A 143,501-nucleotide genomic window follows, 5' to 3' on the forward strand; every position below is an offset into this window, starting at 1 on the left:
AAAGGTCTCTTTTATTATTAGAGATGGGCTCGTGGGGCTTTGTTCACAGCACAGAAAAACACTGCCTCTTGGTGGGTTGAGTTTTATATACGTGTCTTCTGAAGACACTCATATATAGCTGTAGAATCAGTAAGATTATTCAGGGTGAGTATTTTGTTTTAACCAGTCTTAGCTTGGTCACTTCCCCACAAGTATAGGTAGACCAGGATGGAGCACATATGACTCCCATGGTGCTGCTGGCAGCATCTGTGGGGCCTAAAAACTGTCAATGAAGGCAAACTTTTCATAAGTGTTTGTAAAGGGAGAGGATGGGAGGCAATTTTGTTTGGAGGTTTTGTTTGCTTAATTTATAACTAGTCAGCTTGATAATGACCAAAAGTGAAAGAATATATTGATTTTGCACTATCTTGTTCAGCTCTGTGCTACATTGGTTCTATGACTGGTCAAAGAGGTGTAGATGGCTCTGTGCTAGATCTCCACTATAAACCAATATAGGTGTTGCCATTAGAGCTCTTCTGAAATCAATGTCAGAAGTTATGGAGCTGCCCTTGCTGGAGCACTTCAGCACACAAGCACAAAGGAAGTGGTATATTCTTATTATGTGGCAAGGTTTTGGTAGTGAGGGGCTGCTTGTTTGACCTTTGCAAGAAAAGACAAGAGCTGTCCACATGTCAGACAGCAAGGTCCAAAATGGACTCACCACTGAAGTCCACATATTTTGTATATGAAAAGACCTCCACAGAATGTCTATGTGCAGCTATGGAAAACATCTGGGTTATGAAATTGGTCTGAGTGCCCTAGCAGACTGGACATGAAAAAAAAAACCAGTAAATGAATTCCAAGTGATGTCTATTAATAAAGACTTAGAAATAACATAAACAAATCTAATGGAAATATTACACTTTATACTATCCCTCTGTCTCACTAGCAATACAGAACAGGCCAGTTTAACAATATTATTTTACAAAAAAAGGGGCTACATTAATGTCTGACCCTTCTAATTAGTGTGATCATAATCTATGCTATTTTTTCTTGTATAAACTTTAACAGTCTTTAAGGATAAAGTTCATTTTTTTTTCATTTCCACTACTTGAGTTGCAATGTGTTCTTGAACAGCTAAAACCTGCCTAAAACCTGGTAAAGTCTAAAGAAGGAAAAGGACATCTGCAGAGGCAGGCTTTTTTTCTATTCCTGTATGCATTTTTACAGAGCTCACAGAATTGTTAGAATTGGAAGGGACCTCTGAAGATCACCCATTCCAACACTCCTGCCTAGGCATTCCAATCATGCTGGCACCAGGGCTGCCCTGTGGTTCCACCCCCAAGAATTTTGGGTGCAACCACAATGGAAGTGACCTAGCTCAGAGCTGCCATGCTGCTGTGCACATGTTTAGAAGAGTTTGGGGACAGCTTTTCAAGCATGTCTCACTTTTTACAGGCAACTTTTACATGCTCATCATCAAGCACTTTGCACACTGGCCAGAATGGCCAGAGAGGTCAGAATCCAGAGTCTTGTACATCTGATGCTGAAATGGGATTTGCACCTGGGTAAGCTTGTCAGAAGGCTTTCCACAGGGTTTAGGCTTGTGAGCTGTGGTGGTCTCTGTCATCAGCCAAGGGTTTTTTTCAAATGTACCTTCCTCATCAGCATTCTTCTGCTTAAAAATGGCTTTAAGGTTGCTTCAGTCTGTCAGAGCATTGGAATGCTGTGATTCTTCCACAAACATATGTCAGGAAAGAAAATAATTTTAGAAAACAGCAAACAACCAGCAAGGATGGCATGGGGCATGCAGGATTGAACAAGAAACATTCCCCGGGTTGAGAATTTTGTAGGGCTCATCCATCAGTAGTATCCTAAAGTATCCTGAAGTATGCCTACTATTCTAGGTAGAGAGTACTGCCTATTCCTCTGGATTTCAGCTCTAGCCAAGGACAAAGCAGCAATTCACAGGATTTCTGGAGGAAATGTAAAGCTTTATGCCATGGAATTTATTGTAAATATATGCTCTTAATAGATGAATGCTACAATTGAAAAGAAGTCTGAAATTTTCAGATTGAAGGATCCTAACCACTAACCCATCATGTGTATGCTTTTAAGCCGTTTCTAGTCATCATTTACTACTCAGATCTGAAAAATCTCCATGCTGTTTACACTGTGAGATTGCAATGATCCATATGGCATTGGTGACATACTGACATATGTTGTAGCACATGTTGTGAAGGCTTCTGAGCATCAGTCTTTTCCTGAGGAGTAAGAAGGTGGGGATGCAGGAAAGAATGTGCATCTCCAAGCACAGAAAGTATGGATGCCTCCTCCTACTTTAGAGTTTGTGGTTTTGGCAGATATTTCTTTAAGTCTGTGTAATCTTTTCAAGATTTTCAAATCTCTTTTCTGTCCTTCATGTCTGCTCTGACCCTTTTGTGAAGGAGCTTCCCAAAGGTCAGTGAACTCACTCCCCACCATCCATGGAATAGGGACTTCCCTGCTCCTCTCTCCATTCTCCCTCTGACACTTGTCTGTTTCTTTTCTGTTCTCCCCTCTGTGATTCCCTGTGTTTCCTTGCCTCTCTTTTCAGAGGGCAGAGTGTGTTGCTGCCTCCCAGTTGACTGCTTTCCCTCTGGAGGACAAGAAGGAGGGCAAAGGGTGACACAAGGAGGAAGGGGTGTAAGGAAAGGAGCTGTGGGACACATGGTGTGGGGTGGGATGGAGATGAGGGCTTTGACCACATGAGGAGCACCCAATTTCAAATTTTTAGGTTCTTCTTTGCGAAACAAGAACCTAAACACTGCTCATGAGCTGAGGACTGTCATACTCCAGTAGGATTTTCAGTACTCTGGAAATACGCAGAAATACCTTAAATTTCTCACCAGCCCAAAGGTAAAAGATGGCAGCAGTTAAGAAACCCTGGGAAGTGGACCTAAAATAAAAAATTCAAATTAGTAGGAAATTAAAACCTCTGTATATTTTCCATGCAACCATTATTTTCTGAGACAGATTTTTCAGAACACACTTTGGTTTTCCATATGATGGCTGAGACCATCACTCATTTTTCTTAGTGTTCTGTGTTTGGACTTCCCAACCTGCCAAAATTATTATGTGTTTCACAAGTGACATATGACATATGCTGCTAATCAACCAATTTGTTTAAAGCTGTATTTTTTTCTGCCACAGATGGTGGCAAAGGCTTAAATTTAAAATTAGCTTTCAGACAACATTTTAACAATGTGCATGTCCAGAAAAATGTGTAATAACTCCCATCAATGTTGAAAATTTGACACCTCCATCTCTTATTTGTGAATCTCATTGTGAATGTATATATTTAATTTTGTTGTCGTCTGATATTTTCTACAGTTCTTGTGTCACCTGGTTTCCAAAAAATAATTTTAAATTTTCAATAAGTAAAAACAGAGGGGTGACTGGAAATGTTTTTCAGAGCTGAAATTAATTTTTACTTTGTCAACTTCTTTATTTCCTGGATGAGTGTTTGTCTGTTTATTTGTTTTGTCTACCACAACACCTCTTCACACAGCTAGACTGTATTTACTGTGATGAGAAACACTCTAGAAAGAAAGGCTTGAAACTGGCTTGTATCTACGGGCCAACCACTTAGTGGGAATGACTGCTATCACTTTGAGCTTCCTGTTATTTAATTGTAAGTTTTCTGAGCTCAGGTTTGCAAAGCATCAGAGAAGTGACAAGCACAATATTTGAGAGAAGATGACAGAATAGTAAGTACACTCACTTTTCATCAAGTGTGTTTTCTGCAGTTGTCATTCTCAAGCCCAAAGAGACCTATTACTTAAAACACCCATCTCTGGAAAACTCTAAGCTTCAATGTGAAAATGGAATATTCCAACACTCCAAATTTTGTGTATACTTTCACAGACGCATGTTTGCTCTTTTGTCACCTCATCATCTCTGGCTGATAGAAAACTCATCTCTAACCTCTTCATTCTCTGAGAATAATGGGAATTTCATCTACTTTAGAAACTTCTGCCAACTTCTAAAATATCCTCTTTTTTAAACTATTGCTTCCTTGCTTCTTTTAGCTGGTTTAAGCTGGCTTTGTTCCACTTGTGTGCTATGGATTCAGTTGTGTGCTGTTTCTGTAGTTCTCCACTTTTAAAAATACTTTTCTGAGCCCAGCAGCTACACTGCATTCTATTTTCTAGTCCCTTCTCACAAACCTGTTGAACAGTTCAGCCTTTCTGACAATTAATTAAGCATATTAGGACCATCCAGTCACAGTCATTCCTAGGTTCTTGTCTTCCCTCACTCATTGCTGGATTTCATCCTTCTCCTGTTTTTCTAGTCTATTTTTGAATAAGAAACAGCTGTAAATATATGTAATTAAATGTCCGTGTAACTAATATCTGACCATAAAAGGGGGAGAAGACCATGCCAAGCATTAGGAAGTTTTTCTGTCTACTGCTCTGGGAGAGAGTCACACAGTGTAGGGCCTGTTTCAAATGCAAGCAGAGTCAGACGAAGTCACAATAATTTCAGAGTACTTTTGAGTTTGACAGTAGCTGAGGATGTTGTTATATGTTGTAATATGTTATTGTAAAATGATGAACTAATAGATCTGTATATGTAAAACATTGATTAAGTTACCTGTCATTTTATAACCTGAAGCACATGAATGGAAAAAACAAAATGTATGTGAGTTCTTGAGATGCCACTGTCAGGGGAAACTGATGGGAAGGAGATTGCATGTAACAGATACTGTGTAGGCTTAGATGTTTGACACAGTCTTTTCAAGGTCACTGTAAAGTGAGATTGAAAATACCCACAGTAAATATGTGTTCCTAAAGGACTAAGCAACTAACAAGTTCTCTTATATGATTTACATCTGAATTAATGAATGAAACCCTTGGATTCTTCCTCTTTTTTCCTGAAGAAACTTGGAAGAATGACATAAATATCTGAACAATGAATCTTTTAAAGCTTAAGAGATGCCTATCTAAGGATTTTCAAATGGAATTTTTTCAGAGCACTAGTTATATCTTATTGAAAGAGAAAAATCATTACTGAGAGCTAAAGAGAAAAATCATTATTGGGAGCTGTAGTAACGTAAAATTATACTGAGGAGTTGATTACATGGCAATCATGAGTGACTCTCAAGTGGTTTGCCACATTGGAACCCTGAGGGGCTGAATGCTTGTTACTACCCTCAGTGGCTGTGCAGTTCATGGATTTATGGGTTTTGTCATCTCTGAAAAATAAATACTTCTCTGTTTTGGTTTCAGCTGGGATAGAGTTAATTTATGTTCAGCAGCTGTTACAATGCTGTGTTTTGGATTCAGAATGAGAATGGTGTCAATAACACACTGATGTTTTGGTTTTCTACTAAGTTGTGTTAATCCTGATTCAAGGACTTATTCAGTCTCATGCTCTGCTAGTGAGTAGGAGCACAAAAGAAACTGGGAGGGAGCGCAGCTGAAATAGATAACTTAAACTGGCAAAAGGGAACATCATGCCCAGTGTATAAACTGGGGGGACAGAGTATAACTGAGTTATCAGGAAGGGCAGCAGATCTGGGCGTGGGAACAGGGTCTGGCATCCTTCAGTGGTCAGTGAGCAATTGCATTGTTTTTTTCCTTTTTACTACTACTATTATTAAATATTATTACTGTATTTTATTTTCAATTTATTAAATTTCTACTCAATTAATTAACTGTTCTTATCTCAACCTGTAAATCTTACCTTGATTCTCCTCTCCATTTTACAGGGAGAGAGCGAGGAGGAGAGAGTGGAGGCTGAGCAAGTATCTGTGCAGTTCTTAATTTTCAGCAGGGCCTGAAACCACATCTCCCCTCTTCCCTCTAAAATGAGAATGTGAGCTGTAGATATAATTTCCACAGGTTGATTAATTTGTCTTACTGTAATTTGCTCTTGCTTTCATTTTTAACTCCACTTGCCAAAGAAACTGAACAGTCTGCTGTCATTTGGGCTGAGATTAGAAAGAAAGGGGTGAATGGAAAAAAGAAAGTAGATGGAGTGAAAGAAAGGTTGCAGAACTGAGTAGGAGCATTGAATTTATAGAACCAGGATGACGAAGTGAAAATAAAAATCAGAGAAGACCCTATTAGGACATTAAATAATTCAAAACCCCAGGAAAGCATGAAAATGCAAGTCACAATTAGAGATACCAATTTTTTCCTTATGCATTAAACCTCTTTCTATGGTATATTTCCCTGTGAAGAAAAACAATTACAAAAGGATAGCAGATGATCCAGATTAAGAAAATACTGGGCCAGTTCTGCCCTACACAAAGTGAATGAAAACCTTCAGTCCCTTGCTATGAGCAATCTATAGATCTGCTAAGTAAGAAGGCCAGAAGGAGCTGCTTGTCTCAGAGTAACAGAAGTATCTTTCTAAACTATTAACTGGGAAATACAGTGAAGGGGTTCAGTGTTGATGCCATGCCCTTCAACTTGGGGACATATTGATTATGGTCGATTAAAGTACTTCTTTGGCATACTTCCAACAATCTATTAAAAATGCCACTATAAGTAGTATTTTTCACACTCAAGAAAAAGACTCAATTTTGCATCTTGAAGAGACTTTTCTGATAGTTTTGAAACTTCTCCAAACATTTTTTTGAGCTCAAGAATTTGTTGAAATTATTGTTTCCTCAAAAACATTTTTTTGTTTGAGAAACTTGCATTTTATAGGAGGAAAAGGATGCTTTGAATAATTCCAGGCTCTGTTTAAGGAACAAAAGAAGCTCTTTTGAAAAATCTAGTGCAATTTGCCAAAATGGATGTAGAACCTATTTACCACTGTTTCAAAGTTAAGACTTTGTAACCAAATATTCATGAGTAATGATTCTTGTTACTCACTTTGACTAATATAGGAAAGCCATAAATATGTTTAATATTAAATAAATAATGTCTGTTTAAAAAAATTATCTACTTGTGGTTTTCAGTAATGGCGAAACACAGATTTAAGTCCTCTGGAAATGCCTTTGCAGATAGATGACAAGATGTTAGATATGTACAGCCTCAACAAGGATCATGCCAAATGTCTTGGCTTATCACCATGTTCAGGACCATGGTGAATGTTGCATAGTAAATGGAACTGATAATATTTAAAGATTTTCTTTAAATATTTTATAGAATTTATATGGGAAAACATCCAATCCAACTATTTTCCTATAATTCAGTGAATAATTGGTCTTCTTAACTAATGCTCCTCAACGTCAGCCCTTTGTGTATGTAGGCATGTGGGGCACTTGGAGGCTATTAAGGAATGCATTAATTTTATTTTTATGTGCATCAGAGTCGTGATTTTTCAAGTGTACATCACCAGAGACCTGCTTAAAGGCTTTATCTTTTTGATTACTTCAAGTTATTTCTTTTTATCTTGAATTTAAATGGACCTTGCTTTATTATTGCTGCTTTGTTTTCTAAGTGCTGCTGTTTTAACTGCTAGTGTACAGCATATTCTACATTGGGACTGGAGACAATTTTTCTGTAAAAGCTATAAAATGGGAGATTTGTCCCTCCACTACAATAATTTGTCCTTGGGTTTTACAGTTCACAAATCACAATTTGAGATAGATCAATAATTGTTAGCATTTCTATAACATCCTACATTTCAGGAACTTAAAGCACTTAAAAATCCCCACGACCAGAGGCCTGAGAATGCCCTGCAAATGTTACTAATACTGTGGTGTGTGATTTTCTCCCACATGCAGGGCTACATGAATTTACTTTAAAACTGAAAGCAGAACAATCAACTCTTTGTACTTTGGCTGCAGTACTAGAACTGGAACAGAAAATGCAGATGTGGTTGTCCACAGCCCCTGAACATAACCTCAAGAAGACTGAAGAGATTCATTTGTGAGATTCAAGGGGAGAAGGGATTTACCTGGGTCAGATGAAGAGTTGACATTTTTGGATCAGGTTTATTACAGAACAGTAGCAGGGTAAGGAAAAGCAGTTATAGGGGAAAAAAAGCTTGTTATTTGTTTGAACAATACTATTGCAGCAAAAATCCTTGGATTAGACCTTTCTCATTATGTCTATAGGTTATCAATGCAATATGTATGTCATTTTCTAAGGCTCATCTCCGTTCACTATTTTTTGGATGCAGCTTCAAGTTACCTGGCATTTCTATTTACTTATTTAAGCTCCAAATGTTTCGTTGAAAGCTTTCAAATGAAAGCTGATCCACTGACAAAAAAAAAATGGCTGGAAAATATCCCCCCCAAAAAAAACAAAAAACAAAACAAAACAAAACAAAACAAAAAAAAAAACAAAACCAAAAAAACCCCAAAAAAAAACCCCAAAAAAACCCAAAAGTAAAGGGAGGAAAAGGTTTTCTGTTTTTTTTACTTTAAATCCTTGATTTGAAACCAGCTGCTGAAAATATGAGTAATAGGGTCCAGAGACCCCAAAAACAAAAGTCCTTTTTTGAAGTCTGAGAGACTTGGAAAATCCAGCTGGAATAATTTATTTCATGGTCGCATTTCTTTTCTTTGAATGATTTAACATATCTGGAATGGAAAGCAGTTGATGAGAAATGTCAGCCCTAGATATGGCAAAAAAAAAACAAATGAGGGTGTTTGCTAAACTGAACTTAGTGATTATGTTCAGGAAATTCACACTTTTGCACTCAAATATATATATTTGCTTCACCCCAATACAAACTATCCTCAATATCTGTTGCTGAGGCTTCTAGGGCAATAATTTCTGCAGCCCTTCTGCTGAACCGAGTTTTCCCTGGAGAATTTACTTGCCTTTGGGACTTGTGCTCCTGCAACTTTGCTGCAGGATGTAAATCAAACAGAACAAAGAGCAAATCTCCAAATATTTCCTGTAGGTCCAGTGCTTATACACTCCCTGATTTTCTTCTCTTTCAAATAGTACTCTAAGCTGCATCCATTATTAATACTGACATTGTTCATTCCCTCCTATGAGAACTGTAAGACTGAAGGTTTATCCTCTGTGTATTTGTTTATTTGTCAAACAGGGAGATCATTCTCTCTGAAATATATTTTGTAACAATCATGCAGGCGAAGCTCTATTTAATGAACCTGCAGCTGAGGGGGCACTGAGAAATAGATTACTAAACAAATAATAAAATAAAAATAAAATAAAAAATAAAATAAAAAAATAAAATAAAAAAGGGAGGAAATTACCACTTTCAAATACTCCACTTCCCAGGAAAATTCCAGCTTTTGATGACTCTTTGTCCAGTAAAATCCATTTACTAAGCTGAGGAAGAGTCTCTCTGCATGCTGTGACTGTCTATTCCAAATGGCTGACTGCCAGCAGTTTTGCTGGGAGTAGAAGCCATCTGATATAACAGCACAGAGAAAAAGACTGAGTGCATCAGCAGGACAGAGAACCAAATGGCATCCAGAGCACAGCCTGTGTTTTCTGTGCAGTTTGAGAGACAGCACAAGTTGAACAAAAGCATGATTTCATTGGTTACCATCTTTTATCCAATGGGCTATTTTTAAGCACTAAAAAGGTAAAAGATGCGCTTGTTAGTTATAGCTTGTTAAATAAGGGCTTGAACAGCTCCAATCTTGGTCAAATAGTCCTTCAACACAAGAGTGAAGGAAGATGACAGAATCACAGAACTAACAAGGTTGGAAAATCACTGCATCCTATCAACCAACACCACCTTGTCACATAGACTGTAGCACGAAGTGCCACATCCAGTCTTTCATTAAACACCTCCAGGGATGGTGACTCCACCTCACTGATCCAAAAATGTCAACTCTTCATCTGACCCAGGTAAATCCCTTCTCCCCTTGAATCTCACAAATGAATCTCTTCAGTCTTCTTGAGGTTATGTTCAGGGGCTGTGGACAACCACATCTGCATTTTCTGTTCCAGTTCTAGTACTGCAGCCAAAGTACAAAGAGTTGATTGTTCTGCTTTCAGTTTTAAAGTAAATTCATGTAGCCCTGCATGTGGGAGAAAATCACACACCACAGTATTAGTAACATTTGCAGGGCATTCTCAGGCCTCTGGTCGTGGGGATTTTTAAGTGCTTTAAGTTCCTGAAATGTAGGATGTTATAGAAATGCTAACAATTATTGATCTATCTCAAATTGTGATTTGTGAACTGTAAAACCCAAGAACAAATGTCCATTCCAATGTCCAGCCACCCTCTCTGTGAAGAAGCTTTTCATTATGTCCAAACTAAAGTTCTCCTGATGGAGCTTAAGACTACGTCCTCCTGTCCTGTAAGTGATTCCCTGGGAGCAGAGACCACTCTTGACCTGGTCGCACCCTCCTTTCTCTAAAGAGACCTTACACATCTTTCTGATGAGGGCCTGTGACACTGTCTGTTAGCCCCATGTTGCACTTGCCTCAGAGCCAGACTTCAGCACAATGTGGCCACAACACTTCACAGTTTTTGACCTAAATGTACTTTCCAAGTCCTTTTGTCTCCGTCTGAACAGTAGCACAAAAGCCAGCAGAAACTTCAGCCCTACAAACATTATTTGCCATCACAAGAACTGCCCTGGTAGGCCGTTAGTACCACACGGCTGTTTTCTCACTTTGCACCCTGCCCCAGTGGAATGGGGCAGGAGCAAAGGAAGCGCATTGGCAAAAAACCTTTCGGATCCAGCTAAAAATTGTTCAGTAAGTGAAGGAGTGGAAGAAGAAAGAAATACATTGAAACAAAACAAGTGCTGCAAAACCACTCACCACCTCTCACAGGTAGACTGAAGAAAAATATGGCCAATGTCTCTAAACCCTCTTCTCTTTATTTCATTGCTGCCTGTGGTGTGACACGGTGTGGAATATCTTGATAAACCAGCTTATCTGCCTTGTGTCCCATCTCAACATCCTGCCCACCCCCAGTCCCCTCACTGGGGTGGCAGAGGGAGAAACAGAGAAGCCCTGGGTGCTGGGAAAACACTGCTCACCAACACAGCTGTGCTATCAGTATTGTATTGGCCACAAATCTAGAACCAGCACTGTGCAAGCTGCTACAAGACCATTAACTATACCCCAAACAGACTCAGTAGTCTTGCGGTTTTTTGTATTATCTCCACTGTAAATTTCCTTGACTGATTTTCCATAGCTGAAAAGGGGGACATCAACATGTGTTCTCTGACTATAATGGGATTGCAGTACAAACTGCTTTGGTTCCTCTGGAAGTATGGCACAAGTCCTGCAGTAGCCACAGGATGAAGGCCATGAACAGTAAAACCCATAACATACTCAGAGCTACTTACAGTTCCACGGAGAGTGAGGGATTGGAGTGCAGCGAATAAACCCACAGCTGGTCCCAATCAGCTCAAAAAAAATTAAACTGAAATGTGCTTTCTGCTGATAATAGCACCTCTATACTCAGAAAGCACCATGTCATTCCCTGGAGGAGGTAGGCCCTGACATAAGGCAGACATTGCTGAGCAGTAAGTCTCTAACAGGCAGCAAGCACCTCTATTTTCTGTTTAACATAGTATCTTTTCTGAGATCACGCCAAGCTGCCAATGTCTGCACACTTTATCAGTGTCATCCCCACGCTGTTTTCCAAACAAGACAAAACCCAGAAGAGAGCATAGTTGCTGACTGGAGGAACTACACAGGCATGGGTGGAAACATGTTTAAACATTAGAGCTGTTTCCCATGACGAAAGCATCCTTGCAAGAAGGGCCCCAGTAATCTGGACCATTGAGGTGTTTTGAAAGGGCATTCAAGGTTACAAAATTTTGTGCCAAATACTAGCCTGTATCCTCACCGTACTGTTGGTCTAATTTTGTTTTCTTTTCATATTTGGTATGAATTTGCATTTTTTTTTAGTGAGACATGACCATTTAAGGAGTTTCTGGAATGAAAGCTGAAATTACATATTATGAGGTGGCACTAATAAATGAAAGATGATCCATCACTAATAAATGAAAGATCACCTGTCACTGAAGCAAGGCAATGCAGGAATATTCAGGCTCTAGAAATATGTGCTCAGGTAACAAATAATAATACTACTAATAATTACAGTTCGAGAACTTTTGTTGACATTCATATTAAGTTTTATTTATGTGTCTGAGTTAATAGGACATAAATCAGTAAGAGTGGCATAATTCTGTCTTCAAATGATTGAATTTGTGTACATATATTCTGCTGAAAGAGACAGAGACAACAAACTTTAAAAAAAATGAGCTTGTTTAAATATTGCTTTCAAATTCACTCAAATAATGCCTAGGCATCAATTATTTTATTTGTGACTGCCAGGTAGGTGCTTGTAGACAGTTTGAATTTGGTTTCTCTTCTTAATCAATGAAAAATCATGTTAAAGGCAGAACAAAGAGGATAATTTCAATGTTTCCATTGACCTAAAAAGCTAGCACCTGCTGATAAGGGAAAAAAATGGGAGTCTGATTTCTTAAGTACATCAACACAAATCACTTAAGATTGGGCCATCAAACACCTTATCAAGTTTCCATACTTTATACTTATGAACACTATTTGTTGTTAGTATGATACAAGACAGGTTTTCTAAAACTGACCAATAGGCTATACTAAGGTTTTTCTATTTTGCAAAACAAATTGCTAACATCAACTATTCAAAATGTACAAGCCACTTCATAGTTTCACAATTATAGTGGGATTTGTGACTTCAAAATGACAGATTTATAAACATAAATTCTCCCAATTTCAAACATGTCAAAATGGTTAAGTTCTTTGGTTAACTCTAGGAAATGCTTAGTTTTTCTTCAATCAAAGCCTAATTCTAATTAGTATCTGATCTTGGTTTTGTTTTTCTTGCAGATGTTTCAATCTGACAAGGAAAGGCAGTTAGTGCCTAACCTTCTATTCAATTATGATGCTTATCCCCAGTTACCTTTTCCTATTTATGCTAAAAAACAAAATCCTAGTAATAGTTTTTGAAGCATTATTATATTCCTAAGAGCCAAAGTGAGGTCTGTTTGAGTTTACTTTGCTCCTTTTTATTTGAGAGCACGTGTACATGCTGCATAATGTTGAAACACAACTACTGAAAGATCATCAGCCTGGGGTTGAAATGGTCTAAAAACTCCAAGTTAGCAATGTGTCTTGTATTTTCATCTTCATTGGCATATATTAAAAGCTATGCATACAAAACAAATTCCCCTTTGTGGAGAATGAACAATGTAAATGCAATTTGTATCTTAAATTTGGAGTTGAAAATGTAATACATTCAAACATAAAAATGTTTTCATGAACTGAATATTCCTGAGGTGGTTTAAAATGCTTAAAATAAATATTGAGCAGATGACAGAAAAACTTGTCCTCCATATCACAAAAGCTGTTTTAAAACAATAATTTAAGTGCCTAATGAACATTGACTACTCTGGGATTCTAAATTATTAATTGTGCAATCTACATCAGTGGCAAGCATTGGTGGAAATAGAATGCAAATGGGCAAGGCAAACATACATTATAAATTTTGCTGTATTAAGAAGTACTTGCCATGAAACAAAAGAAATTGATACAAAAGAGAGTTTGTTCTGGGTCTTCGGATTCCAAGTTTCCTGAAGACAAAGGTTGTGTAATTTGCTCAAAACCTTTCGTTTGAAAGGATTGTATCAGCCGTACATGGTCAAATGCTTGTTCTCCAAGAGACAAACATACTGTTTGGTTGTGAGGTTGCCACACTGTAGCTGTTTGGGATTGTGCCTTTCTTTTGACCATTAGCTGTTTCAGCTTCCAGGCTGACCCAAACATCAGAACTTGTTCAACTCTACCAGAGAGAACTAACCTGTCTCTATATTTTGTTTTAAAGTTAAAAAAAAAAAAAAGCTGGAGTGGGTGAAATAAGGTAAACATCTCAAACAAAATGTATACCAATTTGTTTTCTAGATAAATGAGGCAGAAAGAAGGAAAAAACCTCCTATCTCTGTAATTACAAGTTCTCCATCATTTTCTGAAGTGCACTTTAGTGTATCTCAGAGATTATAACATGCTCTTATGCAATTGTTCATCTTGCCTTGTTTTGACCACTAATCCTTATTCTCAGTAATGGATTAGTTTTCATCTAGACTACAATCAAAACCCTCATGTTATTTTTCTGTGCACTGTACTTACTAAAAAATTGTGTTTTGCAACTTCAGCTTAATGCAAAGCTAGTAGCTGCATAATGTTTAATCTTATTATGTGTCCATCCAACTGAATGTGAGTCCGAGGAAATCAAGACCAGAAACATGAGATCCAGGCTTAATTAAATTTAACCAAGCTACTGGTGGGATGACTTTTGTAACCTGATGATGATGCTTTCCAGGCTGAAGGTGCTGGGTCTACTCATAAAGGAAATTAATTTATTTGAACCGAGGGTTCTGCCATGACCACTGAAAAGATTAAATATAAGAGCTAGAGTGTGGGTAGAAGGTCTGTTAGGTGTTTGACCATCTGGCATTAGAATGTAGTGATGTCAGGGCTTGAAGAGAAGAAAACAATGCTTTGGAAACTCCTTCTGACCTGAAGGAGTGATCCCCAGGGACATGGTGTATCAGCATCAGTTTGTCTGTATTTATGTACATAACTGGTGTTTCAAGCCAGGCTGAGTGTGGCATGCACTACCAAAAGCTAACAGCCAAGAGAGTTCTCACACTCTCAAGGTATTGATTATTGATTAGAATTGATTGGCCTGACAGTCAGGCTATTATTAAAAATAGGAAAGTGTTGAAGGCAATCAGTGATTTTTAAGTAAATACCTTAGTAATTACCTATATTCAGTATGTTCACCCAAGTGTATTAATTTAAAAGAATTAATCTAATATTTTTATTGCACATTCTAATCACAGAAGGTGCATGTGATCTGAAGGTGCAATCATTCATAAACTCTTAATCTCTCTTATTTATAATGGAAGACAAAAATTACCTGCAGAGGTAATTTTTGTAAATTGGCAGCATGTTCTTATTTTCATGCACTCTTGCCAGGAAGCATAATGTTCCTGTTCCCATATTATGAAGTCTAGATTTGTTTCAGATTTCTTGTAGACATAGAAGTTATATAAGTAAACTGCAATGACAAACTACTTAATAGCTGATTAGACTTCTAACACATCCAAGTCAAATCCTGGATTTTATGTAACCTGTGAAAAAGGAAGAGAAGTATTTTCTTTTGAAATGTTTAAAATTTTTAGCAGAAGGCTGTTCCTCATGGCTCACTGAAATAATTTAAGGCTTACTAACTTACTCTTCTGGTAAAACTAAAGCAGAACTTTGTGATTTCTCATATTGAGTTTGGATAAGAGCTATAGCAGCTTTTGAAAGAGCCTTTTAGTGCTCCAGCAGTGAATTAATTAATTGATTATTAATAATTTTGGAATAGGGAATCTGCTTCTTGTTGAAGTTTTTTCTGAATCACTGTTGGCTATCTTTTAAGTGGGATTCTTGTTGTACAGGTCACAGTATTTAGGAAAGTTCTGAAAATTCTAGCAAAGAGTATTTTCAAGGACTTTGTAAGTTTACTAACTCTCAATATTTTTAACTACTATTATGTTATGGTAACCATATACTTCTTATATACAATCTGTAGCCAGACTGTAATACAGGAAAAATGAGGGAAATTAATTCTAGCAAAGCAGTTTTGTATGCAGCCTACCTTATTTCACTGGTACAAAAATAAATGGTAATGATAGAATGGCAACCAAGTGCAGTGAAACACAACTCAAGAAATGTTACCAGCTGGGTCTTGAAAGAGTTTCTAGGGTATACATTTCTCCAGGTTTTCTCCTTCTGTCTCTGACCTCAAAGCCAATTTTCACAAAGGAGGTTATGTGGTGTAGCTCAGCAGCCTTTGGTAGCTCAGACCCTTTCTTCTCCAAAGAGCCTGGGAAGGCTTTTGCTGATAATCAAGAAGACTCTGGTATCCCCTTGTGGCTCTTTCAGTTAAGCATGGGAATAACTGATAGTGGCTCTAAAGATGCCTAGGACTGAGCCTTTTAAGATAATGACTATGAGGAGATGCCACGTGATTCTGTTATAAAAATGATCCAGAGTGGCACTACAGAAGGTATCACATGGAGAGAAAGCTGGAGTATTAGTATTAGTCCTCAGTGTTGACCTCTAATCCTGCTGGGCGATTTCTCCTTGAGGTGAGAAAAGGGAGGGCCGAGAACACACATGTCTGTGGCAAACAGGGTCATCATCAGGAGCTCTTGGTGACAGGAGGGCAGGGTGCAGTGGGGGATACCAAAGAGCAAGAGCTCATCTCAGAGTTACAGCCTGTCATGGGAGAAGAGGACACTGAGGGTAGGGTGGAGGATGAACACCAGCAGTGTCACAGCAACTAAGTGGAGACTGGCAGACTATTCAAGGGTGAGAGCCCACTCTTCGACCCAGGTAGGGGGGCATGCTCACAGAAGGAGTGTGTGAAGGGAGAAAGAAGGGGATGTCATCATGTTTCTTTTAACTATTACAAAGCTGACAATTTTCCTTGTGCAAGAAGGAAACAGATTCTTTCACAGAACGGGACCACTACGAATTAAGAGGAGTGTGGAAAATCAGACAGCTACAGAAGAGCTGAGCTGGGTAGAGATGCTGACCTCCTGGCCCTGGCACAGTGGAAGCCATGGGAGAGATAAGCTCGAGGCAAGAACAAGAAATGAAGACGTCATGTCTGGTCACTCTGACTGCTCTGAGAAGAGAAGATATAAGTAGGACAGTGATGGCACAAAAGAATGTAACCATGGATTGATAACCATAAAGATTGTGTTGCTAAGGGAACAGGGGCAAAGGGATCCAAGCGGAAAATTTTGTATGTAAGTTAGAGAACTAAAAATACTGGTGATTAGTGTAATAAAATGAGTTTGCTTGCATAGCATGGTCTATGTCCTTCAATCACTGCAGAAGTGCAAGAAAAATTCTCATGTGTCAGTTCAGCCACAGACTACATATTTCTTGCCCAAAAACCTGACAGGAAATCTAGTAATATTCTAGTGAACTATCCTAACCACTCCTCTGTGGCATGAGTGACCTAGTAACCCAGCAGAGAGTGGCCTGATGCTAGGTTAAAGTGGCTCCTGCGAAGCAGCTGAAAAATGAGGCCATACAGTACCTCACTGGACCATATCCATGTAAGTTACATTCTTCCTCTCATCCCTACTCTTCACAAGGACCCTTGACCCTCTTTGCCTATAGAGAGCAGCCAGCCTTCTGCATCCCTACCTTCACCCATAGGACATGCCTATGGTGTCCTGGCAAATCACCCTTAGTGTGGGGACTGTTGGGACTGTCAGGATTACAGTTCATGGCCTAAAAAAAAAAAACCAAAAACAAAAAACTCAGAACCTTCAGAAAACAGAAATCCAAAGTTGCAGCACTACATTTCAGCTATAACTAACTATATATAATTTTGACATTGATTGTTCCCAGATATTTTTTGTATAAAAGATTGATTTGGAAGATGACTAATACAACTTCTCTCCTTTAGCTGCAGGATTTGTAATTTAATCACAAAATTCTCATGTCATTACAATTACTGTGTCTGTTTGAATTAAAAATTATTATCTTTTACATAGTATGTAAATTTTTCCTGCTATATAATAAGAACTCTCTTTGAATCTTACAAATTCAAGCACAAAATTCCTGGCCAGCTTGATTTTCATTTCTTTTAGCTATAAGATATTATCCCAAATATATTACAAATATATTACCTGTAAGAGAGGTGAAAATTTGAAAGTTGACACAGTGGTCTTTCAGCATAAATCATTATTAGAAATTAATTAGAGTTTACCTGAAGTAGAAAAGCCATATATTTATTGCTGACAGTGTTTAGCAATTACATCTTGGTTATTTACAACAACAACCCCCTTTTTCTGCCTTGGGACATGACATTGTGATTCAGAGTGTCTAACTTGAGGTATAGCTTTGGAATAAAAAAATTAAGAATTTTTCCATCATATCAATAATCACTTACCCACAGGGAGAGTTGGGTAGCAGCAGGGTAGACAGAATCCATAATGCAGCTAAATAATTTTATCATTATTACCAAAATTGTTTACATGTAAGGAGGTTATACAGGACTGTGAATGACAGAAAAGGAGAGTTTCTCCCCATGGATAGGATCTGCTCTAGCCATGGCAAAACCCACAGGACCCTGCCTGATGCTGCACAAACATGGGGTACCCAACACCTAAGGGGATGTAAGGTTCTTCTCACTACCTATAAGCCTCTTCTTATTCGTTTTATTAAATGCCTGTTTTATTAGATGCCTCATTATGTTGGGTTTTTCTCACTGAGATTCAGAAATATCCCTTCGCTGACTCACTCTCACCTCACTCCACTTTCCACCCCTGTGCAGGACAACTCCTTGAGTAGCCAGCCAATATCTCTAGAGAAGATGGCTTGCTACTTCTAAAAGGTATATTTGTCATTAGAACTTATTAAATAAGACTGCCTCAGTTTTTCCCATCAGACAGCCACCCACAAGTTCAGCTCCTGACAGGCTGTACCAGATCCAGCACACATACAGAGGGGAACAGATCTACATCCCATCACAGAGCGCTTAACCGAGCCACTTCTTTTGCACATAAACATTTGTGAGCGCAACAAATCACCTTGCCCTCAAAGTTACCGGATGTGCTATATCCTCACTGTGCTGGATGCTTCAAAAGAAGGTAGAAATTGCCCATATAGGGGTGTCCGATATTTTTGAGGGCAGTGATATTTTGGGAGTAGTCTTTGGCTCAGTAAATCTGTATGCACTCAAATGCATACAGATTTAGAAATAGATCTTCAGGTTTACTAGTAGTTTAAATGCTGATTAGTAATACTTAAAAGAGCACATCTTCAGAAAAAGGGAACCAAAATTATTTTTTTCTTCTACATTTTAAGGGGCTCTCTTGCTTTCCTGGCTTTCATTTAAGTAATTTATTTGGACGGTGCCAGGGTATGGTGGAAACCAGCTCAGCAGCCATTTCTAGTTTGGGCACTTCAGATGGCCAAGTACTGGCCTTCTAAACTGAGCTCTATTGCTTTAAATACTTGAGTGACCACATGAACAGTGCTTTTCTTTAGAAGCTTAGCATTTATATATGCAAGAAATTATGAAATTCCCACTCCAAAGCTAGTGAAAAAAAGCTTGCCTTGCATAGCATCTGTTGTGGTGCTATTTTGAAGCTAGAAGCCAGAAAGCAGTTTATAGTTATTGTTATTTTCAGATTGTTCTTCAGCTGGCATGATTTGGGCATTATAGGATGGGAGAAAGACATCAAAACAAAGTTAAATATGGGTGTGTTTGACTCTGTCTTCAAAAAAAAGAAAGATTTCCTGTAAGGTGTCTTTTTGTCAGGTCCTCAGGACCACAGCAAACAAGTAAACTAAGAACACATCAGTCTTGCTGACACAACTTCCAAGATTCGTGCTTGAGCTGGGAAATCCATTTTAGTTTGAAATTTGAAGGCACAGATCACCAGCTATCTTACAGTATATGATTTGCTAATTTTACAGGAACCAAAATCTGCCGATAAAATACAATAGAATATTTATGTTGGAAGAGACCTACAGCTATCATCTAGTCCCCTTGCCTGACCACTTCAGGGCTGACTAACAGTTAAAACATATTGTATAAGGACATTGCCCAAATGTCTTCTAAATATTGAGTTTTGGGGCATCAACCATCTCTTCAAGAGCCTGTTTCAATGTTTGCCTACCTTCTTGGTAAATAAACATTTTCTAATGTCCAGACTAACTATTCTGAACCTGAACCTACCCTGACATGGCTTCCCATGCATCTTGTCACTAGATCCCAGGCAGAAGAGGTCAGCATCTCCCTCTCCACGTCCCCGTGTTAGGAAGCTGTACAAATCAATGAGGCCACCCCTCAGCCTCATCTCTCCAAACCCAGAGCCCCCAGCTGCTCCTCACAGGACATGCCTTCCAGCCTTTTTTTGGCTGGCTGGTGATGCTGTGTCTGCTGCCCCCCGGGATGGGGTTTGCCCTCCTGGCTGCCCGGGCGCACACTGCTGGCTCACCCTGAGCTGCTGCCCACCAGCACCCCAGAGCCCTTTGGCAGGCTGCTCCACACGCACTCCTCTCCCAGCTTACACTCGTGCCCAGCCTTACTGCATGCCAGGGGCAGAATCTGGATTTGTTCTTGTTTAATTTCATGCCACTGATAATTACCCAGTGCTCCAATCTATTTCAGATCCCTCTCTGAAAGTCACGCTAGGTTCTTCAGCCTGGTGGTCCCAGGGAGGCCACATATTGCCATCAATAGAAGATCTGGTCTGCAAACAGGTATTTCCATTCCATACCACAAGGAACTTCCAATACCGTACCTTCCTGTTGTTTCTTCTTGCATTGGTCTTAGTGCAGGTCATGTTATATATCTTTAATAAACACTGTATCACAGCATAGCTGGGGGGCTGTCAGGCAGCTCAGCAAACTGTGCTGCCTAATCCCCTGCTGAAAGAGGGGAGCTGGACTGCTAGAGCAGATTGCCCAACACTTCTGTCCAGTTGAGATTTGAATGAAGCCAGGGACACAAATGCTACAATATTTCTCAAAACCTCTTCCAGTGTTGATGACCCTTCCCTTATTGGAAAAAAAAAAAAAAAAAAAAAAAAAAGGCAGCATTTTCTTTTGCTCAAAAGGAACTTCTTGTATTTAAATATATGCCCATTATCCTTTTGCTGTGTGCCACTGAGAAGACTGCTCCCTAATATTTGCTCCTCCCTCACCCATTGAGCTAGTCATTTAGCTTTAGAAGGTCATCAGGCTGGTCACATATGGTTCCCCTTCATAAATGGTGAACTGACTTACTTCAAGTAGTCATGCTGACTAATCCAAGTCAGCTTCTTGTCCTTCATATACACAGAAGTTACTTCCAGGATTATGTTCTCCATCAGATTTGCAAGGACTGAGGTGAGGCTGAGTCCTCTAGTGCCCTTGGTCCTCCATTTTGCCCTTTTTTAAGACAGGAATGACACTTTCTCTTTTCCAGTCCCCAGCAATCTCTCCCACTTGCCACACCCTCTAAAAGGGAATGGAGAGTGGTCTTATAATGGCATCTGCCAGCTCTCACCACAGTTGTGGGTGCAACCACCAGGCCTCATGGATTTGCATGTGTCTGCTCTGTTCAAACACCCCCTAAGATGATCCTCTGCAATATTGGAAGTCTTCCTCACTTCCAATATTCCCACAGGTCTCCTGTCCTGGTATTCCTGAAGGAAGCCTTAGTTCCAAAGCCAAGGAACAGGTGGATTTTGGCTTTCCTAATTTCATTCCTGCACATTTGGGCAGTGTCTTCATTCTCTTGAATTCTTCCCTATGTCCAAGTTCTGTTAATGAGTTCCTCGTTCATCTTTGTAGGTATCCTGCCATCTGTGCTTTAATTCCTGTCTATTCTTGAGGTCCTTGGGCATCAGCCAATATAGCTGTTGTAGTAATCTTGCATATTGTTAGTCTTCGTTGCAGGCATTAGGGTTTTTTCATTTTAAATAAAGGAAAAAAGAGAAAATGATCATGGCATTTCAACACCAACAAAATTGTTATCCATATCACTATTAAAACAGAAAAAAAAAGTCTGCATTTCAGGTATTTTTTTTCTTTTTATTTTTTTACTTAATGCAGTCTTGATTGCTCTTGACTAAACTTTTTTACATATTTTTAAAATTTAAAGGTTTGTAAGATTGTAAGGTTTCACCTTTTAAGTTTGTGCAGTATTTTGAGCCTTGTAAAGCTGCCATTTACTAGTAAAATATATTAATCAAGCAGTAAATAAATAAAAAGTTTCCTTCCTGAGTCCTAGTTTTCCCCAAGACTCAGTCTTGGGCCAACTCTGTTTAGTATCTTCATCAACAACATGGGTGAGAGGATTGAGTGTACCCTCAGCAAGTTTACAAGTGACACCAAGTTGGGTGGGAGTGTTGATCTGCTGAAGGGCAGGAAGGCTCTGCAGAGGGACCTGGACAGGCTGGATTGATGGGCTAAGGTCAGATGTTTGAAGTTCTGCAAGTGGAAGTGTGGGCTCCTGCCTTGGGGTCACAACTCCCCCAGGCAGTGCTACAGGCCTGGGGCAGAGGGGCTGGACAGTGCCCGGTGGAAAAGGACCTGGAGCTGCTGATCAGCAGTGGCTGAACATGATCCAGCTGTGCCCAGGAGGCCAAGAAGGCCACTGGATCTTGGCTTGTATCAGGACTGTATCAGCAACAGTGTGGCCAGCAGGACCACAGGGGCTTTCCCCCTGTACTCGGCACTGGTGAGGCCACACCTTGAATGCTGTGTCCAGTTCTGGACCATCACTTCAGGAAGGTCATTGAGAAGCTGGAGTGATCCAGGGAAGGGCAACAAGGCTAATGAAGGGTCTGGAGCACAAATCCTGTGAGGAAGAGCAGCTGGGGGAGCTGGAGTTGTTTTAGCCTGGAGAAAGGAGTTTCAGGGAGACCTTATCCCTCCAACTCAGAATATTCTGTGATCTGAAAAGATATTAAATTAAATGTTTAAATTCTCTACAACTGCCTGAAAGGAGGGTGTAGTCAGGTGGGGGTTTGTCTTGGTTTGGAAAGACAGGAGTCTGCTAAGGAAGGCAGGAGCCTCTCCTGAAACAGGGATTGTAAACCCTCCCCACTGCTCCGAATTGCTATAAATTTTAAATTAAGGGGCTCTCAGACAAAAATATGGGAGCAGGAAATAATAGTTCTTTAGTAGGGAAGGAAAAATTAAAAAGGATAAAATAAACAATGCAGTTTAGAACAACACTGACAGAGTCAGAACCCAATGTGACACTCTGTGGGTCAGGGTGTTGGTGGCAGTCCGATTAGAAATGTGGCCACAGTCCTCCTGAAGTATCAGGTGTGGTTCTGTTGGAGCAAGGGGGTTGTGTAGAGAAGGATGGTTCTGTAGAGAAGGATGTATTCTTCCTCTGAAGATCCAGTGGAAGAAGAGGCAGCTGCCGTTCCTCTGAGGAATCCAGTGGGGAAAGCCGGGCTGGTGTCTCGAAAACCTCTGGATTATATCTGGGTAGGAAGGCTTGGCTCCTCCCACTAGGCGCAGCATCTCACAATGGGATGCTATAGTTCTTATCAGCCATGCAGGGACATTCAGTAGTCTGTTATCAGCAGATGTCCCCTCCCGAGGGAGGTGCGAATGTGGTCACTCAAAGAGAGAGATAAGGCAAACTGCTCACTTGACAAAAGACAATCTGCCATACAGGTGGTAATAGAATACATCTTGCATTGCAATCTGGAACAGGGTTACTACCTTTTCCCAGAACAAAAGGAAATTACCTCAAGTTAAACCAATGGAGGTTTAGATTGAATATTGAGAAAATGTTGTCAAGCATTGTAACAGACTGCTCATGGAAGTGCTGAGTTACCATACATAGAAGTGTTTAAAAGATGTGTGGACATAGTTTAGCAGTGAACGTGGTAGTGTTGCTGAGTTGGCAGTTGAACTTAATGGTCTTAGAAGTCTTTTCCAACTTTAACAATTCAATGATTCATTATGCAGTATCAAATAAAAGAACAAGAAATGGAGAGATAGATGAGGATTTTACGTCACTCCTAATTGAATTTAAATACTAAGAAACTGTGATGTTGAAAAAAAACTGTAATAAGGAAAAGACAATATGTGAAATTTTTTATTTAAACCAATACTTAATGATGTAACTATATTTTTAAGGCATCTTGAAGTATCAATTTACGTTTTTATCTTTTGTGCTGTAAGTACAACTCACACATTGAATTGATATTATTATCTTTGGAAGTATTGTTTTGAAGAACATCTGATGAGCAACAAAATCTTTAAGAGAAATTTACATTGTGCATGAAGAAACAAATTATTTACAATTAGGGATTAGGATTTGCTAACCTCTCTGCTTCCACAAGCTCAGAAATACCACAGAAAAATCTGCTGTTGCATAAGAGTATTACTCATTCTGGCCACCTGCTTTAAAGATTCTTTGCCAAATCTCTTTATGGTCAGTTTTGAACCTTGAAATAGGCAGGGATTAAGAAGCATCACTTTTTCAAAGGATTTTCATTAAAAAGGTGATGAAAACAGTGTTTGCAACTTCATCTCTTGATTTTCACTGTTTAATATCACATAGCACTTGCAGCTCTTTTTCTGTTCACTCATATAATACCTCCACATATTTAGAACTTCTTCAACCCAGGCCATCTTTACTTTTACAGAAGGGAAAAGAACCCAACTATTTGAGCACTCCCCAGAAACCCAGACTTGAAGTCATTGACCACACTAAAATGATTTAAAAGTTTTTAATGTTATAATGGCAATACCTTGCCCAAATGGTTTATCTGAAGTGTTTAATCCTTTTACCAGACAGGAACACAGCTGTGTTTCATGATGCAGATAGGCATAGCTCTAAAAATCTTTGGAAAAGAAAGAAAGACAAAAAAGACTTTCTGAGTATTTACTCATTTGTGCCTAATCTCTGTGTATATGACAGCAAGATAGATCCGTTTTCAGTGCTTGCACACCACCTTTGATATCAGCTGCGTTTCTGCTCCTACGATGAGGACAGAAAGGTGCTAGAGTTACAATCCACTGTTCTGCTCAGCAACAGAAACTGCAGTGCTACCAGTTCCTCTTCTTGTGAAAGTCAGAATTATTTTATCAGGAACTGAAGTGACAGCAGTACTTTGCCCCTTGCAAAGAAAAATGCTGCAAGGCAAGAAAGAGATCTAATAATGGAAAAGAATCAAAGAGTTAACAGATAATGATCAATCTTTCAGTTACTTAATCGGCTATACAATATACCATATGGGGATTCTCCTTCCCTTTCCAGTACGGTGCATTAATAAAGCAAACTTCAAACAAATACAACTAAGATGCACTCCAAGTGCACTCCAGGACTAAGTGGATCTTGTTAATGGAAGACAATGTAGTATAACATATGCTTGAGAAGGTTCTCTGTGCTTCTTTACAGTGGTTGTCTGGTTAACCTGTATGTGCATATATTTTAAATGTCATTGGCAAAAAAATTGATTAAATGTAATGCTGTAGTAAACAGGAGGCCACAGCACATAGGTCTACAGTGAAACAACAGATGGCTCAGGTTAAATCTATTTATTAGCAGTCACTTGGCAAGGAGACTGGAAAAGAGAAACAAAAGAGACAAACAGATGCCAGGTGTAATATAATAACACTTGATATAACAGTTCCACTAAAACATGTTTAATTTTCTTGTCTCTCCTAGCCTCCCACCAGAAATTTAAAGAGTCTATTGTTTCCAAATAGGAATCTTTAAAAATATGCAAAATGCTTACTCTAGGATATGCTAAATAGCTGGTTTTCTACTGCTGAAAAACAGGAACACTTTTGTTACTTGAGTGGAAAATCAAGGACAAGAAGCAGTGCAAAGTGATGGACGGCTAGTTTGCCATGGCAAAGCTGGATAGCTTCACTGCATTTCTGTCTGTTAACTGCTTTCACACTAAACTCCCTCCCCTCTTTGATTACTGTAACACTGCACTGTAGTTTCTTCAGAATTCAGATTCCATTTTCCACAGGCATTATTCTAGTTTTTGCTGTGAAGTTTCTGAAGGGATTAAAAATGGTTTTAGTGTTTTAATTTTGGCTTTAACCTTGAAGACCTAGTGAGCAATACAGTAGTTTATGTGTTCTGAAGAAAATTATCCTGTTTTTGTTCCCTTTAAAGATATCTAAAATGTCAGTGCATTTGTTTTCAGGCAATAAAGCTGTTAACTGGGGTGTTGACAATATGGTGACCATCTCACTGTTTTTTCCCTCCTCTTCCTTCAAAGGTTTGGAGTTCATGAGAAACAAGCTAGCTTGGTTACTGTTAAATCAAACTCACCTCATATCCTTTTGTAAGTGTAACTTTAATTCTGAGTGATAATGAAGATAGTAACTGTATCCCAGCCATTGTCAAAGTGAATTTCTATTGCATGTGGTATCACACTCTGTTATTGCTTCCAGGTAACGTGGCCTCTCTTTCACATGGCAGCCTTTTCAGAAAGCTCCTTGTTAGTGCATAGCAAGAGCTGAAAAAACCTACAAAAGTCTCAGATTACCTCTTTTGCATTGTAAAAAAGATACATGGAATAATAAAGACATTAGGATGTGTTACTATCCATTATTCAGTTCTGCAGTTATTGAACATCTGGCATGGGGAAGATGAGATGCTTATTTACTTACCATCTGTATTAATATTGATTTCCAGCAGGCAACACAAGCACTCCACTTTCATCTGTTTAAAGGAGGCAAGTGTGAAACAAAAATAATTTAACTAATATGAAGAGATACATGTTTAAATGTTATTTTTAAAGATTGTGTATTACATACCTTTTCCTAAAGTATCATTTGTACAACATTTTTTTATGGATTCGAAACAAGACTAACAAGGATTGTGAAAGGTCAGTTTATCTCAAGTTTACAAAATAACAAGAAGTATAACACTGCAGGTGAGTATAGCGAGATAAAAATAATTTTGTTTTGTCTATCTGATATTATCCAGTAGAGCTGAATCATGCTGATTTTCAAATATAATTAGGAAAAAAACCCAAAACACACAAGCAGCCTCTTCTGTAAATTGCAGTTATGAAAGCCTGATTAGCCAGAGGTTTCCTTGACCTCTGTTGGCTGTTGATTTGTTCTGTCTTTGGCCTCTAAAATTAACACCTTTCCATTTTAATGTGCTTGAAAGAAACATATGGACATGTCATGTTTGGAAATCACCAGTAACTTATAAAGAAATCAAATGTTGAACAGAATTAAGAGGAATCGATAATGTTAAGAACAGCCACAAGAACCTCCACAAATTCCCATTTAAGACTGCAAATGAAATAAGTGGCACAGATGAAAATACTAATTAGTAAAGATTAGTTAGACTACTATTCATGAAACAAAGGAAGATTATGCATAAATTAGTGGATTTTTTTTTTTTAATGTGTGCAGGAGTGTGTTTTTCTCAGCATTGAATGAATTTATGGATGGTTTACTAAAAACAATGTAACCTTTACATACCAAGTAGCATATTTATCAAGAACATTGAACTTTTGACCCATTTAAGTCAAAGTAACCCATAATGCTTTTCAAAAACAAATGGGCAGAGAAGGCAACTAAAAGAAATTCTTACTACAAACTACTGAGAAAGAAAAAAGAAAGACGTCTAAAGGAATATGTTTTAAATGCAAATAAAATTATGAAACCATCCTTGTTCTGTCACATGAAAGAGAGGGATTACAATATAACTGGGTGGGGAAGTTGACTGTAGTTGTCCATCATGAGACGCACATGTGCCCAAGAGTTGGGCTGCTGAAGAACATTCCAACAATGGACAGGCGGATTGAGCTGCCAAGATTGAAATGTTTCAGGAGGAGCAGGACTGGCAACAAAAGGGTGAATTATCTCTCGCTTGGTGTATATTTATATAAATGTATGTGCATATAGTAAGAGGGTGCAGGATCTGGCCATGATGTAAATGGTATAGAATACAGGATGGATTAAATGACGGAGTTAATTTCTGCCATAACCATGAGGGAGTGGAGCCCTGTCATCACCAGAAGGTTGTTCTATGCCACCTCATATCATTGCTGGCAGTGGGGCAAGGGGGCCCTCCAGCTTCTGGGAAGAAGGGCGTGCTTTCCAGAGGGAGGAAAGCAGATGTTTCACTGGCAGATGTTTCATTGTCTTGGACTTTGTGAGCATTTTACATATAAATCACTGTCTCTGTACATTTTTCCCATTAATATTGTTGCTGTTACCGCTCATTTTTTTGTCTCATTGCTCCTTCCGGTAAATTGTTCTTAATCTCAATCCATGATCTCTGCCTTTTGTGCATTCTTTTGGGGTGTAGGGAGGGGAAGTGAGAGGTGGTGTGGTTTTAGCACAATTACTAAATTGGGGAACACCATTCCTAAACCACAACAATCTTATTGTCCTGCATCCCAATTCCTATGTTCCTGTCCCCATGTTGAGGATCTCTTGTAGAGGAAGATCCTAATGCCATATAAAGTTGTATTTGCACAGAAAAATCACATTATCACATTCTGGCCACCTTAGTTTTCCATTCCCAGTAGATAAAACTCTGCTTTTAATAAGTCATCACAATATTCAGTCTGTACCCAGTGCCTGGGACCATGTTGCTTTCTGCAGTTCTCATCCTTTCAGTTCAATTTCTCATCCTACTTCACACAAGGTAGTGACAGCTGTGATTGCTCAGTTACTTTCTGCTGGGCTCATATTGGTAAAAAGAAAGCGTCACAAGACCCTGAAGGACTAACAAATATAATCAGAGTCTGAGTTCTTTGTCACAGATCTGCCAGAGACTTCTGCTGCCTGACCATAAGCTGAATTATTTATACTTTTTAAGGTAAAAGAGTAGCTTACAGGGAATTCCAGACCTTTTTTCAGAAAAGTCTGTCGACTTCATTATTTGGAGAAATAATTTCCTGAGGGCAGGATTTATCAATATGCTCCTCCTCTGCTCTTCTGTGTAAGAGAGAGAGATGGGAAAATACAGTCCTTTTTGATTCCTACTTTTTCAGGAATCCCCAGGAAGATGTAAACCTGACAAGGATTGTTATACTTCTGCCTGTGAGACCAGTGAAGAAGACTAGAAGTGTATGGCTACAGTTCAAACATCAGCTTGAATCTCCAGCCAAGCCCTAGTTAGTTTTGGGGTTTGGGAAACAGATGAGACAGAATCACTTTGGCAGTCACTTCTGAGTGGAAGCTACATGGGTGGTAGCTTGGTCTCTGGGACAGTATCTTGAAGCTCATGGAAAAAAACCTGTTGATTCTGTTTACAAGGTGGTATTAACTTAGGGTTGTGGCTACAGTCTTTAAGAAACAAAATATGTCACACTTATCAGAGTCAGCTATCAATAAAGAGGTAAAAAAATCAGTTCCATGCCTCTCCTGCTTTTCTGCAAAAACTTAAAAAAGTACATATCTATATTCATATGAGAATCTCTACACCTATATACCTTCACGTTTTCATCTACAGAAACCAACACTTTCATGATTGTCTTGGTTTTAAAGCCAGGTGTCTGCTAAGGAAGGCAGGAGCCTCCCTTGGAATGGAAAATGTAAACACCCTCCCACTGAATTATTAGAATTTTGAAATTAAGGGGGTCTCAGGAAAAGAGATTAGGATAGGAATAATATTTCTTTACTGGTGTGTAAGATAAAGCAAACAAGCACCCACGGCTGCGGCACCGACACCAAACAGGCCCCGGGCCCAGTCCTGGCCTGCTCGGCCGCGGGCCCTTTCCCTGCGCTGCAGTTCCGGGCACGGCCGGCAGGGGCGCTGCTGCTCCCGGGGCGGGGCGGGGGCGGGGATTCCCCGCGCCTGCAGGGGGCGCTGTGGCGCGGGCTGGGCAGCGCGCGGTGATGGCGGCTCGGCCCGGCCGGGAAGGGAGGGAGGAGCGGCTTCGCCTCACGGCCCCGGGGCAGCCGATCCCGGTGCCCCAGCAGGGCTCTGAGGAGCACCAAGCCGGGACGGCAGGAGTCTCGGCAGGCAGGCAGGGAGGGAGGGAGGAGCGGCTTCGCCTCACGGCCCCGGGGCAGCCGATCCCGGTGCCCCAGCAGGGCTCTGAGGAGCACCAAGCCGGGACGGCGGGGTCTCGGCAGGCAGGGGGAGCGGGGCTGCAGAGCAGTGAAAACTCGGAGCGGTGCTGAAGAAGCGGCAGGGGTAGGGCAGGGGCAGTTATTTCCGCTGAGAGAAGATGAGATTGAAAATCTGAATAATTTTTCCATAAAATGCTATAACTATAATGCAGTTTTCCTTGTGAAAATTCTTTAAAAGTTTTGGTTTTAGTCCAGCAGAGAAACAAACTTGAGAAGTGTGACTGCTATAATGACATGGAATTCTAGCTTTTTACCAGCTGTAATAATATCATTGTTTTCCAGAGGATTACAAAACTAGATTAAAAATATTTATTCAGACTACAGTACTTTTTAGAAGCTCTTCTGCCAGGGCATCTCAAGAGCAATTTTTTAAGCCTTGCAATATTCCAGCCATGAACAGCACACCTGCATACTACAGAAAAGACAGAGATTTAATAATTTCCTGACAAACTAGTAGCCTACCATCATGTATGCTAACTGTTGTTTGACCCAAACACAATGAATATTATATTCTACAAGCTAATGACTATCATTAAGCACACAAAATACTACTGTTCACAAAAGAAATCTCTGCAAGTCTCAGAGGAATGTAAGTCAAGAAGAACCCTTATTTAGTAAGAGACATGCTATCTGTAAGTAGGAAAGTTCAAAATAATTTAGTTTCTTTTTTAAAAAAATAAGACACCTCAGTGTTGAATCATCACCTTGGATGATTGGTTCAAGGATCAGGAACACAGGTTGTGTTTTTCGTGGTCATTCCACTAGCAAGAAAGAACAACAAAAGGAATAGGCAGAGTGATCAGTCCAACACATGGATAGGAGTCTGATGTAACTGGAAAAATGAGCTTTTTGACTGTGGGATGGTGTTTTTAACATCTTGTCTACCAACATCTGATGGGCTGCACCTTTCACAGAGAGGTAAATGAGTTCCAACACAGGAACTATCAGCACTAATTGGTAGAATCTGAAACAAGTCTTGAAGCAGGTAAGGGACAAAACCAGGCTGGCCAGTGGTAAGGAATGGGATGGCATGCCAAAACTTGAGGAACTGAGTGCTAGAGGCGTCCTTCAGTCTGCTCCAGGAGGTGTAACTACAATGAACCACACGTGAAATGCTTCTACACAATATATGCAGCATAAAGAGTGAGCAAAAAGAGATCAAAGCCTTGGTCCAGTGCCATCACTGGCATAAGTGAATGCCAGCTTGATGAGCACTGTGAGTGTTGTGCCATGTCAGATGGTTACAGGATCTTTAGGAGGGATAGGTAAGTGGTGAAGGTGGGTGACATTGTACGTAATGGAGGACTGGGATGTATGGATCTTGTAGTTGTCACTGGCCCAGCTGAGAGCCTTTGGGAAAGGATTAGGGGACAAACAAATAATGTGGATGTTAGAGTGAGAATCTACTATACACCTCCTAGCCATCATGATAAACCAGTGAATTACTCTTCTAGGAACTAACAGATGCCTGTAAATCAACTGTCCTTGTCCTGACAGGTGACTTCAGCTTGCCAGATGTTAACTGGGGAAACCACACAGATGGCACAAACAGGTCCAGAAGACTCCTGAACACCTGAATGATTGTTATGCATTGTGTGAGAGCTTTAGACAAGCCCTGCCTTAGGATCAGATTTTTGGCAGCAACTCTAAATCCCTGTACCTAAATCACTCTGTTTTGCAAGTTCTTAAGGATGCCCAATCAGGTGTATTATAAAATAAGTTATTTACTGAATAGAAAGGAGATTAGCAGATAAAAGGCCTAATTTACAGTTACCTACTAGACAGGATAAAGCAAAAAGGACTACTAGTGGATTACGTAAAACAGCACATGACATAAAGAAACCTATGTTATAGCTAGCAAAAAAAATAACACAGATTAGGAGTCAATGTAATTTACCACTGGATTGACAATAGGGTACAATAGTGATGATAGTCCTTTCTCTCAGCCCCCAGGAGAATAATCACAAAGTAGGCATCCTGACTTCGGGAGAAAGCTCTACACATTTCAGGGAATGTATGGACTTCTGCTTTGTGAAAGTTTGGTGTAGCTTTTACAGTTTATGAAGTGAAATGTCTGTCAGTCAGAAATTCCAGCTCATCTTTCCACATCTGCTTCCACAGCAAGATGTGTACTGTCAGCTGAAATACCTCACTACAAGGCACTGAAATAACTCACTACATGGAAACTGTCCTGATTGAGTTATTTCACCAAGGCTCATCTTATGTGAGAGAAAGATGTCCTGAGTTATTGCACCAGCTAATAAACAAGAGATAAGCTCTCCTGTGGTGGAGGGAGAAGCCCTGCTACTATGATAACTTCATGGTACATGTACTAAAGGAGCTGGTCAAAGCTCCTTGATGTGTTGCTTGTTAACAGAGACGGTCTCATGAGTGAAGCACTGATTGGTGCCATTCTTGGCCACAGAGGTCATAAAGCAATCAAGTTTAAAATCTCTGTTGTCAATTGGAGCAAAACTTAAGCTCTGGACAGGGGTGGAGCAGACATCAGGCTGCTCAGAATAGTAGTGAGGAAGGTCTTATGGGGAAAAAGTTTTTGAAGGTGCAGGGGCCCATCAGTGCTGGTCACCTTTTAAGCATCTCCTCTGAAGGGCACAGGAGATGACCAAAGAAAGCCATTGTTGTGATGTTTCTTGATTTTGGTAAAGCCTTCAATGTTGTCTCTCACAGGATCCTTCTGAAAAAAAATTGGGCAGCCCACAGCTGGATAAACACATCATGGGGTGGGTGAGCAGCTGGGTCACGGGTCAGGCACAAAGGGTGACAGTGAATGGGGTGACATCAGACTGGGGACCTGTCACTACTGGGGTTACACAGGGCCCCATCCTCAGCCCTCTGCTCTTCAACATCTTCATAAATGACCTGGACACGGAACTGGAAGGGATACTGTGCAAGTTTGCAGATGATACAGAAATGGGAGGAGCTGTTGACTCCTCCAGGGCAGGGAGAGGCCCTGCAGAGAGATCTCCACAAACTGGGGGTCTGGGCAATCACCAGCCATATCAAGCTCAACAGGGGAAAGTGCTGGATTCTGCATCTGGGATGGGGCAGCCCTGGATGTATGGACAGACTGGGAATGAGGTGCTGTAAGCAGTACCATGGAAAGGGACCTGGGGGTCCTGGCAAGTTGAACGTGGGTCAGCAGTGCCCTGGCAGCCAGGAGGGCCAACCCTGTCCTGGGGTGCATCAGGCACAGCATCACAGCTGGGCAAGGGAGGGGATTGTCCTGCCCTGCTCTGAGCTGGGGCAGCCTCACCTCCAGTGCTGGGAAGAGTTTTGAGTGCCATAATATGAGAAGGATCTAAATCTATTAGACTGTGTCCAAAGGAGCCTGCAAAGATGGTGGAGGGCCTTGAGGGGAAGCTGTACAAGGAGCAGATGAAGCCACTTGTTCTGTTCAGCCCAGAGGTAACAGAGGACAGACCTCACTGCAGTTACAACTTCCTTGTGAGGGGAAGAGGAGGGGCAGGTACTGATCTGTCTTCTGTGGCAATCAGTGACAGGACCCAAGGCAATGGCCTGAAGTTGTGTCAGGATATTTGGAAAGGTTTTTTACCCCAATAGTAGCTGGGAACTGGAACAGGCTCCCCAGGGAGCTACGACCCATGCATCAGGATCGTAGCATCAGCCTGACAGAGTTCAGAAAGCTTTTGGACAATGCTTTCAGGCACATGGTGTGACTCTTGGGAATTGTGCTGTGCAGGGCCAGGAGTTGAATTCAATGAACCTTCTGGGTCCCTTCCAACTCAGGGTGTTTTTTGATTCTATTCTATGAGTCTGTTATTGCAATCAAGAGATGCATCTTTTATTTATTAAATAAGAGACCACTATTACATCTGAAATGTGGACTAATTATTCTAAATGCATTGATCAATTTGTTAAGAGCTTTTAGGTAAAAATGTAGAGTCTTTATTGCTGCCACAATCAGATTTACCTCACATAGCCATATTCTGCTCACTGATACAAATACCACCTCCTTTTACTTAATTTCAGGAAAACATCTCAGAAGTACTCTAGGCCAAAAAGGGATGATAAATGATTTGAGATAGAAAATTGAAGTCCATTGATTAGAAGCAATTTTTTATGTTTTACAATAAAAAGATGAACAACATGATTCATGGAGACAATTTGCAGACCAACTTCTTCTCTCTAATTGCTGCTGGTCTAATGTAGGAGCACACTACTAGAAAGTAGAGAAATCCATTTACCCAATAATATCATTTAAGCAGTAAAGAGAAATAGTGGATTTTTCCATTACCTTTTATATTAGCTTTGCTACATTCCACCTGTGACCCTTATTTTGAGAGTGCTATACTCCTTTAAACAATTCTGTAAGCATAATAAAGTTCCACTTCAAAATTTTTCAAAGTAGACTAAGGACATTTCAAAAAACCCCATAATTAAGGACATAACCAATCTCACTAATTCCTGATAATCTACTGTAAAACTAAATTATCTGCTAAGAGGTCTAATAAATTCTCATCTTCAGGAGCAGGAAAGAACATTTTCTGTATTTCCTTTGGAACAAAAACTAGATGCTATTCTCTTCTGACTACTTACTCTGTGGTTGTCCCAGGGTCTGGGGTTTTGTAACAGGAAATAGAGAGTCCTATTTAAATCAAGATAGGATTTCTTTACTTTTAGTCCTGTTCATGGGATAATAGATGGCTTTTTGCTGCTGGAGAGATAGAAAGCATATCCTTAACTCCACTCATTGTATCAAGTCACAGTACACAAAATAATTATCTTTGTGTTCCAGATGTCTGCACTCAGAACCATTTCTATTAATTACTGGAACAGCATTAAAACAAATAACATTAGTAAAAACAACCCTGGTGCAGAAGTTGATTCTGTGCAATGCTTTTAAGTTTTTTTTTTATTGAAATAAGAACTTTTGAAAGATATTTTCAAAAATACCCAGAAGGAAAATGCAAACACATTTGAAGTAAGTATTCTTCATTATTTCATATTGAAAACAAACAACATCAGTAGCAGTGTCAAGTTCCCTAGGAAGCTGAAATATTTTTATACATTGATTTCTGATCATCCCAATGAATGTGTGCAGTAAATGCAACGTGTTGTGACACTTTAAAATATTTTCTGTGTTATAGCAATACCAAATTATTTATGCAGGAATAACAGCTTGAATTCTGCATTATGCATAGAAAGGCCCCAGAAATGTGAAAAAAATCTTGCATCTTTTATGGTAAGATGTGTACAGAGAAAATAGAAGAACTGAAAATGCCAGCTTATTTCTTTTAATTGCAGCAGCTCTATTTATGAACATTAATATAACTAATAAAACTCTCATTACACAATGCTCTGTTTTAAAACATCAGAGAAACCTGCAACTTCCTGAAATCTGTATTAATGCTAACTGCAGTAATTCAAAACCAGTGTTAAATATCAGCTACTTTTCTAAATACTGATTTGAACACATTATTTAGCTACTGTAAGAGCATGACTAGCGTAGATACATCAGTGTTATAATATTTGCTGATATTTCAGCAGTACCTAGGGTTTTAAAACAGGCCTCACAATTACCTGATTGGGATGTTAGGGAAAAAGAAAGGAGTTCATAAATATAAATTTTGCAAAGACACATTTTAATTAATATATTACACATACCTAAACACAGGAAGTAATTTTTTATAAGTGGTTTGTATCTCAAAAAGGGGTCAGTAGTTTTGATCTGTCTGTCTGCTGATAATCCCACTACATATAAAGGATTTACTGATGATTTAGACAAAATGAGCTAAGTAAATCGTTCTTGAAAGGACTTCTCCAAACCAAACAGAGCTCATTACCTGCTCCAGGAAAACCAAGGAAAAAGTGAAAAATAGGCTATGATGTCCTTTTTTAACAGCAGGAACTGGATTAACAAAAACTGTCAAGCAAGAACAAACTTGAATTTTAATGTCAAAAGACATTATGAGAAGCAATTTTCAGATTTGGACAATATAGACATATACATAGAGCTGGATATATATCAGTATATATTGATACTTTAAGCAAATTTACTAAAGAAACAACTTCTGCAAACTAAGAGATACTGTATTTTGAAATTAGATGGTGACTTTGAAGACTGCAAAACCCACATTTTTTTAGTACTGGAGGTAGTTGTCAGCACTTAATGTCTTTGTGGATTCAGTTGTGGATTTCATAAAGGTTTCCCTTTCTGCTACTGTGATCATATCTTCTTTTCCATTTCTTGCTAATGAATTGTACAGGTTGCAGGCCTGAATTTAGAACCATGCAAAGAAGCTCATTTTTTATCAGAGATGCCTTAAGATATCATTGCTAAGGGACAGAAGATGGGCCAGAAGAAGTTCCCAGCATAAATAGGACTCCACTGGCAAAAAGTGCTTTGGTGATTCTACATGATAGATACAGAAATTACACAGCTGTGGATAAGCAAAATTGACACATCTATAGGTCATAAATGCCTTTCAAATAAACCAAATTTTTGTGGGTCTAACTGCATCCACCCTGGGATGGCTTTAGGAATATCTCAAGTGTTGTTATTCTTCAAAAGGAAAACATTCTGTATTTTGACCCTAAAAAAAAGCTTTATAGCTGCTTCTAATTTTACAGTCATGGGAAAATGCATTTGAAGGGATCTATCTTTTATCTTTCTTCTCACTTATCTCTGTGCTCATAGGCGCTGCACGTCCAGCCTGGATGCCTGTCCCTTTCTGCTATACCATCAAACTTCCATTTATTTTCAGCCCTGCCAGTTTCTAGAGTTTCAACTTTTAGCATCCGCGCATTTATCACCATCTTACAGTTCGTGCTCAGACCCTTTCTCATAGCTGTGCAAGTTTCTCACCTTAGTTGTTCTTCCTTTTTTCTTTTGCAGGCTTCCACATAACCAAAAGATTTGTTGTAGCATTCATGCTTTCAGTAAAGTATCTATAACGTAGTGTATACCTGAGTAAGATGGTAGTGCTCCTCTCTTCCAGCTGTTATGTGGTTACCTGAAATCAAATAAAACCCCAAATCCTTGACTTATGTAGGAAAGTGAGCATGGAGAAAAATTTTGAGAGTATACATCCTCAGGCTTGCATATCAGGAACAAAAATTTAAAATTTTTGGATTGCAATATAAAAAAGTAGTTACACAAGTAGTTACTTCTGCTTCTTGGGGCAGAAATACCTCTTCCTGCTATTGTTTTTCTATTGACTTCTTATTCATCACTGAAAATACTAGAACAAGAAGGAAACATAACAGAAAGCTGCTGCATTCTGATAATCTTCATCTTGTAAAATAATCACCCAAAATTTTCTTCAGGATTGTGAACCAAAAGTAGAAAACCAGATTTTTCTGGACAAAGCATTTATTCTACTTGATTTCCTGTATTCTGAAAGGGCAATAAGTTGGAGACAGCAATAAGTTACTGGGGTACCCAACCCCCTGAGGTGGAAGACAGAGATAGAGAACAGAATGAACCTCCCACAGTCCAAGGAGATATGGTCAGTGACTTTCTAGAATACTCAGAACCACACAAATCTATGTGGCCAGATGGAATCCACCTGAGGATACTGAAGGAACTTTTGAAAGTGCTGTCTGAGCCACATTCTATCATTTATTATTAGCCCTTGTCAAATGAGGAATCTTAGATGACTGAAGGCTGGCCAATGTGATGTTCATCTACAGAAAGGTCATAAGAAGGATCCAGGCAACTTTGGGCCTGTCAGTCTGACCTGGGTACCCAGGAAAGGCATTGAGCAGATCATTCTGAGTGTCATTGCATGGCATTTGCAGGACAACCCATCAGGAGGCAGGTCCTGCTTGAACAACCTGATCTCACCCTATGAAGTGGGTGATCCACTTAACAAATGAGGGAAAGGCTCTGAACATTGTCTGCTTTTTCAACATTTTTCACAGCATTCTCCTGGAGAATCTGGTTGTTCATGTCTTGGATGGGTCCACGGCTCACTGGGTTAAAAATTGCCTGGATGACTGGTCTGAGGGCACTGTTGAATGGAATTACATGCAGCTGGTGGCCAGTAACTACAGGTGTTCCCCAGGGATCAGTATTGGGACCATGCCCTTTTATGTCTTGATCAAGGATCTGGATGAAGGGGGTTAAGCACATTTAGTAAGTCTGCAGATGAATTAATTTGGGTAGGAGTGTTGATCTGCTGCAGTTTAGGAAGGCCCTGCAGAGGGATCTGGACTGAGGCTGAGAACAGCAGTATGAGATTCAACAAGTATGACAGTGGTGTGGTCAGCAGAACCAGGAAAGAGATTGTTTCCCTGTATATTGCCCTGATGAAGCTGCACCCTGTTTTGGGCACCTCACAACAAGAAGAACATTAAGGGGCTGGAGTGTGTCCAGAGAAGGGCAGCAGAGCTGGTAAAGGGTCCGGAACATAAGTCTAGAACCTGAGGAGTGGCTGAGAGAGCTGAGGGTGTTTAGCCTGGAGAAAAGGGTAAAAGAGAGAAAAGAGAGAAAGCAGGGGAAACCTTATCACTCTCTACAGCTCCCTCACAGGAGGGTGCAGCCAGGTGGGTGTCAGCCTCTTCTCCCAGGCAACCAGTGACAGGACGAAAGGTAATGGTCTCAAATTGCTCCAGGAGAAGTTCAGATTGGATGTCAGTAAAAATTCCTTCACTGAACAGGCTGTCAGTTGGAACAAATTACCCAAAGAAGTGGTTGAGTCACCATCCTTGGATGCATTTAAAACATGTGTAGATGTGGAACTTAGGGAAATGGTTTAGTGGTAGATTTGGCAATGCTGGATGAATGGTTGAACCCAGTGATCTTGAAGGATCTTTTCCAAGTGGAATGAGTCTAATATACTAAGTAAAGCATTATTTCATATCTTAGGGTTAGAATTAAGAGTTAGGGATTATGGAGTTTGGTTTAGGGTGCTACAGTTTTGTGTTGGGTGTTATTAGGTTTGGTTAATGTTTCCTTGTATTATGTTTTATGTTTTTGCTATTACTTACTTAGAAGTTCCAAGTGAGTGTAGAGAAACAGTATAAGACCCTTCAGTTGAAAAAACACAATTACTAAAATAGTACAAATGATGATGAATTTACAATTCAAGAACAAAAACTGGAAAGAATATGAGAAAAAGTAGTATAAGCTGTGCACAGAGTGGTAAAGTCAGAAACTGGAGGACAGGATTACATTATTGTAAGGTTTCTGTGCAATTGAGGTACTTGTTTTTAACAATATACTAGTTCTGTGTATTTATTTCTCTAACCTAGTGAAGATTTTCCTTAGCTAGCTCTATCTATCCTCACTGAATTTATCAGTTATCAAAAAGATATTTCAAACAATGCTGTAATAGGCACTTCATGTAGCTTTGCTATGAGTTCCAAATTATTATTAATTAATATTGTGATGATTAATGTTATTTATAAATGTTCAATAAGTGTTTTAAATCAGTTTTCATACTTTGATTAACTTGTGTGGAGATTTTTTGTTTGCTGGGTTTTTTGGTGTTGTTTTTACAGTTTAAGTAATACTAATGATGTGTGGATTGCGGCATAAACTGTACTTGTATTAGATTGTGCACATACCAGGTTTTTTAGAAACAACTTGACTAAGCTTTGTGTGGTAACTGAAAGATTGGTAACTGTAAGAATTTCAGAAAACTAGGAATAGATCTTATATTCATAAAATAGTTTTTCTTTGCACATAAGCGTTGCAGTACCTGAATCAGTGATGATAGACAAGAAGTACATTTTAACAACATTTTATATTCACTAAAACCTCTGATTATCTGTGTCTGATTGTCTCATTTTCTTGATTTCCAACCATTGAGTGCAAAGATACAACCTGTGGATGAGGATGCCCACAAGCCTAAGATTGCTGAAAGAATCCAGGAGATAACACTTTCCTCTTGCCATGCTACCCTGCACGCCTAGTACTAGACATTTTCAGATAAAATACTCTACTACATGGGTTATTGATATAAATCTTTACAGGCTTTCTTTACTGCTGGTTATTTATTTAAAAAGTAATAAAATTTTCATGTGGCTGCTTTACTATTCCACCATAAGTTAATATTTGAATTCTTGTGTATATGTTGTTTACAAATGGTTTTCTATACACCAGAAGTGTGGAAAATCCCATTTTGTGTTTACTGTATCATTGATATACTTTAGTAATGTATTCTGAGAGCTCATTGGGATACATGGATTGAAAATTCTCATTTAAAGTTAAATAGTTGTTTAGCAACTTTAAAATTTAATTAGAACCCTTTCCTGCATTTCATTATGAGGTTATTTCATAATTACTCAGTAAATAGGTCCTACCTGTTTACTAATGCAGAAATGACAACTCATGACACTGCTGAATTACAACTGCACAGCTGGAGAAGGTACTAAGAGAAATAACAGATAACTGCATTATTTAAGAAACATCGGGGAAAAGTCAACATCAACAATCCTTCCTCAACCTTCACCCATTCTGCCCTTCACTGTTGTAAATAGTGCTACAAAATTCAGCATGGTTGTCTATATTCTAATTAGAACCAGTTCATTATTTACTTATGCAGCTTAGAGGAACTGGGACATTGGTACCTAGAAGAAAGCCATGCTTCTAACCAATGGAAGGATGGGTGAAATGCTGCAACAGACCTTGTACTCACTGCAGTGAGTTTAGTCCAGTGAGTGAACAGGATGGTGTAGAATTGGGTTCAAAACATACAATTTCCTTTGCTTGCGTGATACCTGCATTGCATGCTCCTCTGAATTCTGACAGGAAAAAAGAAGTTAGCACCATGATTCAAGACTGTTTAAAGGTTTATAAAAGGTAATGTTTTATTAGGATAACAGTTGGACTGATAATCTTAATGATGTTTTCCAGCCTAAACAATTCAATGATTCTGTGTTACTACCTCTCAAAAAGACAAGCATTTTGTTATTACTGTAACCTTATTTTTGTACTCATTCACAAAACTACAGTATATACTTTAACACTTCTGAGAAATTAGAGTTCAATGGAATACTTATGAGAAAATAACAATTCACTGTGCCTTCCTTTCTCTTTCGGTAGGAAAATTTCAACAAGAAACATACTGTAGATACTAAGCCCTGTCAAATTAAGCAATTTATTCCAATTATTTTGTATACCTTCACTATTAGCTTTAATCATTATTACCATGTATGTTTTTAATTCTAGGCTGCTTTGCAGTTGAATTGGGCTTTCTACAATTACATATAGATCACATATGTTACAGAAAGCTTTGATTTTCTCTTTTCCCCTTCTTTATTATTCTTTTTTGCTCCTAATAAAGACATTCTTTGTTTCATGAAAGAAAACAAAGGATACAGTAAGCTCTTTCCCATTTTGATATTCATAGCTCTACCTCTTAGCTTCCTTCCCTTCAGTTCTTGACTTCCCTCTTCATATATTTTCATCCTATTTTCTTCCTGCTGACTCCAAAGGGTGCCTGTCGCTATCCTTCAGCAGAACAGTGGTTATGGCTCCACACACAAAAAACTGGCACATGCATTCTCTATGTCCCTCCCCCTGCTTCTTTCCACCCCTGCAGCATTTCCTCCTTTTTACCTCAGGGAACTAATTCAAGCTAAAATCCAGCCCAACAACTGCAGAGAACTTTTAACCCAGCAGCTAATGGTGATGGTTTTGATTGTTTTTAATGCAGACATAGAAGATGGCATGCAAGCATGAAAACTGGGCCAGGAAGGATTTAATACCTTCTTTTAGTGTCCAGTATGGTTTATAGAGATCTAAAGCAAATGCAGAACTAAGCTATGAAGTGATCAGGTAATTTTTTTAGTCAGCCAAATTCTACCAAAAATTTTACGTGCAACATGGGGCGTTATTTTATTAACTAGGGTTATTACACAACTTACTCTAAAAACGACACAAATTATATCAGCTTATACATCTTCATGCCGATACCACAATGTCCAACAGTTCTCAATCTGTGTCAATTGTACCACAAATAATTAATTGCACTGAACCTGTTCCCCGTAAAACCCAAACATGTTCACTTCCTGTGCCTGAAGAGCATGAGGTTACCCAAAGCATCTGAGAGGTTCACAGGCTTCTTCTGTAGAAATAATATACAAATTTTTGATTTAAACAACGTTCCAAATGGGTTAAAAGACCCATAGAGCAGCATGAAGCTTTTGGCAGATAAGTTCTGCCGCAAGAGTGTACAATAAAAGTTTTGGTACTGTTATTGGACACTCAGTGCACACCACTAGAGCAGCATCAAGCACACCATATGTGTAAAGCACATTGTTTCCTTGCCTAGGACAGCAACCTTAGTTTATTTAAATAGACTTTTCTACAGAAACCAAATCAAATTAAAACCAGTATATGATGTTTAGGCTTTTTTAATGTTGCTTTATTTAAGCTTTTGTTTTTCTTCCCTCCAATCAAGTACAGAAGAATCTTGCTAAAATACACTTTCTTTAAGATACCTGACTTTCTTTCCAACCACCCTTTCCTTTTCCACTAAAAAATTCTCCTCCTCTAACAATCCCTTTCACTCCCAAAATGAAGTCAGAAACAGACACACCATTTCCCACTACCAGAATATACTTCTGTCATGATAAAAATTTGTTTTGCTTACTTCCATCACAAAACATCTTTCTTAAACATTTAAATGCTTATTATAATACATTATGAAAGTATTTCTTGGGAAGATGTAAATTACACTGAAGACATACTACTGGATTCTTAGATTCAAAACTATTCATGAAATAATGAGTCTTCATAAATAACATAAACTGTGGATTTAAATCAGTTTGTTAAGATTATCATAAGATTAATATTTTTCCTTAGCACATATTTTCATGTATGTACTATTCAAATTTTCATGTAGATGAGAAAGACGCTTCTGTAAAGAAAGCTTCCCACTACAAAGAAGCAGCAACAGAGGCTTTAATATTTAATTTCTATCTACAAGCTAATGGTTTTGTAAAAGTTCCATCAATACATAGCATATGGTTGAAACATGTCAGATTCTGTGTCACATGGATAAATTACTAGTAAAAATATGGAAAACGTATAAATATGTACACATGCTGTGTTTTGTATACTTGTTTCTGTCTTTGCAATGTGATTAACAATCACTACTTATGTATGGAGAAATAACACTGAGCTGTCAATACTCACACTTATGCTACCTCTTTATTTTTGTACATGTACCCAGGGCCTAATTTACTGATTCATTACTATAAAGGCCATTATGAAGATATCATTAGATCAAACTAACTCCCAATTCTATTTTTCAAATAATAGAAATGGAAGAATGGTCACTGAATCAGGAATTTTAAATGCATTTGGGAAAATGACAGTCACCTAACCTTCTATCAAGTGTCACTTGATAGAAGAAAATCAGACTTTTAGGGCTTTTTGGTCTCTTGATTAGTCATCGCCCATCACCAATATTAGACAGTAGATAAAGAACTTGGCTGGAGATTGAGGATTATTTCACACTGCCTTTTCTTATTTTACATTAAAAGATTATAATTAATATTTTACAACACTGGTATTAGAAAATAAGGTCATAGATAAAACATCATGTTGATTTTAAAAATATCATGAGCATCAGCCTCATGTTCTTTCATGAACAGGCCCTGTAAGTAAGACACCTACTTTTCTCCTATTTTGTCTTTGCCTACACTACCCAATGTGATCCCATAGCACTGAATGGCTGATGCTTGCCTTTGTATCTGACCACCTCTAAAACAAAAAGTAACATCTATGTGGAAGTGCTCTTCCATATACTAACATTTATTTTAAAGTAATATATTATTTATACAGGCCCTTACTGCACATAAGCTTGTCAGAATATTCTCAGCAGCTCAAACAAATTTTTCAGTATTTGCATTTGAGTCACCCATTTGAAAATAAAAGGTTTAAGACAAAAGACATGTTTTCATAAAAAGGTATCTAATGAAAGATAATTTGAATGTTTTAAGTTGCAAGTAGATCCTCATTTACACTTTCTACTTAATTGCACTTTCTAGTTTGGAGAAAATGTATGAGGGAATTACACTAACAGTTGGTACAAGGGTGTAAATTACCTAAACATATGCTTAAGCAGTCAGCAGCATTAGAGGCTGCTGTATTTTTTTATGATAAATGATAGATTTTTGTTTAATAGCAATAACACTTGCCCAAATTTTATACATAGTGTGGTAGATAGGAACAGGCGTTCGGAAAATCTCGCGATGTCACGGAAAGCAGCAGGATTCCTCTCCCCCTAACGCCTAATGATAAGAGATCACCCAAGAATGTAGACCCCCTTAACACTAGTAACTTTCCACTCCTTATTAACCAATTACAGTAAGGTAAGACCCCCTGACTTAGAGAAAAAACCTCCCCGATTATAAAACCTGACGAGACGGGGCAATAAAGGCCTTTGGACCGTCCACCACGTTGGTGCCTGCGTGTGTTCTTGGCCCGAGCGACCCTAGAGAGTTTGAGTCGCCGTGCCGTTTCCTCAGAACCAAGTCGCCTTGCCTTGCATCAGAAGGCAACAATATAGTACACATGTGTTAAATTACGATTGTACAGTAATTATAAATATAACAAGAGATTGTCCTAGGAGCAGGAAAGTCAGTTGTGAATATTTAGGTTGAAATTACATTTATTTCCTAAATCCCGTTAGTGGAGCACAACGCTTAAATTATCACAAATCACAATCTTTTCCATCAAAGATTCTTTCAATATATATTTTCACCTTAGCATTTATAGGTTTATTTTAATTTGAAGAAATAAAATAAGGTTTGTGAAGGTTGTTATTCTGTCAATAATTTGAAACTGAGAAAAGACTTTAATCTTCTGCAGTTAGTGCTACTATTGCATCATTCTTGGACTGTGATTATCAACATCAATAAAATAACTCCTTGACCCTTTAAGCAGAAATAATAATCTGCTTTTCATAGAATAATCATAGAATTGCCAAGGTTGCAAGAACCCTTTAAGATCATCCAGTCCCACCATCCAGCATTACCCCTGCAATAACCTCTAAATCACAAAACCACACCACCTTGAGTATCACCAGGGAAACCTATTTCCTGACCACCCTAACAGTGAAAAAGAATTCTTCTAATATCTGATCTGAATCTCTCCTGTCTCATTTTAAGGCCATTTCCTCTGGTCCTCTCCCTGCTGGCACAGTAGAGGAAACCAGCCCCCACCTCACTAGACCCTCCTTTCAGGGCATGAGGTCCCCCCTGAGCCTCCTCTCCTCCAGACCAAGCAAACCCAGATCCCTCAGCCATTCCTCATAAGACAGGCTTTCTAGTCCTTTCACGAGCCTTGTTGGTCTTCTCTGGACACTCTCCAGCACCTCAAAGTCCTTTTTAAAGTTAAGGTCCCAGAACTGAATACAGGATTCAAGGTGTGGCCTCACCGGTGCCAAGTGCAGGGGGACAATCACTGCCCTGCTCCTGCAGGTCACACTATTCTTGATAGAGGCCAGGGTGCCACAGGGCTTCTTGGCCACCTGGGCACACTGTTGGCTTATATTGAGCTGGCTTCAACCAGCACCCCCAAGCCCCCTGCTGCTGAACAGCTCTGCAGCCACCAGCCACTCCTCCCCCAGCCTGTAACACTGCATGGAGTGGTTGTGACCCGAGGGCAGGATGCAGCACTTTGCCTTATTGAGCCTCATGAAGCTGTCCTTAGCTTGAGTGTCTCCAGGTCTCTCTGTAGAGCTTTTTCCCCCCTACAGAAAAGACTATGCTCGTCCTAGAAGAAAATTCCAACCTACCAAATATGCAAACAAAAAGTTGTTTAACATATCGAGGTGGACTATACCAGCTAAATTAACTGTATTGGATATCTCTGAAGTTTATACAAGGTAATAAGTGAAAAATCTAAGTCAGTGTGCAGGGAGATGCTCATTCAGCTTCGAAGAAGCATTAGCTATGGAATGTCTCCCAGCTCCAATCTCCACTTATCATAAAGATGTTCAACGAGCCTGAGGACTAGATGCTCTCTCTCAGTCAATTGGTTTGGAATTCCTACTGCTTTTTGAATAGCCACAGAATTGAGGCAAATTTTCTTTACCACAATGACTCTGTGAGAGCTCCCCTGGTACACAGGGAAATGGCCTTATCCTGAAAAGTCTCTAGTCTCTTACTCCTAGGAATATCTCTCTCAGTTCACCCAACTCAGCTCATCTCTCTGGTTTCTGTTGTATTACCAATTCAGATGGTTTTTGGAGCCTGCATTTTGCCCTTTTTTATATTAACTGAACTTTGTTGAAGTCAATGTTTGTTTTGTCCATGAAGATAATGTAAAAGATGTTTTGGTATTCACTTGCCACAAAGCAGTAGGTTATATATTACCATGGCTTTTTAAGTAGTATCATCTAGCCAAAAATGTTCTTCTAGCATCTGCAGTGCCACTACAGTAAAACTATTTTAAAGCTAGCATTAATTGTGACTTGTATTACAGTATGAAACCTGTAATACAGCCTAAATAACTTACAGCTTACAAAGGCAACACAGATACTGGAAGAAGCAGGTGAGGCATGAGCAGATGACAAGAAGCCTACTAACCTTCCCAAGCCTACTAACAGTGTCTGTTGAAAGGTATTACAACTTACTGTGAGTAATGGGACAGGGAATGTGGCGATGCTGACCAGATGTTGAGGGCTCAGTGACCCACATCATGTCATGGCTAACCTGAGCAGGCAAGGTCTGTGCTCTGCACAGCCAGTGTGGTCTTCGGGCTGTTGGGCTGTGCAAATCTCTTGGTGGTGGGACAAGCTCAGGCAGCACAGTGGTGGAGGAGCCAGTAGGCAGCTCTTGTCTTCACAAAACTCTCGTACCAGAGCTTATGCCACCTGCACGGCCTTGCCTTCATCTGAAATTATTAGTTCTAATAACTAGTTATTGGGATATTAGGACACAAGACAGATGATGGACTTTGGACCTGGTTAGCATAAGAAATTTGATAACAGGATGCCTTGGCAAGAGCAAACAGAACTTTGAGAATTAAATCAAGATTGCAAGAAGATCAAATCAGACAGATTTACTGAAAAAAAGAAAATTACATCAGATTTCTGCAAGCGAGAGATGTTTAAAATGCATAAGTTTGTTTATGTGATTTTTTACCCAATCATTGTAGTAAAACATTACTTGTGTTCCTAAAATACTATATGAGCAGTTGTACTCCACAATAAATTCAGACTCTTTGACCACCTCAGAGTCTTCCCTGTCTGTCCTTATTGCTGATAACTTTTGTTTTAAATTGTATTTTAGAGTCAAAGCGTCTTTCTTACTGAAATAATATGTACAGCACCTCCTTGTAGCAACTGACAACTCTACCCTGCAAACACATAAAACTCCCCAAGGGACGAGAGGGGGTGCTTGTATCCCACAAGGACATTCTGGATGACACTGGAAAGATTACAGCAGTACCTGATGAGTGGTTAAAGGCAAGTGCCACACCCATGTACCAGGAGGAGGATCCAGGGAATTACTAACTTGACAGTCTGACCTCAGTCCCAGCAGTTAGAGCAAATCCTCTCTGAATCCATACCTAGGCACATGAAGGTGATGGTATTTTGAAACAGTCAGCCTATGTCAAGCCTACAATGTCATGTCTGCCCAAACAAATTCCCTCTAGAAAGAGTTGTCTGATTGTGTAAATAATGGGAAAGTGGTAGAGAAGCTTCCACACATGGCAGGGAGGACCAAGAAAAGAAAAGAAAGCAATGAGATATAGAGAACTAGTACAGCACTGGTTGGACACATGGACTTGTAGAAATATGAGTGCAACAAAGACAAATACAAATTACTTCATCCTTGCAGAAAAAACTCCATGCAACAGTCTGGGCTGGGAAACAGCCACTTAAGGAGCTCTAGAGTAAGAGCTGTGTGTACCTGTGTGCAGCTTAACAGAAGTCAGCCGTGTGACCTTGCGGTGGCAATAACCATCAGAGGCAGCAAGCAGGTCCCAGAAAGAAGCTGCCCTCTGCTTTCAGCACTCATGAGGCTGCATGGGGAGTGTTGTGTCCTATTTAGCATTCACCAACACAAGAACACTGCTAACAGTGAAGCAGGTGACCAGCAGACACTGCCAAGGTGGTCAGGGAGATGGAGCACATGCCATTTCCTGGAAAGGATGACAGCCAAGTTTTTTTAGCCTTAAGAAAAGAATCAGAGGCTGAACAAATTCTAACAGCCACACACTGCAATTTCACCCTGTTAGAAAACCCAGTACAATAAGAAGTTTTTAAGGAAAAAAGTGACAGACTGTGCAATATACATTTAGATGAGCTGGCGATCTGCAAGGAACTTACAAACTCTTCTGTGGAATTCACCAGTTGCAATGTCAGTTTACCTTCATCCTCTCATTTGCTGTTATTACTATTGATATTCTGTTCCTTCTAGGAGCATAACACCAAAGAATTGGATCTAAAATGAGAGGTGTTACCTACATGTTAAAGTCCTTTCTGCCTTTCCCTCTCAGATAAATACCATTTAATTTCCTTGCCACCAGATAATTCAGAAACATTGTATTATAAATCATTCTTTCCTCTCTATAGCAAAAAGCTTAAAGTTATTACCTTTTTATTCAAAACAGGAATGTCTGAGATTATTACAGCAAAACATCAAGAAATAGATCTTTATATTTAGAACCAAATGTTATGTTTATGGTTCCATCTAAAAATGTTGCATTACCATGAAAATTTCTGCTTTTTACATGACCTGAAATATATAATTCTTCTACTGTGAACTTGCATTACTGATCAGTCCACAATTTCTTTTAGGAAACCCCTTAACATTCTTCACTCATACTTTGAAATTACATTATCTCAACTAGCTGGTGCTTCCTGAGAGCGCTGCCTGCATTCAACAAGGAGGTTGCTGGGTTATAATAACATGCACATTTGTGGCCAAACTAATATCCAGTAGGATTAGATTAGTTCTCAAGCCATTTTTTCCAGCCTACTCTATTTGAAAACCTGCCATATTTCTTGATCCAGCCATGGCCTTGTTCTACAGTTTGAGTGAATACTTTGAAAAGAACTAGGGCACAGCAAAGTTTCTGAGAGGCTTCTGTGTTCTACTAGCTTCCCTTAGTGACAGAGCTTTTAGAGGACATTCTGATGCAGGTACCTGGCACTGCCATAGCACATTCATTGGTTTCATTTTCTTGAATAACGATAAGGCAAGAACTGACTTTCATTGTTAACAGGGTAACATCCATGTCCCTGTGTGAGAATATATATTGACACTGAATTAATTGGATATTTTTACTGTGACCTGTGACTGGTGTTTTTCAACAAAAAAAAGGAGCTTATTTTCACCATTAAAAGGAAAACATTCTTGAAGAACACAGACTCTGAAACTGCAGTCAGATATGCTGCAAGTGCAGAAGTCTACTTAACACCTGAAACAAAGATAACAAGAAGTTAGTTGGTGACACACTGTAAACAAGAGATGACAGAAAGTGCAAAGGCTGCCTTCTGCCAGAAGGCTACATGTAACTTGCGAGAGCAGCTGCCATGACAAATGCCTTCAGCAGCTGCTACAGGAGTGCTGTTGCACTTTACAGAAATGCGGCTGTTCCTCTTCTGGGGTGGCAACGTGTGTTGTGAATTCAGCCTGTAAGAACAGTCGTTATGTGAAGGGCTCTGACACACACCACTGCCAGGTACAGTGAGGCAATATAAGCACACCATGCAATACACACAGCACCAAATCATTATGAATGTTAAGGGAAAAGTTGATTCTGAGAGTGGACAAAGTGGATAAGGCAAGAACCAATGACTGCTATGCAGAGCTACACAAACCATTTTCTGTTTGACATCAGCTCTTAAATAAGCATGCTCTCTCAATATAACTAATTGAATTCCTTTTCTTGTTGGAAAAAACTATGCAATATTTCTCATTAATTCTAAAAGCTTGAACACAGATCTGGAAACCTTATACACCAGAAAACTGTAGTGAACTATCTGCAAAGCAGTCATGCTGTAAACAGCTTTATTGACATCTTCTTCCTTGCACTGGACCACAGGCATGACAGTGGCTTTCCAGAGAGCACATGTTGCAAATGAAGACAATGGAGGACAATGGAGGAGAGGGAGAAGGTCACACAAGTAACATTTCCTTTAAGGTGGGAAGGTGGGGGAGGGAGGAAGATAACAGAAGGCACAAGCAGTTATTGTAGCAGAGATGGCTAAACATAAATGCAAATGCAAAAAAAGAGGGGCAGGTGTGACTTCATCATCTAAACCAAACACAACACGTAATTTGATTTTGCAGTTTGAATAACATGACTCTTGCTTTGCACAAGCAGAATAAAAATCTGTGGATTATTTGTGCCATCTGAAGTCTGAAGACTTCTATCCTCTTATGTGCTAAAACAAAAACTTCAAAGGAAGTTTCCTAACTCATTATAGGAGAAATATTTCCACAAAACAGCACTGAAGGTTTACAGTCAGTTCTATTAACTTCTGCAAGGTTTACATGAAATGAAACTTGGTCAGTTTCCTACTAACAAGCAATTTTTTTCTGAAACTGTAACTCAAGATCCAGTAATGTAGGTTCCAGATAAGCAAAAGCTTTTGCTGTTACAGTTTTAAACAATGTACTGCTCCCCAAATCCTCAGAAAATAAACCCAGAGGTGGCTCATGAGGTTTTTAATTTCCTCAGGTTCTCTTCAAAGTGGGAGGGACAAGGAAAGAAAGGGACACAGGGATGGTTGTTTTTATAAAAAAAAAAGCCTAAACCGCCTTACACCTCAAGCATAAAAACCCTCAAGATGTCCCATGCTCTACCTTCCTCCATTTTTACCTTACTTGGCAAATCATCTCTAGTTTTCCTTGGAGTCTTCAAGCATGGTTCTCAATTTGGGATTGAGCAGTAAGCTATACTGACAACTTGTCACAGCAAATCTCAATGGCCTAACAAACATTGTTCAGAGAAAGAAAAGGCTTGTGGGATCTCAGCACCTCAGGATGGAGGTGCAGAGAGGCCGAGACCACCCTTGGGGGGCTCGGGAATCCTGGAATGTTGCCAGAAGTGTCTGGTGGCTGGACTTTGATCCTACACAGGAGATGAGACCTGTATGAGGACTGGGAGGATTCCACTGGGTGAATGGTGAAGGGATAAGTTAGTTAAAGTGTAAAACACAAGGTTTAGGATTTTGGTACAGGGGGGTCTAAAGAAGTAAGATGGAGGAATTGGGGCGTGTCCTGTCCTTCTTCTTCTTCTTCTTGGCCTCCATCTTCTGTGGTGGTGGTAGCACTTTGGGATTGGTCATTACTAAAAGTGCACCGGTTAATAAGGGTAGAAGGTATTGGGGAGAAATGATAAATATTGTACACGTAACTTAGGGTATAAAGATAAGTGACCGCCCGGGGGCTTGGGGAGTGTGCCCATGGCTGGCTTGCTGTGCAGACCTCTGTCGGGCTGAAAGAAAATCTTTTAGATAAACAATTAATAAACACCGAGACCGAGACAAGATCAGAAGTCTCTCCTCGTCCTTTGAAGCGTCGGCTCTCCAAGGACATCCTTGAGAATTCCAGCACACCTAAAACAGCAGAAAACCTAAACAGCCTAAACAGCCGAGAAACAGAGCAAAAATGGCATTCCCTGAGCTAACTATCTCCGGTAATAAATCAGCCCAGCAAAGAGAAAAGAAGAACGCCAGAAAACCTTACAAAGGCTTTGAAAAAATATAGTGACAGGTCACTTAAAAAAAAAATCCCTCTCCCAGCCACCAATTTTACATTCTTTGCAAACACTGCCAATGCTGGGCAGACTGCTCCAGTTACTGGTTCCCCTATTCCTGCCAGAATATGAACTCTTCAGAATCTACACAGAAAGAACCCAACTCAAGCCAATCAACCAAAGAAAAAACAAACAAACAAAAAACCCCAAAACAAAAACTAAAAAATGGGCGAAGGGGAAAGAATGGGAAGAAGCTAACAGAAGAACGAAAAACTTACTAAAATAATTTCTTATACTCTATACACTCAATAAAATATTTCTTTTTCTTTCAAAGTGACTAAGCAGCATCCACCAAAATTTAAATGAAAACTTTAATATATTATTTTAGAAGCAGAAGTTTTAAAAAATCAATCAAAATTAAAACCAGCAATAAGTATACTATACAACATGTGCACAGCAAAATATTTGATTACACTGTAAAGGTTAGTCAAGTAACTATAAGAGTTAATGAATGAGTTCCCTCTGGTTTCAAAACTACTAGCAATGATTAACATTAATGTGACAAAAATAGAATCCCCATATGTTATGGTAATTTTCTGCTAATAAACACCTTAAAACACCTGGCTTTCTTTTAAGTTATTTGTAAAAAAATAGAGGGTTTTTAAATCTCCTTTTTGCATAGGATTGGATTTTTTCCCTCACACCTGAATATTTAGAAGACAATCTTTCTTTTCTCTATACTTGAGGTTTTTGCACAGTGAATATAGATTTGAGTCTTCAGATTGGCATAGGCAGAAAGGACTGTACTTGATTTAAATTTATTAAACTGATTTTCTCCAAGAAAAAACTGAGAGTCTCCTGCACCTTTCTTTTAAAAATCAGGTAAGTGCCTGCAAAAGTAAAATAACAAGACGGTTTGTTCATTGTTATACATTTATTGACAAATTCTGCTACTCAAGATTGCCAGTCTAGAATGCGCAGGATTTTGCAGAATGAAAAAGTCAAGACACAAATATTCAAAATCTTTTTCCAATACTGTCACCACACAAAGCAATCTGCCCAGTTTTGCTCCCATGAGTCATCTCCTTGTCACTTTTACATTATAATTCCTGATAAAAGACACACCACTTAACTCGAAGTTTAACTTCCAAGAGTTCTTCAAGGGAAATCTGACTTTAACATTTCCTAATCTATAGTCTGGAATTTTGCACATATTATTTATTCAAACGTTTCTTCAATTGTTCTAGATGCCTAGCATCAGCATCCTGGAGAATTAATACAGTAGCTTTAGACTGAAATGGATTAAACTCAATGGTCATCAAACAACAAAGATCTATCAGCTGTTTTTGACATTTCTCTAAACCATCCTTAAATTTTAGACGTAAAGCGGGATCCTTTTTCAGCTTATTAATTTCAGGCACTGAAAAGCCAATGAAACTTGTTAGAATATCATCAGCAAAATCTACTTCAAGATAAGCAGAGCCATCAGAAATTTTTGCCTTTATACCCCAGGACCCATTGCTTTTTGTGAGGTTTCCAGTGAGAGTGACAATAAAACATTTAACTTTCAGAATTGTAACAGTTTCTGGGTTTTTTGCAAGGAGAAGGGAAATATATGTAAAAGGTGGAGAATCTAAATCTAAATGTGTCTCTAGTGCCTTGCAAGGAAAGGTCTGTGAATCATGTCTTTGCTGATCTCCTTCTGGATCCATTTTTAAGGAAAATACAGGATCATCATTTAATACCCTGCTGTCAGAAGTGTGTTGGTGTTTACATCTGCTCTCATCTAGGTCTGTATAATTCTGCCCCTCTTCAGGAGGAGTTTCCAAAGAAAATGCTGATGAACTGCAGGTCTGATGTAAGCCCTTGTGCGGCAAAATGCTACTAATGTTATTTCCATCTTCATCAAATATCGTTCTTCTCATGTTCTTTTCGCTGCCGATAGCTTCCCTGGCCTTATCTCTTTCATTCACATGGTCTTCTTCACCGGTGCTATTTAAAGATGAACTGCAGGAGTTTCTAGATGTATGTGGAAGTCTGCCAGTAATTAAACCCATGTTTCTGTTCATCTCCACTGGTGGCACATCTTCCATCTCTCTTTGCATCTCTTCTTCCAGAAGAAAATCATCTTCTAAAGGAAAGTCATTTAAAAAGCCATCAGCATATTCCATGGGAGGTGAAACTTGTTCATCTGACTGAGGCAAAGGACTCCCAGATTTCTGTAGCAAAACATTTCCATTATGTGCACTCAGTGAACCTGAGGCAGTATTAAAATTGTTGCTTCTACTACAGTATCCACTTTCTAAAGATGTCCTGTTGTTTAAAGTAAATTCATCATTTTCATCAAGGCTGGCTAAAAGCTCTTCATCTGAAGGGCCAAGAGCTTGTTCTAACTCATCCACAGGCCTTGAAAAAATCTGTTCATGTCCAGCTTGTCCAACGGAATTAGGATTTTCAGCTTCTCCAATTAATCTAGCAAGGACTCTTTCCTGACAATAATCCTCAAGAAGAGTATCAACTTCACCGCCCAACAGTTTCACATTTTCTGGTTTAAGCAGAAGAACTCCGAGACGATATACAATATTGCCCTGTACAGTGATTTTTGTTCCAGGAGGAAGACTACTGCAGAGAACGGGCACTGGTTGATACTCCATGCCCTGAATTTGATATACGCCATCTGTTAATTGTAGCATCAGCATTCGAGTCGGCTTTGCTTCCCAGGGCTTCTGAAATGTCTGAGTACTGGCTGTCACTTCTTCATTTACCGTGCTTTTCCCTCTTAGCTTCTGCAACTGAGAATATGCTGGCTGGCTAACATCCACCAGTGAATCAATCTGTACCGAGAAGCAGCCTGATAACTCTCCCTTGGGAGTATCCAAGATGCAGTTAGGCAAAATGGGATATTCCAAGTCTCTCAGATCAGTAAGAAGCCATTGCTCAAATACCTGCTTGTTAATCTGAGCTTGACTTAAATTACAACCACTGTTTTCTTCCTGGATCCAATTAATACATGCTTCCAGCCATGTTAAAGGAACTTTCACGTGCCATGTGGATGAAAGCCAGGTTTCCACTCTTGCTACAATGCTAGATGTAGACATTTTCTTTTATGGTCAGATACTGAATTCCCTAAAATTGAATCCAAAAAGACATATTTAATCTTTTGACAAAAACGGAAATTATTACAAGTTTCATGTTTATATTGCATAAAAAAATTAAATTAAAACACTTCTACAGACAAGGAAATTCATAGGCATTTCCAATATTTAACGTTTCAATCAGCATAAAACGTATGTGCAATTATCAGCATAAAAGTTATGTGCAAAATATAAGAAAAGCATGGAGACTTATGCAAGCAACCACACTTCTTTTCTGTTTATTAAACTAGAAACATATAAATGAAACTATTTTCTTATAGATTGAAAGTGAACGGACAAAAAACCCAAACCATAAGAGCAGTAGGTTTTAAAATATATCTCCTCTTCTTTTATGGTTTTCTTTCTGTTAACACACAGCATACTTTAGAAATTGACCTGAGATGTTACTCTCTCACTTCACCAGCACTGTTAGGAACAGAAGAGGATCTATAGAACCAAGCTGAGGTCTATCAACACCTATATCAGAGGAGTGACTGACAACAGAAAGCTGGCTTTGAAACATTGTTATCTGGAGACCCAGTGCAGGACTTGGCTGCATAAGCACCAAGCCTTGGCAGCCATCAGGGACATCAGCGGCTAACTAACTCCTTGTTAGTTTAGGAAGTAGTTCTGCACAAACAGAGTAGAACAGAAGTATTTCAGTTGGAAGGGACTCTGATAGATCATTTAGTCCAACCACCTGACAAATTCAGAGCTGACCAAAAGTAAAAGCACGTTAGTAAGGATATTGTCCAGATACATCTTAAAAACTAACAGGTTCAGGGCACCAGCCACTTCTACAGGAAGTCTGTTTCAGTGTTTGATCATGCTCTTAGAACTAGAATCATTCAGATTGGAAAAGACTTCCAAGATCATTGAGTCCAACCTCTGAACACTACCACCATGCCAACTAGATCATGGCACCAAGTGCCATGTCCAATCACTTCTTGAACAATTTCAGGGATGGTGACTCCATCATTGCTTAAACACCCATTCCGTGAAAAATTCCTGATGTTCAACCTGAAATTCTCTTGGTACAACCTGAGGTCTATTTTAAATAATGACCCCCAGGTTACAACAATTTCCTTTCAAGTAGATTGTGGAGACCAATAACGTCTCCCCTGAGCCTCCATTTCTCCACCCCTGCTCCCTCAACCACTCCTAACACCACTTACTCTCTAGGCCTTTCACCAGCTTTATTGTCCTTGGTAAAGAAATTATTCCTATTGTCAAGACTGAACTTCCCTGATGCGGCTTTGAATCATTCCCACATCTATTGCTGGATGCCAGGAACTCAGCAGCATTCCCTCTCCAGGTCCCCTGCCCAGGGAGCTGTACAGAGCAATGAGGTCACCCCTGAGCCTCCTTCTCTCCAGCCCAGACAGACCCAGAGCCCGCAGCCCCTCCTCACAGGATGTGCCTTCCAGCCCTTCCACCAGCTCTGTTGTCCTCCTCCGGACCATTCCAGGACCTCCTTCCCACCCTTCTCAGAGCGTGGGGCCCAGCCCTGCACACAGGACTCAGGGTGAGGGCAGCGGGGCTGAATCCAGCAGGATGATCCCAATCCCAGCTGGTGATGCTGTGTCTGCTGCCCCCCGGGATGGGGTTTGCCCTCCTGGCTGCCCGGGCGCACACTGCTGGCTCACCCTGAGCTGCTGCCCACCAGCACCCCAGAGCCCTTTGGCAGGCTGCTCCACACGCACTCCTCTCCCAGCTTACACTCGTGCCCAGCCTTACTGCATGCCAGGGGCAGAATCTGGATTTGTTCTTGTTTAATTTCATGCTGCTGATAATTACCCAGTGCTCCAATCTATTTCAGATCCCTCTGCAAGGCTCCTCTCCATCGAGAATATCAGCAGCACCTCCCAACCCGGTATCGCTAGCACACCTGCTAATGGTGCATTCAAACCCTGCATCCATGTCAGTACTACAAATATTGAAAAGATACCAAGTTGCCTAAAAGCGCATGGATCATGTTGAATCCCTCAGAAAGGGCGACCGAGTAGCTCAATCCTTCTACAGGATAAAACGAAAACAAAACCTACACTAAAAATATTTAAGAAACACCAGGTATGGGTTCTGCTGTGTTTATTGGGGTATTTTTGGCATTTTGACCTTTAGAATGAACAAAAGAACACCCTGCCTCCAAGCTCTCCCCGAAAAATTCACCACTCGGAAGATACCGCCTAGTTAGTCCAAGCAAAGCGCCAGCTTTCAACAAAGGAGGTGAAAGGGCTGAGGGAGGAAGGGAAGCAGAGGCGGAGGGAGGAGGAAGACCTGAGTGAGGTTAGGCCGCACCTTGCAGCTCCTCGGAGGGGACGGGAGCTCCAACTCACCGGGGCGAGCGAGCGAGCGGTGGTGGCGGGGCGGCCGCGGCTGCCGCCGGCCTGAGGGACGGGGCTGCGCCCAAGCCCGCGCTCCCCGAATCCGCCGCGAGCACCCAATAGCCAATGGGAGGCGCGCGTCGAATCATCGCGAGAGTCTCGCCACAGCCGGCGCCGGGCTGCACGCACAAGGCGGGGTTTTAGGGGACGCCATTTTCTCGCCTCTCGGCCACAGCAGCTCCCGCTTTTCTGGGCCGCCCCCTCGCTGCCCGCGCCGCTCCCAGCGCGGCTCCCGCAACCCAGGTAGGAAAGGCAGGCCGGCCGGCCGCGGCACGCGTCTAGCGGCGCCACCCTTTCCCCGGGCCCGTCTCGTCCTTTTCCTCACGGAGGGCGGTGCGGGTCGCGGCGCCGCCTCCTGTGCTGACGGGCAGCGGCTTCACCCAACGAGGCGGCGGCGGTGCTGCACGGGGGGCGGTGGCAGGGCCAATCGCGGGTGGCGCTGGTGGATGTGCGCGTCGGAGTCCGAGGCTGCTCCCTTTTCTTTCCCGTACGCGGCGGGGCCGGCGGCGGGCGCAGGTACACGCAGCCCGCGGCGCCGTGCGGCCGGGGCCGACGAGAAGGGGAGGGGGGTGGGAGAAGGACACAGGCCGGGTAGGGCCTTGCCTGGGCCGGTAGAGCCGCCGATGGACTCCGCTCTGCGGCGCGGCGTGACACAGCGGTGCGAGACGGCCTGTATCTCCTGCCCTGGGGCCTCAACCGCCGAGGGCTGCCGTGGCCACAGGGGTTTCGTGGGGTTTGCGGTAGAACGAGGAAAACACTGCATGGAGGACAGTGGTGTGTGGCCACTTCGGCTGTTGCTGAGGGGCTTAAGGTGGTCTCTGTCCCTGTTGCCCCGCGAGGACAGCGCGCGTTTCGCAGCACCAGCGGGTGCGCTCCAAGGGCAGCGGCGCGGCGGCCGCTGCCGGCTTCCCGCGCCCACCCCAGGCAGTTGTGCCCAGGGAGAGCTTCTGTGGGGGATTATGGCGAGCGCAGCGAGGGCGCTCCGGGCCGCGGCCTGCGCGGAAGCGGACCCAGAGGCCGATCGGGGGGCGGAGGCTCCGCATCTCGGCCTCGCCGCTCTAGGGGGAGGGCGGAGTGCCTGTGGCGCTAAGACTGACCCTGCTCCGCCCGCTGCGCCGCGCTTGGAGCCGCCGGGCACCTTCTTTGTGTCCGCTCGGGCCGGGCTGGGTAACGCTCCCCGCGGCCGCGTGGTGGTGGTGGCGGCGGCCCTTCCGCTCCCGGCTCCGCCTCGCAGCGGGCCGGCGGGCGCCATTTCGGAGGGCGCCATTTCCGTTGTTCCTCCTCGGGGGTGCCGCAGCAGCGCCGCCGCGCTCGCCCCGTTCCCCCGCGCTGGGCGGGCGGCTGGAGGCGGGGAAGAGAGGGGCAGGCGAGAAGCTGGAGGCGCTCTGACGTTCCTCAGCTCTTAGGTCTGTGGTCGCTGGTTCCACCCCTCGTGTCTGCTTTAGCCCTTCAGTGTTCGTAGAGAACCTGACTTTATTAGTTATGTGAATGTCCTCGATTTACCTAGCTGAGCCAAGATTACTGAGAACACATGACGTGATCACAGTTAGCTCCCCGCTGCCTTAGAATTCTTGGCACAATTGGAAGTAGATTGGCCGGTGTCTGAAAGGGCTGTTACACTTTGTCCATGTCTTCCTTACCGCCCGTCCACGTAACAGCGCAATTTTGGCAGCGTCTGTCTGAGATCCCTCTTTTACTGAACTTGTGCATGCCCGTTAGTGCGCTTCAAATACGTGGAAATGCCGGCATGTGTTGGGGAAGACAGAGCCTGCTTTTAGCCCCTGCAAGCCGGGCAGTAATTACATAGCTGTCTGAGAGTACGTTTAATAAATTAGAATCAGCTTCTTCCCCACCCCCATTGCCTCTCCGCCGATTATGGATACAACAATGAGTGCCTGCTGTTTGTTGAGGCAATGGAAGTTAATGGAATGCAAAGGGAAATATGTGATTGTTTGGCTGTACTTGTAAATCATGTTTTCAATGATAGTAATTGAATATTTTTTTCATTTATGCTTCTCTCTAATGTGATTTAGTCGCTAAAAGCAAGTCACAGACTTTCAGAAAATTGTAGTGAAGTAGAGGAGGTTTTGGAGGAGTGTCCATGCAGTGGGTTGTATGTAACTGCAGAGGGTGATTTTTTTAAAAAGACGTTATTTAGTGTAGTTGCAAGTTGTAATTTTTATTTTATTCATCAAATATAGTTGAGAGGAACACATGCTCAAATGCGTGCTAGTAGAGAATTTGTAAAACAAATGCTGATGATTGCTGTAACAGGAATTTTTATTAAGTGCAAATAGCGTTGGGCTAAATAGCAGGACCAGATTTTGGTGTAGTGCCCTTTAGAAAGAGAAACCAAGGCACATATCTTATAATGTTGAGATTATGTGGTTACTTAAAACTTGTGTGTGCCCAAGAAGTGTAATTCAGACATTAAGGGTTTATGTAAGTCTACAGATTTCACCTTCAACTTCTCTTCGTGGTGTGTTTGGCTTGGCTGTGGTTTTTCTTTTAAAAGAAAAAAATTTGCAGCAATAGTTTAGGTCAACCCTTTGGTTTCTTGCTGTAGCAGAATCAGACTCACAACGTGGGAAGACTCACAACTGATATATGCTGTTTTCATAGGCTCTTGAAGCAATAGGCTGTTGGATTTTGATCCCGCCCAGAATACTTGAGTTTTTGTCAGCAAGGATATATAACAGTGGTAAGTTCTAGCAGCAGGCATTTATTTTTTTCACTTTAGCATGAGGTACAGTTTGTCTTTTGACAAAAAAAAAAAAATGGACTGTCTTTATTTTTCAACAGGTTTTGCTTGCCTACACAAGAAAAAAAGGCAATGGAGACTGAACAACAGGAGGAGACCTTTACCAACACAGAGACAAATGGTAAATTTTTTAAAGGACTATTCATTTTTAGAAAGACTCTCTTTAAAATTTTAGTATTCCAAAGAATTTTATCATGATTTACCTTTACTATATGTTTGCATCAGCAGTAATTTTGTGTTCTGCATTAATTGTCTTCTATTTTAATTAATGTATCTTTACACATGCTTTTGGAGCATAAATATATAATCTTTCTTGTTGATGTGTTTTAGACATGAGAACTGAAAGTTATGACTAAATGTTGAAACATATTTCATAGGTGTATGAAGAATGTGAATATGAATGGTATAGGGCGTATCTGTTAATTGTATTTTGTTCATTGTAACAGTTACATGCAGGAGTATGAATATATGAAATATTGCTAAAAGCTTAATGGAAAATTTCTTGGGAAGTACCAGGAATGTTTGGGCATTATTGTTGTTGATGCGTGCAATTTTTTCCCAGAATATTTGAAGTGCTGCTTTGCTGTTATTTCACCAGTATTTCAGTGTCATACAAACTACGTTTGAGCTTTATGCCTGAAAGGTTTTCCCCAATTGAAATTATAAATAAATACTAAGTGGGTGATGCTGCATTCCTTTGGACGTGTCTAAAATGTCGTGAATTTCGTACTGACTGTGTGCAGCATTTTCATTTAAACATTTTCAGTTGTTAATTAGTAAGAAAGCTGTTGACGTGAAGACTGGTTTCTGTGCTATGGATGGTCAGAATAGAGCATTAACTGTAATTAGTTTTGCGCTAATAGGAACAAATGTATTAATAGTACAGAGCATGACTTCGGCATGTGTTCCACTTCATTTTGACTTAGAAAGTTAAATAAATGTTTATGTTTCCCCCCTATGGACCTCTCTACAGGCAAACGTCCTGCAGAAGATATGGAGGAAGAGCAGGCCTTCAAAAGATCTCGGAACACTGATGAGATGGTTGAACTGCGCATCTTGCTTCAGAGCAAAGTACGCTTTTTTACTTTCTTCGTGTGTAGCATTGCTCAAGATGGTGGTGACAAAGTGTATGGTGAGATGGAAGTGTAGAGAAATTATGTGCTTTTTTGGAAATGAGGTAACTTATTAGATTAATTTTCAGTATATAGGAATGGTAGTTGTAGGTGTATTGCAATGGAATTGTCCTCCAGGTTCTCTTAAAAGGATAAGTCCCTAAGGATCAATACAGGGTTTATTAAAAATATATACTTGCTAAGAAGTAGAGCAGTAAAGAGTCTAAGATATGTTTACATTTGAGTGGAGGGTAGCTATTTGGGGGGTAATGACTGTATATGAGTCTTTGAAAAAGAAGGTTTTTAGAGGATTATAAATAAGTGCTTTTAGATTAAATATGTGAGATGAGAACCTAAGATTTTAGTAATTCTCTCAAATAGATCTACTAAACTTGTTCAACTATATCAACAGGAAGAAATGTGGGAGTAGTTTGTTAGGGATTGCAGTGATTTTGTTGACAAGTATAAATAATTCAAATTGCTGTGTATGAATTTGCTCTGGTGTTTCCAGTTGCTACAGATGATTTATATGTTCTGAAGTACCTCAGTCTTTGGTGTTGGTGTGAAAGACTGTTGCCTGAACTCTGTGTGGCATTTCTGACCAATAGCCAAGTCACATGGAGTACCATTTTGCATGCCTTTAACATAATATGTAATAAAAGCAATATTTTTTGTAGAATCCTTGAAAGAACATGGTAAAAATGTCGTTTTCCAATTCCTACTTTTTACTATTTGTCAGTTTATTCCTGTTAATGTTGGTGGCTTTAAGGAAGTTGGTGGCTGTTAACATTAATTTCAGCCTTTTTCAATTTATATTGCTCTGAGAAATTAGTTACTTTACTGATGTGCAAAACAGTATTAGCACTTGAAATTATCAAATGTTTGGAGCTTAAAATGGAATTTGCAAACATATTCCATAAGGGAAAAAAAAAAAAAGATCAGATAATGGAGGAAGTAGTTGACCTGCATTACACTCATTTAGTTTCTTTTTTTTAATAGATCTAGGCTATGAGAAGCTCAACATGGGCAGAATTGCCTAAAACTTCTCTTTAGAATTGAAATGTTAATGGCAAAGCTGAGTTATCTTTCTTTGTGTGCTGTGTTCTGTGGTTGTAAGAGCTTTTGGTAATTTTTTTGTAATGCCAAAGTGATGTGTCCCCCCACCTCTTGGGCCAACCAAAATAGATCTACTGTTCTTAGTGTTGAGTTCATAAACTTTGTTTGTACTGAGTTGTCATAATGTAACTTCTGAAAACTATTTTCCAGAATGCTGGAGCAGTGATTGGAAAAGGTGGCAAAAATATTAAAGCACTTCGTACAGACGTGAGTATATATGAGTTTGAACTAATTTAACACTGCTTCTTTCAGAGCACTACATCGAAAACTTGATTGCGTGCATTTCTATAAATGGGAGCAATTCAACTCTATAGACATCCAAGTTACAATCCATTTGTATTGATTGTCAGAGTAGATAACAGTTCCTCAATTTCTGTTTCAATTAAAACCCAGCCTGATGCACGGGATGAGAGGTTTATGTTAAATCTCTTCACTTTTTAATAGGATTCTGTTAAATTACACACTTGAGCTTGAAGTGAGTTACCATCCTAATTAAAAATATTGACAAAACTTAAACTCTTAATAGTACCATTCCCCATCAATGCATCAGTTATAGTACTGCTGAAACCCTTGCAGGTGGCTGGCTTAACCCAGTGATAGAGGAATTCTTTAACTTCCTTCAAAAAAGCAAAACGAAGTCATCCATCTGTTCCTTAACAGCTTGCACATGAAGCACAAAACCATTAATATTAAGGTTTCTTGCTTTAAATATGAGTATAAAACACTAAAGGAGCATTGTATTCTACTACTTGGAAGTATTTTTAAATGGTCATGACTTAATGCCTGTTCACATTTTACAGGGGGCTTGACTCTGGTGATTAGACACATGCTCAGCGTTAATGTTGTGTATTTTTAAAACTTGGCAACACTTCTTAAATTCCATTCGTTTACACTCCTGTACTTAACATCAGCTACAATTTCAATGGTTTTTCCAATCAAGACTCTGTTCAGCACAATATTTGGTGGTATATCATTACAAATCAGTTCCAACTAAGTTCATAAACTACTGCAACTAGAGTTGAGATTTTAGTTGAAATGGTCAGGAATCATACATATGCTCACTAACTTTGGCAACTAGTTGTTCCTCTTTTTTTAGGGTTTTTTTAGTCGGGTTTTTCTGTTCTGATTTTTTTTTTTGTTTGCTTTTTGAGTAAATCAGTATGTCACCTATGTCCAGATAATTTAGATCGGTCTGGATCACAAACTCCCGATTTGCCCAAGGTTCTAGTACTATCAGTCTCGACAGTTTTTGCATCTACCCTCATGAGCCAGCCTGCTACTGAAACGTCATTTATTGAAAGTAGTAGTTTAGTCAGTAGTAGTTTTAGTCAGATCAAGTGACTCATTTTTAAAGTCCATACTGTTAGGCCACAGTCGGTGTAGCAATCCGTTATTGTGTTAGCCTTCAGAACAACTTAAGCTTGTTTCGTTAATTGAGAGTAATGAGTATAGTTTGTATTAAATTAAAATTTATTGCTTTTCCCCCTTTTCCCTCTCCTTGTTTTTTTGGCCATATATCTCCGTTGCCCATGTACTGGATCGACTTGCCCCTGCGTTGCCCACCATGACGTTGGCCCATCCGCCCCTGAACGCCCATGTGAAAACCCTGGTTGGCTATGCCCAAAAATGTGCTCGTTGCCAAACGGGTACCATACTTGACAACTTCCGATTGAATACCCATGCCCAATGCCAACATCCACGAACGCCAATGACCAATGCAGTACAATGCCAGTGTTTCAGTCCCAGACAGCAGTGGCCCCGAGCGGTATGTCCCAACAGTTTATGCCTCACTGCCTGAATAGAAAGAGAGAAATGTATTTTATTACCTGCCTTTGATATAATTAAATAGTATCCCCTTATAGACGGTGTATTGTTTTTTTTCAAGTTTTCTGTCTTATTTTCCCCATTAAGTCTTTTTGTCACTGAACTTTTACGTGAGTTGCCCACCCAAACAATCCACTAATTTTATTTCAATGGAAGGAGCACAGCTTCAAGTGTTGCATATTTGCTGCATTGTAAATCAGATTGGTTCAAAATAGTCTCTCGCTCTGTCTTTGTGGCCCACCTTGCTCCCCTCAACATTGCCTGTTCATAATTATTTCTGATGAAGTGCTAATTCCGGTTCGCTTTCCTTCACTTCTCATTTGTTTCGTCTTTTTTTTGTCTTGCATTTTGTATTTGTTTTCTTGGAGGCCCCATTAGTAATCTGAGTTCCATAACCTTATTCCAGATACAACGTTCACCACTTGTATATCCTCACATTTAAAATGAGAAGGTGTGCCAGTTCTACGAATGTAATAGCGAGGGTATCCTAATTAGTGGTGGCGGGGAACATGAATATTCACTTCTACTTTTCAGTTCTGCGTCAGTTTCTTGCCCGCTTAATTTGAGCCCTTCCAAAAGCCCATTCTGTCTTTCTCTTTCTGCGAGACCTACCTAATCTTAAATTTCTCATGCATATATACTGGGCATAAACAAAGATGCATGTGTTGTAAATTGAGCAAACAGGTTTACTTTAAATGGGGAATACTTGTAATCTCTTCTTTGTAGTAAATCTTGTTAAAATTTTGTGCGTGATGATAAAAATAATTTACTTCTATTTTTCTTTTCTACCTTCTCCATATTGTCTGTCATTGTGGCTTCCAACAGCATCTTGAGTATAAGTGCAGATATAGAGACAATTGGAGAAATCTTGAAGAAGATTATCCCTACTTTAGAAGAGGTATTTATCTTGAAATTTTCTTCTGTTTCGAACGAAAAGATTAGCTTTTGAATGAGATTGTTCTAGAGTATTTGCTACTTTTTAAAAACAGGAAACTAGAAAAGTGAAAAATGCCAAAAGCCTTTTAAAGAAGGGTTATGGCTGTCATGTTGGCATTTTTTGGGTAGAGGGCAAAGTCTGTCATTGTTTATTAAACTAACATTTTTGAACATTTTCCAAAAAATAAGAGTTGCACTGATGCCTTCTTAAGTCGTTATAGCAAGTGGTGCAGTGTAATTTAATAATTAATGTAAAAAATAGGGAAAACTGATACTTGACTGGTGGTGAGGTGTTTAAATTGTTGTGATTGTATCAAAAGAAATACACAACTACAGTTCAGCAATAAATTAAATCACCCCATTCTGTTTATAAAGAAGAAGCTTAAAACGCCAAATATTGAATTTTTGTGAATCATCTTTATTTGCTTCTCCCTATATGCATCGTATTTACAGTATCAACACTACAAAGGCAGTGACTTCGACTGCGAACTTCGGCTTCTTATTCACCAGAGTCTGGCAGGAGGCATTATTGGTGTCAAGGGTGCTAAAATTAAAGAACTCAGAGAGGTACTTGCTTTCTGTTCTTCTGAGATTTTATTTTGTTCAATAAGCAATGTTTTCTGTTCATAAGGGGTACATCTAAGTATCTGCTGTGTGATAATTCCTTCTCACCGTGTTGCATACATGCTTTTGATGTTGTGAGGCACAGCTGGAAGTTGCAATTTTCTTGCAGACCCTCAGAAGTAATGTCAGTGGTAGAGCAAGGACTTGGTTAAACATATTTTTGGTAGAGTACTGTTTTTAAAGAAAGTATTTTTACTTCATTTTATTAAAATTATATTAATTTCTCCTTTTAGACCAAACTGCTGCATAGTGTAGAAGTATTTGTGTGGTTGAACACACAAAATAGCTCAGAATGAAACCATCTTCACAGTAGATTTACTGTGGAAAGACTTCATGCTGCTTTTCTGTTTTTTAATTCTAACTCCTGGAAGACCATATGTTTTTTTAAGTGAAAGACTAAGATATTAAAAACTTTATGGTCTCTATGAACTGAAAACACATGGTTGTAGAAACGAAGGGAGACGACCCATCCTCTGATCAGCATCGAACTCCAATTTATTGATCCACCAGGCACATTTTATAACAGTGTTAATTAAGGTCATACATATTGCAAAACCCGAGCTCATCATAGGCTACAGATTAAACACTAATCCCTCCTTTTTTTTTCAATACCTGTGGTTTGTTACTGAAACCAAGATTTGCTTTCTCACCCTGATATGAATGGCTCTCAAGGCATCCCTGTCTGTCACTTTTACTTTCCCAAAACAGCCAAGGACAGAATGTTTACCTGTTATGAAAAACAGCCTGAGAACTTTGTTGTTTACAGAAACAGGCTGTGAGAGGCCTTTTACTTTTCCATCAGCTATATATGATTATGGCATGTCTGAACAAAACTCTATAAGCCATTTCTGAGCAAAATTCTCCAACACATGGTTGAGTTTCTTGGCATTGTGTCAGGCAGTTTCAGGTCAGTTCAGGTATAAGCCAATACTTGTTTGCATGGATTAAGAAAGACAAGACAACTAGACATAATCCTAGCAACACTGCTGTCTTAGCATTCAGAGCATGTTTAATTTGGAAGCTAATACAGCCTATAAGCTCACAATGGTTATGTGATCCTTTTTCTAATACTTAATTAAATGATGCATCATAGGTGCATCATAATTAAAATAGGAGAAAATTGATTTTTTTTTTCAGCCTCATACAAAACTTAGAGCAGCAAGATCTTTAAAATATGTAATCTTGAAATTTTGTGTGATAACTCAAAAGCAAGCATGAAGATTGAAGTGGGTGGGAACTTAATTGTCTTTTGAATCTATTTTTAAAATATTGTAATGGTTTTATAAAGTTTTTAAAAACATATTTTATAATCTTGTTGGTTTTTTTTCTTTTTCTTTCTTTCTGCAGAACACTCAGACCACCATTAAGCTCTTTCAGGAGTGTTGTCCTCATTCGACTGACAGAGTGGTGCTTATTGGTGGAAAACCTGATAGAGTTGTTGAGTGCATCAAGATTATCTTGGATCTTATCTCTGAGGTAATGTTTATTAAATTTATTCTTTCACTGGCATTCATGAATGTTTTGGACATTAATGGAATGAAAAATGTTCTAGTTTAAATTTAGTAGCTTGTGCTTTCCCAGCAGCAAATGATGGACAGTTACGAACCTTGGAATCTGTTCCTATTGTTTAGAATTGGGGTACACCTCATGAGCAATTTTTGGTAGTACTGGGCCATTTATGCTTTGCATGTGATCAGAATGAAAAATTCAAAGAGGAAGAAAAACAAAATGTTTTTTTATCGAAGTAGTTTTACTGTCATAGTTAAGTTCACAGGAAGCACATCAACATCTCCTTTCTTGGCAGCATTGTGAAATCAAGAACATGTTCCAAATGCATTGTGTTAGTAATTAAATATGCCAGTTGTAGTATAAATATCTGATTTGGGGAATTGTTTTGTTTGTTTATATTAGTCTCCAATTAAAGGACGGGCCCAGCCTTACGATCCCAATTTCTATGATGAAACGTATGACTATGGTGGCTTCACAATGATGTTTGATGATAGAAGGGGACGGCCAGTGGGCTTTCCAATGCGTGGAAGAGGAGGTTTTGATCGAATGCCCCCTGGTCGTGGTGGACGACCTATGCCTCCCTCAAGAAGAGATTATGATGATATGAGCCCTCGCAGAGGACCTCCACCACCTCCACCAGGTCGTGGTGTTAGAGGTGGCAGCAGAGCTCGTAATCTTCCACTTCCTCCTCCACCACCTCCTCGTGGCGGGTAAGTTGTTGGATAAGTGCATTATACGAAAACTCATGTTGTATATCTGAGTCATATTCATATTTTCAGTGATCTTTCCATGTGTCCATGTTGGTAATGATTAGGCAGGATTGAGCCTGTATTAGACAAGAGTATTTTGAAATACACTGAAATTTAATTACTTGCTGTGATGTGGTAAGTTGCCAGGACTATGGTCAGTAGTTCTGGAACTTCTCTTGCTCAGTACTTGGTTAGAGTAGGTTGATACTAAGTTTATGTGAGCCCTGAATGGGAAAATTCAGATAAGAGTAAACAAGCTAGCTTATAACACACGTAACACAATTAAAATGCTACTGTCTTTTTTGTTTTAGAGATCTAATGTCCTATGACCGAAGGGGCAGACCAGGAGACCGTTACGATGGCATGGTATGAGTTTAAAATTTGCTCTGTTGTGTCCCTAAGCACAGTTAGCATGCTGAACTACATGCACTTTTTGTCCATACAAATGATCCTCCTGTGGATTAATATTTGAGGTGTAAATTGTACTCTTTTGTTTTCTTTCTTTCTCCCTGTCATCAAAAAGATTCAGTGATTTTGATTGTGCTCAGATCTGTAGGGTTTCTTGCACTGGCCCTCTTTCAGATTTTTTTAATCAGTATGACATTCATTCTTCTCAGTTACTAAACTGTTCTTATCTCAAGCTGTAAGTTTTACTTTTGATTCTTGTCCTAGTTCCACTGGGGGTTGGGCGGGGGTGTGTGAGCAAGCAGCTCTGTAGTGCTTAGTTACCAGCTGCTTTTAAATCACAACAGATCTGGATCTCTATAGTAGCAATATTCTTTACTCCTCTGGCTTTGTTTGGCACCTTCTTTAAGATAGCAAGTAACACATTTTTTTTCCTTCAAAATTAATGTAGAAGATAAAAGTGAAAAAGCTATGAAATGGGCTTCACATGAACTCTTACTCTTGGGAGTAAGAGTTACTGGAACTCCAGATTGCAAGAATGCCATATGCTTATTAGTAATAATAAAAGGAAAGATTTGCAGTTACAAATATTTGCAGTCACAAAAAAAAACCCCGTTTCCCATGCTAATCTACATGCTAAGAAACTGAAAGAATGGAGAAGTACCTCTCCAAGATTCCTTATCTGTAATTACATGTTTTCAGGGCTTAGGTTTTGTGTTCTTCTGTTAGCAGCTTATAAAGCCTGTGCTAGAGTACATAAACTTAACAGCCTGCCCTTCTTTGGGTATTTGGTTGAGCACAATCTTACTTACCTTGACTCTTGGGCAGTAGTGTGTTCTAATTTTGTTCTATCTTTATTCCAGTTCAGCTAGAAAATCCACTTTAACTTAGGCTTTGCCTGTCAGGTTGACCTTCACTTTATTGTCATGAGTTTCTATACACAAGTGGAGTAATTTCTGCTAGCTTGGTTTCTTTCATGGAAAAAAAAAGCAATTTCATTTCTTTTCATAGTGAAGCTGCTTATAACTTTGGCTCCTTTGCAACCAAGTGTTATAGCCATTAAAGTGAGGACTACTTTGCAGGAAAGATAGAATTTAATTTCTAGTTTTAGTTAATCGTGATCCTGATATCCTAAATTGTGTAGGCAGAAATTTCCACACTGAGCATGACATCACAGTTTCAAGTGTTATGCCAAAAAGTAAAGTCCTCCTGTGCTATGAGCAGCAAATAGAAACTGTTGTGTAGCTAAAAGTTTAAATGAAACCAATATTACTGTGGTTTGTGATGGAAAAAGCTGCCCTTAAAGAGTAGAAATGCTCTTTTCACATGAATTCTATCTTACATAGGTGTAATAAAAGGCAGCAATTGATGAACATCTCCAAAATACTGGGTAAATTTATTGTACAAAACCAAATTTTTCGCCAGTTCTCTTTCACGAAAGGCAGAAAGATTGAACAGTTGACAGTCTTAAAGTCTGGATGCTGAACTGTGGTTTTTACTGTTTCAGAGATACGACAGAGCATTGACAGCTTTGTAAATGCTGAGATGAGAAAAACTCATTTTTGATTTTAAAAGATGCGTAAATTCCTCTTGCCTGTACAGATTTAATCACTTAAGATGATTAACTTGTCTGTTAGCCTGGATTAAAGTTGTAGTATAAGTACGTACTGCTGTTTAAATGCTCATTTGACTTACGGTCTGTTCTGAAGCTTTTTCTCCAAAGTACAGACTTGTTTATCAGCATATAGAAATGTAACTACTACAGTGTGTAACACTCCAGATCAAGTCCTGTGTACCATAAGGGCTATGGTGATCTGAAAAATCCTGAGTTCTGTGTATTTAACATACTCATTATCAGGGGCATGTAAAAATTAGTAAAGGAAGAATGTATGACAACTCTTCTATTTATTCGTGCAGATGCTGGAAGGAAGTAACAAAATTTCACTTTCCTAAGTCACTCTTAAAAACTAGAAAAACTTACTACAAAAGAATTTGACATCAGTTAGGACTGCATGCAGGGTTTTTTCTTATATGTAAAAGTTAAGCTCTTTGCCTTATCCAGCCCATCTGTCATCTGGTTTCTGTTCCAGTTCTGAGTAGTGACTAGCACTACTCAATGCTGGTCTGCAACGTAAAATGTTATGTATGCTAAGACACTCTGTTTCAGAAACTAATTTTGCACAAATAAACATCACTTGTTGAAATGGTAAAATTCTGAAAGAAAGAAATGCCATATATCGTATGTTTTAGAAACATAGTTAAGTTTCTAATGTAGTTAGGCAGTGGTAGACTGTTAGTCTACTTGCTAACAGGATGAGGTATATGATAGTAAAACATAAGAAGCAGTGTCCTTCCTGCTTAACCTGCAGTTGGCATAATCACTTGCAGTTACTTGTTTCAATCTTACTGAACCTTTTTCTAGTAGATAGAAGAATTAATACATGTAAAAATGTAAAAAGTTTTTCTGAAAGAAAAAAGAAGGCTTAAGTTTTGCCTTGCTTCTGAGTGAGAGGAAAAAGTTTCTGAGCTTCTTAGTGAGAGGAAAAATCTGCTAATACTATAGAAAGAGAAGGAAAACAAAAGTTGCCCATTTAGAGTTGCCCCAAAGTAAAATTAAAAGCCAGTGAGTTTTGAAGGTGATGTGAATCACATAATTTCAAGTCTTTGTTAATGGTATAAGGGTTTCTTTATACCACTTTGCATTCTGTTTCGCTGCCACATTCTCTAAAAGTTTGTATGACCTGAATTTCCTTTCTTCCTCTTATGTTGCATCTGGAAGATGATGCAGTGTCATGTGGATGCCTGCGATGACATGCAGCCACCAGAGTTGGTGAGTGTTTTCAGCCTGGTTTTGAAAACTGCTTTATTGAATGAGTTCAGTGATAAAGCAAATTTAAGAGATCTTGAGTGTAGTCCATGGCAACTTGTGCCTATTAAAATTTATGAAGCCATTCTTCTGACTTTGAATTTAGGGGCAGACATAATGGTGTGTCCTTTGATGGCAGGTAATGTTAATAGAAATGTGGAATTATGCAGCAGCCTGGTGAGAATAGGGGAGCTTCTCTGTACCTCTTTTGCCTCCTTTACACAGTATTTTCATTTGGATAAATGGTAACTTTCTCCATTACTGATGCACTGTAGATGTATCAATTTATGATTTATGTTTTGTTTTACTTCCATAATGTTGTGGGATTTTATTTCAAGCGGCAAATATTTAAAATAGCTTCTCACTTATTTGTGAATCAACTATGTTTACCTATCAATCTATTTGAAAATGTGTCTTTTGACCAGATAGGTTTTGGGATGTTATCGCAGAATTATAGACTGATTTTGGTTGGAAGTAACGTTAAAGATCATCTAATTCCAGCCTGCCATGAGTAGAGAACCTTGAACTAGACTGGGATGCTCAGGGTTCCATTGAACCTGGCTTTGAAAACTTCCAGTAACTGGGAGTCTGCAGCTTTTCTGGGCAACCTGTTCCAGTGCCCCATCACCCTCACAGTGAAGAATTTCTTTCCAATACTTAAACTAAACCAACTCTCTTTCAATTTAAAGTTGTTGCCCCTTGTTCTTCCTCTACATACCTGTGTGAAAACTCCTCTCCAGCCTTCTAGTAGGCTGCCTTTTGGAGCTGGAAGGCCACAATAAGGTCACCCTGGAGCCTTCTCCTCTCCAAGGTGAACAGTTCCAGCTCTCAGACTCTCTTACAGAAGAGGTGCTGCATCCCTCCAATAATCCTTGTGGTCCTCCTCCAGACTTAATCTAGTTGATCTATGCCCTTAATGTTGGGGGCCCCAGAGCTGGGTGCAGTACTCATATTAGGATCTCAAGGCTTGACCTTACAATGCAGCCCAGGGCACGGTTGCTACTCCGGGCTGCAAGTGCTCATTGCTGGGTCATGTCCCACCTTTCACTCGCCAGTATCCCCAAGTTCTTCTGGGCAGGGCTGCTCTCCATCTGTTTCTCCCCTAGCCTGTGTTGGTACTGGAGGTTGCACCAGCTCAGGTGAAGCACCTTGCTCTTAGTCTTGTTAAATTGAATGAGGTTTCCTGTGCACTCACTTTTGGAGCTTGTCCAGGTTCCTCTGGATGCCATCCAGTCTTTCAGGTCTGTCAACAGCACCACTCAGTTTGCATACTTGTCTGCAGGTGTACCTAATCTGTTTGTGTCATTGATGAAGACATTGAGTACCACTGGTCCCAGTGGAGGCCAATCTCTGAGGGACACCACTTAATGTCTGTTGAAACTCTGAGCCATTGACACTGCCCCTTGGATGTAACTGTCTTTATTCAATAAGCAGTCTACCTGTGGAATCTATCCCTCTCCAGTTTGGATGGAAGGATGTGGGGGCAATGTCAAAGCCTTTACAGAAGTCCAAGTACATGGTACCTGTAGCCCTTCTCTTGTTCACCGATGTAGTCACTCCATTGTAGAAATTAGAGAGTACATCAGGTGTTGCCAATGTCTTGAAGATGGCAAAATGCTGCCAAATTAATACTTTTTTATTAATTCATGTGAAAAGTCAGTTCTTACCTTTTGTACACAGCAACTGTTTTAAAATTCTATTATTTTGTACTGTGGAGAGGCAGATGTGATCAAGGAAAGGTAATTTCTTTAAAACAAGTTAGTCCAAAAAGTATCCTATGGCAAATACCAGCAGTAATATGCATGTGTATGCAGTAAGCTATGTGATCAGCCTCTCAGTTTAACCTTTAGCAGAGTCCTTCATTGTTTTGTATTTTGGAGCTCTGTGATGTTGTCTTATCATATGTATTGCTTAGTAACATGATGAGACAGTACAGGTTGCTTAGAGACAGAGGATAAGCTCAACACTTTGATCTGAATAGCTTCCTTTTCAAGGTAAAAAAAATATGGTAAGGAATATTTTTTTGGAAAGTTGTTACATTATAACTTCTATGGGCCCCTCCTTGTGAGTGGATGAACTTGACTGACTACCAGGGGCCTACTCAGCTGCTCTCATGCCCCCTCCTTAGTAGAGTGACAGGAGAAAGTAAGACAGAAAAGTCTGGCTCACGATGGAGACAGGCAGATCACTTGCTAATTAACATCTTAGGCAAAACAGAGTTGGCTTGAGTAGGTTTACTGCCACTTTGAGTAACATGGTGAGAAACAGAAAAACACCTTCACCCACTTCCACTTGTTCACAGACTTAGCTTTCACTCCTTCATTCCTTTCTCTGCTATTTCTCTACTATTTTTCTGCCGTGAATTGTGCAGGGGTGGTAGGGAATGGTAGGTTCCCGGTCAGTTTGTCATACCTGTCACTGCTCCTTCCTCTCTGCACTATTCGCCTTCTACAGTGTAGGGTTCCTTCCATGGAATGATACAGCTGGAGCTGCTCAAATTATCTGTTTCCAGTGGACTGCAGTTCTTAGGGAACTGTTTCAGTGTGGGTCCCCTTTGTGTGGTGCAGTTCTTCACGAACAGACTAATTTGGTGTTGGTCCTCCCACAGGGCACAGGTATCTGCCTGTGTGGCTTCCTTCTGGGCATTTCTACTTGGTCTCAGCATAGTATCCGTCAGTGGGCTACAGTGTAATGATCCTCTCCAGTGTAGTTTTCTCCATGGGCTGCAGGGTAGTCTCCATGCCAGTTCTGGAGCACTTTTTTCATCCTTGCTCACTCTTGCAGTCAGTGCACATTGGGTTTTTTTTACTCTTTTCTTAAATGTTATCACTGAGATGTCGTCAGAAGTTGAATTTGAGAGAACCACATAGATTTATTCTTTGCTTCTGTAGCAAAGTATAAATACATGGTTTTGCACACTCAGAACACATTAGATGAAATGAGAACCTGATGTCAAATGCAGGTTTACAAATCCTAAAAATAACAGAGCCAGGAGTGCTCGTTGCAGTCATTTACATTCGGTGTATGGTGGTTCAGATGTAACAGAAGTAATTATTGTAATTATTGTGATTGTTTATTCTAAGATGTAAAGGGTTTGTAGCACAGTCAGAATCAAAGGTGTAGATGTAGTAGGGTGATTTGCTGGGCAGAAATCTAGCCCCGGAACTGGAGACTGGAATGTCTTTTGAGCTGTATTTGTAGTATTAATAAGGCTCTACTCTGATTTTGTATTCTAATGTTTAGTACAGAGGTCACAAGTACATCAGCATTAGCAGCTGTCTACAAGAAGCTGAGATGGTGAGACTGCCTTGGTATACTGGCATGGCAGAATTCTTTGTCATTTTATGTGTTATTCTTAGAGGTTTTGATAGGGCAGGATAAGAATCACAGAATATCTGGAGTTGGATGGGACCTACAAGAATCATTGCCTCCAACTTGTGGTCCTGCACAAGATGGCCTTTGGTCCAAATTGGACAGAGATTAATGAGATCTCTCCCACCCACCCCTTTTGTTTCTGGTCTTCCATATTTGCCTCAGGATGCCCTTGATGGCATAACACTGTTGTATTTATATCAGATTGAGGGTTGTGATGTTTGATTAAATGGGCTCAAAGTTAACAATATAATGCTTAAGGTAAAAATGTGTTAATGAAACGTGGCTGTTCACATTAATGTTTTTTTCTCTTTTCTCTTACAGTTTGAGGGTGGCTCTGGTTATGGTAAGTGTTCATATAGAACCTTTGCACGTAGTTCATTATATAGTTACTAAAGGGCTTGATGCATACACTTAAATCAGATTATTCTTACGCAGGGGGGCGTGGTTCATATGGAGATCTTGGTGGACCCATCATCACAACACAAGTAACGATTCCCAAAGATGTAAGTAAAGTTGAGTTGCTTTCAACTCAGGCTTTCTCTTAAAAAAAAAGTCACAGCCATTTTTCAGACTGTTTAAGTAAATCAGAAATACTTAAAATGCTTGATTAAGTACTTCTAGTACAAAACAAGTGTTTCTAAATTGCCAACAGTGTAACGCTTGACTGTTTGGTTTCTGTCTTCAGAGACACCTTAAAGAATTCTACTTGTGGTTAATACTCAGTAATAGATAGGGTCCTTGTAACGCATGTTTTGCAAATGAGAGCTGGTTCTCTGAGTTTAATCTCACCTGCGTTTATACAATTAATACCACAGGGGATATTTTTAAGCTATAAAGAAAAAAGCTCCCATTGCAGCACTTAAAACTGAATTTGTGGAAACTACTCAAATGGTGTTGTAATTTTTTAACTTTTGGAAAGGCAGTTGTATCAGGAAATTAATGTTTTTGCTTTCTTCCTAGTTGGCAGGATCTATTATTGGAAAGGGAGGCCAGAGAATCAAACAAATACGTCATGAGTCAGGAGCTTCGATCAAAATTGATGAACCACTAGAAGGCTCAGAAGATCGGATAATAACTATTACAGGAACACAGGACCAGATACAAAATGCACAGTATTTGCTGCAGAACAGGCAAGTTAAAGTTTATTGTTGTCCTTACTGTCAAATTAACATGTATATTATAAAACTGCTCTCCTCTGTGAATCACTTTTTTAAGAAGGCAGGTTTTAAGTAACTATTTGAACCTAACTTCTCTAGTGGTAGTTCTGCCTTGATTCTCTTCTGCTCTCCATTCTAATTAAAATGAAGACACCCTCAAAACTAATCTTGCTGGAAGACATCTTAACCAAGCAGTCCTCTCATGTCTCTGGTGAAAACTGCTGCAAAAAAACTACTTTTAATAAATTTCATAGAGCCTGTAGAAAATATAGAAGATTTCAGTGGATGTTGGCCTAGTTCTGTGTGGAAGACTAGTGATTTTGTTGTTTTTAGATAACTAAATTGACAACAAATCGCAGTCTGCCATATGGCACAGACCATGCCTCTACAGGACAAGTTGAAATCGATTTGGGGCTGTTATGCAGCATTTCACACCTTGCTGACAGTACTTTGCCTTTTCTGCCAAATATTAACAGCTACAGATAGCATTTGCTGTATTAACATTCTGGCTGCTATAGCAGTTTTAATATCTTAGATTACTAATATTTAACTATGCCTGAAATACACTAATATAATTGTTAGCCATTGATATTTTAAAATTATGTATTTTTAAATGTGTTAGTAATTTGTAATTTAATATGCTTTAAGAATGTTGATGCAAGATGTATGGTCCATCATTCTAATACATGCTTTTTTCTTTTTCTTTTATAGTGTGAAGCAGTATGCAGATGTTGAAGGATTCTAATGCAAGATTATTTTTTCTTTTTTATAGTGTGAAGCAGTATTCTGGAAAGTTTTTCTAAGACTAGTGAAGAACTGAAGGAGTCCTGCACCCTTTTTTTTTTATCTGCTTCTGTTTAAAAAGCCAACATTCCTCTGCTTCATAGGTGTTCTGCATTTGAGGTGTAGTGGAATCTTTGCTGTACACCAGATGTAATGTTTTAGTTCCTTACAGATACATGGGGGGGGAAGGGCGCACGAGACTAACATTGAAATTTTGAAGTGGCAGAGAGAATGGATTCTATTTTTGTTCACTGTTGGTGGTAAATTGTACTGTTTTACTGTAATTGTTGTGAACACCCTGCTTTTATGTACACTGTATCTTACTTTGAACGGGGAGAATATGGTAGGTCCTGTGTCCCTGGCATTTGTTGAGAGCAGTGTGCAGAATGAAATGCATTTTTATAAGAAACAATTTAGGATTTTTAAATAAATTTAGTGAACTTATTCTTGGTGGTCATTTTTCTTTAGGTCTGCATAAGGTCATAACTAAAATCAATACACCTAGTTTTTTGGTTTTTTTCCTTATAAATTAAAGTTGCTGTTAAGCTTGCTCTTCAGTCTCCTTGATATGTAGATGGAGTTATGTGGGATTTTTTGACAAATTAAAAGAGATCGTGTGAAAACAATAACTGCTTTGCTGTGGGGGCAGAAAGGTGAAAATATGCAAATGTGTAAAACTTGACATTTTTGCAAGTGTTTGGCCCTCTTTGCAATACCTATATATATTGGTGACAGTATATAAATAAAATACTTTTAAACTTTGTGATGTCACTGAATAAACAGTTGTAAAGTACACCTGGTTTTAGACAGCTTGCTTCATGCAGAGTTGCTCTACCATTACTGAAAAAATTATACCTGTTTCCTGAGCTTTTGTTTGTATGAGGTAGGAATTGCAAATTGGCAAGATGAGATATAACTATGTAACTTGTTTTCCATTGTATGCAAAACTTCAACTTGTTTCCCAGATGTATGTCAAGTTCCGTAAGAATTATTTGTGAGAAATTAAAAAAAATACAACGCCTCTGGATATCTCATGTAATACCTTGGCATTTGTATTTATAGTTTAAAGTTTTAATTTCACTTCCTGAATAAAAACAGATGAAAAAGTTTAAAGGTGTGTGGCACATAGAGATGTGATGAGTCCAGACTAAGTGAAGATTCTTTTATTGTCTTTGGTTGGTTGGTTTGTGGTGTCTCCTTCTCTTCCCCCGATTTGTGGTCTATGAACTTGGCCTTTTTATTACAGCTGCCCTTTAAAATGGCATGGTGAAGGTGAGGAGCCTGAAATGTTATGCATAAGGCTGGCTCCCTTGGCAGAGTGGTACTGAATTCTGTAGAAGGAAATGCCATCACTCTCGTTAAGTCAGTGGGAAGTCAGCCGGCTTGATACACAGCTTGGCACCTAAATTCTAGAGTGTAATCCAGGCTAAGGTTTTGAGCAAAATGCAAGTTAACTAAAACAGGCTCAATTTCTCTCGGTGCTTCCAACTTCATGTATGTATCTAAAAGGGGTTTTGGACCGTCTTTCGTTTGGTTCTTCCTGTTTTGATCGAGCAAAAGAGCTCAACAACTCAACAGCACATTTTTGTTCGTTCCTCAGTCAGTTTTTTTTTCTTTTTATCCGTCTCTTTTACAACGATTGGAATCTTCCGGAAAACTTGTCTGCTATGAAGCTGAGTCTGCCCACGGCTCGAGCCTGGCAGGATTTCAGGGGGCGACTCAACACGAGCGTGCCGGCCCAAGCGGTCCCGGGCCGGGCGTCCGTGCTGGGCCCCGCCCCCGGGCCCCGCCTCCGCCCGCGCCTGCGCGCAGCGGCAGCAACGGGGAGCGGGGCGGGGAGCGGAGCGGAGCAGCTGCCCGTGCGCGCCCCGGAGAAGCACGGCGGAGAGGCTGGCCTCGGCAGCGTGCGTGTTTCCTGCCAAGCATGGAGGTGTTCCCGTCCCCCCTGGAGTCCGCCAAGTTCATAGCCGAGCACAGCAAAGATGTCTCCGTGGACGAGGAGGGAGCGCGACGGGTGGCGGAGAGCCTGTTCGACAAAGCCTCGGCAGCGGAGTTCGGGCTGGCGGGGTGGAAAAGCCTACACGAGCTGAACCCCCGGGCCGCCGACAAGGAGGCTGTAGACTGGGTGTTCCTGGTGGACACCCTCAACTTCTCCTTCTGGTCCGAGCAGGAGGAGCGCAAGTACCTTGTGAAGTACAAGGATAAAACCTACAGCGGCTACTGGTCGCTGTGCGCCGCCGTCAATAGGGCCCTGGACGACGGTCAGTGAGCGCCAGGGAAGCGGGGCCGGGCCGGGGCTGCGGGCGGGGGGCGTCGGAAGCCGAGCGTCGTGTATTAAATGAAGGCGGCGCCTCGGAACTGGGACACGCTCTTGGGAACTGCAGCTCGCCGTGTCGGTAGCTGTGTGTGTGCAGGCGTCCCGCTGAGCTTGGGGAAGGGAACTGGAAGTGCTTTCAAAATACCCTTGTACTGAAACTACCTAACTCTTGGCTGTATCTGGGCTATTTCTTCCATTCAAGAGACTTTAAGGATTTCCAGTAGTCAGCTGTGTGTGACTTGGGTTATTTCACATGTATTCTTAAGTTTGCATATTTCCATGGCAAATGAATAAATGAGGCATAAAGTGAGAATCCTCTGGACTAATCAAATGCTAGTGTCTAAAGTAAATCTGAAAACCCATATGCCCCTCAAACCAGTATTTTAAAACCAGTATTTTAAAGTTTTGCATTTAAACCCAGTACTTTAGCACTCACTCTTTTTGCTGTTCTCAGAAAAATACTCCCCAACCGTTAGTAGATATAGATGAAGGTTTTAATTAATTTTCTGCATAGTTATTTAGTAAATTAAGGGGGTATTAGCATTAAGACACTTTTTGTAAACGCACAGCATGGTTAGGATTCATGGGAAAACAGGCCTATTCTGACTAAACTAGCTATATACTGACTATATTTGCTAGTGTGCTATGTATACATCACACTTAAAATATGAAAACTAAGCAGCTGGGGAAATTGCATACAGAAAGTAACAACAGTTCTATGGTTGTATATTGGAAGTTTGCTGTAGAGGAAAACATTTTATGCACTCATAATTTTAATTGTGAGCAGCTCTGTGGACGCGGTTATTGCTGAAAGCAAAGGTAGGTTTAAGAGTTGATGGACTTCTTAGATCTTCCTATAGAAGTTCTTTCCTTTAGCAGACCACTGCACTAGGTCTATATGTTATGTTATGTGATAGCCTAACTATCTTATTTTCACTTTTCTGAAGGAATACCTATCACCAGTGCATCCTATTTTGCCACCATGACGCTTGACCAAGTTAGGCACGTATTTCGCTCTGACACAGAAGTGCCTTTGCCCTTGACTGAAGAAAGACACCGGGTGCTGAACGAAAGTGGAATAGTTCTGTTAGAGAAGTTTGGAGGTTCCTTCCTCACCTGCGTTAAAATGAGTGAGAAGAGTGCTCAGAAACTGCTACATCTCATACTGGAAAATTTTCCTTCTTACAGAGATGAAGCTGTATTTGAGGTAAGTTAATTCTAAAGCTCTGGAAAAAAATCGTACTATTTAGTAACAGTAAAAGACACTTGATAGTCCACAACTAGTCAGGACAAGAGTCACTTTCTTTTTCCCACCAGAGGAGTACCTTTTTTCTCATATGCTGTTTCTTTATCACTTTACTGTAATTTAATTTGGTATATTCTGAGTTCCCAGTTAGATCACACTTTCTTTGTACTCCTTAAAAATGCATAGTATTTGAGATAATTCCTGCCTGAAAAATGGGAATCCTTTTTCTTTTTTTTTTTCCCACTTGCCTTGTATTGCTGACAACCTTCCTCCCACCATCTTCTTTTTCTTTTACCTTAAGGCTCTCTGCAGCTAATGAAGGAAATGAAACTGGTAGAATTAACGCACAGCTACTGGGACTCCACCCTCTAACGGCTGTTGATTCAACAGGCATTACTCAAATTACTACAGATTAGAAGTAACCCGCAGTTTTACAAATGTTGACAGTATACTGAAGCATTTACTGAAAGAAACTGATGGGAATTAAGCAGGGATCATATGATATTTTTTGTCTCCCAGTTTCCACCTATACAGGCATGTTTTTCATTTAACACCTGTGACTTATGTAGCAGCTCATGTGCTCAGTTGCATGTGAAGTAGTACTCTGCTGTTACATCATTAAATCTAGAAGACTTTGTTAGTGACAGTACAGTCTATATTACTGGTCTGTGCAGTCTTTTCAGCTTCTTGGAATACCAGTCACTGAAGCTTTGAACCTATTGCATTTATTGCCCTTCAGTAGGAGGTGTCATTTTATTTTCTTCTGTCTCCTGCTGTGAAGCAAAATATATTTACATAAAAAATCAGAGGTTCTTTTGAATTATTCTTTGGACCTACTGGTTTTGTTTATTTGGGTTTATTTGGGTTTTTTAACGTAAAAAGTAATTTTTTGACAATTTTTATGATCAAAAAGGGAATATTTTCTAAGTAAAGTGATATTTTCTTATTTTTATAGTGACTGTACTCATTGATGTTATATCTTTCATGAGATGATGATGAGTGCTTTATAAAGCAAGCGTCCTTAAAAGCAGCAGCAGACTACAGAATGAAAAGCAGATCCAAAAATGATCCCAGACCATAAGCACTGACTTAGTAATAAAGCCTGTTGCATGAATATGGAAGCTTTTTTTCTGCTTTCACTAAGCAAGATGTGTATTTTGAAGGTGATGACATGGATCACATTATTTTTATGGCAGCAGGTTGAGCTCTCACAAGTAAGACTTCTAAAGGGTTAGGAGGGAACTGGAAAGATGGTGAAATATCCAACAGCAAGCCAGTGCTTTTAAGTAACTCTCCAAAGGAGAAATATATATAAGTTAAGTCATACATTAGAATCATACTATCAGACTGCTGCAGCTGACCTTCTAGGGAAGCTTCTAAAATTAGCACAATTTTTTGACTGTATCTTTTTCCAAATACATATACAAAATACTTTTAATAATTACATATGTAATCCCAGAAATGGCCAGTGTTAGTTTTTCTGAAAAAGAAAATGCAAACCAAGACCAAAATCTCCAAAACATTTTTTTCTCCTTGGTGGATAATTCATATTTAGATGCTGTGCTGTGCATTTGATTCCTAACAGCAGTTTAAGTTTTAGACTATATTGTACTCATATATCAGGGTTTTTGTGTTCTGACAGAGACTTAGTGGAGTCCTTTTTGATCTTCCCCTATACTGTATGTTTTCATCTTTTACTTACCATCCATTACCTGGGACTGAGGTTGTAAAATTCTCATGATCCTATTTTTTGCTTTTTGTTTAATGGCTGTGCTATCAAATTTTTCTCTTTGCCAACACAATACTCCTCCTTTCTTTTAATGTCAGTAGGTCATAATTAGGTATATTCCTTAATATTAGCACATTGTACTGCAGAGAAGATGCAAATGTTCCTGTACATGGTACTATTTCCTGAAAGGCAAAGTGTTGCAGAAAAAAAAAGATGAAAGAGATATAGTTGTATTGCCATGTTGAAAAAAGTTCCATTTTTGATAAATGAACTACCTTTACAGTCTTTCACAGACAGAATCAGAGACTAGGTAAGGGTTTAAAGGACTATACCATAAGTGGGTCCAGCCTTCCTGCTCAAGCAGGGTCACATCCAGAGCACTTGGCACAGGATTGTGTCCAGAAAAGTTCTTGTGCATTTCCCAGGAAGGAGACTCCACAATCTCTCTAAACAATCTGTGCCAGTGCTGTCACTTCCACAGTAAAGAAGTTTTTAAGTTCTTCCAATTTGACATGTAGTATCATCCACCTAGTGATTTTCCCTGCTTTCTGATAAATAGTGGGAAAATTTACTCAAAATGCTTCATAGTCCTTTTCACATTGAGATTTTTGTATAAACTTAATATGTTCTGTACAACAAAAACGTTAACAATGAAACAATGAAATTATAAATTTATCTGCTCAGCCATGAGTCCCAGACAATATTTTTTTCCTAATTAAGCTATAGCATGAAATGAAAGGCCCGTTCTAATTCCACCTTCCTCTTCTCTTGGGAAATGGTGTGGTGCTAGAGACAATCAGTACTTTACTACTGGAAAATTCCTAACGCTATGAAAGAATGACATCCTTGCTTTGGGACATAGGAGCAATGATAAAATTTGGTCTGTTAATAATTTACTTCTTGTTACCACTTCTCGTGTGATGTTTAAGGTGGTGTTTTGTTGTTTAAAGTAGAAAATCATTTATGTTCTCTAGAAGAAAGTTTGTGCATTTTTGTCAAGTATAGCATGAGGCATATGGAAGGCAGGAGTTTTGAGGATGTTTTGGAAGTTGTTCTATGAAATGCAGTTGAACTTCCCAGTATTTTTGGAGAATACCATTCAAGGACAAAAAATATGATTTGCTGTCAGGAATAGTTACAGCATCTTGGCACTAAACAAAGAGGAGCATTCATTAAAGTTTTCACCAGAATTCTATTTCTTTAAGAGTACAGATAAATGGATTAACAAAATGTTTTAATTGTCTAGTACAATGCATGCCTCTTATGCCTCTCTTGTCAAATTAAAAGGTTGGATGTACTGTAGAGTTTCTGAAAATTAATGTTGCTGTTGTTCAATTACAGTGTTTACCAAATGGCAGTAAACAACTCTGAATGTGTTCTGAGATCCAGGCATATTCTAAACAATTTTTATTTGCTGGAGTAACTTCTATTATGTTACTTTTTTATTTCAGTTTATTTATGAGCATTCTACATAATCCATGTTTGCATTTTGATATTGTTTAGATTTCAAGATATTTAAGAGTGTTGCAGTTTTATTCTGTTCTAATTAACTAATGTTTGCTTAACAATATGAAATGGTTAATGGTTATTTGCTATATTTATTGATCAGGCACTTAAACAATCCATAAATTTCTTTCTTTAGAAAAAGAAGGTGTCTTTCTACAAACGGGCACAAATACTTGTGGCTGACACATGGAGTGTTTTAGAAGGCAAAGGAGATGGTTCGTTTGATGATATATCCAGTCTGACAATATTTGCTGACTACAGAATTCCACAAGTTCTTGTTCACTTAAAAGCAATGAAGTATTCTGAAAAATTAATGAAGAAACTACGTGAAGGTTTGTTCTGTCCTTGAGAATATCAAGTAATCTTACTGCCCGATATTGTAGACTAAGGCTAGTTCTAAAAAGTGATATATTGTCCATGTAAGGGTTATGTGTCACATTTTTCCCTCCAGGGATTTCTTAGGTACTGGGAGGAACTTTTTCTCTAGCCATGATCTTGAGTGAGATCTCAAGGTTACTTTTTTTATAAAGACCTAACTGTTTTGTGGATTAAACATTGATATGGGAGAGATTAAAGAGATTCAAAGATAATTTGAGTTTCTGAATGAATTTCTGAAAATCTGCTGTTGCAAAACCACTTTTCAGAATGAGAATAGTTACAATTTTTGAACTTTACATAAAAGAAACAATGATTTTTGTCATTAATTCAAATTTGTAAAAGCATGGGAATTCCTCTGAACTGCTAGTTAATAAGCAAAGTAGTAACAATAATAATAATAAAAAATAATTATATAACTACTATTATAATTATAACATATATATGATTTCATTTTTTAACCATGATTTCATCTTCCCAATACTTACTAACCATGAATTTTAGTGAATAAAAATAAGCCAATCTCTTTTGCACTGTAAAATGACTGTATTTAGATGTAGAAGTGCTATTATGCAATTTCAGAAATACTCAGGAAGAAAAACAGATTAATGCAATCACCCATGAACTTTAAAAGAATGGCTGTACGTGTATTTGTGTCTTTATGCATATCTATATAACTAAATAGACATCATAGACATTCTATCCTTCCATGAATCCTAATGAGATGATTACCATTTAAACAATTCCACTGTTTTTCTTTACATTCAGTTCCTTTGGGGGGTTGTTTGTTTTCAATTTTAAAATCTTAGACTTCAGTCATCCTGGTAGAAAATATACTATGAAGTATGATAATTATATACTAAAAAGTATACTATTATAAAAGACTATCTTTTTTGTCACTGTAAGCAAAGAAATGATCATATGATTTGCAGTACACACTGCTCCTAAAGCAGTTCCTTAGAACCCAGGCTGTTGCTTGAATTGAATGGGAAGGAAGCTTCTAAGTGCAATATGGTAAAATTAAAGTAACCATTAGAAAATGTGTAGCAACACTGTTAACAGTTGCTGGGTAAGTCATGAGAACTAGAACCCTGCAACAGAATAAATGTGAAGGGGAAAAATTCACAAATTTAGTCAGTCCTTGTCCTCCTGTCTGCTCCATATAAATGGATTGCTGTCTCTTGTGTCTGCAGGAACAGTTTTCCAGTCTGGAGACAAAGAAGAGGTAGAGATCCGTGGCTGTTCTATTTGGTGTTGTGCATTGATTTGTAAGCACCTTCAGGAGCTCTATCAGAAGAAGGGTCAGGACATGCATGAAAAAATCAATGCAGTTTTACTCGATTATTATCTTTGGGATTATGCCAGAGATCACAGGGCAGAGATGAAAGATATCCCGTTCCACCGAGTACGGTGTATATATTACTAAGTCTAGTCCAACAGCTCTTGTATTGCTGCCTTATCTTTTGAACTTGCTTTTTCATATGGTGATTTGTCATGCACTAATTTGGAACTGTTAAATCAAATGCTTGTTTTCTAGTGATGTAGTAACAATGTGCCTTTTCCCTATTGTTTTATTACGTTTTCATTACCTTTCTTTTAATCTTTTGCTTGCCCTGACTGGAATTAACAGTGTAAACTTTGCAGGCAGCCCATGTTAAGGTAGGGTTTATTACTCTTGCTTTGACCTTTGTATTGGTGTATGTGGCTACCTGTGCGCACAGCCAGATGTGTGTGCAGATCCTGTGGTGTACCTTGGTGTACCTCAGCCCCTCCCTGTTCCTGCCTGTCCCCTGTCATACCTGCACAGAGGTGGCAGGTGCTTGGCAGATGCTTTACTGCTCAGAGATGGAAGTGTAACCTGTCCAGTCGTCCAATAAACAGTGTGGTGACAGACGTGCCATGAGGGTGTGTCTGTGTTTTTACTGCTAGGGGTGAGATGGGGGGGCTCAGTCCATGCAGTGAGGGAAGTGGGAAGCGAGGGGAGGAATCACAGAATCACTTAGGTTGGAAAAGACCTCTGGAATCGTCAAGTCCAACCTGTGACCGAACACGAGTTGGTCTACTAGACCATGGCACTGAGTGCCACGTCCAGTCTTGCCTTAAACACCTCCAGAGACTGTGATTCCATCACCTGACTAGGCAGCCTGTTCCAATATTTAATCACCCTTTTTGTGAAGAAATTTTCCGGATGTCCAGCCTGAACCTTCCTTATCACAGCTTGAAGCTATTTCCTTTTGTACTGGCACCTGTTGCCTGTGAGGAGAGGCCGAACGCCATCTTGCTACTCCTACCTTTCAGGCAGCTGTAGAGAGCAGTAAGGTCTCCCTGAGCGTCCTCCAAGCTGAACAGCCCCAGCTCCCTCAGCCGCTCCTAACATCCCTTGTGCTCCAGACCCTTCCCCAGCTCCGTCGCGCTTCTCTGGACACACACACCTCACCGTCCTTCCCGCACAGGGGGCCGAGTCCCGGCAGGGCGGGAAGAAGGGCGGGGATTCGCGCCGGTCCCGCCGCTGGGGGCGCTGTGCGCGCGGCGGGCGGCCGGCATAGCGGCCGTTGCCTAGCGAGGGTCGCAAACAGCGCGACACGGCCCGGCACGGCCCGGCACGGCACGGCCCGGCACGGCCCGGCACGGCCCGGCACGGCCCGGCACGGCACGGCACGGCACGGCACGGCACGGCACGGCACGGCACGGCACGGCGGCCTCTGCGGCTCTAGCGGCTCCCGACCCTCACGCATGATACGATCCCGGCCGCTCCTCAGGTTTGGAGACGTTGCAAACACGGAAAATCCGCTGGGCCGCACGCAGAACATCCCTGCAAGCGAAAAGGTTGCATGTATGTTTGCCTCTGCCCTGTGGGAGCCGCGGGCGTCGACACCCGAGTGTCTCTCTTGCCTTGATGTTTTGGGAATGTTTCATATTCCCACGTTCTTTTACAAAGTAGATTCTTAGGAAATACGGTTTCCCTGCCACACCCGGGACATGATTTGTTAACTTGTTTGTTTAGGAATATAACTTTAAAAAGAGAGTAAGAAATGTTGGCACTTAAGAGCAGCACTTGCTAGGAGGCAAAAAAATAATGCACCCTTTCAATTATCATTCAAAACGTGTTTTTAATCTGTAGTTAGTACATTTATGTATCTGTTTCTGATTGGCCATGTCCCTAATGATACAAGTCATTCTCATGCTTTGCTTATTTGTTCCTGCGCTCAGTCAATAGAATGGGGCTCTTCTTTTTTCAAAGTTCAGCCAAGTCTTCAAATTAAAAGGAGTAAAATGAAATGCAAAAGCTCTTCTCTTCACTGCCATGAGATAACACTGTTTTAAGCTATTAGTTTTCAGCAAACTTGAATTTTTGGAGCTTAGCTGATTTCTGCCTGTTCAGTAATACAGCTTTCTTGAAGACAATGTGTGTGAGAGCACGAAGTTCAGCAAACTTTACCTTTCATGACAAAAATTCTCAGACTTAGCAACAACAACAGAAAATATGTGTGTGGGATCCCATGCAGATTTTTGAATTCTAGTGAAAAACAGCTATAAAGAAAGGCAATTCCTTAATATTTACAAGTGTGCTCCTGTGCAATGCCTATGCTGTAAGAATGAATATGCACCAGGCAGTATAAGGAACCATGTATGCTAAAATTATAATTACTAAAAAATAATTACATATGTGCCTAAAGTTTCAGATCAAAATCGGAGGAATGTTCTACATGTAGTAATAGATACATTTAAAACTACACTTCCTTGTGCTTGTTGAGTTAGAAATTTTGGTGCTTGATAAGTGGAAAGACGGTATGTATATACAACTTCTGGAGAAAAAGGTTTTGTTTGACTGATTTGTGTTGCCTACACAATATGAATGCAGGAACAGGAAAATGAGAGGATCCATTGTAAGCCTTTGCTTTACCAACAGTGTTTATTAAAACTCTTACAATATTGTTGCTTTGTATGACTGTGTTATATTCAAATAGGAAATCAGGCAACTTTAAGTCTGCTAACCTGGAAATAAATAGTTGCAAAAATAATTTATTAACTGATTATATAGTTATTAATAGAGCATCATTTATATCAGGTGGTTTTCAAGATTGTAATGTTGCTTACATGTTCCTTAGGAAATCTCAGCTTTTCACTTCAGGAGATACATTCTTTTGTATTATATAACATGGAAAACTTTTTTCTTAGTTGCAGACAGCTGTGAATGAAGTGAACAGAGCCGTGATGACAGATTTCTTCTTGACTATGTGAATACTGAGTGGGAAACACAGTGGTGGAGTCTGGCATGGAGGAGATCCCAGTTAAAGTTGCAGTCCGAGTCAGACCTCTGCTTTCCAAAGAAATACTTCACAACCACCAAGTGTGTGTTAGATTAGTGCCAAATGCTAAACAAATTATCATTGGAAAGGACCATGTCTTCACTTTTGATTTTGTATTTGGCAAAAACTCAACCCAAGAAGAAGTTTATGCTGTTTGTATTAAGCCTCTTCTAGTGTCTCTGACTGAAGGATACAATGCTACAGTGTTTGCCTATGGACAGACTGGTTCTGGGAAGACTTACACCATCGGTGGTGACCACTTTGGTAGGTTATAGAAAGGTTTTTGGTTTTTGGAGATTTTTTAATTGGTAAAGAGTGCATTTATGCAACTTAAATATTTATTACATAGCAGATAATGCTGCATAGTTTTAAGGATCAAGGCAAAAACCTGTAGTAAAAAAACCCAAAACTTCCAATTGTATATGTGATAATTAAGGTTCTAAAAACTTCTCCATAAATTAGACTATACCAAAAACATCTAAGAAAACCCCAATTTGTTAAGTGTTCTTTCACATTCCACATTTTAACATGCAGTTTATATTACAACTTTTTTTTCTGAGATATAGTGGTTTTGAAAATTTTTACTATACTTATCTTACCTTGCAAATGTCTTCATTAGGCACTTAATTATTTACTTGCTCATTCTGTGTTGGATTTGTTTGCTTTTTTGGGGCTTTTGAGAGAAATTTCTGTGACATCTGAGAAATTTATGCTTTAATTTTTCCAAATTGATATAAATAGAGTATTGTAAATATTTTGGTAGAGTCTTCCTTTTATTTAGAATCATAGGATCACTGAACTGTGTAGGTTTGAAAAGACCCCTAAGATCTTAAAGTCCAACCATTAACCCTACATTTCCAGGTCGACAACTAGGCCTATTCCATTGGATGACCACCAGTGAAGAAATTCTTCCTAATATCAAATCTAAACCTCCTCAGGTCAGCCTGAGGTAATTTTTTCTTGTGCTGTCACTTTTTGCCTGGGAGAGGAGAGTGACCCCCCTCCCCCCAGTTACACCCTCCTGTCAAGTGGTAGTAGAGAGCACTACGGTCTATCATGAGTCTGCTTTTCTCCAGCTTAAACAACCCCAGCTCCCTCAGCTGCTCCTCCAGACCCTGCCTCAGTTCTGTTGCCCTTCTCTGGACACACTCCAGCTCCTCAATGTCCTTACAGTGGTGGGCCCAGAACTGAACACAGCACTGGAGCTGTGACCTCATGAGTGCCCAGGACAGGGGGACAATCACTGCCCTGGTCCTGCTGGCCACACAACTGCTGGTACTCCTCAGGATGCCACTGGCCTTCTTGGCCACCTGGGCACACCTGGCTGGCCTGTGATCTGCTGCTGTCAACCAGCACCCACAGGTCCCTTCTGGCTGAGCACCTTTCCAGCCACTCTGCCCCCACCCAATCCATGGTGCTTAAGGGGATTGTTGTGCCTCAAGGGCAGGACCCCACAGCTGGCTTTGTTGAACCTCATACCACTGGTCTCTTCTGCTTATGGTTGTAACTTCACTTCCATTCCCTTCACTAGTAGGTATTTAATGTTCCTATAAGTACCATTGCTAGCTAAATTGTTTTGGTAGTGGATGTCACAGTCTAAGGCTGATCATAGCTCTGCAATTACACCCTTTTAGTTTAATGAATATATTTACTAAATTAATACTTAGATGTGAGCAACCTGTTAGTTTTTTGGTAAAAGAGATTCTTTTTGTTGTCTCATAGGCAAACAGCTTCCATAGTCTTGGATAAAGAACACAGATGATTAATGGAAACATTGTCCTATGCTGACTATGTAAAACAAAAGTAGAGTTTGGCACCAGTGTTCCATGTTTATGAAAAAATAGGAAATTACTGGTAGCATTGGTCATAAATCTTGTCTCGCTATGTTACTGATGATTTTGCTTTATATAAGTAGAATTTATAGTTTCTCAAACCCTTGAAATGTCATTGCTAACCATATTGAGTAGGGATAAAGAAGAAATCTGTACTCTGAGGAGTATAGTTTTAAAGCAGAATCCATATTTTTCATAACTTTCATAACTATAAAATTATGTAATTAAAATCCTAGTACTGGATTTGAATCCTAGTACTGGATGCAAACAAAGTTTCTGACACACACACGAAAAAACATTACAAAAATTCTTGTGAACAATGAGCTCTTCAGATTCCTTAGTGAATTGCATACTAAATATTGCAGGCTTCTCTCAAATTTCAGTCTTTGTAATTTATGTTACAGAATGACTTCAGTTTTCTGTGACATTTGTGCTTATATTTTAGCATCAGTTGCAGTGGATGAAAGGGGCATAATTCCACGGGCTATTCAGGAATTATTTCATCATATTTCTGAACATCGTAATATTAACTTCCGTGTGAAGGTATCCTATATAGAGGTTTACAAGGAAGAACTTCGAGATTTGTTGGATTTGGAGACCTCCGTGAAATATCTACATATTCGAGAAGATGAGAAGGGAAATACAGGTAGGATTCCAGCTCTCAAATTTGGTGTTTTGTGTTTCGGTTTCTGTCCAAATTATTCTTGCTTTCTCTTGAAAGTGCTTATTCACTACTAATGAATAAAAGGAAAAAAATTATTAATATAAGCTCAGTTTAGCTTTTTGGAAACAGTTTGAGGTTTAGATGCTTGTCAGCAATATAGATGTTCTATTATATAGATGGAAGTGGCAACAAATGGTAAAGTAAATAACACAGTTATTGTTTCTGCAAGTTCTGTCTAGAAACAAAATAGTATGCGATTATTCACTTGAATAAATATTTTAAGATTAAACCATTGCTTCTTCCTTCAAAATTACAATTGTTAAGTCAATTATATTGTAAATATCTGCTCCCCTTTTACAATGAAATGAGTGGAAGAGACCACTTCATTAAGAGAAGGGGAAGTAGATATTCTTAGAGGCTTTGAGATTAATACTTGCCCTGTAGGTATCCTGTTCACCCCATGAAAATGCTAGAAGAATCCACATCAGAGTTATTTTATTCTCAAAGTATCTAATCTGGTTTAGGTTCGGATTTTTTTTCTTTACATTCTAATTGTTGTGTTTAGTCTAGTATTCTTAAACAGTTATATTAAGCTGTCATGGGTTTTTTGTCTGTAGCTGGGAGAAAGCACTAGTTCAGCACAAATCTTGCAGACAACATCATTGCTTCAAAAGGATCCCACAATACATTTTAAATTATTTATTTTCTTCGGTACAGTTAGAGTAAGCTTCTTGTTCTAGGATGCTTTCCATCTCTCATTAAAAGAAAAATATGATAAAAAAGATTAGTATTAGTAAGAGTACTTGGTAGAAGTACACTTACACTTTATTAGATTACTAACAGATACCTGTCCCAAAGGCCCAACTATCTGCACTATTCAGAATAGAAATTATTTTCTTAGTACAGGCTTGGAATAAGTTTTACTAAAAACTTTATAGTTCTTAGTCTTGTTTTTAACTGGCAGAATATCGTTTGAGCTGATTTTGCTCATATTTTTTCTAGGTAGCAGCACGCTGTAAATTGTAAAGGTAATGTGCAGTGTGCAATGTGTAAATGAGTTGTGTCTTGTGTCTAAGACACTGTTTCAAATGTTATGGCACAATAGACCCCTACATTAAATATCTGCAGGTCCCAGATGTGTTGTATCTCATGCTTTGCACACATTGTATCTTCAATTTCTATGGCCATATGCTATGACTTCATAGGCAGGGCATACCCATAGCAGGCTTGTATTTTCTCTAATACACTATTATAGGTATTGCTGTAGAATTATCATTATAAACTATTGCTATTTAGAATTTATTAAATTATTCTTACTTTCATCTGGTTTGGCGTTTGAAGTGATTGTCGGTGCTAAGGAATTCCAAGTAGAATGTGCAGATGAAGTAATAAGCCTGCTGGAAAGTGGCAATGCAGCTCGTCACACAGGCACAACGCAGATGAATGAGCACTCTAGTCGATCTCATGCCATTTTTACCATCAGTATTCATCAGAGGCAGTCTGCAGAGTATCAGAATGCTGCACAGGATTCAATTTCTTCAAAGTTTCATTTTGTGGATTTGGCAGGATCAGAGAGGGTAGCAAAGACTGGAAATACTGGTGAACGCTTCAAAGAATCAGTTCAGATCAATAGTGGTCTCTTGGCCTTGGGAAATGTCATCAGTGCCCTTGGAGACCCAAAAAGAAAAAGTGTACATATTCCATACAGAGATGCTAAAATCACTCGTATTCTGAAAGACTCCCTAGGAGGAAACGCCAAGACTGTTATGATAACATGTATAAGTCCATCCTCACTGGACTTTGATGAATCTTTAAATTCCCTCAAATATGCCAACAGAGTAAAAAACATTAGAAATAAACCAGTAGTAAATTACAACCCAGAAAAAGACCGAATTGATGAAATGGAACTTGAAATCAGATTGCTTCGGGAAGCTTTGCAGAGCCAGCAGGCCCGTAATCAGCAGTTATATGACTTAAATGAAGAAAAAGCCCGTATCAGTTCACTTGAGGAGCAGCTCACTCACCTTCAGGCTCAATGTTTCAGTTACAGAAATTGTGTAGATGAAGCCTTACCTTTTCTGGTTGATTTGTATGATGATGTTAGCTTAAGAAGAAGTCAGCGGGACAGGTTGCAGAGCTGGATCACTATGGTACAGAAAGTAAGGAAGGAAGCTCTCACCATCCAGGAGGCTGACACAGGCACTGAGACCAGCCCAGTACCACATCACATTACAATACTTCAGCTGAAGAGGGAACTAAAGAAATGCCAGGTATTTAATTATAAGCTGTTTATTTAAATGACTAAGTAAAAAAAGCAATCTGCCAAAATTTGAGCTGTATTTTGAAAGATGGATAAAATTGTCACCTGTACTTAATTTGACAATTAAATTTAATTTCTAGCTTTGTAGAATACTCTTTGGCCAATCTCTGGTATGTAGGTGTTTTGTAATGGATGTTTGAATACACAATCAGTCACAAAAGAGATGAGTTGAAGTAATGTTATATTTTCTCTAGTCAGTTTCAAGATAATTCTTCAGGCTGAGCTGTTTTATCTGTTAGATATTTGGTTTTAGCTATGCTAGTATGCTAGGTTTGGCTGAGATGAAGTTAGTTTTCTGTATAGCATCCCCGAGGGTGCTGTGTTTTAGATTTGTGACCAATACAATGATAATAAGACAGTAATGCTTTTGCTCTTTCTGAACAGTGTTTTGTACAGTGACAGGCCTTCTGTTTTTCTGCCTGCAACCCCCAGTAAATAGATCGGAGGATGCATGAGTAGTTGGAGACACAAACATGAAACAAAGCAGATGATCTGAACTAATCAGAGAGATTTCATACCACATAATGTGATGCTCAGCAATAAAAAGGGAGAGGAGGAGGTTTAGGGAGACTTAGCTGTATTTTACCCAGAACTGGCTCAGCAATAGTCAGCCTTGGGAGGTGGTAGGCAATAGCTTTTGCATCATCTCTTTTGTTTTATTTTCTTTCTCTCTTGCACTTCATCATCACTTACTGATCAGTTTCTATCTTGACTCACAAATTTTCTTGCTTTCACTTTCCCTTTGCTCTTCCTCTGTCCTCCTAGGAGATGGGGGTAGGGGCAAGTGAAGCGATAGCTCTGTGTGCTTAGCTACCTCCTTGGATAACCCACAACAGTCTATTTTGGAACCCAACCTGTGGCTCAAGGCTTTCAAAATAATAACAGATTTGATGACAGTGTGCTAGAGTAAACTTGTTAATACCTGTGTGGTTGAGATGTTTTAGGACTGTTGCAGGTCATGAAGCTGCATATTTGCTTTGGGTGCTGATTTGTATGTGTGCGTGAATATTTAGATGCTTGATTCCTTTCTAGCTGTAAAAAAGCCTCCAAGAATCATTAATGACTATTTTCAGATTTTGCAATTTTGTTTGCTCTTTATTACTTGGTTTTCCTTTGCTTGGGAGTGCTATGACAAAACTACTGTCCATCAGCGTAATCTGGTACTTGGGTCTTACATTGTGGATGTCCCAGTACTCCAAGAAGCACCTCATAGATAAAATCAGCAACTAAATTTTACCCTCTTCTTCCCTGAGAGACATTTTGCAGAGAGAGAGGTAAAAATGGTACCCATCCCTTCCTCTCCTCCAGAACAGTTTTTTATAGTTTTGATGTAGTGGCTTCTGAGTTCCTTCAGTATCCTTATGTAATCAGACTGTTCATACTAATGTGTTGTGATCCCAACTTTGATTAATGTTCATAAGGTTAAACAGCTATTTGGGGTTGCCACATGATTTGAGCATGCCAGGAACATGCTCTAAGGTGATTGATCCCTGGGGTGCCAGTATGTCTGGGAGGAGATGGGCAGGAGCACAGGGCCATTGCTGCCTCTGATTACTTGTGATTTCATATCTGAACAGGCTCATTAACCCATCAAACTAATACATTATTTGAAGAAATGAAGGTGAAACACAGTGACTTCTATAGCTGTGTTGGATGTGCCCCATGCCTATAAATGCAAGAGGGCCTGGTCTAAAAGCCCACAAACAGGCTTGTAGTGGTCTGAGACTCAGAAGATGTCTTGGTCTGAGGCCACAGAGACACTAAACCAGAGACTGAACCCTCAACTGTAATAGCTGATCTTGTAGTAAAGAAACAGTGGAAGCAGAGATCAAGTTAATAAGAGAAGAGGCAGCTCATGCTCAGAGGAGGAGAGAGGAAGAATCAGAACAGGTAGCCTGTTCCACAGCAGTATAGGAAAGGAAAGAGACAGAAATCATGAGAGGCGGAAGCTACCTGGTCCCTATCCATGGCCTAGCTGCAAGGTAATGTGTAAAGATTTTGCCTGACAAGATGAACTAATTGCTACCTGGTTGCTCCAGAGCTGGAATAGTAGGGCTAACAGTCTGGAACTAAAAGGAAGGGGAACACAGTAGCTGGGACTCTTTGCTAGGGATTGTGGGACTGACAGAGGGATTGGAAGAGGTTCAGCCACCTCCAGCTTCCAGAGGTGACTCCTATTGAGCATGAAGACAAAGTACTCTTTTAAGGAAGATACTGTCATCCACTGAGGCATGTGGACTGCCACAGAGGAATATATTTAATGTCTGAGGGAATTAGAGGTGGTGGAGGTGATCTTCAGTGACATGGACAATAATCAAGCCTCGAAAGATCCAAACGATGTACAGTCCACACAATCTGAGTGGCTGAAGTCTATACAGAACACACAGACATCATATGACAGCAACCTAGTAAGGCTGAATTAGGCTTACTCTGTGGCACCAACTTTGCATAGAACAGTTTGCCAGCCCTAGAGATTTACTGAAAATCTCTATTCCCTCTCCTTGATATGGACCTGCATCTCAGCTGTGGAAAGATTGTTACACAAAGTCTAGCAACTCAAAAGATAATGTGGATAATCTCTTTAGCCCCTTGCTTGGGCAGGCCAGCATATTGACTAACTTGACCAGGAATTACTCTGCTTAAGGGAAAGGGGGCCATGACAAATCCCACCCTACAGTTCTATCTGTGAAATGGATATGAGAAGTGGGGCGGTGCACCTATTTTCGTCCTGGAACTTTGCACATAAAGCAGTCTGTACATAAAGGGGGAAGAGGCAGTGGTTTAAAGGGGTCTTCCAGGAAGATTACTGTTCCAGTTGTTGTCAACCAATTCCTGAGATGCAGTAGACCCCTTCCTCTTTCTGATACTGATTCAGTGGACTTACAGCTCTGTGGGTTTGAACTCCATGCTTCTACAATGTGTTACAATCTGCTCTATTCACAAAGGAGGAAAGGAAGTGGCGGAAGGAAGTGGCGGAAGGAAGGAAGCGGCGGAAAGAAGGAAGTGGCGGAAGGAAGGGGCGGAAGGAAGTGTCGGAAGGAAGGGGTGGAAGGAAGTGGCGGAAGGAAGGGGCGGAAGGAAGGAAGGAAGGGGCGGAAGGAAGTGGCGGAAGGAAGTGGCGGAAGGAAGTGGCGGAAGGAAGGAAGGAAGTGGTGGAAGGAAGGAAGGAAGTGGCGGAAGGAAGTGGCGGAAGGAAGTGGCGGAAGGAAGTGGCGGAAGGAAGTGGCGGAAGGAAGTGGCGGAAGGAAGGAAGGAAGTGGCGGAAGGAAGGAAGTGGCGGAAGTGGCGGAAGTGGCGGAAGTGGCGGAAGTGGCGGAAGTGGCGGAAGTGGCGGAAGGAAGGAAGGAAGGAAGGAAGGAAGGAAGGAAGGAAGGAAGGAAGGAAGGAAGGAAGGAAGTGGCGGAAGGAAGTGGCGGAAGTGGCGGAAGTGGCGGAAGTGGCGGAAGTGGCGGAAGGAAGGAAGGAAGGAAGGAAGGAAGGAAGGAAGGAAGTGGCGGAAGGAAGGAAGTGGCGGAAGGAAGGAAGTGGCGGAAGGAAGTGGCGGAAGGAAGTGGCGGAAGGAAGGAAGGAAGGAAGTGGCGGAAGGAAGGAAGTGGCGGAAGGAAGGAAGTGGCGGAAGGAAGGAAGTGGCGGAAGGAAGTGGCGGAAGGAAGTGGCGGAAGGAAGTGGCGGAAGGAAGGAAGGAAGTGGCGGAAGGAAGTGGCGGAAGGAAGTGGCGGAAGGAAGTGGCGGAAGGAAGGAAGGAAGTGGCGGAAGGAAGTGGCGGAAGGAAGTGGCGGAAGGAAGGAAGTGGCGGAAGGAAGGAAGTGGCGGAAGGAAGGAAGTGGCGGAAGGAAGGAAGTGGCGGAAGGAAGTGGCGGAAGGAAGGAAGTGGCGGAAGGAAGTGGCGGAAGGAAGTGGCGGAAGGAAGGAAGGAAGGAAGGAAGGAAGGAAGGAAGGAAGGAAGGAAGGAAGGAAGGAAGGAAGGAAGGAAGGAAGGAAGGAAGGAAGGAAGGAAGGAAGGAAGGAAGGAAGGAAGGAAGGAAGTGGCGGAAGGAAGGAAGGAAGTGGCGGAAGGAAGTGGCGGAAGGAAGTGGCGGAAGGAAGGAAGGAAGGAAGTGGCGGAAGGAAGGAAGGAAGGAAGGAAGGAAGGAAGGAAGGAAGGAAGGAAGGAAGGAAGGAAGGAAGGAAGGAAGGAAGGAAGGAAGGAAGGAAGTGGCGGAAGGAAGTAAGGAAGTGGCGGAAGGAAGGAAGGAAGTGGCGGAAGGAAGTGGCGGAAGTGGCGGAAGTGGCGGAAGGAAGGAAGTGGCGGAAGGAAGGAAGTGGCGGAAGGAAGTGGCGGAAGGAAGTGGCGGAAGGAAGGAAGGAAGGAAGGAAGGAAGGAAGGAAGGAAGGAAGGAAGGAAGGAAGGAAGGAAGGAAGGAAGGAAGGAAGGAAGGAAGGAAGGAAGGAAGTGGCGGAAGGAAGGAAGTGGCGGAAGGAAGTGGCGGAAGGAAGTGGCGGAAGGAAGGAAGGAAGGAAGTGGCGGAAGGAAGGAAGGAAGGAAGGAAGGAAGGAAGGAAGGAAGGAAGGAAGGAAGGAAGGAAGGAAGGAAGGAAGTGGCGGAAGGAAGGAAGTGGCGGAAGGAAGTGGCGGAAGGAAGTGGCGGAAGGAAGTGGCGGAAGGAAGGAAGGAAGTGGCGGAAGGAAGTGGCGGAAGGAAGTGGCGGAAGGAAGTGGCGGAAGGAAGGAAGGAAGTGGCGGAAGGAAGTGGCGGAAGGAAGTGGCGGAAGGAAGTGGCGGAAGGAAGGAAGTGGCGGAAGGAAGTGGCGGAAGGAAGTGGCGGAAGGAAGTGGCGGAAGGAAGTGGCGGAAGGAAGTGGCGGAAGGAAGTGGCGGAAGGAAGGAAGGAAGGAAGGAAGGAAGGAAGGAAGGAAGTGGCGGAAGGAAGTGGCGGAAGGAAGTGGCGGAAGGAAGTGGCGGAAGGAAGTGGCGGAAGGAAGTGGCGGAAGGAAGGAAGGAAGGAAGGAAGGAAGGAAGGAAGGAAGGAAGGAAGGAAGGAAGGAAGGAAGGAAGGAAGGAAGGAAGGAAGGAAGGAAGGAAGGAAGGAAGGAAGGAAGGAAGGAAGGAAGGAAGGAAGGAAGGAAGGAAGGAAGGAAGTGGCGGAAGGAAGGAAGTGGCGGAAGGAAGTGGCGGAAGGAAGTGGCGGAAGGAAGTGGCGGAAGGAAGGAAGGAAGTGGCGGAAGGAAGTGGCGGAAGGAAGTGGCGGAAGGAAGGAAGGAAGTGGCGGAAGGAAGGAAGTGGCGGAAGGAAGGAAGTGGCGGAAGGAAGTGGCGGAAGGAAGGAAGGAAGGAAGGAAGGAAGGAAGGAAGGAAGGAAGGAAGGAAGGAAGGAAGGAAGGAAGGAAGGAAGGAAGGAAGGAAGGAAGGAAGGAAGGAAGGAAGGAAGGAAGGAAGTGGCGGAAGGAAGGAAGGAAGTGGCGGAAGGAAGTGGCGGAAGGAAGTGGCGGAAGGAAGTGGCGGAAGGAAGGAAGGAAGGAAGGAAGGAAGGAAGGAAGGAAGGAAGGAAGGAAGGAAGGAAGGAAGGAAGGAAGGAAGGAAGGAAGGAAGGAAGGAAGGAAGGATGACAGATTAAGTAGAAACATACCACCCCTCCATGTGTCTTAATGATGTCTCATAGATCGTCTCCATCTGGCCTTCTTGGTGCTGAGGGTCCCTTGCCAAAAGCATAGTATCCAATGGATTAGCATACATTTGGGCCAAGTGGTAATGCCCAGGTGCCTCCCCTGAGGGGGGCCATGTTTGACACTGTCCCTTGAAAGACTTTGGGTCAGCTGCATCATTTTGTATCGTGAACAGTCCTCTGGCACAGGGTCACGCGAACCCTTCAGGGGGCCTTTGATGAACCTTGATGCCCCCTTAGCTCCCACTCATGTGAATGTCCCATAGATTTGATTTTCTGGGGTGGGGGACCTCACAGCTGAGCTAATCTGCACAGCAGAGGGTGCATGTTCAGTGCCTCTGACTAGAGGTTTTCACATGCACCCAAAACCCTCCTCCCCCACCCTTTAGTGGCGGATAGGAAGAATCCAAGCTTATCTGTTGCCAAGTTTCTGCAAACCTGGCAACAGATAAGCCTGGGGCCATGGCCTCCACCCTGAACCCACTGGGCTTGGCTCTTCTGTGACTGCTTTCCTAGCCTTATCCATTACTTCCCAGGCCTGAGATGCTTTAACCAATTTTCTTTTTTTTTTCACTTTTCTTCTCTCAAGTAGCCTTAGTCAGTTTAACTCACAGAGTTTCAATCAGGAGGCACATTCACTCTGGGCTTTGGTGGTGCAGCTTCATCATACAGTTTTGCCATAACAGGCAAAAAATTGTTATGACAATGTTTAAGCCATGAGTGATAACATTTCAGTCTCTGACACCATGGAAGGACTGTGCTGGCCTGTTGTAGGATCATACAAATATTCTTGTAGCATCCTCAGTGATCCTGACTGATCACTGTAGCCAGACAGAACCCACATCATGGACTAAATAAACTCAGTGGACATTTTATGGGTATTTTACAGGACTAGTCTATAGACTAAAGGAATGATATCTGTGCAAAAGTCAAAGGATGAGAAGGGAAGAAAGGATAGTTAATAAGGTTGCATTGGATAGCGTGGGGCTTGAGCATGACATAAATGGTGTGGAGTGTTAAGTGGGGGTTGTACTAAGTCTAGCCAAGATGGAGTTAATATTCTTCATAAATGCTTGCAGGATGCCATGTTTTACATTTCTGACTAGTACGATTCCGAAAGAAGACCGGTGTTTTAGGTCTTGCTGGAGAGTGTTTGCACAGTATCAAGGGACTGACTCTGACTGTGACACCAGTGAATTGATAGGCCGGTGTGCCAGGGACAGGAGGAGCACAGCCAGGCAGACGACCCAAGTCAACCAAAGAGATATTTCACATCATTTGACAGACTCAGAAACTGAAAGGGAAAGGAGGGGGATTTAGTTATGCTAGCTGTCTTTTTGCACAGGAGCTAATGGGAATCTGCCCTTTCAAGGCAGAGAGTGATTGGTTTTGCAGTAATTAACCACCTTTATGTTATTTTCTCTGTTCTTTCACTTCATCTTCACTTACTGTACAATTTCTGTCTTGACCCACAAGTTTTCTTACTTTTACTCTTCCTTGGGACTGGGGGCTTGGAAGTGAGGGAGTGTACTCAGTTAGGTAAGTTAGTTTTCCCCTTAGTTAGGGGGAGAAAGAAGAGAAAGAGAGAGAGAAAGACAGAAAGAGAATTTTCCTGTCTCTGGGAAGTGTGTACTTAGGTGCATATCCTCAGCAGTTGTCCTGTGAACCCAGAAATTGTTTTGAATCTTGGAAGATATTACTTTGTCAGAAGCATTACAGATATAATTACAATACAGATATTTTCAAAACTATCAGTGAATTTACAGATGACCCAGGGACTAAGTTTTGCAAGTTTTGTCTAATATTATCTATTACTATTTATGTAATATGCTAGTCTGTCTAATATTACAAAGTTACAGTTTCATCTCTTATCTCTTAGCTATTTCCTAAACTGTATTTCTCACAAAACCTCCTATACTTCCTTTTCCATTACTATGCCTTTAGCTAACAGAGTTTCTAAACTATTTGCAGATTTCTTTGTCTAATCTTTTCTAACATTTGCTTTTGTGTTAAACATCAACTTTTGCTTTTTGGTGACATCATACTTCTTTATGGTTTTCCAAAAAAGGTGAAAATTTCAAAACATCTGGGAGTCTTAGCATGCAGATACCCCATGAGGATCCTGTCATATCGCTAGTGCTGATCAGATGTTTCTCTCACAGTAAATAATAGTCCTAGAGACGGCCCGTGGGGAGAAGAGCTCTCAGCCTTCTGACAGCATGTCTCCTAACAGAACTGACACATGATCAAATAAATAATTCGTTTTGGAAACATCCCCATATGCATTTAGGGAGTACTTATACTGGATGTGCTGAGTTAAAATGTTGACTGTGAACATCAAAAGAAAAGAAATGCAGGTTATTGTACAGTGAAAATCATCTCAAATCAAAATTAATAACAGATTTTATTACTTAAAACAACTATACACCAGTTGGATTCTGAGTGAAGTTCTGATGCCAGATGAATAGCCCAGAAAAATTAATTTGAGTTTGGTCACGTGTGGAAGGAGGCAGTGCTCCAATAAGTTAGAATTTTGTAACATCAACCCATTTTTAAGTTTGCAATCAAACTGATAAAGCTATAGATTATTATCTGGCAATTGCATAAATAAATTTTGTCTTTTCGTTGTTTTCAAGCAGTCTAAATTACAGCTTTTTTTCTTCCTTCTTGTTTTTCTTCTGTGACTTGTTTTAAACCTCTGTTTCCCTGGTTCAAAACAGTGTGAAAGCTGACCTTTAACTTAGCTTGAACTCTCTTCCCCAGGGAGTATGCCATCCACAGCCAGGAAGAGATGGTTAGAGGAAGGCTAAAATAAATGAGACACTACAGACTCCAGAGCAGGGTTTGCATATGGACAGATTTAATAACTAGTAGAGGACCTGCTCTTGTCTGTACATACACATTTCTTTGCTAGCAGCTATTGTTGCTTGGATAATGCTGTCTTACACAATATTAAAATACCAAATTGGCTGTAGCTAACACCCAAACTCATTCATATGTCCACCACCAGGACTCTTGGAGAAAAAAATAGGAAGAGCAGGAATGAGAAGGTTTGTGGGTTGATGTAATGTTTCAGTACTATGTCTTTGGCTTCTGCAGGCTTTCTAGAAGACTAATAACATTTGGAAGTCTCCATCCATCAGTATAAATTCATTCACAAGAACATATGAACAAGCATTCTTATGTTTTCTTTAATGTTTAAACTGTTATCCAAGTTGCAGATTGAGGACAGCTGTTCTTATTTTTTCATTAGAGAAGTATATTAATCACAAGATGCTGTGATCTTGTAGCTACATATAACAGCATATTAAAGATAATAATTGAATTTAATATATACTTCAATCAATTAGGTTTGGTTATCAGTACATTATCTCCTTGGGAAGAATGAAACTTGTTAGAACAAAATCAATAGATGGAACAGAAGTGAAGAAATAGCTGCTAGAAACTGCAGATAACCACTTAGACAATTTGCTGTGCATACTTCAAGACTTTGCAGTGCTGGTCATGTCTCTTAACAACAAATGAGGTTTTATTTTATTGTAGGAATAATAATGTCCCTTTTGCCTAACTGAACTTTTCTTTTATTATGCAGCAGGTACTAGTTATGGATGAAGAACTATTTAGCCAGAAGAATCATGAAGTACAGATACTGCAGAATCAGATAAAGACATTACTACAAGAAAAGAAAGAACAACAGGAACTTTTAAAGGAGGCTCAAGAAACACAAAGATTACAGGTATTTTCCCACTGGTACATATTTATCTGCATTGAACCATCCTTCTACCATGTGAATGCATTCAACAGTCCCTCAGATTTTTTTTTTACTTATTACCAGTCAATACTGGGGACATTTTGTTTTAATTAGAGCTGTTTCACAGAATGAGTTGGGTTCTTCTAGTGGATGTATCACAGTAATATGATTTCTGGGGACTGTATATGAACCTAGCTGTGCCAGAAGCCTCTTGCATAACTAGAAGTGAACCATTCATGCTCTCCATGCTTCCTGAACCATAACACACAACCCTCTCCCCAGATTTGTATCATTGTTAAGGAGTTCCAGGACAATTAATAGATTAGGATTTGAAAGACTTTGAAAGATGCTTTAGAATTGAAAAAAGACTGTATGGATCCTATAGAATGCTTGAATTGAAAAGTTATATAGAAACTTATTTTGTTATAGCTTTATTAAGAATTAGAGTATTGGCTCCTTTTGGCTTTATAAGACAGAATTCCATCCTGACGTTCTGATCATTTACTATTAGAGAAAACTGAGTGACACAATGGAAAGTGAGGTAAAGACAAAAAGGCTGCTTGCCTCTTTCCTTTTGTAGATCTTGAATTTGCTAATGAAATTACGGTGGCTAGTACATGCATAACGTGCACCTAGAATAGTTAATATTCTGCTGGTGTTGCCAGATATGCGGATTACAGATAATTTATTATATGAATTTTTAAAAGAGAAAAGCGTAAACATGGATAGCTAGTGCTCTTCTCCTTATCATACTTTTTCTCCTTTTTCCTTTTCCATTCTGATGGCTTGGGGAGAGTCAGTGCATTAAAGGTAAGTAAACCAGTCATGATATTTTTCTTCCCTCTGTCACTTTCTTTCTTTTCTGTCATTCTGGCTAAACTTTTTTTAGCCTGCACACCATAGTGTCAACTGATAGTGTGATAATGCTTATTTACATTTTGGAGGATACAAGGTAGCTGTTACAGTGTAGATAGAAGGTTCTTTCAGTATCAGAGACAGGAAGGAAGCCTGAGAGCTTTCAGGCAGCATTTTGGCATTTAGTTCACTAAACTGCCACTTCTGTTTAAGAACATATAATGCAAAGCAAGTGCTTCTGTCAAATATTTTACATTGTGTTCACAGGCATATGTAATTTAATGGTACATGATAGAATAAGGACTTCTAGAGTAGTAGGTACGAGGTAGGAGGTAATAAATGTTTATACACATATGTATTTATGAAATGGGTTACATTATTACACTGTGGAGCTGTATGTGCAATTGTATTAGGGATAAATAGTTTCAAGGTGGATCAGTTGGCTGTTACTTCTTCCAAAACGATAAGAAATATGATATTCATACATATATTCGATTTTCTATGACATAGGAATAATATGTATTGTATTCCAACACAATGTCAACTTGTAAAGCATTGTTTGTGTTTAGAAGGAACTTTCAACTAAGACAACAACATAAAGAATTAATAAAAATGTGTTACTCAAAGTAGAAAAATGTAGAATGTATCATGAGCTATATTTCAACTTCTCTGTTGTTGCTAGGCCATATTCAAAAAGAATCAAAAATGATAGAGTGAGCTGATAATGGATATAATCTTGGCCTTATGGACAAATCGGTTTAGATAACATAAGTTATCTAAGTACTAAGTACTTTTGAACAATGTATGGAGAATGCTGTAGGAGAAGCAGTTAAGGTCTCCAAACTAGCATTATCAACACACCTGAGGCTGGGTGGAAGAAAAAGTAGGAAGTGAACCTGGGATCATGTACATGTTTAGTTTATTAATACAAGTAATCTTTAAAGTGGAATTGTACAAAGTGGAAGAGGAAGCCCATATACATGTTTAATTAATAAGACTCAGACCATAAGTTTAATTTGAAAATATTTGTTTAATTCTCATTTTATTTCTCCATATAAAGCAAGCATGAGCTCCTAATTATGTCATTCACTTCTCACTAGATGCCTGGATAGGCTAACGTAGCTAAACCGGGTGTGCTGAGAGAGAGAGATTTCAGGTCAGAGTCACAATTTAATAGAAAGGTTAATATAAATGTAATGATACACATTAAAACTGCCTGAGACCCACAAAGCCAGATTACAACCTGCAAAGCCATCCTGTTGGCCAAGGTGGTGGTCACAGTCCTATCAAGTGGTGATTGCAGTCCTGTTGAAGTGATGGTTGCAATCAAAAGTGGTGGTCCTGTGGAAGTTCTCGGCCTTGTCTGGATCTGTCCAGGTGTGATGGGAGTTCCAAGTTCCCAGTTATGTATGGTCAGGTTCAAGGGGGAGTATTCAGCACCTCTCCCAGGATGGACAGTTGGGAATGATGTAATCCTGAAAGTCATAGGATATTTTTGGGAATCCTTGGTGGTCTAAGTTGTTACAGCTGTCCATTATGGTGGTGCTGTTGGGCCATTATGGGCCATTGGCAGAGGTGACCCCCTCAGGATGGGGGAGTAATCGGTGGGACTGTGCTGGTGTTTCCCCAGAAGGAGTTAGTACTGCAGAGTCGTTTGTGAAGAAAAAGAAACACTCCCCTTCTCAGAGGGTTTGGCTCTTCTCCCTTATCTCATTTAACACCCAGCTTGTAGCCTGAGGTGTCAGCTGGGCAACTGCTGGGCATCTACTGCAAACCCATCATTAACAGTTTGTCAGAAATGGCATAGAATACTCAATTTGGTTACACCCCACACTGGCACTCTCTCTGCAACCTAGGATACTCAGGTTGGTCTTTCTGAACAAAGATGTGTCTAAACTTTATTGGATTGGGGAGTGGGAGGGGATTCTGAGACTGATGATATGTCATAAAATTCCCAGTTTGCTGCAGAATTTGCCGGTGCCTTGCACAATAATTTAGGGTCAGCGGGTGATTTACAAGATTCATGACCTTTGTGAGGAAGTTGAGAATATGGTACAGTGCTCAGTTTTGCTTTTGCTTTATTTTTTTTCCTCATGAGATTGAGAAAATGGTGGAACAGCACATAGCCATTGATCAGCTAAAATTGAAATTAGAGAAGTTCACAGATGTGAAAGCTTTAGATTTCCCAAGTGCTTATGAAGATGGGCCAGCTGTCATGGCATTTGCTAGGAGGGGCTACGGTGTCCCAGTAACAAAAAACCTGCCTTCAGAGACAGAGATCCAAAAGGTAAGGTCTAATCAGATTTTCCCCCTTTTACCTTGTAATGATTATTGGCCAATCATTAGACGCAACATGATAATATACAATGTCTTCCTCAGATACTGATGTTTAACTTCCCACTGAAAAACTAGTTTTGTAACATTTGTTTATGCCACAATTATCCAAAATGTTTAGGCTTAAAGTTTCCACCTACAAGTGCTATGGCTGTCATGTTTTCAGCCCCCAGCTGGTTTTGTAGGGGTTTTGAGGGTTCGAGTATGAAACATTATAAAAAATGAATTTTATTCTTACCAATACATTGAGTACATGGGATAATGAATTGCTACCAGTGACCTCTTTCACATTTGAAACGACTCCTCTAGGCTCTTGCAAAATGCTTTGTTACAAAGGTACTCAGAGTTATTATAGAAAACCTGTGTAATTGCTTACAAGCTCAGGTGGTGAAACATTTTTAAAATATGAGTAATGAATTGCTGAACTATTGCAAGTGTTTTTACCCATCACTATTTTTGTGTGCTTTTTGACAGGGGTATACCAGCCCCCCCATCTTGTCTCTGGCCCAGATAATGGCAGAATTCCATATTCGCAGGCAGATTATACTGACCAAGTTAGAAGATCAAGATAAAGTCCTTCACTGCCACCTCTCTGATCAGAGTGATGAAGAGGAAGACAATACAGGCAGTGAAGAGAAAACCTCATATAAGTAATTTTTTTGTTGTTCTTTAACTTTTGTTACAGAAAAATGTATAGCAAAGGTAGTAGTAGTGCCTAATCCTTCCATAATACTTACAGTGAACCTGTGGGACCATCTGGGCATACTGCAAAATAAGTTTAATATATGTAGGTTTAGCAAAGATTGCATAATCCTTGCTTGTGGGTCAGAATCTACCTTGAAGACCGGGAGATTGGGTGATGGTGTGTGTGGGACTGGTGTGGATGAGGAAGAAGGTAAGAATGCTTTTGTAAGTCTGAGCTTCTTCTCTGTTAAGATCATCTACTTTGCATGATGCTTAAAGAAAAAAAATCGCTGTGCATTTGCAGAGTAGCATGTTTATTGTTCTGTCATAGATGTTCCATAAACCGAACATGGACAAAAAATCATACTTCTGTGTGCTTCCTTCCTGATGTAAGTGACATGAAATGTCCAGTAGACAAGTCTGGTGTGTCCAATAAATCTGCACTACAAACCGACACAACTACAGGTATGATGGGAGTCATTAGAGCAAATCTTACTACAGTATCAGAATATGCAATAATGGCTTTAGCACATGTAATTAGTTTTCCCAGAAGAATATCCGCAATTCTTACAAATATTTTTTGGTTATAATTCAAAGTAGGCTTTCCAATTTCTGTTTTTCTTTCCCATTCTGAAACTGATGTTAGTAACCTCTAGTAATACCTACTAGCCAGAAAGGAGTTCACTTATCAAAATCTAGTCACATATAAATCTTTAGGACTGCTTCAATGAAAGAAATGGATGCTATTATTTCACCAAAAATACTGAAGTGGTTTCTGGAATATTTTCCAGACTTAGGGCCTTGAAATGCAAGTGCATAGCATCCTTTTTTTTCCCTGTTTACACACATGGCAGGGTAGAATACCCTGCTCTCTTTTCTCCTTTTGATTCTTGTACTTTATATGGAAGAACTGCACACAGTCGATATTGCAGAGCACTACCTTTTGAATACAGCATCTATTCCAGATTTTATAACTCTATTTTGCTTTGTTTTTTTCAAGGTGAAGAGATTGACAGCCTCCAGAAAATCCATGTTTTTAACATGCAGAAGTTAAAGAATTCAGAGTTGAGACTTGCTAAGGCTGAGCAAAAAATAAGAGAACTTGCACTTAATATCAAAAGGAAAGAGGAACTTATTAAGGAGTTAGTAAGAACAGGTAACTGTCTACTGTAGGAATACTGGATACTGTAGGGAATTAAGATGTTCTGAAACAAAGGAAGAGACATTGAAAACCTAAAGTCCTGTATGTCTTAGTTTTTTTATAATTATCTTAAAAATACTTTTAACAACCTAAAAATCCATGGATTTTGCTAATTACTTGCTGTAATCACTGAAAATTTTGATTACAGCCTACTCTACTATGAAGATTGATTGTTAAATATTTTTTGTGCTTTGTTGATTATCACTTTTATCCAACAGTAGTGTAATTTTTAATGTATGGTCAGTGCTATCTCTTTGTAGATGCGTATTTGTGACATAGTATCTGGGATTGGAGAAAAGATACATCTTTGTATCTTCTATGTTCTATAACAGTAGAGAAATGGGAGTCAGAAGTGGAAAAGGAAAAAAATCAGTGGCCCTGGTAGCATACATCCCTTACACATCTGTCCTGATAGAGAAACTAGCCTTGTGATGACAGGAAGGATCTCTTTCCTCAGCCCCTTCAATCACACTCTTCTCTTTTGTTTACCTTCTCTTGAGGTGGTCTGAGAAAGGTTCTGTGCCATCCCAGATTGCCCAAATGGGACAAGTCACAGAGTAGAAACACAATCCAAGATCATATACTAATTATTAAGCTGAAAGTTGAGTAAAAAATTTATGGCATATTCTTCTGGGGGAAAAAAAAAACAAACAAAATTATGAAATACAGGATAGCCATTTTGCCAAAATCTACAGTAGGCATAAGAATTTAACTCTGGGACTCAGATGGCACTTTATTTGGTGGCATGAGGTGACTCATGAAATGTTCAGATTTAGGACTCTCTTTATCTCCATTTCAGAGTTAGAAAGGAACTGCAGGTTCCTTTAGTGTTGGAAAATGTATCAGAAATTACTCCCTTAGCCAGAACAAAGTAAGTAATATTTCCACTCCAGAAGTATTACATTTCAACTGATTATCATGTTTGTTTTAAACTATTTGTATATGCTGTCTTTAAGGTAAGGATGCTCAGTCTGTAAGCAGGCAGTATTCTTTGAAGATAAGTATACTGGAGCAAGAAATTGAGCAGGCCAAAAGAGAACTGGCTGAAGCACAAAAGCAGCTTCAGGAGCTGGACAGTAAAGAGCTGAGAGATATTCCTGAGAAAGTCATGTTACTGAAAGAGTGCCAGAAGAAGATGGAGGCAGCTAAGTTGAAAGTGCAGGTATTTCTGATCTGATTATTATGATTTGCAAATCTCTATCTCACTGTGTGAACCTTAACACTCTGTTTGTAAAATTTTTACCTGTTTTACATGCTGGAAGCTGGGTAAATTGAAGTAGCTAGTGAGAAACTTAATACTATTACACTCAAAATGCTGGTTAACATCTACTTGGTTAGAAACATGAAATACCTTCTTGGTATGTAAGACGCTAAGAAAGTATTGAGAGATATGAGATTTCCATACATCATTGTATATAGTCCAATAGAGGAATTTATCCAAGAGAGGGTATTATAAATCTATTACTTGCCTTAAATAAAATCAATGTTTTATGGAAATACTATATAAATTGTAGGTCTGAGCAAATCCCTGTGATGCCTTGCAAGATCAGGCCCACGCAGGCATATTTGTTTGACACTGACCTTCTGTTTTTAAGTTCTGTTGTATCTAAGTTAGTATTCTACATAGGATCAGCTTAGGTGCTCTGTGCCTCTCAATCCTAGAATGACAGGTCAGAAAATTCCATACAGAAAGAGGGAGTTTGCTTATTGACTTGAGCTCAGGACCAGCATTCTGACCACCACCATTCTGGCACCAGCATTCTGACACCATTGTGTCTCTGCAAATTTTCCAGAACTGTGGTGTCTGCTAGATTTTAGTACTTTTACTGTATTGCCAAGCATAAACTGTACCTTTTCATGTTTAATTCAGCCTGTGCCAACTCCACCAGATAGCTCAAAACTACAGTAATAACAAGTGATTGTTTGGGCAGAAGTTACTAAATCTTGGTTACCCTAAGAATTCAGTGAAATAAAGAATGAAGCTGAGTCATATTTCAGTTACAAGTTTTCCTGCTCTTAAGCTGAAATTTTGACATGAACATTCAGACCTTACAGAAGAAGCAGCAAGATACCAAGAATTTGGCTTCATTATCTAACCAAAGTGAGAGAGAAGCAAGAGACCTTGAGCAGAAAGTGGCTCAGATGAAGCATCAGCAATCCCAGATGCAAAAGAGACTGTGTGAGGAGAGTGAAAAGAAGAAGCAACTGGAAGCGGAGCTTCAGCAGGACCAGCAACAAATTCAAGTAGGATTCTTCCTGTTTCCCTATGACAAAGATTAGGATGAATAATTTTTGCTCCTGCTTCCCCAATAAACTAGACTACCAGGCTTTCCCTTATTTTCAATAATGCCTTAATGAATTTCTTGATAAATGCACCAAAGAAATTGTCTATAAACAATTCACATTAATCTCCGTTTTGCCTTTCTCTTTTAGTTTTTTTTTCCTCATTTTATTACCTGGTGTCTAGTTCTGAATTGCAATTTTATAAATAAATTTAGAGTCAGTATTTCAGATTATATCTTGGGGAGACTGTCACATGAAATGTATTTGACTGTCTGATGTAGGAAGAATGGTGCTTTTTGTTTGTTCAAAGGAACTTCAGCTTAAGATGGAGCAACAGCAGAAGATCCTCAAAATTAAGGATAAAGAAATTGCTGTTTTTAAAAAGAAGAAAAAAAACTCAGTGGGAGCTCCACAGAAACTACAGGTAGTTAATCTATTCCAAATATGTGTGACCCCTGAAATAAAAAAATCTTTCTTCATCTCTAGTCATCTATTTTTGTAAACCATTTGTATGAAGAGTATTCCATCATAGTTTTGTCTTTTTTTTTTCTCTCTAGCAAAAATTGGGAGTAGAGCCTAGTGGCTCTTGTACTGTACTCTTTTTGAATGAAAGAAAGGAGTGCCTTTAGTGTCTTCTCTTTTTTTTCCCCTATAATTTGTCAAAAATACTGATTCAGAAACCTGTGAATTCAGGAGATTTGGTTATCCAGCAGGTTTGAGGGTGACCTTGATGTGTTGGGTTTTAATTGTTCTGTGCATTGTTCAGGTGTTTTATTTTGTTTGGTTTCTACTCTGACATAAATTACAGTGGTTTCTGGTTTTGATTGTTGATAACAGGGTTAGAAAAGTATGTATCCTATGTAGCAGTGCCACCTACATTATTTCAGATGTGGACACTGAAATATGAATTACCCTAAGTCTTTAAAGGTGAAAAGAAATTTTAAAAGTTAAATAAAAGAAACTTTTTATGCCTTAACAGGAATATATCCTCTGATAAACTCTGGCTTCAGAATAAATTTATAATGGACCATGCTTGCAGGTCAACAAAAAGCTGGGTTTGGGCCATTAAAATGCAATGAGGATGGGCTAGCTGAATTTTCATGGTACCATCTAAACCTAGTTGCTGTGCTTGGGTAGATGACATCTATTTATGTAAATAGTTTAGAAAATATATTCTTTAGAAAAGATACAGCATCTGATACAAGCATGTTTATATGAGATGTAGCAACATAATATTGCTGAGGCCTCTTTTAAATCAGTCCAGTTTCTGTATTATTCTGAGTAAGGATTCTGTGGCAGAATTAATACTGACATTAGAAATGTTAATGTCTTCTACAGTTTTATCAGTAATTCTGAAGAAAGATACAGCATAAACATAACATTCTGAGTCAAAATATCCTGGTTAATACTTTCTGGATCTCTCTTGAAACTTTAGAAATTAGAAGAGCAGAAGAAGTGGCTGGATGAAGAAATGGAAAGAATTCTTCAACAGCACCAACAGTTAGCAGAACTAGAAGAAGATTTAAAGAAAAGAGAAGCCATTGTAGCAAAAAAAGAAGCATATATGCAAGAGAAAAGCTACCTGGAAATCAAGAAACTGAGATCTAGCCAGGTGATTCAAGAAAAAAACCCACAAAACTCACCACAGTCATAAGTTAGTCATAAGGCTAACTCAAAGACTGGTGGTGGGCGAGGGCAGATAAGATAGCAGAGGGGGCTCAAGGGACCTCCTGTGTCTATACCACTGTGATGCAGGTATTATGTAGCTTGACCAATTGACATTTAAATTGTAATTAACACAGACAATCATTTTAATTCACTTTTTCCCCCCAAAATTGCAACAATGAAACAAACCCCAAAACCAAACAATTCTGAACTGTGGAATTGTTATTGATGATAACATAATATATTTAATATAATTAATATAATTTAATATTATTTTAATATTAATAATATTAATATATTTAATATAAAATAATATTGAATATATTAAATTATATTATAGGATTTTTTATCTATTATTTATGAATATGACCAAATCTTTCTGCTTTCTAGAGAAAACAGCAGGGAAATGTCTTGCAATATTTACTTTTCAGCAGAAAGAGTGAATGCAAAGTATCATTGTCACATATAAAGACTAGTGCCTTTAATTTTTATTATGTAGAAAAGTACATGTTGAACTTTTTTTTTAATGATATCTGTCCACTCAAAGTAAATGAGGTCCCATTACAAAAAACAAGCAATTTTTTCCAGTCAGAATGTGACAGTGTCATTTACTTTTTTCTTACTGGAAAGAAATATCTCATTTTTATATCTGTGGTTGTTGTGGTTTTTTTTAGGCTTTGAACAAAGATAGTATGAAATTGTCTACCCGCTTAAGTATTCTGGATCAGGAGCTGTGTGATAAAAGTATGCAGCTTCAGGGCAGCACCACTGACAAGTCAGACATTTTGGAAAAAATTCAGGCTCTCCAAATGGAAAGGGATCAGCTGCTCAGAAGGAGAAATAGTATGGATGAGAAACTGAAAGATGGTAAACTGTTGTCAACTGAAGTAAGTAAGCACCTCTGAGATAAATACAGGTTTAAGTATTGTTTGATAATAAAGAATTCCAGTCAGAACCTAAAATGTCTCCAGATATCAGGTAAGCTAGAAATAAGGAGCAGAAGTTAGACACTTTTGTAAATAGCAATTTTAGTAGAGGTGCTATGATAGCACCAATTATGTACTGGTGAATGAAGTTTAAGATCAGAGGAACGTAAGTCAGATTGTATCTTGCCAAACTCTATTGGTCTAAGAGTCATATAATGAGAAGTAAGGGAAACAGAAGTTAATCAGTTTATCACAGGGAGGTATTTTAATGTCAGGATACAGAACAAGCGAGGTATTCACATAGTCATGCCCCTTGATTTTTTTCATAGAATCTTGTGAAAAAAGCAAACTTTACCTGAAGGACTACATAGTCCTACAGTGAAAATAAGTCATATTACCTGGATGGCCCATTACTTGGAGTTGATCAGTATCATTATGTTGAACATAAAATAAATTCATATAAAAGGAACTGATTACTTTTAGGTCTTGAGAAGCCATATGAGACTATGGCTGAGTGATACTGCTCTGGAAGGATCCCTATATGTCTCACTCATCAAAGTCTACTGTGCTTCAGGCCAGGCGTTTCTGCCACTTCCATACACAAATCATGGTCACCAAACTCTTTACTGATTGACTGATTAATTCATTAATATAACAGAAAATTAGTACATAAAAAAAATAAAATAGCAGAAGTCAAACTGTGGTGAGGATGAAGGAAGGATTAAAAGAGAAACATGACTTCTAGTTTTGTGATGAGCCAATTGATCAACCTCTGTGTTGTGACAGGAAAAGACAAAAGTTCTAGATTTGCACTCTACATCTTGTTTTCCTCTCCGCTGTCTGTGCTACAACTAGCTCATCTTACCATAAAGTTTAGGTTCACTCTTGAGAATGAAGTTAAAGATGTCTTGAAAGATTAATTCTGAGCTTTCTTTTAGTAAAGATCTCACTCATGTGTTCCTCTGTAGGAAGAACATATTCTTTTCCAGCTAGAAGAAGGAATTGAAGCCCTTGTAGCTGCAATTGATTACAAGAATGAAAGTATTCATAATCGCCAGCACTTACTTTGGTCATCTTCTCAGAATCTTTCACAGAGCAAGCATAATGTAATAGGAAAACTAGTTTCCCTGTCTGCTGCGGAACTCAGAGCTATCATCATCAGTTATTTCAACAAGGTTTGTTTTGGCTAATGAATACTATTTTATCCCACTTTCTATTACTATTCTAGATATTGAGATGGTGGCAGGAAATAAAAATAAATTTAAGAAGCTTAAGCTTTTGGTTAATATATCTTCAGGTTACATAGATCTGTGATTAAATTGTTTTTAATTTTTATGTTAACTTAAATAGGATACTTGTGGGTTAACTTTGTACATCTTGTTTTAATAGATTAGCTAGAAACGTGCTACAAATCTGGAAATTACCTTGCCTTTTTCCAGTGCTCTGTGTTGCCAACTTAAGGAGAAACAACGTGTTTAAATAATGGTCTTGTATTCAAATTCTTCCTGAATGCAGAATTTCAGAAAGCTTCATAAAGCTCAGGCTGCTATTGTTATTGTGTTTTTCCTAAATCTGGTTGTGTTGGGTTAACACAGCCTGGCTTTTAGAGGGGGCAGAGGAAGCCACAGAAGCAGCTTCTGGGAGAGAAAGCTGCTCGAAACTTCTGCTATGTTCAGCAGAGCCAGTCTCTGAAGGCTCTGACAATGGACATGTTGCTGGCCCAATTAGAGAAGTTGGTGATGCCTCTGTGATGACATATTTAAGAAGGAAAAAAAATGCACATAGTTCTTCTTTTCTGAGGGCTGGGGGCGTGCCGGGGGTGGCTATGTGGCTGCTGTGGCCGTGTGGCCGCTGCCACCTCAGTTTGGCCAGCGGTGAACTGTGCCTGCCTGGCCACTTCTACTCTGCTGTGCCACCGACAGAAAGGCAGGGGCAGCAGCAGCAGCTTCTCTTTCCCACACAGCCATAGCTATCTTGGCACAGTCCACAGGGAACTGTGCCTGCCTGGCTGCTTTCAGTCAGCTGTGCTGTGGGCAGAAGGGCAGGGACAGCGGTAGTGGCGTCTCCTTGCTGGCGCCTCACATCAAGAGAGGAGCTGAAGGGTGCCAGCACCACAGTGGCTGGCATTGCCCATGTGGCCAACAGTGACGGGCATGGTGAGCACTTCCCCAATACTGAGCCAAGACGAGATCAGCCTTTTAGCACTGCAAAATCCCATAAGAACTTTTCAATGGGTAGAACTTGAGACCAAACAAACCTGCAGACAACAATTTTCTTCTGAGTCAGATAAATGGAGGTGAAGACACATGAGGAGAACAACATGGTGACACTAAGGTCAGTGGAAAACCTCCTCCAGGAAGAGGAGGTGCTCCAAACATCAGAGCTGAGATTTTTCTACAAGCTGTGGTGAGGACTATAATACAACAAACTTTCCCAGTATTCCATGAAGTGCATAGGGGGATGCAGAGATCCACTCACAGCCCATGAGAAAAGGTGCTCATGCTGGAGTAAGTAGATGCTGAAAAGCTGTAATTTAGTTGGAAACTTGAACAGAGAGAGAGGATAGAGAAAGAGAGCCCTTGCTTTCAAGCTAGAACAGTTTATCCTTAAAAGACTATACCCCATGAACTAAAATGACCCACACCATGCAGTTTTGGGAAGGCTGCATTAACCATGGGAGGGACTCATGTTACAGCAGGTCAGGTGGGACTGCTACTCGTGAAAATTAGAACCACACTAGAAAATCTCACAGAGAATTGTCTCCCATGGGAAGGACCCTACCGCATAGTAAAAGAAAATCTTCTCCCTAAGTGAACTGAAAAAACATTTCAAGTGAAAAAACTGAGCAGAACTCTCACAGCCTGTCTCTCTGTGCTGTCAGTGGGAAGAAAGGAGGGGCTGGAGGGGGAGAAAAACAGTGTACTAAAACTTTTATTTTAGTTCTCATTATCCTCTTTTAATTCTGTTAATACATTTTTCATTATACCATTTAAATTTGAGACTGTTTTGCCCTTCAAGTGTTTTCTCCTGGTCCTTAACTCATAAGCCCTTTAGTTTTTCTTTCCTCCTCCTTTGCTAAACTGTAGCAGGGAAAAATGAGTGAACAGTTTTTTGTGAGTGCCCAGCTTTTAGGCACATCAAACCACAACACCAGTGAAAACTGATACTTTGCAGTGTGTGCAGCTATGTGCTTAGGAATCATACTGACATCTGGAAGCATAAATATTAAATGCATTATGATATGGTGTCTTTGTGACCTTGGGTGAACCTTTGGTAATTTTGTAAAAAAGTTGTCTGTGGGATGCAAGTTGGAAGTCTGGAGAGCAATATTCTTTCAGATTAAATTTTGCATAGGATATTAAAAAACTCCACTAGTCAATGTGATCAAAATGTATGCATTTTAGTTCTGAAGAGTCAACCTGTAGCAGTGGCAAGTCTATTTCCAGTATAAGCTTAATTACTTGTAGAGATCCAGAGCTATTGTATGTTTTAATCTATTAGGCTGAAGGGTAAAAGATTTTCTTAAAACCTCTTGATAAATCAAAATAAGTGTGTTTCTTTCTAAGATTGTTGGCCTGCGTGAGTCTGAACGAAAATTACAAGTGCAGATTGAAGAACAGGAAATGAAGTCCATACACCAGAAAAACATGATGCGTGAATTAGAATCTGCACTTGAACACATCAAGTTGCAGTGTGACAGGCAGCTGACTCACCAGCGCCAAGAACATGAGAAAAAAATACAGTTTATACTGAATAATTTCAAAGGTATTTTTTTTGGGGTGGGGATTATACACGAAGTATTTTCTTTGGTCATTAACAGAGAAGTATTGTATTCCAGCTAAAAAAACGAATAAGGTTCAGAGATATATTTTGGCTGTCACTAATTCTATTGCTATGTAAGATGTCAAGGATAGACACATGATGTCCATATGAATGCAAAACAGATTATTTTTTTAAAGCAGTATCAGAATTGTTCTATTTTCATATTGAATTTGCTGATATTGAAAAGTCATAAGATACTGGTTCTGTTGATCTTGATCTTCTAAATACTATTACAACTAAAAGGTGGGATTGGCACAGCCTTTTTCATCTTATTTCATATTAGTTAAAACATGCACATTGCAAGCAAAATGCCATCAAGATACTCTGCCTAGTTGGACATCTTGATTTTTGACACAGAGACTTGGTCCTTAAACTGATTTTATTTCTCGTAGAACAAAATAGTGAAGGTATTGCAGAAACCCTGAAAGGGTATGAAGTAAAAATCCAGCAACTGGAAAAAGATTTATTTTTCTATAAGAAAACCAGCAGAGAGCTGAAGAAGAAATTGAAGGGCCTTCTTGGAGAGTCATCTGAATAATTATTGTCATCCAGTAAATGTAAGCATATTATCTGATGTTTATGCGATTGTCAGTAGACTGTTTGAAGAGTGGTGAACACACAGAACTATGTCAGATAGCTGTAAAACATCATATTTTTACTGTATTGACTATTCTTCAGGAATATATTCTACCTCTACTGCTGTTTCAAGTGAGAGACATTTGTTTATAGCTGTAGCTGTAGCAGTGGTGTGCCAACGGTTTAAATTCTTGTTCTGCTTTCTCCAGATTCTAACAACTTCAGCATCTACAATGTCAAACTGTTATGGTTAAGGCAAAGGAATTTTGTTCTCTGAAAGCCTCTGAAATCTATTGTTGCTAACCACTTTGCTATATGCCATGCATTTGATTTCTTAAAAGTTTCTGGGAGGTTGTGAATGTAAAGTGCCACACTTCCAGTTACTAACTTATTTTAGCTACTTACATACTAAAGCTGAAAGAGCATTTATACATTTGAAGGGGAAAAAGAAGTGGTCTCTCTTACGACTCTGTGCTTTGACATAAAAAAACCCCAACCAACTGAACAAAAAAAACAACAACAACCAACTGTTAGTATAAGTTTTTAATTGTTTCATGTCCTTCTTGCCAGAATCCAGATGTACAACAAAGCTATTCATGTGGAGGAGAAAAGAAGGTTCCGTTTCATCACTGTTTCTGTTGTCTCATACCTCTCAATGCCACCACAGTACCTCACATACCCAATATAGCCTTCTTGGCCTGTTGGTGTTTCTTTTTAAGGCTCAGCAAGACTGGTTCAACCTCCCAATGGATGCTTCTGTTTCTTTCCACTCAGTGCCATGCCTTCCTACAGAGAGATGCTGATCTCACACCTCTACTCCCAGAGTGAATTAGGGCTCGGCCCTTTCCCTCTAGGCAAGATAATGAGCCTGCACATTCATTACTATAAAGTACACCATCAAACTGTGAACATGAAGATTCCAGAGACTGGATAATAAAAGAGGATGGGAAAGACTATTCTGTGTCTAGTATACCCAGAAGCATGTAGTTTAGGATATGTATCTATGTGGGCAAACACTTGTCCTTGGCAAATTGTAGCAGTGGGAAGAAGGGAGAAGGTCCCTGTAAACTTCCAACTTTTTTCCAATGCATATATTTGCAAATTTTATAAGAGGTACTCCACATCTAGTTATTTTTCTTTTTAATACATTATGAAACATGTTGCTCTACAATGCAATAAAACCATAATTTGTTACTGGGCTTTAGAAATAATAAAATCCCTGTTTGTATATTGCAGTCATATTTGTTCAATGTCTTTTTTGTGTTGTACTAGTATAGTTGCTGACTGTTTTCCAATATATTAATAATTTCATATTTGTCATGGTTCAGTTGTTTTTAGACTGCCTACTAGGATACATGACAAGTTAGAATGGTGAGCCTTGTATTAGCAGCACCTGCTCAGATGAGATTAATGGCAAGTACCTCCTATGTTCTTGTAGATGGCGAACATTTTTAATAGAAAGGGCTGATATGTGAGGTGCTGATAACTTTCTACCATGTGCATGCAGGAAAACCATGTTGCCTACCTATGACAGGCACTCAGAGAAGTTGTAACTTTTAGTTATTTATCTGCTGATAATTTCATTTTAGATAACAGTATTGGTGTTGTTATCCAGTCAAGAGGAAGCAGAAGTTACTTCTGATGAATTCAAGTGAAAACAGCTGTTAACAAAGTTCATGTCTTTACTAACTACAAGTAAAAGTACTTTTTGAAGTATCAGAAAATTCCCACTCTGTCAGTCTGCTCAGTATACTTTAAGCAATGAATATAAATAGTAATAAAATAATTTAAAATAATTCTATACTGCTTTACTAGATTTTGTTTCAGTGCCAATTCCTCGTGGAAATTTTTTGGGTTTTGCTTTAGATACTATCTAGACAATGGTAACACAGACTGAAAACAGGGAGGGAAGGCAATTTTCCTTAGCCACTGTAGTGGCAAAGGTGGCTATTCGCTGTGGTGAATAGTAGTACTGTGTAATTATTAACAAGCAAATATTTTCTTCTGGGTGGTGAATCAGATTTCCAATTTCAGTTATATGTAATAGGAAAAAATACAGCAAAGTTCAGATCTGTATTCTTGTTATACTGCAGCTTTGAAGGAACTTCTCTTAAACCTGAGAAAATTCTGATTTTTTTTTAACTGCTTCAGTATCGAACTTAATGTACAGAAATATTCCCAACAATATGTAGCTCTTAAATGCAAGAAAATCTGAATAGGATTTAGGAAAACAAATAGGTTGGAAATAGGTTTTGGATAACAATACATTTTGGATGCCCCATTCATGGAAGTGTTCAGTGTCAGGTTGAACAGGGCTTTGAGCACCCTGACCTTAGTGAAAGACGTCCCTGCCCTTGGCATTGGACTGCCAAGATGGTACGTAACAGACTGAGATTTGAAAGGTCCCTTCTGACCCAAAGCATTCCGTGATTCTAAAATTTTATGGTCTGTGTCTTGTTTATACCTACATGACTTTCAGCTGGAAAATGCAGATCCCAACATGTGCAACTACCACAGAAAAAGCTCTTCTATGCCTGTTAAGTGTTAAGGAAAGTGCCATTCTCCAGAGCCAGCCTAGTAATAAACAATTCCTCTGATACTACAAACACAAATCTCAAGCATTTATTTTGTCCCATGATAACTCTCAATGCAATATAGCTATAAAAATGCAGAACTGTTTTTGTGTTTGTGCAGCACTCAATGTGGTACTAAATCCTGGGATCTTACTTAGTGATAGTTGCTGAAGTTTAACATTACAGAATGTTAAACTATGAGTAGGAGCCGGCTGATTAGAAGATTAGGTTAGAAAACCTCTGTCAGTTACCTGGGAAAAATGCAGAGAACACAGAGGGAAAGAACCAGAGAAGAGACCTAAGAGTAGACAAAGCAAAATACCTATAAGTCTAAAGAAGACTTTTTTCCCCACACACGGTAGCACTAAGCCTTTTCCAAGTAAAGTATGTGTGAAGAGAGCACTTTGGTGGGCAGCAGGAGATGAAAGTGGGACGAAATTCTTTACTAATAAAGTACCATGAACCTGTAAAGCTGTTACAACTTATTACTGACTTCTGAAAACTAGTTTCATGAAGACGCTAACAGTGAAATAAGACTTTTCAAATAAATGAGACAGTGTAACTAACGGTCCATATTTATTCAGATTTCATAATAATGCTGAAAGTCGTATTGTAGACCCACCAATTTGTTTGTCCTACCTTTGTTTGTGTGTTGTTTCTTTGTTTTCTGGCCAACTCTTTGAAAATAATTTTCAAATACAGTATCTTTGTATTTGATGGTACTGATGCCACTGTTCAAAACTGTGGACCCTGTGACCACACAGGATAAAGTGTGCGTAATTATATCCTGACAGACAGAACACTACTGGGTGGAATGAAGTAATCTGGCTCGCTACAGTCTGATTCAAAGTAAAGCCCCTTCATTTGGAGAGGTGCTATAGTTTCCGTTATCTCCGGCACTACAGAAAATACTTACAAAGATTACAAGAACATGACTTTTATTTAATCAAATCAGTGGTGCCTGTAACTTGGAGATGTGACTTCTTTTCCAACATGTTTGTATTTGTAACAAATTTTGAATTAGGAAATCTGGGATATTTATCTTTCCACAAAAACTAATTAGTCTGTTTCAAGGTACCATTAAATTGCTAGATAATTTTTAGAGAGAGTAATTTGATTATTCTATATTATAAAATAGAAGTCAAAATCCAAAAGACTGATTACCTGCTATTCTATAAATTTGTCTTCCTTTAAGTTTTAATTTGTCCACCTATCCCTATTTGACAGATTTAGTTTGATGTTCTTTTTCTTTCAGGGCATTTATTTAAAGCTTTGCCCACCCCCCTGCCCTGTCATCCCCCATTGTAGAACTAACTTGTGTTGTTTCTTGTGCTATTGAGTTTGACATACTTAAAAGTTAGTTTGTATTATGCTTACTGATTAACAGGAGTTCTATTTAAATGAAACCAAAATTGAATGCTACAAGTGCCTGTTGATACCATCATAAAAAAGTCCATACAAACCAGTTTTTAAGTGTTAAAGAAACACATATGTTTCTAACTTGGATAATGCTGAATACAGTTCTTATGCAACACAACTCCTTTCCCAACTCCCTACTTGCTGTATTAGCCTGTCTAGTATAGAATTAGTCTTAATTACACAGAAATTCTTCAATCAGCTGATTTTTTCCTCTTCTGTGTTGTTCTTACTCTTAAATTCTTTCTATGTCTCTTGGGGGACAAAAAAAGCATCTTCTCATATCTAGTTCCTTTTACATTTGTAATGACTGAATGTTCACAAAGACAAAGCTTTTCTTTCTTTTTTTTTTTTCTGTTGCACTTTGTTTCAGGAAGGATACGCCTCTTATGCTTTCTTTGGAAAATTCAGCAATTGTTTCAATATTATTTCTTACAATGAGTCACTTTAGAATGTCACTGTATATAAACTGGCAATAGACAGCTTGGTTATTATTTTGATTTCCTGTACAAATGTTCAACACTATTTTGTATCTGTTCTAGTTACTTTGAAATAAGCTGTAAATTGTGTCACAACACACTAAAACCTTTCTTTTTCAAAAAGTTTAACTAAAAAAAATAAATAAATAAATCTAACCCTCATAACTAAGGGTGAGGTGAGAAAGCCGGAATAAAGATGAAGAGCAAAAGACTCTCATTTGCTGAACACTGAGTTCTGACTGCACAGATTCAGTGCTACCTTTAAATACGCAGTTAAAGTTCTGAAATGACAGGAACTTTCCCAGTGAAACAGAAAGTTCCACATAACAGAGTCTAGGGAGACAAGGAGGCTTGTTGGAAAGACCAAAGCACAGTGTACATATAGAGAGGAACTGGAGAAGAGAATTCTGGGATGGATATGACTAAAGACAACTACAAAACTTTAAATATTATTTTTATGAATCAAACTAACAAAAATATCTCAGGTTAGGGCAAAATTTGGGAAAATACCTGCTAATGGATTGGGATAGTGAAAAGGATTATTCTTTTTCCTGGACTTCTGAATGTGTAATTCTTTGTAAGAACTCGAAAAGCAATCACCAAAAAAACAAATCCCACTGAAAATGAGACAAGATAATTTCATTTATTAGAATTATTGAAGACCTGACAAGGATGCTGCTTTCTGGTTGAGACCAAACAAGGGCATGTGCTTCAGATCCGCTGTACTAAAGGCAGAGAATCTGCACAGTGAGGCCCCTATAAAGCATAACTGGGTATAAAGCCCCCTAAGGTGTAACTGGGTAGACAGTAATTGGGTAGATAATTGCTGTCTGGCCAGTTATGCTTTAGCATGAAGCTTTTTTAATTTAACCCCTTTAACTGAGTCTAAATCAAAAGCCCTAACCTTTGTTCTGGCAAATCAGAAATGGAAAAAAATATATAGAATATCTCTTTAATGACATATGAAAGTAGAAGCCTTTATATTTTACATTAAAAATAAATCACAGGTGTCTGTATTATGTTTTGGTTTGAATATTCAGAAATACAAGGAATGTTATGCATCATTTACAGCAGAACTTTGGGAGATATTGTATATAAGTTTTACTGTCATGGGACCACCTGAGGCCTCATCTAAAGTCAAGATTGTGTCTTTAATATCAGGTAAAACATTAAACAGAATTCAGCCAAACTGGTTCAAAACTTTTTGCTAAAATTCTTAATTTGATTCAACTGGATGTGAGCCACTATTTTCACTTGATTCAAAATACTGTTTGGTCACTGCATGTCCATTTTAATTTTGTTTGTTAGTTTGAAGCCATTTTAGATGGCTTTGCATTGGTTATATCAACTAGGAAAAAAAATACTGAGTTGATGCTGCCTAGTCAAAGTTAGGAATTTAGCTGAACTTCTGCAGTAAACACCAGTAATCGTAGGTGAGCAAAATGAAGTGGCATAAAAATTAAGCTGGTCTAATAAACACGCTGAATTTTGTTCTTTAATATCAGCAACTAATGAAAAAAGGTTGCACAGGTGTTTATTTTTCCCTTTTAGAAAGCAGAAATAAAAATACAGGTGGAAGAAAGTGGGAAAGAAAAGGAAAAGCAAGAGGAAAGAAAAAAGTATTTTTAAAAATCAGTCAGGCTAAGATGATTAAGAACTCGAAATTCTTTGCTGTACCATTTTCATTTTCCATGCACTGTTTATAAGCTTTGCTCTCAACTATCTGATGAGAACCCATATGCATGTTGCTCTGGCTTAGGGTATTTTCCATCTGGACCCTTTCAGTTGTGGCAAATGAGATCCCATATTCCTGTTATCTGCACCAAAATTAACATGAAAATAAAAACATACTTTGTTAAAGTTCCCTCCTTGCTTAGTTAAGAACTTTCAATAACTTCCAAGTTATTTGCTATAAATTTTTAGTATTCTTGCCACTTACAACAAGTATACTTCAGTAAATAACACAAATTCCTCTAACTTGTAAACTTCTGCTAGCTGTAACCAGGTGGAAGCTGAGCTATTGTGGTACAAAGTCTATTCATGTAATGATACAGTCAGCATGAGCTATACCTGTAAACTGTGAACAGCTCAGATGAGGAGTATCTCCTTGCTCTTTGATCTAATTTCTGCTTAAAATCCCTTCTTGACGGCAGTGCAGGATTCTACTGCGTGATGTCCCTCACTCTGCCAGTCAACAAGACAATGTGGCACGGGCACCTGCCCAAGTGTTCTGCTGCAGCAGAAGCCTTGTAGCGTCACAACCAATGGGCAAGGGAACATGTGCCACTGAAGAAAGGCTTAGTACTTGAATATGCCTGGAATCATTCTCATCTGCAACAAACAAAAGCTCTAGATCAGGCAAAACCTGGAATTCCCTTCAGCCAATCTCTGGTACTCCTATTTTAAGGTCTCTTAGCAGGTGTTCAATTCCTTTAGTAAAAATGTTAAGTGTTTTGGAGCCTGCCATGCTGTGTTACACTTTTTTTTAGTACTAGCTGAACCAATCCACAAAGGGTGTTGAGAGGTTATCCCAAGAGCAGACGGAACCAGGAAATCATCTTGTGATTCAGAATACTGTGGGAAACATCTGTTCTCATCCAAGCAAAAAAGGACATTTGATTCTACAGTTCAGCCACATGCATACTTTACACCAAAACAGGAAAAGACATCTTGAATTTCCTGAGAGGCAAGAATATTTTGGGAGAATGCCTAATTTGACAATGCAGTTTTAAGTTGTGTTTGAGGTTTTTTCGGTCCAAGTTTGACGAAGATGTGATTTCCTGCTATGGAATGCTACTGTAGCAATACCTTTAATGTAGTAAATATCTAGTATTTATTACTCTTTAGCTGGGGCCAAGTAACTTAAAAGCAACAGGTACTGAATTATTTCATTGATGTAAGTTCACAAACTATGCCAAGTTAGTCTTCTTGCATTTTCCAACACCAAACCCCTGCATGTCACTAGAAGCCTCTGTAACACCTCACGTCTTATGGACTGGAGCTCCAGCAAACCACACTTGCATGGCCAGCACCTGCATTCCCAGAGCCTAGCTGGGGAACTGGTGACTTTCTGCACAGACATCTGGAGATCATCATCCCTCTGCCGAGGCAGGGTCACCTGGAGCAGGTGACACAGGAACGTGTCCAGACAGGTTTTGAATGCCTCAAGAGAGGGAGAACCCATGACCTTCCTGGGCAGCCTACTCCAGCGCTCTGCCACCCTAAATGTAAAGTTCTTTCCCATGCTGAGGTGGAATTTCCTGAGTTTATGGCCATGGCTCATCCAGTCACTGCGCACCATTGAAGAATCTGGCACCATCCTCTTGGCACCCACCTTTGGGATATTTACATGTGTTGATGAATCCCCTCTCAGGCTTCTCCACACTAAACAGGCTCAGTTCCTGCAGCCTCTCCTCATATAAGAGATGTTTCAAACCCCAAATTATCTTTGTGTTCCTCTGCTGGACCCTCTCCAGTAGCTCCTTGTTTCTCTTGTACTGAGGAGCCCAGACCGGGACCCGGCACTCCAGAGGTGCCTCACAGAGGGAGGTCCGTGGAGGCAGGCCATGGCCGAAGGGCAGGGACGGCACAGCCCAAAGCCACACGGGCGGCGGGAAGGCTCCGCTCGGTCACGCGCACCGGGCCCAGGCCCCGCCGCCGCACTCGGCCCTCGGCGGCGCGCGCGGGGCCGGCCGCGCGCACGGGCGGTGCCCCTTTCTAGTACCTTCCCCGTTGCGCTGCGTCATCACGGCGCGCGGCGGCCGGGGCGAGCCGTTTCCGGTGTCGCGGGCGCGGCGCGGCGCGAGCGCTCGGCTGGAGCCGCCGGGAGCCGACAGCCAGCAGCCAGGCCCCCTGCCCGGCCCGGCCCTGCCCTGCCCGGTCCTGCCCGGCCCTGCCCTGCCCCGGCCCGGCCCGGCCCTGCCCTGACTCGACCCGGCCCGGTCCTGCCCTGCCCTGCCCTGCCCCGGCCCGCCCGCACACGGCAATGTCGGACAGAGCGGAGGGGCCCGCGGGGGGCCCCTCTGGCTCCCCTGGCTCCCCTACCCGCGACTCCGCCGGTGTCTCCGAGCCGCGGATCATCAAAGTTACGGTGAAGACTCCCAAGGAGAAGGAGGAGTTCGCCGTTTCCGAGACCAGCAGCATCCGGCAGGTGAGGGGCGGCCGAGCAGGCTGAGGGGGCTGGCGGGGCCGCGCTGGGGCCGGGGCCGAGCGCCGCGCCGCCCGGCAGGGGAGCGCCGGCTCGCGGCTCCCGCCTCCGGCAGCGCAGGGCGAGGGCCCTGCCCGGTGACAAAGCAGCTTTTGCTCGCCCGGGTCGCGCCGGGCGCTGTTGGGCGAGCACCGGCACCGATCCCGGCCCAGGAGGGGGTAGTGGAGAAATGTGCCACCTCGTACCCTCCTCACCGACTTCTCTGCTGCGCTGCCGAGGGCCGGCTCGGAAGGGGCATGTAGCTCATTCGTGAAGTCACATCAACAATCTTCCAGCTCCCCTGTCGTAGGCAGGGCCACCTTCAGCTGGACCAGGTTGCTCAAATCCCCGTTTAACCTGGCTTGGAACACTTCGAGGGATGGGCCATCCACAGCTTCTCTGGGCAGCCTGTTCCAGTGCCTCACCACCCCCACAGTAAAGAATTTTTTCGTAATTGCTAATCTAAACCCACTCTCTTTCACTATGAAGCTATTGCCCCTTGTCCTGTCAGCACACGTTCTTGCAAACAGTCTTGCCTCATCCTTCCTGCAAGTTCCCTTCAGGTACTGGAAGGCCACAGTTAGGTCACCCCGAAGCCTTCTCTCATTTTCTAGCTGTGAGTTGTCCTGTTGAGCTGACTGGTTTTGGTGGTAGTTGTCTCACTGGCTGGCTAACATGACTATAGAAAACATATGCAGTCACTTGTATCTCTCTGTTTCCACTGTTTATTTTGATCTAACACTGTCTTTAGAAACAGTGAGTCAGCCTTCAACTTTGGGAAGTTGTAGCCTTGCAATGTATGTGTAAAATCTGCAGTCTCCTGTACTTTGATGTGCTAGTTACGGATATGGTACTTAGCATGGCGTGGTTATGTCAGATAACCAAGTTATTAGGGATTTTGTGCCTCCCTGTGAAAGCCTGTGCCACAGCTGCCTCTCTCTCGAACTAGTGACACCTGCTGATTCATCTGCACTGTTTCCTGCAAGTCTTATAGTTTTGTAGAAGGTTTGCTGTGCAAGTATTGACTAAAATTTCATTTATTTAAATTAGAAAGCAGCAAATCATAGCAAATGATACATGCTATCAAAATGTAAAAATGCAGTGTCCTGCCTATAAAGCACATAGACATCCCTCGATTCAGAACTTCTTTCATTTTCCATAGGATTTCCCAGTTTTCTCCTTGAAATGGCTCTAAATATGGCAATTTTGTGCTATTCCACATTTTTTGTGTGTTATTGGTATTGCAGACCTCATCAAAAAGAGATTACATGTCCTAAAGCACCACTAACGTCTAGATACAGAACTTGACATCATTCCTTAAGTGTGAGCTGAAGGACACTGTCAGGTTAATAGAAGAGATACAAAAGATGAAGTAAAGGCTCTGAAACTTCAAATGTAGTGCTAGCACTTCAACTAGACTGTCAGACTTTTGTTTCACCTAGCTGCTGTGAATAGAGAAAATGCTAGTATTTCTTTCAGGTTTTTTTGTCCTTAAGTCTAATCTACATTCAGCTTCGTTTTGTGGGTTTGTTTGTTTGCTTGTTTGTTTGTTTTTTTCCTTTCATACATCAGTGTTTGGGCTAGAAGTGTCCCAGACCTGAGTTTCATTGTGGTTTTCTCCACCTGCCAATGCATTGAAGCTGCTTTCTTTTCTTCTCTAGTCTTTTGGCAGCTGCAATGTTGTGTGCTGTGAGTTACTCTCTCTGCAAGCTCGATCTAGGCATTTCTCCTGAAAGTAAAATGTCTGTGTTTGCTTTTTAATGTTGTCCACTGCTTTCCCAGCAATCTCAGTCTGAAAGGGGTGCTTTTCATTTCTCTGTTCTCCATAGATTTGTGAGCAGCTTCAATGCAGTTTTTTAAAAAGTTTTTGCAGTTTTGGGGCTTTTGTTTTGTTAGGATATTTCAAAAGAGAGATTCATAAACTGAATCTAACCTGAGATTTGTGTTTGTCCTGTAAAGCATTCAGCCGTTAGTTGGGTCCTTTGGAAATAATAAACAGATTTACTCTGGCTGTGAATTTTGTAATGCATTTGACTTTCAACAGTTTGTTTCATATTTGAATACTGGTGGAGATGCCACGTTTTCAAATAAACAGTAGTCATAAACTGAAATGGTTGTACAGCCTATCAAGAGCATGAATTTTTACTGAAAGCAGTTATGCAACTTTAGGGAATTAACAGAGGACACTGCTTCAGATGTCTTTGTTGTCTACAGGTATCTTAAACTGTGAGTGTTGTCTCTCTTGGAACTGTTGTTAAAATATTAGGTCTGCAGTTATAAATTGGTGCTTGTGAAGTAAGATTGCCCTGCTGGGTTGACCATTGGATTGAAGTCCCAGGCAGTTAACAGCACTAAAAATGCGCTGTCCCTGTATTGTGACTAATATTGGCTTTTTTTCTTTAACTGCAAAAGTGAGCTGTTGATAGTAATAAGCATCAACAGTAGATGCAATGTTTCTAGAACTGGCCTTGAAAATAGGTTAATCTCAAATACCAGGCAAGTTGCACATCTGTTCAAATGCATCTGTGATCAGCAAGTGTTTTGTACAGTTGAGATAGGTGGGCCAGTAACTTGTCGGCTGAAAAAAAAAAAACCAAAAAAAAACCCAGCAAAAGAAACTCCCTCAGTATATTTCTATAGCTAACATTAGAACTTAAAGAATTGAGTTATTTCTTTATGGTCATTTCAGAATACTGCTAGAACATGAACCCAGATTTTCTAGGAAAGTATTTTGTGTCATCAGGGCCAAATTTAAGGGTAAAAAAAATTTTAAATTTTATGTTGCCCCATTAATGTAAACCATGTCTGCAACTTTTCTGTCAAGATTTTTTTTCCTGTATTGGAAGACTTCAGTAGAATAGATTTGTTACTGTGATACTGTGTTGTGCAGCTAGAACAGTGAGTATGCAGGTTGGTATGGAAAACAAACTAAGTACAAAGCTACTCTGGGAGATCAGTTGATTTACATTGGTGTCTGTCTGTCTTTTCTTTGAAAATTATTTGATTGTGCTTAGCACAGGTTGGCTCAGTATTAGGAGAAGGACCAAATGTTTGCATTCTTGACTGGGGATGATACTGATCTTTCTCAGAGCAGAGGCTTAATGAATACATGATGGGTAAAATATGTTGACTAGCTGACCCTGACAGTGCTGATACTCCGGCTCACTAAAACGGTTTATCTCTTGTCTTGTGTTTTCTTCCTTCAGTTTATTTTCTGAGTTCATGGCAGTACAGTCTTTGCAATTTCTTGCTTAGCAGAGTTGTCTTAATGTGTTTGGTAAAGCCTGAATGCAAAGAAAAAGTGTACTCATTTTAGGAGCAACTCAAGTCTTAGTGGATGACTTGAATTGTTTGAGTATTGAGGTGTTGGCACCGGTTACATGAAAAACTAGTTTTTTTTACCTTCATCATTTAGAATAAGAGAGTTTTAGAAGAGTTAAAGCTTGCTAATGCTTCTTGATGCTGTTTTAGTGCCCTGTGTTGAGATTTGCTGTATTTGTGGGTTTATTATAACTGGTCCAGAATAACTGTCTGTGCGTGTGTAGCACACTGAAAGATGCTGAGTTGTCCATTCTGTGAGCATTCCAACTCTGAGACAGAGTAACGTGTCTAGCTGTATGTTATTAACTTCTGGGCCAACAAGTGAATACAGTAATCTGTGCTAATAATTTCAGAAGCTTACAGTTCTTGCAGAGAATGATTGCCAGTCCTTTGATTATTATGATAATTTCAGAGCAATGCCCGTCAGAAAGAGTTAGTGAAATTGAGTTTAGCTCCACGGAAAACAGATTAGATCCTTTTGCAGGATTTGGGGTTTTTTCACCCCATTAGATCCTTTTGCAGGATTTGGGTTTTTTTCACCCCTTTTTGTTTAGCTTCAACCTTTAAATACAATATCTCTTCAGTGTGGAATACAGTTTTCAGTAACAGTATATTTGACAGTTTCTAGTGTGTTTTCTAAAGTAGGTGAACATAAATGTGCTTTCTGCACTAGACTAAACTACATATAAAAATCCCTGAGTTGCTTAATTTTAAGTATACATGTATCCATTGTGTTGAGACTACTGATTTTTGTCAAGTGGAGAGCTTCTAAATTTTTTATTGAAATTACAGTACTGTTTATGGTTGAAACTTTAAATCCATAAATCCAGGATTTCATTTTTGTGCCTGGATCTCACGATCCCAAACTGGTAGTGTTCTGCTTCATACAGATCACACAGGTGTAAATGTTAAATTGTTAAAGATTTGGATAGTTTGGTAGTGGAGCATCTTTCCTGGTTTGCATATGCTTTTAGTATTTTATGTAATATTTTCCCTTTTAAGAAACTGTACTTTATAGGAATTTTATTTTAACATGATCCAATTCTGTTTCACTGTTTTTCTGTAATCCAGGGATTACTGAATGCTATAAACCAAATAGGTTGAAACTCTATAATGGAATCCAGTCTGTTTTTTGTTTCCAGGATTGTGATTCAGGTTCTGTTCTCTCTCAGGTGTCTCAAGGCAGTTGAATACACTAAGCATTTAGTGTTAGGTTTTCCATCGTCTGGTGTTTCAGTGCATTGTGATTTTTTATGGAGTCTGTCTCGTGATATACTCTCATTACACTTATTTCTTAACCTGAGTTTTTTTCCCCCCTCATTTTGTGATATGAAAATTGTTTTAGAGCAATGGTAGGTGATTATTTTATAGAGTAACCTTCCGAAGTAAAAGTATGTTGACTTTTGTTGGCTTAGTTAGGTGTAACTCAGAGGCATCAGTGCCCATAGTACTCAACAGGTGTTTTCTGATAAATGACTGGCAAACAGAGTAAAATAAGTAAACCTATTTAAGTAGTAGTTGAAGTGTCTTTTGTGTAGATACCTCTCTGCATAACACTAAGACAGGTATATTTTAAATTATTTTTTATAAAGTGTTATCTATGTCAGATGCATTTGTCCTGCGAGTTTGTTTTGCTAAAATCCTTCACCCTCAGTCAGGGGTGTCACACAGTTTTAAAAAATTGCCATGTGTACAGTTCAAAATTGCCAACAGCATAGAAAACCTTAATGAATAATTAGCTGTGGTAAAAGTGTCATGTAAAGATTTTAAAAACCAATCAGTATTTCAATAAGTGACTATAAACCTTGTCTCTGTTAAAAGGGTCATTGTCTGGGAGTAAAGTTAGGGTAAAATCTTAAGAATTTGGAAGATATGGTTACATGGTGTTCTGGTTTTGACTGGAATAGAGTTCATCTTCTTAGTAGTTGGTATGGTGCTGTGTTTTGTATTAAGTGCAAGAATAATCTTGGTAACACACTGATTTTGGCTCTTCCTAAACTGTGTCTTTTTCTAAAACCCTGTTGTTTTTTAGGAACGTTACTTCCTAACTCAGTGACCCCACTGATACTTCCCAAACCACACTGCCTCTATCTTTCTCTCTCTCTCTCTCTCTCTCTGCCACCTTTTTCTTTCCCTCTCCCCCCTGAGCCTGAGTGCTTTATTTGTTAAATAATGTTGAATGTTGTATAAATTAGTTGAGTTGTAGAATACAGTTGAGAGTTTTCAAGACAAAAATAACACTGAAAAGAGGATTTGAAGCATTTTCTATTTTTATGCAGCACGAAAACCTCAATGAGTTAAGTTGAATCTTAGTGTCCTGTAACTTACAAAACTTTTTTCTCTTTTCACTCTTCTTAAGTTGTCAGTCAACCCAAGACATGCTGGAGAGGGGAGTTGGAAGCACAAAAGGTCAAGATCACAGGTCGAGATAAGAACAATTTACTGGAAACAGCAATGAGATAAGAAAACAAATATTAACAGAAACAATACTAATGGCAAAGGGTGCAAGAAAGTCAGTGATTGACACGAAAAAACTCCCTTGATAACTGACAATACTGGACATCTCCCTCCACCATGTTTTCTTGGCCAGAAGGAACCCCTCTTCCCTGGAAGAGTTTCCATTTCCCCAGCTGCTGTCAATGACAAGAGGTGGTATAAAATAACCTCCGGGTCCAAGCCATGCCCCCTTCTGGCTTCTGCAAAAGTTAATCTCTGGTGGTAGCAGTTATTGGTTTCTCTGGGTCTGGATTGAAGGCACTTGAGATGGTAGATCATGTTCAGACTCAAGTGTTTATTTCTTATCAGTGAAACAGTCTCACTACTGTGAGTTGGGCAGCTTTTCATCAGCAGGCACAAAATGGCTAACAATCTCTTGTTGCAAGGTCTTTTAAGACTAAACTATCCAATTAAGAACTGACACCTAGATTATTTTCCTTTTTAACCTAATAACTGATCTCACAGAGCCCACAATGCAGATGTTTCTGCCCAATTACAAAATGCCACCCAATCCCACAAAGAAGAAGGAAGAAGAAGCGTGAAGAAGAAACCCAGGATGATGCCCTGTGCCCTCCATATTGCTTCCATCCACAACATAGTAAAAATCCCAAACCCTAAATTTCTCACCAAGTGATAAACCTACACTACTCTCGATAATCTATTTCACACTTCTGTGGATTCTAGTCTATCTTGAAGTTGTAGGAAACTTCCTCCATGAATGAGGGTCAAAGTCAGCGCTCCCCTGGGGGTCAGGGCACCCCAGAGCAGACAGAGAAATATTCCTGCTGCCCTGGGTTTCCATGTGAACCCTTTCTTGGCCTGAGCCAAGACAGTGCTTATTTTCAGTTTGTGTTGCTTTGCCAGTGATCAGGTACATAACAAACAGGGAGAGAGTAGATTGCCAAGTGCTTTTAGGGGAGAAGCGTTGCTTCTCCAACAAAGGCTTGGCGAATTGGTAGTGGCTTGTTGAAGAATCCCTGAAGGGAATAGAAATGGCTAGAACTTTACACTACCATGTGCTGCTGCAGTTTGCCTTTATGGGCTGCTAGCCTTTTAAGCTCATCAAGAATCTGACTTTGTGTTTTGAAATGTGGTTTTTCTGTGAGTTTTATTTGATTGCAGGCATTTGAGGAAATAATTTTATTATGAAACTAGCATGGGTCATTGGCAAAGCTACCATAAGATAGTAACCCCATTAAGACATGAAGGACGGTACTCTTACATAGAAGCCTTAGTTTGTGCATTCTTTCTATCTATACTTTATCTGTTGTGGGCCAAAAGTGCTTGTATTCCTGCTTGAAATGATGAATTCTTGTCTTCTTTCCTGTATAGTGTCCTAGAGTTGTGCAATGAAACCCTGTTTTTACTGACTCACTTTAAGTCAGTTGTAAGATGTCCAGGTCATGATTCATCCCAAAAGGAAACCACAGCTATCAGCTGTGGCCGTGAGTGTGTTTGGTTCCTTACTTCTTGGGTCAAGACGACCTGTAACCATTAATTCTGTTGTATGAAAGAAAGCTGTAGCTCATAAAAGTTTACTTCTGAGACTGCTCAGTGTGGGTGTAAAACAGACTGGAGTTGAGTCAATATGCTTAACTGTGCATGTAACTAACTGTTGTTAGGAAAGACAGTTGAAAGTTTAAATATTATGGGTGTGTTTTGAAACAGCAGTGCCAAACAAAGTAATGCTGTTTCAAAATCTTTCTTTGTAGTAGAACTATTTGAGAGACTGCTGAGAATGAAAACTGCAGTTCAGCCTTCTATGTACAAGCATTTGCTTCCATGGCCTCTTCTGTTATGTTCAAAAAGGAGTTTCCTGTGCAGGGAGTCAGCAACCTTACTTTTTTATACAGTCATCTAGATAAAATTGTAGCTTCATATTTTCAAAGTAGTTGAAGTTTTTAGGGACCTGTTTTCTGTTAAAAAAACAGATGTTAATTGATGTTAATTGCCTAAGACCTCTTCCAGGTTGTTACTGTAATTTAATTTTTAAGTATGACTTACTAAGCTGAGGTTTAGAGAATTTGGGAAAGTATGTTTTAATTGATTTGTTTTCTTCTTTTTATTACTTTATCGCAACACTTTGTTTTGTGAGTGGATAATAAGATTATTACAGTTACTGGTTTTGATATCATAAAATGAGTCAACAGAAGCTTTTGAAACATTATATGGTTGTAATATGTCAAGGGAGAGTTTGAATGTTAATACTTTCACTTTACCTGGAATAACACTTTACCAGGTTCTTGCAAGGCCAGGTTGTCAGATGTTAATAGGTTAATGTTTAAATTATGGATCTGCTCTGCAAAGTGACAGTGCAAGACAATATCTGGTTTAGTCAGCTGTTCTACTTCATGTACATTCAGATATTTGCTTTGTTTGGTGACAAATTGTTTACTTTGTCAGGTACAGTATGCATTTTGTTCAACACTGGACATTAGCATTTTATGGTGTCCATCTGTACCTTGAAAAAAACTTGAGAGGCAATCAAGTCGAGCAGGTGTATGGAAAGTCCTAGATTGCTTCAGAGAGTTGCATTGTTTTTCTGTGTGTCTTAACAGTGAACAAAAAAAGGCAACTCTTGTTAATGGTGATTATTTTAAAGTTCTATGAAGATAAGGGTATTTGGCATGAAATTGAAAGTATACACAAGAAGTGCTGGTGTGCTGCTAAAAGGCACTGTGTGTTCTCAACATGAAAAACTATGCTGCTTTTGTATTTCAAAGCAAAAAAAAAATTTATGTAAACAAGATAGCTTGAGGTAAAATAGCAATTTGGGCAAAGGCCTTCAACAACACAAGCTTTGAATTTGTTCTAATTAATTCCAAATCTTCAAGTTGCCATGCTTTGAGGAGAATATTACCTTGAATCAGCTCAGTCTGGTTAAGATGCTTTTTACTTTTCTCCCTAGGAAAACCAGGCCTCTGACTAGACATTAGTCCAGTGTTTTAGTCTGATTCCCACTGTGTTTCTCTCCATGTATTTTTGTAATAGTCATGTAAAAAATTGACATGATTTTACATTATTTTTACTGTATTCAGTTACTAGAGGAGTACAGTGAACTAGTTTCCATGAACACACTAGGTTTCAAGTATGTTGAAACATTATTTTCACAACTTTGAATTCTTTTCTATGCCCAGATATGACTGAATGACCTTTGTGGTACCACAAAGTGTAGTATTATTGCAATGAAGTAAAACTTGCATTTAGAACAATAAAGCAAATGAGCTGACATTGTTGGTTGAATTGTTACATGATAATTAAAAGGATGAGTCACTGCATTAGGAGAATTGGATAGAAATGCTCATCCTTTCCAGCCAGTGACGCTGAACTCTTTCGGCTTTTGGTTTCCCCAGTGGATGAAGTATTTTAACTGTAATTTACATATACTGTTACTTAGTTATGTTATGCAAACTGAAGACCTAAACAACACCAAAATTATTTTTTTTAGAACTGCCTGAATTTCCATCATCATAATCTGTCATGGTTTAAACCCAGCCAGCAATTATCATGCAACTGCTTCCTCACTTTCTTCCTGCCTAGTGAAATGGGGAAGAGAATCAGAAAAAGAAAAAAAGGGTAAAACTCAGGGATTGATATAAGAACAGTTAATATTTAAAATAACAGTAGTAAAAATAACAATAATCACAGTAATGAACAAGAGAGAGAGACAGTAAAATGCAAGAGAAACAAATGGTGCACAGTACAGTGCCTCAGCACCCACTCTCCAATGCCCATCCTGTTCCCTTCACTGGCAAATCCTTCAGCCACACTGTCAAAGTTGGTGAGAGCAGGGGTTGGGAGAATGAAGAACCATCCCCTCTAGAAGATCAGGTTCAAGACCCATGGGATCTGATTACATACATCCATGGGCCCTGAGGGAACTGGGCAAGAAAGTAGCTAAGCCACTAGCCATCATATTTCAAAAGTTGTAGCAGTTCTCCATGGAAGTTCCCACAGACTGGAAAAGGCGAAACAGAACATCCATATATTTTTGGGAAAGGAAATTGGGAAGACTCAGGGTCAGTCTTACCTCAGTGCCTGGCAGGATCGTGGAATGGAACCTCCTGGAAATTATGCTAAGGAACTGGAAGGTAAGGAGAAGATTGGTGACAGTCAACACAGTTTCACTAAGGATGAATGTGATCGTTGCCTGTGATGGTGTTGCAGTGGTGACAGATGAGGGAAAAGTGAGTGCTGTTTTCTACCTGCACATATGTAGAGTGTTTGACACTGTGCCACATTACTTGTCTCTAAACTGGAGACCCATGTTTTTGACAAATGGACTGCTGAGTGAATAATGAATTTAAAGGGTTGTGGTGAATGGCTCATTGTCCATGAGGAGACCAGTGATGAGTGGTGTCCTTAGGGATTGGTACAGAGGCAAGCAATGTTTAACATCTTTGTCAGTAACATAGACATTGGGATTGAGTGCACCCCAACAATGTGTGCCAATCAGTGTGGGATGAATTAGGTGATGGAGGAAAGGGAAGCCAATCCTTGCCAGGCTTGAGAGGTGGGCTCATGTGAACCTCATAAAGTTCAACAAGGCCAATTGCAAGGTCCTATACTTGGTTTGAGGCAATCCCAAATACAAATACAGGCAGGCTGGATTGGGAGCAGCCCTGAGGAGAAGGACCTGGGGGTGCTGGTGGATAAGAGGCTGGACATGACCCAGCAATGTGTTCTCACAGCCCAGAAAGTTGATTGTATCCCAGGCTGCATCCAAAGAAGCATGGCCAGCAGGGAGAGCCAGGAGGATTCTGCCTCTCTGCTGTGTTCTGCTGAGACTCCCCCTGGAGTGCTGCATCCAGCTCTGAGGACCCTGGCAGAGGAAGACATAGACCTGTTGGAGTGAGCTGGGAGGAGTCCACCAAGATGATCAGAGGGCTGGAGTCCATGTCCTGTCAACACAGGCTGAGACAGTTTTGTTCATCATGGAGAAGAGAAGCTCCAGGGAGATGTTAGAACTGCCTTTCAGTCACCAAAAGGGACTTACATGAAAGATGGTGAGGGACTTTTTACGAGGGCATGGAGTGATGATATGAAGGTAATAACTTTACCCTCTTTAATATTAAGAAGAAATCCTTTACTGTGAAGACGACTGGTACAGGTTGCCCAGAGAGGTGTGGATGCCCCATTGCAGGAAGTGTTCAAAGCCAGACTGGACTTTGAGTAACCAGGTCTAGGGAAAGGTGTCGTGCCCTTGGCAGAGGAGTTGAAACTAGATGATCTTTTTGTTCATTTTCAACAATGTTTTTAGGATTCTGTCTTCCATATGTGTAGAGGATTTTCTTCCTCTGCCTCAGGAAAAAAGATAAAATAAAGCGTATGAAGTTAATCTATTATTTAAGGTGTTTTTGACAGTTAACACTTAGTAAGCAGTCTCTTTTGTAAAAGGTCTTGTATGGCAATGATTTCTCAGTGAATGAAAAATGTGTTTATTCACTGTGACCTGGGCTGTAACTTCATTTTATGTAGCCGTGTCATGCATTAAATGAGAAAGCAGAGCCACTTAAAGTATAACTTTAGTCTGTGTGGCAAGGAATGTTAGTTTTGACACGTGGAAGGGAGGCAGCAAAAATACATCTAAGGAGAGAGTATACTCAGTTCAAGCAAAAGTCTAGACAAATTTATCCTCTTTATGGCATTGCGTCTTCAGTTCTTCAGCAGTGGATGGCTTCAGTGGTATGCACATTTGTATATGTGTACTTGCTAGTATATAATTATAGGCATACTTTACCATGTATATACATATGGGTGTGTTTAAGTACTGTATATACTAGTATTTATTCACATCATGGATGCATGCTTGATTGAAATCACAGTAGTCTTCAAGAGAAATCAGATTTTTGTTGTCACGACTTGTGGAACTAATGATCTAGGTATTAAATTCTTAAGATTTCCTTTTCTGAACAGCAAAGAAATATTTTCCATCTTCCTGTGGACAGAAAGAAGTTCAGGAAACAAAAGTATTTCTAGTTTGTGAAATACAGAATATGCAGTACAAGTGAGGTAATATAGCAAATGTAAAAAACAGCTTGTTCTTAAATTATTTTTTAAAATATCAGTTCAGTATTTAATTATATAAATGTATAATATTAATTTTTTTTGTTTAGTTCAAGGAAGAAATCTCTAAACGTTTCAAGTCCCACACTGATCAGCTTGTGTTGATATTTGCTGGAAAAATTTTAAAAGATCAAGATACTTTGACTCAGCATGGAATTCATGATGGACTCACTGTTCACCTGGTTATCAAAACACAGAACAGGTAATCTTAATAACAAGTGGTCTTCTGTTTACCTCTAGAGAAGTTTAAGTGCTCTGTATTATTAATAGCTTTCTGTTGGGCAAAACTAGATTTGACTAAATCACCTTAATCAGCTCCTTAGTTTCAGCTGCTGCAGGACAACAGTGAGGTTATGAAATTACACTGTTTTTTAAAATTTATCTCATATTTTATTTTGATTTATGTTTTTAAATATATTTCTTTTACTTTTTCTTTAGGTTTTTTGGGGGGGGGTTTGGTTTTTGTTATATAGCTTTTTTTTTTGTTCAAGCTGTGTGAAGTGAAGTGCCCAAAAATCTTTCCAACAAGTAGAGCAATAGATCCCTCAAAAGCAGTTTGCTATTAGTCAATAACATGTTCATTCTTTTAGAGTGAAAGTGGTTTTGCTTCTGTTCTACTTAGGTCTTTTCTGTTTATGGTGAGGATCCCCTCTGATGTGAAAATGTCTTATGTTGAAGGAAAGAGCATGGAGTGTAGGAGAGAACAGAAGTAGACTTTGCCTTTCAAGGCCTTACCAAGACGCCAAGGCTGGCTACTAACATTAGCATTAAATACAAATTCTTGTTGAAATTAGTATCATTAACATTCAATGTAGGTATTTTTTCAAATTGATACCTTCAGTTCTATATTCATGCCCTGGAAGGATTATGTTCTCTGTCCTGGAGTCAAAATACATGTTTGTACTGTCAGAGGCGTCCCTTTCCTGCCTTTGCCTCCTCCACCTGAAATTTAGGCTGATACAAGCCATGCCAGTCTTGAATATGGTATTAGGCAATACTGCAGTTCTGTTCTTTTTGCATCTGAGTGAGTATTCTGCTGTTGCTATTTTTTTGTTGTTGCTTTTTTTGCCTGAAGTCCTAAGTATGACAGAGAGGCACCATGAGTACTACTAGAAGGATGCTTTGACTTGCACAATCTTCAGAGGGTTTATAGTTTGGACCTACTGTAGCTCTACATACTGAAATACACCCCTGCCTGCCTCTTGGGCCTTCTTGCACTTTGCCTCTGAGCAGAGGAACCCTCAGGAATGCAAATGTCAAACATGTGGCTTTTGGGGAATTTTCAGTGTTCCTGCATCTGTCTTATCAGCATTGCACTCCATGTCTTCATTCATGCCTGCTTTTGTTTGAATCATTTTAGAAGGCTGTATTTCTGCTATCTGCAGAATGTTTGAATCATTGGGAAAATGAAGTATGAACTAAGAACTACAGATCCTTTGCATGTACATGTGCTGTGTTCAAATGATGCATTGAAGTTTGCACCTACTAGCTTTACTTGAATAAACTAAAAACATGGTAAAACCTGCTGGAGAGAATGTAAATCAGCATTGTCCTGAAATATCTCAGTTGTATTCTTGCTAAAATATCTATATTTTATGCTTGTCTTGAAAGACAAGATTTAGACCCTGCCAGTGTGGCCTGGAACATGCTGATTTTGCTGATTTTTGGCCCTGAGTATCAAGATTGATTTGTTCCCAGGTACTTTGGTATGCTCTGCCATTTACTTTTCTGTTGACTCTTGCTGTTACTGTTGCTGCTGTGTATCTGAAAAAGTCAAAGTTATTTTCCAAAACTGGATCTGAAAGTGATCTTTTCCCTTGTAAACTATGTTATTAGATTTGTAATTTCAATATGGGACTCTTCATATATCCCAGCCACATGCTTGTTAAAAAAAAGATTACTTTTTCTACTGTGCTACATTTTCTAGACTGCTACAGACTTTCAGTGCACTCTTGTTACCTATCTTCTACAGTGTTAGAGTAGCAGTGAGTGATTAGCAATAGGCAGTGAAGATAAATAGAATTTCTGAGTAGAGTTCTAGGTCAACAGGTGTCATTTGTTCACGTGTGCTTGGAGGAAACATAATGGCAAAATGGTTGTAAAAGGCGATGTGCACTTGACAGGAATATAGCTGAAAGACTGAAGGCTCAAAGGCTTGAAACTCACATGAACCTTAATCTTCAAAGAATATGCTCCAGTTTGTATGGGAGCACTATTGTACTTCAGCTTTCAGTGTCACCTACTTTTCTGTCACACTTTTGAGAACCTTTAATGTCTATTACATAAAGCAGCATAGTTGCTTCTCAAAATAGTTTCTCAGCTGAAAATACAAATAGGATTTGATGCTTCTTGTTTTTACTTTGCTTTTGGAGGAAAGATGTGCATATTTTCTAGATAAAAGAAAACTCAATATCTCTAGCAGGAGAATCACAATCAGTATACAGTCTATAATCTTTCTCATTCAAGTTACAGCTGCTTGGCCAGTTATAGTCATCTTGTGTTCAAAGTTTGCAGTTGCTGATAATTAAGTTAAAGAACTCTTAGAAACCTCAGGAGAATCTATGCTTTAAAGCATCTTTCTGGGGTTTTTTTGTATGGTTGGGGTTTTTTTCTGGTGTTTGCTTGAGTGGAGCAAGTGCAGAGTTATGTTATAGGAGAAAGGTCCTCCAAGGTGAACTGAAGTATGGAGTCTAGTGTACTGCCAAATTCTCAAATCTTTTTGTGATGTCTGAATTCGTAGTTTTCAAAAGTATTTTATTCTGTAGTACTGCAAATATAGGCATTTATTGATTGTTGAACCACAGTGGAGAATTGATTTAGATTTCAAAGCAGTCTCTTTTCTTTAGAACAGAGAGGTCAGGTTAACTTTATTCGAGCTCAATTCCTTGATCTCTTTTACTGCATGGCAGCATTTGTCTTTCTGCCTGCAGTAGAAGAGTGTGATGAGTACACAGCCTGGGCAGGCTTTAGTGCCTGTGCTAAATTATGCTGGCTTTAGTGTCATGTGATCTTATTATCAGCCTTTTTTTGAAGTCTGAAAGGTTTGAGCGTTTGAGATTTGTCTTATAATAAAATGTGACATTAACTGAATTTCACATTCAATAAAGCATCCTATTGGAGATGTGGCATGAAATAAATTCTGCATTAAATTTGTCAGGCTTTATTTCTTGAAGGTGTGGGCATGTTATCAGTAGTATGTGAGTATAGTGAAATAAGACATGGATCCTTAAGGACAGAGAAAACAATTAATTGGCAAGCGTCATGGGGTAGGATGAGAAGGTGGTAATAGCTACAGTGATACCTATCTGTTTTTTCACTATATAAAACTACTGTTCTGAAAAACTGATGACATAACAGGTGTCTGAGAAAGATTTATTACAGGAAACCATGTGGGGATAACTGGAGTTATCCCTGGGTTATGACCAAGAATCTAAATGTAATTTAAGATTCTGAAGTAAAATACTTTAGCTACAAATGGCACTACTTAAAATAACTTGTTACACTCTACATAAAGTTTTGAAATTGCTTTTTTAGATCACAAGACCACCCAACTCAACAGGCAAACACCTCTGGGAGTACTGCTACCACATCAACATCAAGCAGTAGTACCTCAACGCCAGCATCAACAAATAGTAATCCCTTTGGCTTGGGTAAGAATATTTGTTATGTGGAATGGTGGGTATCTTCTCTTGGATTCCACTAATTGTGCCCAAACATTTATCGCAATGTAGACAAAACTTGAAAAACAAAACCCAAACAAACACATCAGCCAGAAAATTAATTACAGTTATATACTCAATTGGCTGTAGAAGGTTTCTGATCAGTCAGTTACCAAAGGAGAGTTGTTTCATTAGTTTTACAGAGAATCATGAAATAGTTTGGGTTGGAAGGGATACCTGTTAAGGTGATCTATTCTAAACTCTGTGCAATTAGCTGGGCCATCTTTAACCAGGTTAAGTTCCTCAGAGCCCCATCCAACCTGACCTTGAATGTTTCCAGAGGTGGGGCATCCATCACCTCCCTGGATAAACTGTTCCAGTGTTTCACCACAAACTTCGCTACAAGGTTTGTACTATTTCACCTTCAGTGGTAAGGTGCTACTGATGTTTTATTTTGGCACTATGGGTAATGAAACACCTTCCAATGTCTTTGTACTACTTAAAGTGCATCTGAATTCCTGTTATCTGAATACAGATGAATCATAGAAGTTTGGACCTGTGACATGAAGCCAAGATCTGCAATAAAAGCAACAAAATTGCTGCTAATCTTACAATTAACTGTTTCTCAGGTTTCAAGTCTGATAGTATTAAGAGTCTTCACTTCTGTGAATGAAGAGGCTGCAGTCTGTTGATTTAGAAATTATAATCTGTTTCCATAGTTGTGGTGGGGTTTTGTTTCATTCTTTTTTGTCTTTTGTTTTGCATTTGGGAGTGGGGAAGAAGTAGAATTGGAAAAGCCAGTTATAGTAAGCAGATGATTTCTTGGGTTTTAATTGTTCTTTGGTCTGTTTAGTACTTTCTGAAACTTTTTATCTGGATACAGCAAAGCACAAAAATTCAAAACATAATTTCCTCTTGGTACGTTATTACCAGGAGGAACACAAGTTTTACATTTAAGTGGAATTGGAAATATTACTCATATCACTCTTAGTTACAGTTTAACCAAGAGGAGACAGATAAATGATTACTACAAATGCAGTTGTTAAATGTTGCTGGAGGCTCATGGACCTAAAGCCCCCAGTCTCAAACATTTCTTGTATCTTGGCTTTGGAAAATGAGAAGAAAAGCTGTTGGAATTATAACAAATTTTATTTAAAAATAAAGTTTATTTAAAAATAAAGTAACTCCTGAACAGCCTTGAAAAAGATGGGACTTTCCATTCATTTTTGTTACTTTGAAGTATGAGATATGTTCAAGTATTTTGTATTTAGAAAAAATCTGGATGTGATTGGAAGTATAGTCAGTCACATTTTTTCATCCTCTTGAAGGTGGCCTTGGAGGTTTAGCAGGCCTGAGTAGCCTGGGCTTAAATAGTTCAAACTTCTCGGAGCTGCAAAGTCAGATGCAACGACAACTTATGTCCAACCCGGAAATGATGGTTCAGATAATGGAGAATCCATTTGTTCAGAGCATGCTTTCAAATCCTGACCTGATGAGGCAGTTAATTATGGCTAACCCTCAAATGCAGCAACTGATACAGAGAAATCCAGAAATCAGTCACATGCTGAATAATCCAGATATAATGAGACAGGTATGTAAAAAGATCTATTAGTTCATGACTTGTGATTCTGCTGTTACGTAAACGACAGAGCCAGAATTGGACATACTTAGTGGAGCGTGTGAACATTCTTTAAGTATTTAGTCTTGCTCGAAATCTGTAAAAGGTTGCCATAGACAACCAGTGTCTACATATCTTGTTGTTAATGTCCAAAATAGACTGATATTTCAGAAAATCTGCAGCATAGTTTTTGAAAGTCACTGAATACATGTCTTCTGAGGCTAGAACTGGATGTGGCTGTCTGCCCTTGAAACCTGTTGTCTAGCCAGGAATTTTACCATAAGTTGTAATTCTCCAAAATTCTGCATATTTTCATTGTGTCACTGTGGGTACTTCTAAATGTTTTTTAAATTAGAAGATAGATAAGTTGTATCTTATGGCAAAATGTACCAAAACCCAAAGAGATTAATAGATGCTTTTGAAATTCTATGTATTTATTTTAAATTTCATATTATAGGCTGCCTGCTGTAATGATGTTAGAAACAGTAAGAATTATGGTAGAATGCTGGCTAAATACTGAATTGTGTTGATTCACACTGTGCCGACAGGTTGATTCAGCTCTATTCATAATTTTAAACTGGGTTAGACAGGGATGACTGAGATATTACCAAATGCTGACATTTTCACTTTAGAATGGATTTCTTATTAATACAGATTAAACGTTCCACTTCTCTAGACACTAGAACTTGCTAGAAACCCTGCAATGATGCAGGAAATGATGCGAAACCAGGACCGAGCTTTGAGCAACCTTGAAAGTATACCAGGGGGATACAATGCCTTGCGGCGTATGTACACAGACATCCAGGAGCCAATACTGAATGCAGCACAGGAACAGGTGAGAAAAGATTACAAATGACACAGAAAGGACATACTTAATATTTAATAAAAGAATTTAAGTAATTAAAATGTCCAGATGTTTATTTGACAAAACAATTTCTGAAACTTGAAGTTGTTATGTAGCCTTTTACTCTTGAAAGATCTTTAAAAATCGTGTTCTTCTGAGCCTGAAGAAATACAGCTATCACTTTTTGTGACTGAGAAGCTATTTTAAAGTTAATAGATTTGCTTGTTACTTAATTTTTAATTCCTTTAATTTAGTGCCTTAAGATTTGGAGGTCCGGTAAAATCCTTTTAAGGATGTGTTTAGTAATTTTAAACTGAACGTGAGAAGAATAAAAGATTTTAAAGTCAGAAACCAGTATGCAAGACACAATTTTACTCTGATCAAAATACAATGCAGTGGCAACACTATTTTTGAAAAGAAATGTGATTTAATTTTTTGAGGGAGTCCTAGTATCTCTCAGTGTTAGTGTATTTTCACAATATTTACATTTAATTACTGTAGACTGGTGAGTATAACTGATTAGAAGCCATAAATGTTTATTTTCTTGTATGATTTATAAATTTGTAGAATGATAAGTGTTTGCTTTCCTTTGTAGTTTGGAGGTAACCCATTTGCTTCTTTAGTAAGCAATGCATCAGCAGGAGGGGACAATCAGCCATCTCGTACAGAAAATCGAGATCCTCTGCCAAATCCATGGGCTCCTCAGTCCAGCTCACAGACTTCCACAACAAATACTGTCACTACTGGTGAGAGCAGTGGCAGCAATAATGCCGAAAGTAGCACTTCAGGCACAATGGGACAGAGCTCAACTGGACCAAATTTGGGACCTGGGCTTGGAGGTGTGTTTGTTACTGCAACTGTTTATATTTGCACATACGTGCAAACTTACTGAAATTATTTTTT

General features: G+C 39.6%; 5 protein-coding genes across 17 annotated transcripts in view; 4 read left to right on the forward strand and 1 right to left on the reverse strand.

Moving 5' to 3' along the window:
- Positions 1 to 52,086: 52,086 nt before the first annotated feature.
- Positions 52,087 to 56,840, reverse strand: RMI1 (RecQ mediated genome instability 1). Of its 3 annotated transcripts, none has more exons than XM_059491799.1 (2): positions 56,642 to 56,840; positions 52,087 to 54,297 (listed from the first exon to the last, which is right to left on the reverse strand). In XM_059491799.1, the coding sequence occupies exon 2, from the start codon at positions 54,267 to 54,269 to the stop codon at positions 52,386 to 52,388; it is 1,884 nt and encodes a 627-aa protein (XP_059347782.1). In that variant the 5' UTR covers positions 54,270 to 54,297; positions 56,642 to 56,840; the 3' UTR covers positions 52,087 to 52,385. The 3 variants fall into 3 exon arrangements, with proteins under 3 accessions (XP_059347782.1, XP_059347783.1, XP_059347785.1); XM_059491800.1 differs by having other exon boundaries at positions 56,604 to 56,772; XM_059491802.1 differs by having other exon boundaries at positions 56,583 to 56,684.
- On the forward strand, positions 56,804 to 77,019 carry HNRNPK (heterogeneous nuclear ribonucleoprotein K). Of its 8 annotated transcripts, none has more exons than XM_059491804.1 (16): positions 56,804 to 56,932; positions 59,312 to 59,390; positions 59,492 to 59,570; positions 60,411 to 60,521; positions 61,829 to 61,885; positions 63,400 to 63,443; positions 64,328 to 64,400; positions 64,877 to 65,005; positions 66,410 to 66,538; positions 66,974 to 67,281; positions 67,632 to 67,686; positions 70,505 to 70,555; positions 74,288 to 74,309; positions 74,387 to 74,469; positions 74,927 to 75,096; positions 75,835 to 77,019. In XM_059491804.1, the coding sequence occupies exons 3-16, from the start codon at positions 59,523 to 59,525 to the stop codon at positions 75,866 to 75,868; spliced, it is 1,314 nt and encodes a 437-aa protein (XP_059347787.1). In that variant the 5' UTR covers positions 56,804 to 56,932; positions 59,312 to 59,390; positions 59,492 to 59,522; the 3' UTR covers positions 75,869 to 77,019. The 8 variants fall into 8 exon arrangements, with proteins under 8 accessions (XP_059347787.1, XP_059347790.1, XP_059347789.1 ...); XM_059491807.1 differs by having other exon boundaries at positions 56,843 to 56,932; positions 59,492 to 59,571; positions 60,424 to 60,521; XM_059491806.1 differs by lacking the exon at positions 56,804 to 56,932 and adding an exon at positions 57,112 to 57,205 and having other exon boundaries at positions 59,492 to 59,571; positions 60,424 to 60,521.
- A 728-nt stretch (positions 77,020 to 77,747) lies between these two features.
- On the forward strand, positions 77,748 to 84,979 carry QNG1 (Q-nucleotide N-glycosylase 1). The gene is made up of 4 exons (XM_059492240.1): positions 77,748 to 78,167; positions 79,171 to 79,430; positions 82,841 to 83,036; positions 84,273 to 84,979. Exons 1-4 carry the CDS (start codon positions 77,831 to 77,833, stop codon positions 84,503 to 84,505), a joined length of 1,026 nt encoding a protein of 341 aa, XP_059348223.1. The 5' UTR covers positions 77,748 to 77,830; the 3' UTR covers positions 84,506 to 84,979.
- An 841-nt stretch (positions 84,980 to 85,820) lies between these two features.
- On the forward strand, positions 85,821 to 117,443 carry KIF27 (kinesin family member 27). The gene is made up of 18 exons (XM_059492346.1): positions 85,821 to 85,912; positions 87,259 to 87,653; positions 89,667 to 89,867; positions 91,227 to 92,155; positions 101,436 to 101,579; positions 104,548 to 104,736; positions 105,258 to 105,433; positions 105,799 to 105,932; positions 106,468 to 106,623; positions 107,625 to 107,830; positions 108,715 to 108,912; positions 109,262 to 109,375; positions 110,387 to 110,563; positions 111,291 to 111,503; positions 112,511 to 112,717; positions 115,109 to 115,307; positions 115,757 to 115,921; positions 116,511 to 117,443. Exons 2-17 carry the CDS (start codon positions 87,356 to 87,358, stop codon positions 115,900 to 115,902), a joined length of 3,687 nt encoding a protein of 1,228 aa, XP_059348329.1. The 5' UTR covers positions 85,821 to 85,912; positions 87,259 to 87,355; the 3' UTR covers positions 115,903 to 115,921; positions 116,511 to 117,443.
- A 6,801-nt stretch (positions 117,444 to 124,244) lies between these two features.
- UBQLN1 (ubiquilin 1) overlaps positions 124,245 to 143,501 on the forward strand; it is a 25,196-nt gene continuing 5,939 nt past the window's right edge. For 3 of the 4 annotated variants that reach the window (XM_059492201.1, XM_059492202.1, XM_059492203.1), the window contains exons 1-6: positions 124,245 to 124,558; positions 136,528 to 136,679; positions 140,012 to 140,127; positions 141,465 to 141,727; positions 142,431 to 142,589; positions 143,194 to 143,437. In XM_059492201.1, the coding sequence (XP_059348184.1) occupies positions 124,394 to 124,558; positions 136,528 to 136,679; positions 140,012 to 140,127; positions 141,465 to 141,727; positions 142,431 to 142,589; positions 143,194 to 143,437 (1,099 nt within the window). In that variant the 5' untranslated portion in view covers positions 124,245 to 124,393. The remainder of the gene's footprint in view (positions 124,559 to 136,527; positions 136,680 to 140,011; positions 140,128 to 141,464; positions 141,728 to 142,430; positions 142,590 to 143,193; positions 143,438 to 143,501) is intronic. The other variant, XM_059492200.1, reaches the window with a different exon arrangement.

Source organism: Ammospiza nelsoni, chromosome Z, assembly GCF_027579445.1.
Source record: "Ammospiza nelsoni isolate bAmmNel1 chromosome Z, bAmmNel1.pri, whole genome shotgun sequence".
NCBI classification, from domain to species: Eukaryota; Metazoa; Chordata; class Aves; order Passeriformes; family Passerellidae; genus Ammospiza; species Ammospiza nelsoni.

What these genes read in the sequence shown, in the direction of transcription:
- KIF27 (XM_059492346.1), top strand. Translation starts at nt 87,356, where the DNA reads ATGGAGGAGATCCCAGTTAAAGTTGCAGTCCGAGTCAGACCTCTGCTT. An exon ending in AAGAAACACAAAGATTACAG is followed by an intron (nt 101,580 to 104,547) that starts GTATTTTCCCAC and finishes TTTCCTCATGAG; the next exon opens with ATTGAGAAAATGGTGGAACA. An exon ending in TATACTGAATAATTTCAAAG is followed by an intron (nt 115,308 to 115,756) that starts GTATTTTTTTTG and finishes TATTTCTCGTAG; the next exon opens with AACAAAATAGTGAAGGTATT.
- HNRNPK (XM_059491804.1), top strand. Translation starts at nt 59,523, where the DNA reads ATGGAGACTGAACAACAGGAGGAGACCTTTACCAACACAGAGACAAAT. An exon ending in GCATCTTGCTTCAGAGCAAA is followed by an intron (nt 60,522 to 61,828) that starts GTACGCTTTTTT and finishes ACTATTTTCCAG; the next exon opens with AATGCTGGAGCAGTGATTGG. An exon ending in ACATGCAGCCACCAGAGTTG is followed by an intron (nt 70,556 to 74,287) that starts GTGAGTGTTTTC and finishes TTTCTCTTACAG; the next exon opens with TTTGAGGGTGGCTCTGGTTA.
- QNG1 (XM_059492240.1), top strand. Translation starts at nt 77,831, where the DNA reads ATGGAGGTGTTCCCGTCCCCCCTGGAGTCCGCCAAGTTCATAGCCGAG. An exon ending in GAGATGAAGCTGTATTTGAG is followed by an intron (nt 79,431 to 82,840) that starts GTAAGTTAATTC and finishes TTCTTTCTTTAG; the next exon opens with AAAAAGAAGGTGTCTTTCTA. An exon ending in AATGAAGAAACTACGTGAAG is followed by an intron (nt 83,037 to 84,272) that starts GTTTGTTCTGTC and finishes TTGTGTCTGCAG; the next exon opens with GAACAGTTTTCCAGTCTGGA.
- RMI1 (XM_059491799.1), bottom strand. Translation starts at nt 54,269, where the DNA reads ATGTCTACATCTAGCATTGTAGCAAGAGTGGAAACCTGGCTTTCATCC.